The sequence below is a fragment of the Pantherophis guttatus genome, chromosome 1 (assembly GCF_059756535.1).
Source record: "Pantherophis guttatus breed Tessera chromosome 1, ASM5975653v1, whole genome shotgun sequence".
In the NCBI taxonomy this organism is placed as follows: domain Eukaryota; kingdom Metazoa; phylum Chordata; class Lepidosauria; order Squamata; family Colubridae; genus Pantherophis; species Pantherophis guttatus.
This window is the reverse complement of record NC_142063.1, coordinates 172,082,963-172,227,141: the sequence shown is the minus strand read 5'-3', so window position 1 is coordinate 172,227,141 and position 144,179 is coordinate 172,082,963. Positions and strand designations below refer to the sequence as shown.

The following is a 144,179-nucleotide window of genomic DNA, read 5'->3' as shown; positions in this document are numbered from 1 at the left end:
CTACACATTAATGAGAGAGGGAAAACCTTGTTATAAAGGAAAGGAAATAATAACCCTAAAACAAGTCCCAAGAAGAATAAGAGAACACAGAAAAAACTACAATTTCTTGACAACCCTACTGAATCAACATAAAATAATGTTCCGCTGGCTGGTGCCAGAGGGAATTCTAATACCCTGGGACGATAAAAAATATAAAATCGACACGATAGAGAAGGCACAAGAATTTTTTGATACTCACTTTATAATAGAAGAAGAACAGGAAACTAGATGTGATTCGGAAAACACAAACCAGGAACACTCCACGGAGGAAACAAAAAAAGAAAAGGAAGAGAAGGAGTCTAGGGAGAGGGAGAAGATGGAGAGAGAAGGGGCCAGGGGGAAAACACAAATGGTAACAAGAAACACAAGTAGACTTAGACTAACAAAAAGAAAGTAAGGAAAATGGGACGAGAATTGAAATTAATTTCAATCAATATAAACGGTCTTAATCTACCAACCAAAAGAACACATACTTTCAAAAAACTACAAAAATTAGACATAGACATTATCAATTTACAAGAAGTACATATCAAAAAACAACATCAGCAGTTACTAGAAAACAGAAGTCTAGGAACATTATTCACCTCATTATCAGATCAAAAAAAAAGAGGCATCGCAGTATACATTAAAAGTCATATTCAGGCAAAACAAATCTACACAGATGGAGAAGGCAGGATATTAATGATAGACATTAAGATGGAGGCCCGAAACATGTTACTGATATCAATATATACTCCGAACGGGAACCAAAAAGAATACTTTAAAAAAATACACAGTAAAATTAAGGAATTAGATTACGAACATATATGTATAATAGGGGACTATAATGAGATCGTTGATATGGATTATGATTACCAAAATAATAAAAAAAATAAATCTAGGAAAAAGACACTACCCGACACCTTTAAGGATATAATTCAAGAGTTACAATTGAAAGATGCCTGGAGAGAACTGAATAAAACCAAAAAACAGTATACATATTACTCAAATCCCCACCAGTCCTGGTCCAGACTAGACATGGCCTGGATGACTGCAGAACTAAGAGAAAACATAAAAGAAATTGAAATTACACCGAACGTATGGGCAGATCACAGTCCTATAACAATAGTCTGGAAAGGCCAGCAAAAAAGAGGAAGATGGATGATGGACAGAGAGATCATCAAAGATAAAGAATACATAGAGATGATAAAGAAAGAGATGGAGATATTCTTTCAAATAAACAAGAGGGAACAAACATCATTACAAGTCCTATGGGAGACCACAAAAGCATATATAAGAGGACTAACAATTTCATTCAAGGCGAAGAAAAATAGAGAGAAACAGCAAAGAAGAAACAATTTATTGATTGATCTTGGAAAACAGGAAGCAGAATTACAGAACAGACCCGACAGGAAAGAGATCAAGGAAAAAATAAATCTTATTAAACATGAAATAAACCTAATAACAACAACAGAAATAGCTAGGAAAATCAAAATGGCAAAACAAAACCAATTTGAATTCGCAAATAAAACAGGACGTTGGTTGGCCTATAAGCTAAAGAAAGAAAAGGAAAAAAGACTAATACATCAACTACAAGACGAACAAGGGCAATTGCAGCATACGAATGAGGAAAAAAAGCGAATCGTAAGAAACTTCTATCAGGAACTATATGCACAGGAAGAAATCCAATTGAAAAAGTAAAAGAGTATATAAATAAAACCAACATTCAAGAAATAAAGGAAACTCAAAGAGAACTCTTGAACAGACCAATATCGATGTCAGAATTAATTGAAGCAAAGAAGAAGCAGAACAACAATAAAACACCAGGTCCAGATGGCATCCCGGCGGAATTTTACAAAATTGAACACCAGCCAATAGATGATATTCTATTACAAGTCCTGAATGAAGCAATTTTAGAAGCCAAAATTCCTAAATCATGGATAGAGACAATTATTACATTGATACCCAAAGAAGACTCAGATCTCACCCAAACTAAAAACTACAGACCCATATCACTTCTAAACGCAGATTATAAATTATTTACATCAATCATGGCCCAGAGAATGAAGAGAATTATCGTGGATTACATCCATCCAGACCAAAATGGATTTATTCCAAATAGGCAAATCAATAAGAACACAAGAACAATAATCAATATCCTGGAATACTATGAGCAAAAATCGGATGAAAAAATGGCCTTACTCTTTCTTGACGCACAGAAGGCGTTTGACAACCTTAATTGGGGATTCTTAACATTACAATTAGAAAAAATGGGAACCAGCGATAAATTTTTAAATATGATCAAAACAATATACTCCGACCAAACCGCAAAAATATGGATAAACGGAGAGACAACAGACCAATTTAAAATATCCAAGGGAGTGAGACAAGGGTGTCCCCTCTCTCCTATATTATATATATTAGCATTGGAACCACTGTTGAATGAAATTAGGAATGACAATGAAATAAAAGGATTAAGAACAAAAAACCAGGAGTATAAATTACAAGCATTCGCGGACGACGTAGTATTTATTTTAGAACGACCAAAACAATCAGGATTGAATTTATTAAGGAAGATAGAACAATATGGCAAAGTGGCAGGATTGAAAATTAATAGACAAAAAACAAAACTACTAACTAAAAATTTGACAAAAATCCAGGAGAAAGAATTGGAAGAGACGTTAGAAATACAAACAACAACAAAAATAAAATACCTAGGAATTTGGCTCACCAATAAGGTATCATCCCTTAAAGAAGACAATTATAATAAATTGGCCAAACAAATTCAAAAGGACTTAGAGGCATGGAGTAAATTGAGACTATCACTATTAGGCAAAATTGCTTCAATCAAAATGACAATTTTACCAAAATTATTATACCTATTTAGAACAATACCGATAAATCCAGGAAAATCATATTTCAAAGACCTTGATAAAATGACATTAAAGTATATATGGCAAGGAAAAAGAGCCAGGATTAAACTGAAACACCTGCAGGACACTAGAGAAAGGGGTGGCCTGGGACTACCAGATTGGCAAACTTACTACACTGCAACAGCTTTAACTTGGATTAAAGACTGGATGACACTCGAAGATAAAAACGTTAGCATTAGAAGGATTTGACCTGTCGAAAGGTTGGCACGCATTTTTATGGGAGGAAAAACCCAGGCAACATGAACATTTCAGGAGACATTATATCAGAGGAGCATTGGCAAATATTTGGACCGAAATAAGGAGAAAACACTACAACAAAATCCCAAGATGGCTATCAACCATGGAGGCCCAAATTTATCCGAACACAATGGATATAGACAAGATGAAAACCTATGACGAATTGTTGAACACAGAGGGAGAAATGAAAACGAGAGAGGAATTGAGACAACAGGGCACCGACATTGACTGGTGGACATATTTACAGATAAAATCAAGATATAAAATTGACATGAAAAAATTTGGAATCCAAAAAGAAAGAAATGAATTAGATAAAATTATAATGCAATCAGACGATAAATTAATAACTAAAATATATAATTATCTATTAAAATACAAATTGGAAGAAGAAGTGGTAAAGGAAAATATGATTATTTGGGCTAAAAATTTTGGATATAATATCAACCTAGAAAATTGGGAGAAAATGTGGAAAGTAAATACTAAGCTGACAATGTCCATGCGCTACAAAGAAAATACATACAAGATGTTTTATAGGTGGCATCTCCCCCCTGCACGTCTGGCAAGGATGTTCCCCAATACTAATCAGAACTGTTGGAAGTGTAAAACACAGAAGGGGACCTACTACCACATGTGGTGGTCATGCCCAAAGGTCAAAAATTTTTGGAAAACAATTCAAAATCAGCTGGAAGAAATCACCACCCAAAAAGTGCCCCTCAGACCAGAAACATACCTATTAGGAATACTGACAAAGGACTATAAAAAAGAGACACAATACTTGATAATACACATCCTGACCGCAGCTAGAATCATTTTCGCACAAATGTGGAAACTGGAGGATACACCATCAGAGGAAAAAATAATACAAAAAACAATGGAATGTGCGGAAATGGACAAACTTACCAAAGAAATACAGGGAAAAGAAGATTCAGATTATTGTTTAATTTGGCAAAAATGGTACAACTGGTTAGATAAAAAGAACACGAAATAAGGGAATACCACCCAATGATACAAAAATAAGGAAATAAAATGAAATATTGTTGTATAAACATTGATACATGATGAAGGATAAATATACACAGATGTATAGATATATAATTACCGAAGTAGCTCTATTTTCAAAGTTCAAGCTCTATGACTTGATTTTACTGTATAGTTAGTTTATGTATAGTTTGTTTAAATGTCTACGTCTGTATATGTATGTTTGTTTATTAAAATAAAATAAAATAAAAAAAGAAATGAGGCTTAGGAGACCTAGTAGTGTTTTGCGGAAGTTGTGCACATCAGGCTTAGAAACAAAGTCTGCCTACCTTTGTATGAGCAATTCTCTTTGAATTATAGTTTGTGTGAAATGTTGGTGTGTGCTTTCTTGTATCAGTGTCATATTTAACACATTTTAAAATACGTATTTATAGTGACTGTAATAAGTTACAGATGAGAAACTTCTAGGGCTTGAGATACTGCTTTGTTAAAAGCTCTGCCATTGCCAACAATTATATTTGACTTCTTGATTTAAAATGGCTGAAATGGAAGAATGTCTGTTGATCAAGCTTGCTGTTTACTTCTGATTTATTTTATAAGGGAAGATTTCCCAAGGCTTTTCAGAATCTCAGCCAACCACATTAAAAGCTGCTTTCATGAATTTGATGTTCATCCCAAATTTCAAACCCTTATTGTCAGAGTACAACATGTGTACAATGAGATTGGCTGAGCCTCTCATGATGCCATTTCCTTAGAGGGTTGTTGTTCTTGCATTAGTAGAACACAGTTTAGCAGAATTATAGATTACAGTACAAAACAACAACAACAAAATCTTGAAAATGGTCAATGGTGGCCAGGAACAAACACCTTCTAGTGACCCACATTATTTCTGTTGGTCAGATGGTTTCAATTAGTTAACATTACATAAGAGCCAATAATAGTGTCACTCAACTATTTGCCAAACTGATGATTTGTAAGATATCCATACAACTTTTTTCTTTTATTCGGAATATAATATTGAATGCTTCAGCACTGTTTTTTCTAAAGAGGCCAGGGAAGAGGAAATTAAAATAATCCCTGCAACAAGTGCAAAGAATTGTGATGATGAAAAAAAATAATTAGAACAGCAGAAGAGGTTTAACTTTCTACCAAGGAGCCATCTGTTCTATTAGGTAAGTGGGTTTTAAATTTAATAAGTTTAAATTTAATATATGTTAATTTAGACTCTGTACTCAGTAAGTGTATTGCCCTGGGGGAACATAATCTTTTGATGTTTCTAGGTGGGGAGTAAATCACATTGAGTAGAGTAAGGCATATTTTGGAGTAAGCTTGTCTAGAATTGTGCTATCTCTAAGACATTATGAACTAAAACAATCTCAGCTACAATCATAGATATTTCTATTTAAAAGCAATTCTCACTGAAGTCAGTTGGGTTTGCTCCTGAATAAATATGTAAAGGATTGCAACTGAAAGATGTGAACATGCATTTGCATTCTCTTTCCCTACTATCTCTTCCGTTGCCAACTTCTGAATCCATAAATCTGTATTTTTTTCTTTATTTTAAAAGATGCTCTACTTGCTGATATATAACTTCATTTATGAACTGCTATGTTAGACCTTTTTTCTATTTTGATGCTACACACACAAACAGTTTGAAAATCCTGCTATTACATGGTAATGATATGATTGATATTCGCGTGATGCTGGGTGGGGGAAAGTATATACTGCAAATCTGGGACATGATCTTCCTTTCCTGAAAAATTCACCAATTAATCAGAAACAATGTGGATTTATTCTCGGAAATCTATTTTCCTTTCATTATAAATGCACAGTCTTACTTCTGGAAAGATATAAATAACTAATAGCACTAAAATTTTAAAAGTGATAATCTTTTTTAAATGATGCCTTTTTAAAATATCAGAGTTCGGTCTGGTTCTCTCCCTCACTCTCCTGTTTTCAATGCTTCAGGTTTGGGGTTCACTGATCATGCAACCATTTACCCCTTTTAGGACTTTGCAAAAGTTGTGACTCCAGCTGAAAAGACATTGCAATGTTACAGTAAATAGAATTTGCTGAAAGGTCATGTTGCCAACAGTAGGATTTGAATGACAAACAAATGTTTAATGCATTTAGGTTTGCAATTTTCTTCCAGCTCATTTTGCAGCCCTTTATTATATTGAACATTTATTTTGTTTTAGCTAATATTATCATTATTGGCAAATATGTTAATACTTGTATTGCTTTTGCAATTTTTATTTTAAAAATAATTTATAGCGTTTTTTATATGTGTGTATATACATGTGTGCTCTAGTTAACTGAAATAATACTTTTTCTGCTTACATCTATACAAGAAGATTATTGTAAACTTGTTGGAATGTGGTTATCAAGGTTGATAAAAATTTGTTCTACCTTATCTTGCCAAGTGGGTGGATTGCGTAAAGCTCAAGATAACATTTTGTGCTTATCATATTAGAAGAGGCTTATTATTTCAAGATTTCATTTTAAACCTTAACTTTGAAAACTCCTTAGCTGTATAGTTTTTTTTAGCTACTTGGTATATTCAATTCTGTGTGTTTTTCTTATTTGATATATGGCTATATATATAGTACAGCCTGACTTTAGTTACAGGATACTAAAACATTTTTGTATCATCTGAATAAGCCTCTTGAAGGTTATTTTTGCTTGTCCATAATTGTTAGGATTGTGTAATTTGCCAGCACCCACCCAATCCCAGGCGAATGCCAACTTTGCCAAAAGAAAAGCTATCCAGATTTCTTTCTGGCAATATAGCATGTTGTGAACTAAGAAGGGCCAGTCTTCTGCTGTTGGAAGAGCTCTAACAGGAACACATTTATTTTTAAACATTTTCCTGGCCTGATACCAGCACCAAAGCAGGTATGTTTGCATTGTTTTTGCTGATGTTGTATGTCTCTGTGTTGAGTCATTCAGAAGGATCAAGCATATAGCTGCAGACTGATGCAGTTTAGACAATGGATTATTTTTATGCATAATATCTACAGACACATAACAAAGGAAATGACCATGAAAACGAAGAAAGAAATATATTCACAGAGAAGAGAGATTTCTCCTGAAGATACTTTTATCATAGATTCTAAAGAAAGCAACAGATCATCAGAACTCTGGAAAAAGTAATGTCAACATTTGCAGAAATTGCACCAAGTTATATACATTTGCCTGTTTATATTGCTTTAGAAATTATGAGCTCTTTCAGGTCTTGCCTTTGCTTGCTAATATATACCGATATTTAAAAAAATGTAGAACCAATATTCTGTGTCTTAGGTCTTGAGATCAAGACTATTATATTGGTTGTTTTCAGTCTGTTGGGGGGGGGGTTATACAGTATGCACTAGTGAATATTTTTGCAATTAGATCAGATTTTTATGTACGCAAGTGGAGTCCCATTTCAGAAGCAAAATATATAAATTGTGCATTTACAGGAAATTTGTGAGGAATACTCCTGATTGTTAAGTGTTGTATTTACAGCAGGAAATACATTATTATTTCTCAGTGCTGAACTTTGATGAGACCTGTTTGAAACTGGGCTTATTTGAAATTCAGCATAGCCAAGCATATATAGTAACTGGAAAAATTATTTTGCATGTAAACTTTTGTTTTTAATTTTAAAAGACAGTACACTTGATAGACTCTCTGAGAGTGCAGCCTATATTTTGATGTTGATACAGACTATATTTTGATGCATTCTTATTTGAGTAGAGTTCTACTGAATTAAATTACAATGGATCATACTTATACAATTTCTTTTTTAAAAAAGCAGAATTCTGCTCAATAAAATGTGGTGTGAATACATCTAGTATTTGTTTAAGAAGGTGTCCCTTTCTGCTAACAAGCTCCTGGATATTTTAGTTTTCATATAGTATTAATATATACTTTATTATACAGTTCGGTTTCTGTGATTTAAAGAGAAAGTTGGTGCAAAGTCCAATCAACATAAGGCATTGTTCACATAATCTAGATCCATTTCAGTCTGGTTTCAAGATGGGATTTAGTACTGAGACAATTTTGGTAGAGTTTGTTGATGACCCATGATAATCCTAGATAGTCAGGAAAACTCAAGAAGTCAGAGAACATTTTAGTACAGTTCATTGAGTGGACTACTTTCCTTCCAAAAAGAAGAATGCCAGCTCTTTCATCATTTATTATCCATTTTATTACATCTTTATACAAAATAATTACCAGACAGTTTACAATATAGAAATTTTAAAATCCAGGATTCTTTTTTAAGTCACCAGGTCTGAATGCCATTAAAACAGCCTGAGAATAACTACCATCCTATTTGTAGTAAAGCCATATTTACTTATTTCTGGAATCCCAATAGATGCCATTGTTTAATTGAAGGGACTTGGAGTATACCAACTCTGCAAGATCATATTGGCCAGGCAAATACTATGGGAGACAATCAATCCTTCATATAACCAGGTCCTATGCCACATAGGATTTTATAGATAACAACCAGCACTTTGAACAGCAACTGGAAGCAAACTGGCAATCAGTTCAATTTGAGAAGCAGAAATGTTACATGGGCATAATGAGGCATACCAACCACTGCCCAGACACTGCATCCTGGACCAATGGTGATCTTCAAGAACCCTGTGTAGAGCTCATTGCAATAATCAAGCCATGAATGGACTAGGGCATGTGTGACTGTCTGAAGCACCTTACAATCTAGAAAAGGATGTAACTGGCAAGCAGATTAAGCTGTGTTAAAGGCCTTCCTTGCCACATTAAGCAAGAGTTTTGAGTCCAGGAAAACCCCCAAGTTGAATATCACCTTTGAATGGAGACGTATGACCCCATCCAAAGGTCACACTTCTCCATGAAGTAACCCCAAATCTGCATGGCTCAAATACCCACAGCCATTTGATCTTAGTAGGATTGAATGGAAGATGGTTCCTGCTCCCTTTGTTGAAGGGTTAGCAGTGCTACATTGAGGTGTGTGTGTGTGTGTGTGTGATAAAGAGAGAGACAAAGAGAATTCATCTCCATATGAATACCAAGAGACGGAATGATTCATTTGGCTAGGATTTTCTTGCTGTGGAATAACAGTGCAAAATATGAAGCTATTTCTCATTTTATTGAGGAAGTGCTTCCACCTTTCCTGTTGCTAAAGTGGAATCTGAACAGTGAAAGAAGAAAGAAGCAGACAGGAGAACATAATCTAATGAATTCTATTCTATTTTAGGGAGATTTGCAGGTGCCTTTTCCACCCAGCAGAATTAAAGTGGTAAGTGTCCGTCTCTCTCACCCCCCCTCCATCTCTCAGTTTCTTTGTATGCTTTTGTTTGTTTTAATCTTTGTGATCTCAGACAAAGCCCTTTTTCAGATGAACAGGCTTCAACAGCTTTGAGTTTTGAGAAGCACTGCTTTTCTCATTTCCACAGATGAGGAACTTGTTGGTTTTCTGTGATGCCATACTAGGGATTGGGGGCAAGTGCTTTCTTGTTTTAAATTATCCTTGAAAATAGAAAATAGAGAACAAGAGACAAAGAGCTGGTGTTCTCTTTATCTCTCTACCAGCTGTCTGAAATAATATGGTTTATTTTACCACACCCTCATTAGCTTCCTTTTATGGAATCTAAATAGGTGAAATTTTCTTAACTTTGCAATAAGATCAGGAGATCAGTTCTTTCTCATTCCCAGATTATCCCCTTTTGTTTGCTATCACAATTAGTGAGCTACAGAGGAAACAACAAAGCAGAGAGGATATAAGGGCCAGAAAAAGGGGAGGGGTGCTAACTTCCTACAAAAGGGAAGCTCTGGATGTTGTGAAGACTGAAAAGCATTTGGAATATGGTTTAAAAGAGAAGTTGTGTCATTATCAACATCTTTTTTTTATTTGTAGCTGATTCCCTGCTTGAATGTTCTATAACTTGCAGAGTAATCATTAACAATAACAAAAGTGTCCTCCTTGCAAGAAGCTGCACTAACAAGGTATCCTTTGCCTGCTTATCCTTTACCACTTATTGTGAGACAAATCCTATTGTGGGTGGGAATAGAATGTAGAATATTATTGGAAGGGACCTTGGAGGTCTTTTAGACCAACCCCCTGCTTAAGCAGAAAACCCTATTCCATTTCAGTCAAGTGACTGTCCAGTCTCTTCTTAAAAGCCTCCAGTGATGGAGCACCTACAACTTCTGAAGGCAAGTTGTTCCATGGGTTGATTGCACTCACTGTTAGGAAATTTCTCCTTAGATCTAGGTTGCTTTTCTACTTGGTCAGTTTCCATCAATTGTTTCTTGTCTTGCCTTTTGGTGCTTTGGAAAATAGTTTGATCTCCTCTAGGAGTCCCTCAAATATTGGAACACTGCTATCATTTCTTCCCTAGTCCTTCTTTTCATTAGACTAAGACATACCCAATTCCTGTAACTGTTTTTCATATGTTGTAGCCTCCAGTCCCCTAATCATTCTTGTTGCTCTTCTCTGCACTGTTTCCAGAGTCTCAACATCTTTTTTATATCCTTCATTAAGCTCTATTATAATGCTATATAATTATAATGCTCTATTTACAATTTATAATATTTAATTTAAATTTATAAATTTACAGTCCCCTAAGTTGCTTCAAGCTTTGCTTTCATTATTCTTAGCTACAGTGCTTTATGGGCCATCTAGTTATTGCTTTCATCTTTTGGTCACTATTATAGAATTTATCTTCTTTTCATCCATGTTATTCTCATGACAGAAAGAAACAGAATAATGATTATGTTAGATTAGGTTTAGCTTCATACATACATACCCATCACACTGTTCTCTTTCAGGATAAGCAACTTTATGCAACGCACAGAAAGTAAGTAAGAAATTGTAAGTCAAAGACATTAAAATATAAAATAAAAAAGGAAATGTAGCTAAATCTAATTTATATCAGCATGATTCACTTTATCTTTCCATATATACTTTTCTACTCTTGTCAATAATTTTTGCTTTCTCCATATGCATACAGCTTTTTTTATGTTGCCTTTTTATTCTTAAACTTTCACATATATTTTTAAAAATTTCAGTTGTGTGCAACCATAATTTTCTCACTCTTCTCTTTCAATGCATTTGCTCTTCCTATATTTGTTCTACAATTCACTTTCCATTCCGTCTGCATGACCAAACCATCTCAATGTACTTTTCTCATTTCACTCATTTACTTTGATATTCAGTTTCACATTCATTTAATATTAGTTCATTCTTGATTTTATCTCATTTTACCACAAACAATTTTCAGTAACCCATTCTAAGTGCGCCCAATTTTTAAGTCCCTCACTCTTACTTCCTTTTAACAAAGTGAGGAGACACGCTCCCTTATGCACTGCCTTTTCCATTCATTCCTATATAGATCCCTCATAAGTTTTATCTATCTATTTTCCTATCTTTAGTGAACATTCTAATTACATACTAAGTGTGTCACCATTTATATTTGACTTGCAATTGTATGCTCTGTATTCCTTGTCAAACACAATTACTTTAGTACTTGATTCTCAAGCAGGAAAGCATCTTGCTATTTTTGAAGGTTTGCCAGTTCTTTAATTTACTCTAACTTTTAAGAATTACTTCCATTGATTGCCAGTTGTGACTAGAATATATCAATACTTTAGGGATTGTAGCTAGAATTTGTTTAATCTAAATTGGTAGATTTCTGATAAGGCGCTCATATATCCCACTAGCAATTTTTAAAATATACAGTGGGGAAAAAAAAGAATTAAAATTTAGCCCAATTAATAAACATAGACTTACTTTACCAGGACAAGAAAGCAACACCACAATGAATTGTCTTCCCTTAAAAGTGATCCTCCATTTAATAGCCAAAAGAAATGTAGATAGTTTATTTACTATGGTGTTCTTCATACATTAGGCTCATGCCCTAGTATACACAGACCCAAATGAAGCAAACCGAGGCAGAAGAAGATCATTTAATTACGATTTATTCAGAATGTTCTAATAAAAAAGTCCTTTTCAAAGAGGGAACTCCAAGGCCCAACTTATATTTTCTGTTATAGTTAGGGCATCAAGGGAAATTACAAAAGAAAAGTTGATTGGATAAGACAAAAGCATCCTCCCTCTTGCATAGAAAATCAGTTACGTGAAGTTAAGTATGTTACATATAATACCACATAGGTTCATTTAAATGAACTCTAAAGAACCTGTGAGCATAAAATTTAGGATGTTAATGGGGAGGAAAATCATAAGATTATTTAGAGTCCATGAAGAGACAAACCAGATATCAATCAACACTAAAGAGTTCTCTATCTTATTAGAAGACAAACTACAGACTTTTTGTTAAGACAAACACAATCCTATCCTAGCCTGACCTGAAGAGGAAAGACACTTTATCTTGCAGTTTAGGAATATTAGAAAGTATAATTCAATCAATCCATTCATACATCCAGTAACAGAGGAAAGAATTTTCTACATTCCAGTATGCAATGATTTGATAAACTATTAACATAATTTAAAAAGAAAAATAAATTCAAATAAAGAAGAAGCCCTGAACCAAATTTTGCTTCAGCATTAGAATATCTATCAGTTTGCATTATCCAAAATTTGAATGCACTCCAACTGCCTAGGATGGTGCTTTATATCTATAAGATTGTGCCTAATGGAAATTCTTTTCTCAAATATCAGATATTTGGAAATGTGTAGGAAAATATAGGGAAAACCACATGAGAAAATAATGTGCATATTTGTGTTTATATATATGCATTTATATATGTATATTTGTGATCCAAATGCCTTGGAGCTAAAACATTGAAGATATAGACAAAATGGCAACAAGACGGAGCGTCTTGCTAAGAATAGTGAATATTTTTTATTTAAAGTGACCAGTCAACTTTATTTTCACTGAAAATAACATTTATTCATTCTGACCCTAAAATTGTTTCCAACTGCAGCTGTTTAAATGACTTGCTCATTTTTTTTCATGACTCATATGGGTGGTGCTGGTGCTTTGCGTAGAATTCATCCTCTTGGGAAGAATTACATGATATAGCTTGCATCCTGGACAAAATGTCACATTTTGAAAATATTTTCAAAAGTTATCTTTACCACAAAGCCATATACCCTCTTTGCTAAACAACATTCTTTAGCTTAATGCTAACATTTGAAAGAAAAAGTTTAATCTTCCATTTGGTTAGAAGATGCAGATAATGCAAGCTCAGTCTTAAAGCCAATATTGAAGAGAACAGATGAAGGAAAGAAAAACTGGAGATGAATGGGGAAAGTTGGCATTTGACATCCTTGGTGTCTTTAAATATGTTGAGGTAGGACTCCCATTTATCCCACTGATATGGATATGACCGTGCTGGCTTGGGATGATAACAATAGCAGAATAATGCATTTAGAGTCTAGGCTGCTAAGTAAGATAGATTCACAGATGATAGCACTGGTATATTATATATAAATTTTATATTAATTCCATCTATATAATTGAGGAGATGTTCAAGAATACAGTTTCCAAAAGCACAGCCATTTTATGATCTTGGAGGGTCACAGAAATGAAACAGGATCATATACAAATGATGTGGACTAAAAAATCCATAGTTGCACTGCTGGTGAGATTATGGACTTCTGTGTTAAGTCAAAGACAGGATCAGCACAATGTTCAGAAATCTTCGTTCATTGAGATGCTGCATTTTCACTTAAATAAAGGCAAGGACTGCCACACTTTTCTAAGCCAGCAAGTGTGCTTCTTTCTTTGCTCTTGCTCACCTTCTCAGTGGTACTAATGGAGGATTTGCAGCAGTTTGCAAGTCGGTGGTCGGTCTTGCTTGTTTTTGTGCTTCAGGAAAACTCCTTTTCCCCCTATGGACCAAAAAAGTGCTACTCGTACTTAAAATTATTAAAAAATCACCAATTGTGCATGTATCTGTTTGCCCAGGACAAGCCTGGTGGGGAGGGGGGAGAGGAGATTAGTGATGTTATCAGCATCAACTAGGCTATCCTGTGAATTGCTTCTACTGGAAATTTGCAAAACCTGTAAGTTTATTGCTATGGGGGGAAAAAAGTCTGTTCCATGAATCAAAGAGAGAACATTTTAAAATAGCCCTATTTCTCAAATTAAGCTTTGTTTGCAACTGAAGTTAATATTGGCAGTGTGAAGAAATCTTCTAGTGGTGTTAATAGAATGGAGCAGGAGTGACAGGACCACAGAATAGAGGTTAAATTTCTCCCTGTGTGTTCCTGTGACTTGATCTGGCTAATTCCCTTCTTCACAATGTTGTCACTGTTCATTTAAATTAGTAACAGTATTGATTGCCTCAGCCACTAAGGCTGATAAATTCAGAGCATTATAACCACTTGGACTTCTGGAATGATTTTTATTGTAAATTGACGAAATCTTGAAAGTCTTCAAAAGCAGTTTTCCAGATCAAGTTTTACTTGGTGTAATAAAGGCTGAGCTACTCTTAAGTTGATTATGTTTCCTACCTCCCTCTGTAATGGTCCTCCTCTTCGTTCTCAGAATCTGCTATATGTTCAGTCACACAGTAATGCATTCTGCCCAGCCTAAAGGCAGGTACTGATTAAAAAAAACACACACCTATTCAGTTTGTGGCATATTTGTTAAAAAGGAGAAAGGGGAGAAAAAAAGTTAAATGTAATTATTCACTTCACTTGACTTTTTTCTTCAGGGCATTAAAAGTCAGAATCAAGTCAGGTAATTTAACCAGCTGAGCTGAACAGCAGACATGCTAAAAATATGTTCCTCTTATGTGGGGATCATTTATCACCAGGCTATATTCATAATGCAGACCAATGTACTGTAAGTAATATCTAAAATCTTGCCACTGTGAATAAAATGAAAGTATGTCAAGCTGGTTTTATTATTGATGTTTCCAACATAATTTACAAAATTGCCCCATAAAGTGTTCCTCTCAATTCAGCAAGCTGTTCTTGCACATGCTGTTCTAAGTACATCTGCATTGCATGTTTTGATTATTTAGCAATGAAGTTAATTAAACTTAATGAGGTTGAGTGGCATATGGAAATTTTCAGTTGTATGTCTCTAAATGCTTTCAGTGGGATGCATGACATATCAAAAGCTGTCCTTCAGCTTCATCATTGAATTGAATAGGTTTTATTTCCCAGATAGTTTGCATAAAGTTGCAACCTAAACAAACAGAAGAGGATTCTTACAATTTAAAAACATATACTTCCATTGTATACAAATACAAATTATTTTAGGGATGGGAGCAACTGGGTTAAAGCGAGCAAAGCTGTAGCTCCTTTCTATGTTATGGTTGTACTTGTGGAAAGCGTGTTTTGTTTTCATATATGCCCTGTGATTTTAAAATTAAGAAAACCGTTTCTTCCACCCTGTGGTCTTCCAATTAAAAACATATATATTGTGTCAAAATGCATACCAAATTGTTTGGGTAAAGGTGCCCATAATGCCCATACATCAGAATAAAAGGGATTAGGAGATGAGGCACCATTCACAGTGGGAATAAATAAATGCATGTTATTTTCCCTGAGAAGTCTCCAGTATAGAAAAGGTGATATTTGGTTATAGCCTTTAAAAAGATATTGTAAATGGTTAACTTATGTTTTAATGACATTGTCGCCCTGAGTCTCCGGAGAAAGGCGGCATATAAATTGAATTAATAAATAAAATGTGTTCATAAAATATCAAACATGAATGTTTCATAGCATTTTAATATATTCTAAAGAAACATCTCTTCTTAATATATTGTTTTATTTTCCCAGATGGTAAAGAATTTCTATTTTAAACAATGTTGCTTTCTGACCATTTCAGTGTTTTTCCATGCTTTATCCCTTTCAATTTCTCTTATAGGTTTTTGTAGGACAGCATCCTGAGGTATTGACTCAAACACTTTTAACAAACAATAGCCAGCCAAGCTTCCCAACCCTTAAGAAGTGCTATGTTTTTCCATCTTGCCATTTTTAGTGCAGGGGTTTCAATAGTGCAGTTCTGCTTTTCCATATACATTGTTGTGGTTTTAAATCAGTTTTTTGACTCCTGGACAAGTCCCTGCACTTTTCATGGCAAGATTCCAGAAGTGCTTTGTCATTGCCTCCTTCCTAGGGCTTAGAGAAAATAACTGGCCCAAGGTAATCCAGCTGACTTTGTGCCCAAGGTGGGACTAGAACTCACAACCTCCTGGTTTCTAGCCTAATGTCTTAACCACAACACCACATATTTTACAGAAAGGATGGACTTTCTTATGCAAAGCTGTATTCTGCTTAATGATACTTTGTGAATCTCTCAGAAGTGGCTCAATTTATATCTCACACCAACTCACAGATCAAGAAATAGAAACTACAAGCTGCATTCACACATCATGTTATATCAGACCAAATAAAGTACATTATGACTGGTTTAGTGGATGTGTGAACCCTGTCAACATTACAGAGAACATTAAGGGGAAAAGCACTGAAAAGAGAGATAGGCAGATTCTGTGACAGCTATTCCCAGTCTGTTTTTTTTTATTTCTTTTTTTTTCTCCAGATACAATGGATTACAACATTCATTTATAGAAGTGTCAATGAGATGCAAAGGAAAGTGTTTCTGGGAAATATATACAATGATGATAACAATAACAACAATAATAATTCAAATTATAAGCAGAAGTCACTATAGGCTCTTTCCTCAATTGGACTCATGCTTCCAAGGTACAAGAAATCTTAATTGTCCTTGGACAAAACATTAGATACAATCATGAACATGAGGTGGTCTAAATGAACTGTATCCTGTATTGTTATGTTGGTTACAGTTGGTGCAATGATACCTTGCTGTTTCCTGATACACTGCATTACCCTATTTCTTTTAAATAAGACTCCATCTACCATGCAGATCAATATTTGAAAACTGCTGTACAAGATTGAATAACTGCATTTGTGGGCCTATAGATACCAGCAAGTTGGTTGAAAGTACCACTATTATACTTGTAACTACCTGCTCTATCCCTTTTCCTCCAGATCTAAGTTCCTAGGAGACAGAGTGTGGTCATGTCATCAGCTGACTTCCTGTACCAAGATAACTTTACTGAATACTTTGGAGATTATGGGGAAGATGAGCCACTTCAGGCCCAGGCCCACCTCAGTCATGCACAAATTGCTTCTCTTGTGCTACAGATGATGGCTTTTCTCTTAGGAGTACCTGGCAATGCAATAGTTATTTGGATCATGGGCTTCAAATGGAATAAGACAGTTACATCCATCTGGTTCCTCAACTTGGCAATTGCAGACTTAATATTTGTTTTGTTCTTGCCCCTATATATTGCATACATCATCATGGGCTTCCACTGGCCTTTTGGGAAATGGCTGTGCAAAGCAAATACTTTTATTGCCTTGCTCAACATGTTTGCCAGTGTCTTCTTCCTGACAGCAATCAGCCTTGATCGTTATGTCCATCTGATCCACCCTGCCTTCTCCTATAGGCATCGGACACTTGGGAATGCCTATATCCTAGTTTTACTCATTTGGATTTTGGCTACAGTTCTTGGAAGCCCAGCACTGTATTTCAAAGACACATTTATATTACCCCAAAATGTCACCATATGCTATTACAACTTTCACCAAGATTTGGATATTATTGTATTCAGACACCATACACTTACATGGATAAAGTTCATTTGTGGCTATCTCTTTCCACTCTTAACTATGATTGTTTGTTATTCCTTTCTGTTCAGTCAGGTTAAAAAAAGTACAGTATTAACCTCCAGCAGGCTCTTCTGGACTATCCTTGCGGTGGTGGTGGGTTTTTTTATTTGCTGGACCCCATATCAAATATTTAGCATTCTGGAACTGTCAGCTCATCATAACACCTCTTTGCATGATTTGCTTGAAAATGCCATGCCTCTTTCGATTGGCTTTGCCTTCATTAATAGTTGCCTGAACCCTATCCTTTATGTCCTTCTCAGTAAGAAGCTTCCATCCTGCTTTAGTGTGACATTCTCAGAGTTGGCCAAGCACACCCTGTGGGAAGTCAGCCGATCTGCTACAGCGAGCGATCATGGTCAGAATTCCCTGAGTCTGCAGTTGACTGAAGTCCCAGTGATAGAACACCCTCTGGAGGAAATTTTGCAGTGACTGCATCCCTCTTTGTAAACTAAATTCAATTTAGCACTAGATTAACATACAGTATGATTGGATATAAATAAGCACTTATAAGTAGATAAGCTTTTTACAAATTCTGTTAAAATCTCTCATTCTTGACAGAGCTCTGAGAGCATAGATGACTCTTTTGATTCCTGCCTCAACTCTTATCAGTCAAATAGGGATGAACATTGATGCAGCTTAGAACAATGTAAATGTATGGCTGAAGGCCCCAACATATCGCTTGCAGGTATAATAACTCAAAGCTTCTGCAATTAGACTTTTTCATTAATTATCCTTTAGGAGTTATAGGGGAGTAATTTCAGACTGGAAAAGCAGAGCAATATAGAATAATCTTTGCTTCTCTATCAGTTTCAACTTTGTGAACTTTTCTAGGCTGAGGTTAAAAATGTTAGCAAGAGAAGCACATCAAGAAGAAAAAAGACATTTTATAAAAACATAAGATTTTGAAGTACATTCTGAATCATAGTATTGCCTTATTTTTATCATTCCTCAAAAATAAAAAAGGTATCAGTGGGGAACTCGGGGCAGACTAATAGTCCTGTGGTATATATGTATGAGGAAGTGTTATGATAAATATTGTCTCTTATGCTATCTAAAATGCACTGTGTTGCAATATTTATACATATGGTATGGTACTACATTATAGTACTATAGTAACAGAATACTCTATTTACCATGCTTGTAATACCAATGAAAATGTACAATGTAAGCACAATTTGATCTCTTTTTTTGTTACTGTTGCCTGGATATAGGCATTTACATATATTAAAGCACTTTTCTGTTATTGCTTTCAAGGTGGTACCTGAATTCGTAATCTTGCTTACAAAGTATCTCAATGATTAACACTGCTAGTTATGTTATGTATCACTAGAGCTGCATATAACGTTAACATTTTTCAGGGCAGCCTATGATTAAAATGAAATATTTATACATGAGGTTTGTGGGCCATTAAAAGGTTTACATTCACAGAAATCTATGCAAGTATTTGTATTTTAAGAAGGAAGGAGTATACTAGTATCTTTTGTAATAAAACAGAAGGAAAATGGTATTTATAATTAAAGGGGGCTTTTAAAGCTCAAAGAATCATAAAATAAAGATAGATGTAATCATAAACATTAGAAAATAATTTACAATGCCACTACAACTCATGATTTTCTTATAGCACAGTGAAATTTCTTTAGATGAAGACCCTCCCCTATTTATTGGATAATTTTTGCCTTTATTCCACAACTGTTGGACTTTTCTTTTGAGGCCATTCCCATACTAATGTTGCTCCTACTATGAAAATGTTCCAATACAATTCAAAACTGTCCTGAAGACATGTTCACCACTATAGAGTTCAAACTACTGAGAACATGCATGAAACATCATTAGTCAGTCAGCAGGTGCCTCCATCTGATCAAAGGATAATGTGGAGTTTAGCAAGTGTTCTGCTACAAGCTACTCCAGAGCCCAGAACAACAATATTCCCTCTCTCTTCTACACGTTGAATCAAAGAAATAAAATAAATTGCTGATGCCTTCTTTCCCATCATGCTTTCAGTACATGCATTTGTCTGGCTACAAGCATTAACAGTCAGCTGTTATATCACAATGGTAAAAGAACAGTATTAAGCATTTTACACTTAGATGGTTCTCTCAGTGGTTGAAACGGAGAGAGAAGAGGAGGAGGAGAGACGAACAAGATGCTGAAGCTCTACTGAGAAGAGTTACCTGTGGTCCAGAAGTTAGGGTTAGGTAATATCAGAATTCTGGGCAATGAAAAAGCGGAGCACCCACAAGCTCCGCTGAAACATAACGTGGCAAGCAATACACCAACTTTGTCCAGTTTTAAATAAGCTGCCACTGAGCTGCTTCTCTCCCAGACTCAAACCTTATATGATACCAGAACGAGTTTCAAAATGTGATAAAGCCTTCATGTGGAAGAGCCCTTCTTTTGTTCACCAGTAATTTGCTTACTTGGCAACTCTTTCTTCAGTAGGTGCCACACATACAAAAAGGGATAGAAATTTGATCTATCATATCAACTCTTCTTTTTATCATCCTCTTGCAGATGATCCATGTGCTCTTTGCCTCTTGGCTTTTTTGCAGGAAGAATAATAGAAGAGGTATTAATTTCATCAGAACTTCATGCTTAGGATTGCATCCTATAGGCCCAGAACCGTATTTCCATCCCATTTGTAAAAATAACTTTTATGTGTGTATTTTTTCCGCATTTTATTTCATGGAGAAGCATGGTAGAAAATGTCTGGAAATTTCCATTGTTAACCACATCACTGCAGTTGTTAAGGGAATCATGTAGCTGATAAGCAAACCTGTCTCCTCCATTGACTTTGCTTGTTTGAAGCTGGATGGGAAGGTTATAAATGGCAATCACATAAACCAGGACAGTGCAAGTGAAGTTGAGGAATACTTGTATGCTGTCTGTTCATTCTAGGATGCAGTTATGTTCTCCAGTTTAAGATATTTTAGACTGATCTAAGTAATATTTCAACAGATATTCAGCAGATCCGTTGCTATAAAATTAAAAAATAGAAAGATATCCATGTTCAAATAAGCATGACTACAGTTACATATTTTTTTGCTCCCAAATTCCATTTTCCTAGAGAATATATATCAAGAATGCATATATAATTATAATTATCCTTGCAATTGTCCTTGAATAGAGTGGAAACGATAATAAATCCATGACTGAGACATGATGACTTTGCCAAAACAAATCATTACTCAGAATGGCAAATGACATTGAAGTATAAGAATGTATTTTGGAAATCTTAGATGCTTTGACCACCTACCAAGTTGGATGATCACGTTCTATTATTGATGACAGATGTTTTAGTCCAACAGCCAGAAACCCACATTTGGAAGTGGCTGGATTAGATTAACATCTGTCATTAGTGCCTGAACTCTACATCACTACAAGTCATGACTTGATGGATTATGATAAAATGTGATACATGATTCCAATCTTAAACTAGGCTTCCTCAATCTAGTATCTTTCAGATATGTTGGGACTACAACTGCTAGACTTTCTCTGTTAATTCATCATGTTCCATCTTCTATAGGTCATCCAGATAGCTGTGAATTTCATCTTAGGGTATTCAGTTTTGAGAGATTCCATCCATTTGAATGCTTATTTAAGCAAAAAGACATAATGGTAGAGGAGTTGTTCCAGAGCCCTTTCTTTCCATCCATAGTATGCTTGCCTCCCTAGTTATATACCATTTGAGTTCAATTGATTGTTGGTGGGCTGCTAGTAGAAAGCTTTGGAAAGATTCAAATAGCTTACTCATTCCTTAAATCTAAAAAAAAAAAAATCATTGGTGTCAATGTCAAACAATTTTATCCCCGATCATATTAAAAGTATTGTTAACCACTTGCTTTATGTCTTTCTGTTAAAGAGATCCATAAGTTTATATAGTTTACTGGGATAGATCTCTTCTTTGAGGATTTTTTATTTTAGTTGTTTCAGGTCTCGGGGCGGGTGGGCACAGGGGAGGAAGCCAACAAAATGCTGAAGCAGAGGTATTGCACCTGCTTTTCCATGTGATTCAACTCAGCATTTTTTTTTTTAGAAAAACACCTAGGATGCTGATTTCCAACCCTCCCAGTTTCAAAATAAGATATTTTCAGCAATGTGCAGATATAGTAATTATAAATAAAGTGCAAACCAAGCAGGTTAAAGTCTCTTTCCACAAAGCAGCCAATTTACACTGTTGTTCAGCACTATAGGGTTATATTGTGTATTATGTGGTACACAAAATTACAGGGTATGGTTTTTGTTTTAAATTTGATTACTATTTTTTAATTCCTATATTAATTCCTATTACTATATTTTAATTCCAAATTATAGATTTGGGCAGTTCTACACTGCTCAGAGTCAGTATGGTTATATGGTCTATAAACCATACAAGTAAGTGAATGAATTACTACATTCCCCAATTCCGAAAGAACAAAGTTTACTTTCATTTTGATTTTGCCAAGGTTCAAGTTGCCAAACCTAATGGTAGAAGGAAAAAAACCCCACCAGCTTTAAGAACATCCAAACAACCCTGTGAGTAGTTTTGGAGACAGCACTGACCATCTCACTGCACAAATAGAAGAGAGCTAACCTGTCACAACACCATGAAGCAAACATAAGCTTGGACTAGAATTGGTCTTTTACATAGGATGTTTACTTACAACCATTTCAAAGTGGCAGTTCCCCATCTATAATAGTAACAACAATACTGCAGAATAGAAGAGAAAGAATTGAAGAAAATCACAAAATACAAAGACCTGCAAAGAAAACAACTAGGCCAAAAGAAAACAAAGATACTACCAATACTAATAGGCCCCTTGGGTGCAATCACAAAACAATTGGAGCACCACTTGAACACCATTGACAAAATCACTGACAATTGCAAAAGGCAGCTTTTGGAACAACTCACTTCCTGTGATATCTTAAACCCATGAAATAACAACATCTCCTATCCCAGGGAAGGACTTGATAGGTGGATAAAATGCCAAATCCTGTCTAAACATCTGGCCGATTATGCGACAAACTATAATGCTTAATTGATCACCCATTAGGGCATATCGGAATAGTTTGCCATCTATGCCTTCCTTTCTCTACAGCCATCTAAATGATTTAATGATTGAATAGACATGCAAATTCAAGTCTGGCTTCCTTGATTGAATACAAATTGTTGAAACACTGGGTTGATTTTGATTTAGGTCGCTGAGGCAAGAAGTAGGTAGTGTTTGCTCCACGTAGACAATCATTGAGGTCTGGAGAACAGATACCTACCCTAATAAACCATGAACAAGTATGGAATTTTAAAATAGCTGAAGGCTAGAAGGAAAAGGCTGCACACTAATTGGTATTGCCTGTAAATTAACAGGACGATTAATCCATCCCACTAGGACAAGACTTGTTATTTAAGATTTCAAGTTCTCTTAGCTACTAAGGTATGAATAAGATTTAGATGGCTAATACTGAATTAAAACCTGTTTCCTCCTCGGGGCAACTTATGTTGATAGAACAGAAAAGGCTGGGAATTTTTTCAAGCCAAATGATGCACCACTGTCCATTGGAACATTTGTGCCTATAATTTCAATCACTTGTTTTGCTTTCAGAGTCATTGAGAAACTTTATACAGCGATTTTAACTTTATTGGATTTGAAATATTCCAATAAAAATGCACTTGCAGTACAGAGAACCTTTACCAAAAGAATGTGCTCAATTATAATGTATTTGGAACCACCTAGGTGTAAGAGAAGCAGTGGAATCACAATCTCTACCCGCAGAGAGTAAAGATGATGACTTTGATAGAGATGAGCAGAAAGTTAAACAGTCTGAAGTATAATTCCAGAATTATTGAGGTAGTATTCAGAAGTATTTCGGGCAAACACCACCCTAATTCACTGGAGTATAAGGAAGAGAAGAGCTCAGACTTGCAAGATTCTGTTATTATAGCCAATTTCAATAAAAGTAATTTTAGCCTCTCTATGAAGTTGATTTCTTGGTGTATCTATAGGGCTGACATTTGAAGTTCAGCTATCCAGTGTAAGATTTGGGTCCAGGAAACGATCTGCAACCAAACATTTCTAATATATTTAATCAGATGTGACATTAATTATATAATTAGTTCAACAACACTGGGGATCGGGGTGGGGAATACAAGCTTAACTAGCAGACCCCCAAGAATTCCCCAATAAGATATTTAATATTGACTGTCACCCAGTGGTGAAATCCAAAGTTTTTTACTACCGGTTCTGTGGGCATGGCTTGGTGGGCATGGCAGGGGAAGGATACTGCAAAATCCTCATTCCCTCCCCATTCCTAGGGAAAGGATATTGCCAAAAGTCCATTCCCACCCCACTCTGGGGCCAGCCAGAGGTGGTATTTGCCAGTTGTCCAAACTACTCAAAATTTCCGCTACCGGTTCTCTGAACTGCTCAGAATTTGCGCTACTGGTTCTCCAGAACCTGTCAGAACCTGCTGGATTTCACCTCTGCTGTCACCAATCAAGATGAATCTGCCGATATTGTCTTGTCTATTTAGCTGTAGAGTTCTACATCTTTGAATTTCTTGCTAAATGTCCAGAAGTAGGTAATTTAATATAATTTCTACCTATCCTGAAATAGAAGGGACAGCTAAGTAACCATGTAGACTTGTGTGTGGGGAAAATTATACAGCAAGTTATTTTTAAGCCAAAACTGTAAAATGGAATGCAGGGCTGCATAAAACAGAAAATGTTTTTTTGATTGCAAAGCACTTCATCCTAAGTGTTTCAGCAAAATGATTCAGATTGGCTTGGCAGAAAAAAATGTGAGCCAATTATGCGTGTTCTGAATTTCATCAAAACAAAACTTGAAACAGGATTTGTGTTTTGCCCTGGCGTGGGTGTTGGCTCTTTGGGCCCTCTACTGTGGCTCCATCAGGTGATCCCACCATTGGCTGGTCCTGCCACTCGCTCTCCCCTCCCAGTCACTCCTTGCCTAGCCTGAGAAGGTAAGGGCGACGGTGGGGGATGGAGAAGCGGTCAGGGCTGATTTTCCAGCGCCTCACTCTTGCTGGAGCTTCTTCTGGCCCTTGTTGGTGTTGGGTGTGCCTCAGTCGCTTGGGGAGATACGCAATCTGCTCTCTACTCGGAGACACTGGCTTGCAGCACCACTCCGCTAGAGGAGTAAAGCTCAGGGGAGTGGGAAAAGCGGGCTAACCCCGGAGAGCGGGGGAAGAAAGAGGAGGGGAGAGACACACATAGGCACAGAGAGAGAGAAGGGGGAGACAGAGGCATAGAGAGGGAGAGAGATAGAGAGAGGGGGGACAGACAGAGACATAGAGAGAGAAGGGGGATAGAGATACAGAGATGGGAAGAGAGGGAGGGACAGAGAGGGCGAGTGGGGAGAGGGAGAGAGATGTCAAAAGGGTTTTGTGGTTCCCAGTGTTTTTTAATGGCTGGGTAAGCGTGACTAGAGGGGTGGTCATGTGACTGGGTGGGAGTGACATCAAGCTTGCCACACCCACCCAGGTTTTGTGGCTCCCCGTATATTCTTTTCTGTGGGAAACAGGTCCAAATGGCTCTTTTGAGTGTTTGTTGCAGACCCCAGCCCTGGGGGCTTGCACACAAATCCAGGCAGCCAGTATCAGCAGGAAAGATATAGAAAGCTCTATAGGTTGCCATCACCTAGCACTTATCTGGAGCTTTGTTGCCCACATTTTCTAGCTCTAGCTTTCCTTGAACTCAGTAGTACAATATTATTTGCTCTGTGTTTACTTTATGCTAAATGAAGGGAACATAGATTACTAGTAGAATGTCTGGGTTTTGAGTCTTTTTCAAAAGAGAGAAAAGTCCTTTCCAGTCAGTTGCATCCTCTAGAGACTAAGACATCCGGGCAGAAAGTATTCAATTCCAGTCAGTCCATTAAATTGCTTTTAAAACTGTTTTAGAATATTTTGCCTATGCCCAACCTTACCCCAAAAGAATAAGAAATATGGATTTCTCCTTCACTACAAGATTCATCTGCAGTGGAGATTTTCTGCATTGGGGAAGGGGGGCAAGAGAGAGAGAGGCTGCTCAGGAGTGAGGCCCACACAAGGACCAAATTCAAATCAATCCTTGCCTGTCTGGATGCCAACATTTACATCTTAAATGTAAAGTACATTAACAGAACAAAGAAGTAATCTTGAGTCATATTTGCATCCTTGCTCAGAAAACAATCTTTTTTGCACTTTCAGTGCCAAAGGGATAGACTGAAGTAATGCAGTAAACAGATCTCAAAGCAACACTTTCAAACATACCTTTGCACCAAAGCATACCACAAACTGCTTCAGCAAGATCCAAAAGAGCATACAACCCTAAGATTAGGAAGCCAACTAGTAAAGCATTTTAAAAAAACCCTCAAAGGTTCCATGGACAGAGACATAAATGGATGCAATGCTCAAAAGACAAAGATGAACAAACACCATTATAAAAGCAGAAGCAGCCAACCAACCAGCCTTCCATCAGTTTTTCAAATGCATTCCAAGTCAAAAACTCTAAAGGTACCTATCAACAGCATAGAAGACGATAACTACACTTATGATAGCTTGTGGGGCTGAGGTGTTCATGTGTCTGTGTCCTGATAATTATTGAGCTTTCAGAATCATGATGAAGATGACAACACATTTACTACATAAAGGCATTTGAGATCTCATGTGATCCAAGATCACTCAATGAATGCATTTGACATATTTAGCAGGTCAGATAGACCAATCTTATACTACTAAGGGCATCTTTTGGGCATCTTATCCAACCTTTATCTATGAACTAGAAGTATTTTTGCCTTGATTAATCTGATGATCCATTTGTTTACGTGTATGGTGGGTTTAAGTGAATTCTCCTTAGATAGTTTATACACACCATTAAATTTGAGGAGAGTCTTATAAAATAAGCCATCCTCTGGTTTACCCATCTAACTTTTTAAACTCCTCCATTTCAGTGCTTTCAATGTCAGAGCAACCCACTATGTCAGGTAAAGAACTATTTAATTAATTAGGGGGGATTTGGTTCACCAGTGTAAAATCACAACTTGGAATTCCTCCCAAGATAAGAGGGGGTCTATGGTAGAACCACCTTCTATCTCTGAAGCGAAGAATTCAAATTACAGTATTTCCTTTTAGCCTACAAACTTCAATTGAAAACTCCATTTTTAAAAAATCAAATAGCTGAAGACAATAAATCACAACATTTCTGCTGCAATATTTTTATTCCAGAAGCTACCACAACTTAAATTTTGTTGAACGCTGCCACATCCATTGATTGTACATAATCTTCGAATGCAGTGATCTTCTCTTCCAACATATCAGTTCCAACTTTATCATCTTCAACTACACACTGAATTTGAAGTTTCTTTATTCCATAACCAACTGGAACTAGTTTGGCTAGAAAGATAATAAAACAACTGTTAAAACAGATAATCTACTCTATATGTTTATCCCCTTTAATAGATATTCAGTGTGGATAATGTGTAGAAGCAAGCATTTAGGAACTTGAATTACAGCTCCCCTCATATAGGGACTCCCTCTGAAGTACAGCAACCAAGAAGTGAATTTAAAAGGGGGAAAATTAGATAGTCCCTGCCATTCATTTTATAGGAGGATTCTAGTAGCGCTCTATTTAGTTATGTCTTTAATAAAATGTGTCAGTCTGGACAAGTGACACCAAACTGATTTATGGCAATACTTTATTGCTATAAATGATGAATGTTGCAGAGACATAACCTTTGTCCTACAACATTCATCATTTAAGTTTCAAATGCTGTAGTAAACCTAGGTAATTTTCCCTATTGGAACCTTTCAGTAAACGTAAGTGCATTGAAGACTATCATATGCAGGAGCAGCAATAAGTAATAAACCCAGTTTAAAGTAATGTGCTAATGACATTGTTGTTTGCAAGAAGGTAAGAAAGTTTGGTAAATTTAAAAGCTGTTTCCATGTCAGTGGATATATATGTTGTGCAAAAACAATGGAGTGATGAAGAAAATGTTAGTCCACATACATCCGCCTATCAGGTGCAAAGAGAACTTTTACTTAAGAGGTTCTATAGGGAAAAATAATTCACCTCTATATGCATCTCAAGACTCTCAAATAGAGGATGTGATAAGGTACTGTAAATTACAGGGGCCATAATAATTCAATGACCTAGTCTAGGAGCCCTGGTGGCGCAGTGGTTAGAATACAATATTGCAGGCAAACTTTCCCCAAAGCCTGAGTTCGATTTTGACAAGACTCAAGGACTTCCATCCTTCTGAGGTCAATGAAATGAAGACCCAGATTGTTAGGGGCAATATGCAAATAATGCTGACATTATAAACCACCCAGTGAGTGCTGTGAAGCACTATTGGTGGTATATAAGTCTAAATACTATTAGTCCACAACACAGCCAAAATTCCATTTTGGGGTACTCAGTAAGGAATTTGACTGGCCCTACTACACTAGTTGGAAGTTCTCAACAAAAAGCCCATGATTTTGGGAAATGGAAACAATAAACTCTATGAATTTTTGGGGACATGATTTAAGAAGCAATTCAACTATACATAGATTTTATGCACGTGAAGTGTACTCTAAAAGTAGTAAGTCATAATTTTTCTATCTCCAACCAGTTACTTACAAGATCCCCACACTAAGCCATCAGCATGAATGCTTCGGACACACTCCTCCAATTTGGACATATCTGTCTCATCGTCCCAAGGTTTTACATCTAATAAAAGGGATGACTTGGCAACCAGTGCTGGTTCTAGAGAAACCAAAGAATAACTCAATAAAAGCAGGTTGTTTTACATAATTTCAAGAAGTTATAGCAATTGCCAAAGTAGTGCAAGATTGGAAGATGTGGAGAGACCTGGTCCAGAGAATTGCCAAGAGTCAGACATGACTAAATGGATAACATCATCATAGCAACTCTATTGTAACAAATTTCCTTACAAATGCTGTTTCTACTTAGAAAAAAGCTAAAAGTATTACGCACTAAATGTTTAAAACTTGTAAACTGCAAAATAAGATTAAATTTAATCAGCATAGGAGAAGAATACAAGATATGATATTGTTTGTTACACCAAAACTCTCTTCTCCTGGTCAGGAAAGGAGCATTCTGCAAGCGTAACAGCTATTTTCCCACAGTCGGAATACTGCAACTGCTACAGTACAGAACAGTTTCAGGCCAGTACCTGTGGAATCACATATTTGCTATGAAATCAGTATTTCACCATTGACAGAAAAACACATAATTTAAGCAGGATGTTATACTACTTCTATAGTCCTGTGAATTTATCTTCACCTGTATTCAGACATTTGAACTGTAATGACACTTTAAATCAAAGCAATACCTGTAATAAGAAATATATCTGTAATACTTATACGAGTGAGTTTAGACAGATTACAGTTAATCTAGGAAATAATTCAGACTGAGTAAATTTAAGGAGTGCTGCAGGACTAATAACTTACTTTTGGACTTCTTTGATTCATACTGAGCAAGCCGTTCCTCCCTTAACTTTTTTGCTTCTTCACTTTCCTGAAGAAATGAAAAAACGAAGTTAAATAAAATAAAGCAATTATTTCCTTATCAAGCTCAAACTCAACTGGATCTTTCAGAAAAACAAATCATCATAATTTCAGACGAAAGATGGTGATTTGGTTTTATTCATCATGTCACCAATTCAAAGCTTTGAAAAATGAGATGAGATTTTAATTTTAAAACACCATCTACAGACGACTTTAATATGCATTACAGAATATAAGGTAAAGCTTCCCCTCAAGTGTCTGACAAAAACACAAAAGTGCTTTGTGACTGCTATCTTCTAGAACCTTTTTTATTTGTTTTCCCAGTCTAGACTACTACTGGGCTTTCCCAGTCATCCATTCAAAATTTACTGTGATTTAAGCTTACTTGCTTTTTTCAAAGTCAGTGAAGGTTGGATAGATTGTGCTATGTACCATGGTTTTACAGAGTAAAGCATTATCGAATGATTTCTTAGGTTTATACCAAGTGTTTCCACTAAAATATAGCACACACACAAAAAAGGCTAACATTAAGATACAATAAATTCAAAAATAAGGTAAAATTAACATAATTGCAAATCTTAAGTTACAACACAACCCATCAATTAAATGGCTAAATAAAAGATTGAATTATTTTGCAAAGTTCAAGGGATTATTTTTCATCGTCTGAAATCACCTATTAGGGAAAAACTGTTGCCCAATATGATCACTTGGAACTAGCTATTACCACAAATTATTGTTCAAATGCACTCATCTCTGCCACTATTTTGTAGTGAAGGAACAGCTTAGAATCTAAAATAATTCTCAATGTGAGCATTATCCTTTTATTGAGATATAAGAAACAATAGTCTCTATTCTGGATAAAACAAAATTCTAACAACTACAATGATTACTAAGACCCAGATTTATCAGGTAACCCCAAAAGACACGATGGTCAAATTGCATTGAAGGCCACAGAAAGTTCCAAAAGAATAAAACCACATTCCAACTTTCCCTTTTCATTCACTAAACAAATTTTAATTTCACATCCTTGTTTAAATCCCAAATGATATTGGTTTAAACACTCAAGTATATCTGAGATACAACTGCAAAGCTACCTTCTTGGTTGTATTGGACCGAAGTATACAATATTTACATTTAGTATATAATTACTAAATTTTTTTAATGACCATAAAGCAATAACTGAGAGGCTGGACCTCTCAGGACCCAGCCTGGACTGAGAGGGTTTTTAGATTTTGGGGGTTTTAATATAAATTTTATACGTACATTATGTATTTTATAATTTTAACTGGTTGTTTTATTGTTGTGAGCCGCCCTGAGTCCTCGGATATAGAGTGGCATATAAATTTTATTAATAAATTAATAATAAATAAATAACAGGGCCAGTTCAATGTTTATTGTTAGGAATGATTAAAAAACTAGCAACACTAATTTCTTTCCAAATCTCATATCCCTTTGCAAGATATAGGATCTGAAAAGAATCTCAATAATATAAACAGACTTGGTTCAAAACTGTAGGCCAAATTTGCCAGATAATAACCAAGTTACTAAGTCTTCTCTGCTACCCTCATCTCCAGCTCCAAGTGGACTCTGTAGTGTGTTTATCTCTAAACTAAGTGATTTAGTTTGTCAGTTTTTAAAGAAACCATGTGTCCATTTGCTCCAGTGCCCTCACTCTCAGTTAAATGAAGGAATGACTGACCTGGCTCTATTGGGGGTTCATGCTGCTTAGAAAAAGCAAGCCTCGGTTATGTGAGATAATTTATATTGGTCATGGCTTCGATCGCAAGATGAAAAAGTTACATTTTTTCCTAAATAACTGAGATAGTTATTAGGAGCCATTTGGCTCTTGAAGTGAAACGTTTTTCCTCACACATCATCTCTGCAGAATTTCATGTTGGCAGCCAATTCTCTCTATCAAGAGAATGATCCTTCTATAGAAGAGAGCATTTGTAACTATGTGGTCCTTTGTGCTCTCTGAGCTTCTCTGTTTTCTTGCAGAGGTATCACTACACTACTAGCATCATCATTGCTAATAGGAAATAGGGTTTGCTCTCATTTAAAATGATCTTTCGATGCAATAGATTTTACACACAACTGTTCCTCCTTCAGACCACCAACCAGTTGAAAAGAATTCCAAATCAACTGTGTACCTTGCTTCACACATGGGGCTGATATGAATTAGGATTAGATGTGATTGTAATGGCAAACAGAAAATAATAAGCTGGGTAACCTCTGAAGGAACACTGAAATCCTTCAACTGAGAAGCTAAATATATTCCATTACAATACTGTGATGTGCAAGCTAGCCCAATTGGGCAGTATTGTAGATAGTGTCTCACACAGTGTTTTAACTGTTTAATCTGAACTGCATTATATTCTATTACATAATTCAATTAATTTCATGCTGCTTTTTATGTAAGCGCCACACAAAATTAACAGGAAGAAGTTTGGGATACCTCATCTTCATCAGAACCAAAAAGGTCAATGTCATCGTCATCTTTGTTATCTCCACCTGTGCCTGTACTGTCTTCAACATCTGCAGGGCCATATTTTCCCAAAGCTTTCTTCACACCAGGCAGACTAGAAAACAGACAGCATTTAATTGTTGACTGTACATTCCTGTTACTTCAGTGTTGTCCAGAATAAAGCTGTAGAAGTGCAGCCTCCCTTTGCCAACCAATTAACAGCTGTCCTTAAACATATTGAAATTTCAAAGGTAAGATACTAGATGCCAACTTCATAGGCACCTGATGCCCTGCAGGCAAATTGCAATTTAAATGTTACTTATAAGGTATCTCCAGCACAGGTCTGAGCATCAATAAGGGAGACTTGCTGTCACTGATTCAGCTAACAATGCCAATAAGTGTCTTCAGAGGTTTTTATTTATTACTAAATATAAAATCAGATTAAATAACGTTTTCTGAAATTGGGAATTTTCTAAATCTACTTGGATAAGATTTAGATTATGTGGATTATGAAAGCTCATTTTAAAGTGTAAACACTCCATCTCTTGTATAGGTAGTCCTTGACTTGTAACTATTTGATTAACAACAGCCTCCAAGAAAGTCACTTATCTAAATTTGAAGTTACAACTGTCACCCTACTCCTGTAATTATGTGATTACAATTCAGGCATTGACAGCTAGTTTGCAATTATGTTTTTTGCTGGGTTTTGGCAAAAAATGACATTGGTTAAGTTGGATTCATACTTGCAACTAGTGATTCAATTTATGACCACTGAAAAAATAGTTGTAAAACTAAGTCATGTGATGACTTATGACTGCAACAACTTACAACAGAAATTCTGATCCCAACTAAGGACTACCTGCAAGTTTATAATACAATTTGTTCAATGACATTCATCAGGAAAAGTGAATTACAAATTTAAAACTACCCAGTTATACAAATACTAATATAGAGAGCTTACTTTCTTAGAAATACAGAATGGTGAATTTTATATTAATGGCTACTGTACAAAAGTGGGAAACGTTTAAGTTTCATTTTGTTCAGAGTAAAACATATTCAGGTGAGCAAGCAGACAAGGTTCATGCAAGTTGCCGTCTTTTTCTTTGGAACTCTCCATCTTTCCAGTGCCTTCTTCCACCCAGAATCATTTTTGATAGCGAGATGGACAACATATAGCCTACCCCCTATCTTCCAATGCCTTTTCTCCCTTGTCACAATCTCAGTATGATACACTCCAAGGAATCCCCATCTTCCCAACTCTTCCCTTCTCTCTCTCCCCTTAGCCACCAACATCCCTGGTCTTTTCCCCATTCCTCTCCCAAACTACTTCTGCCTGGCTTAAAATAGCCCTGTTATTCTGAGTTAGACCAGAACAGTCCAACATCTACTTTTTTGGAAACATGGGCCATCCTTGGCAGCTTCCTATGCAAAGAATATTTTCCATATCCCCATTGGAAAAATATCCCAAACTCTAGATTTCTGAAAAAAGAATATTTTATATTTCTTTGAGCTTCATCTGAAACACAAACTGTAGGCAGACCAGAAACAGAAATGCAAATAGCAGAAATGAGCCTCACCTTGCTTTTTGTTTCTCATAAGATTTAATGTGGTTGTACCACCGGAGGGCATGGTATAACTCAGGAGGAGGGGATGAACCAACTGCTTCAAATACAGCAACATCTGCCTGTGATGGAACATACCTGCAGGAATCATGAATTTTAATTAGCAAAGCCACCTTAACTTACCAAAGACGTACCATAATTACTATAAATTAAACACCAATAGTATGGATTCTATAGTAGCTTTGCAACTTTCACCTTTGGGAAAATTACAGAGTGGCTGAACTTGTTAACAGTTGACACTAGGTGGCTCTTCAGATGCAACTGTCTGATGGGAACTAGCAGACATTTCCCTTTCATATCCAGTCCACTAAGGTTTGAATAGAGCAACCCTGTCCCGGGGTTAAATTGTGACCTTCAGATCGGGTTCTTTAGTAGGATGGATTGACCACAGCCATAACGTATCTTCATACTGAAGTAGATGGATTTACAAGAAAAGAGGAGTGGAAAATCCTTGTCAAAAGCAATAATTAGAAGTTGCAGCTTCATTTATATCTGACATACCTAGGGGTGTGTTGTGTATTAAATCTACCAATTAACCCCAAATAAAAATTGTTCCATGCCATTGGCAACTCAGGATCACAGACTAGTTTCAATTCTCTCCCCCCCCACTTCATTCCATAATGTTTCCATAAACTGTTTTTATAATAAAAACAGGTAATTGCAAAGTTCATTTCCAACACAAGCTCATTTATAAAAATAGATCTGACATCTGCTGTAGGACCTTTTGAGCTGCAGAAGGTATTGACTGAAATCCCCGCTGGGCGGCCTTTCGTTAGCCAATTCATTCCCCTCCTAGAGCACGTTCTCCGCCAATAAAATAAGAACCACATACGGTTTCGGAACAACAAAACCAAGGTAACGTAGATAAAAAACAAAGTTGAACGTTCCATGGATGACGACGATGAGAATGATGCCGAATTCGTTATAATGCAATTACGGCCCTTGCCTTCGATATTGTTATAAAGGAGCGTAAAAAGGAAACGCCCGCTCTTTCACTCTTATCTGATCACAGGGTGGCTATTAAAGCTCCTAGCCAGGCCTCACCGCACGACCCTCCCCCCAACTTTACTTGGGAAAGCATGTCGACGAAGGGCCTACAACGCCGAGAGCGAGCGGAGAAAGAAACGCTTTTCTCAAAGGTTCCCCCGCACAGCAAGACAAGACGCGAGAAAGCTGCTGACCGGGCCCCTCACCCCTCGATGTAACTTTTATCTGCCAAGAAGGAGTTCAGGAGTTGCAGGCCGGAGGCAGATTTCAGGTCCCCAAATCCCATGATGGCGCCGAAGTTGTCAGTTGCAATGGGAGAAGAAGGAAAACCTCCAGCCGGCAACCACCCGCCAGCACACCGCCGTCCCAAAGAGAACGCGTCTCTTCTCTGCGGTGCTTATATAGGCCACAACGGATCCTTCCGCACGTACTTCCTTAGAGATAATATCCTTCCGCCGCGCACGCCCCTCGTTTTTCCTCTCTGCCCTCCAGAGAAAGTCGCGCGCGTTTTCCGGCCGGTCTTTCCAGGAGGCCGGAAATTAGCGAGCGTCTCGCGGAAATTGCCGACGGCACCGCCATTATTTTACTGGAGAGAGCGTCAGAGGGGAGTTCTGTTTTGAGGTCGAGGAGCCTCCCCTGCCGCGGAGGTAACAAGGGGAAAAAAGGTGGCGGGCGGCTGGTCGAGCGAGAAGGCGGTCCCTTAAGGAGGGCTTCTTCCTGGCGCTGAGGAGGAGGAAGCGGGAGGGGCTTGACGGGGACGCCCTTGACCGAGGTCGACCACCTTTGTGGACTTGCTTTGTTTTCTTTTTGCCGCCCCACCTGCTGCCGGTGGACAACTCCGTCCTCCCTCTCACCTGCGCGAGTCTCCTCCTTCATTGGTCTGCAAACGCAACGGCCCCTTTAGGGAGTTTTCGGTGCAAACCGGGTTCCTAAGCGCGAATGAAGTGTTATCATCACGTGGCAAGAAGCGCGCAGGAACCGGAGGGTTGGAAAGGACGGAGAGGCCGCGGGGATGTGCAAGTGCAGTTCAGCTCATAGGAGCTCCGTCTGATTCCGTGTTCATTCAGCACGCGTGGTGTAGGGCAAGACCAAGAATCGGTTTAATACCTTGATTTTTTTAAAAAAAACATACATATTCAGCAATCTAGCTTTAAGGCTTCCATTGAAACCCCCCCACCCCACCCCCGGAATGTTACCGTACTGTTTTTTAGCTCTTTGAACCAGCCCGTGCAAGAGTCACCGTGCGATCTTGGTAACGTTTGTGCATATGTTTAATTAGATTTGGGATTTAGCGTGTTCAGTGTTACAATAGCAGATGTTATCCCCCTGGCTCATGAAGGCTGCAGCTTTTAAAACCAGGGTTGATTTCATTTTGCACAGCGGTTGCTGGACTGTTTACCATATGTAGCTACCTAAGATTGCAGGGTTGCCTTGTTGCCCCCGGAAGTTTGCTGCAGTCTGTTGACAACCAGGCTCAGCCCCCTTTTTCTTTCCATTAGAAATGTTTATTGGAAGTGCTTATGTGATTTGCTCAGGACTCAGATTTACCTGGGGATGTTAGGAATAATCGTCATCGAGCAACAGGTCCTATTATTTTTATTAAGTAACAATTACAAAGCCTTTCTTAACATTTTTTCAGTAGCAGAACAGATGTATGAAAGGGGCGCCATTTAATTAAACTGCATCTAATGCTGTTTGAATTGAAACCAGAGATATTGCTTATGTTAATAAACATAACACGTTTAAAGTTCCTTGTATTTTATAAAAGTTGCAAACAAAATCAATTTCTGTAAATACTCAGTTCCACCCACTTGTTAAAAATCTGGATGCCTTCTCTTGCTCACAAATTCCTGATTCTTAAAATGTATTCATAGGATATGGTTGTAGACGAAAAATATATCTCTGAATAGAAATTTGGATTTAAGATTTTTGACTTAGTTTCAGAACAGCTGAAGATTTCAAACCATCAAATCTATATAAAAGGTTGAGCTGAAATCTATAAATTGATTGTGATCTAGAGGATATCACTATGAAAGTGTTAGCTATTATTCATGGGACAATCTTAAAATCATTGTTTGGCTTGTAGTGTATTTTAACTACATATGCTCACACAATGCCTTGCTATTATTAAAAAGACACTTGTGATGTGTAAAGTTCAGTGGAAAACAGATTAACAGAGTTGGAAGGGACCTTGTAAATCATCTAATCCAACCCCCTGCCCAAGCAGGAGACCCTACACCTGTGATGGTGAACCTATGGCACAGGTGCCACAGGTGGCACGCAGAGCCATATCTGAGGGCACATGAGCGTTGCCCTAGCTCAGCTCCAGCACACATGTGCCTGCCGGCCAGCTGATTTTCGGGCCTTCGGGACCCACCGGAAGTCAGGAAATGGGCTGTTTCCGGCCTACAGAGGGCATCCAGGGGGGTTGAGGAAGGCTGTTTTTGCCCTCCCCAGGCTCCTAGAAAGTCTCTGGAGCCTGGGGAGAGTGAAAAATGGGCCCACTGTGCCATCACGTGCCAAAAGTGGGGAGAGTGCGGGGGGAGCACGTGCACGGGAGGGCAGGGCACGGGTGGGCATTGAATTATGGGGGTGGGCACACACGCACGATCCCCCCGCTCTCCCCCCGTTTTTGGCACCCAACAGCAAAAAGGTTAGCCATCACTGCCCTACACCATTTCTGACAAATAGCAGTCCAATCTCTTTCTGAAAGTCTCCAGTGATGAAGCTCCCACAACTTCCGAAGGCAAGCTGTTCCATTGGTTGATTGTTCTTACCGTCAGAAAATTCCTTTTTATTTCCAGGTTGAATCTCTCCTTGATCAGTTTCCATCCATTATTCCTTGTCTGGCCTTCAGGTGCTTTGGAAAATAGTTTGACCCTTTCCTCTCTGTGGCAGCCCCTCAAATATTGGAACAGTGCTATCATGTCTTCCCGGTCCTTTTCTTCACTAGACTAGCCATGTCCAGTTCCTGTAACCGTTCTTCATATGTTTTAGTCTCCAGTCCCCTAATCATCCTGGTTGCTCTTCTCTGCACTTTGTCTTAGCGTCTCAATATCTTTTTTATAGTGTGGTGACCAAAACTGGATGCAGTACTCTAGGTGTGGTCTTACTAAGGCTTTATTGTTAGTACTTTATAAGTTAGTACCTCACTTGATCTTGATTGTATCCCTCTGTTAATGCAATTTAGGATTTCATTGGCTTTTTTGGCTGTCACTGCACACTGCTGGCTCATATTTAGCTGGTTGTCCACTAAGACTCCAAGATTCCTCTCACAGTTACTGCTATTAAGCCTGGTTTCACCCAGTCTATATGTACTTTTGGTTTTTCTTGCCTAAGTGTAGAACTTTACTTTTGTCTATATTGAATTTCATTTTGTTAAATAGGGCCCAGTGTTCAAGTCTGTCAAAATCCATGTGGATCTTGAGCCTATCTTCTAGGGTATTAGCTATTACTGCCAGTTTAATATCATCTGCAAATTTGGTAAGTTCCCCTTCTATTCCCTCATCTAAGTCATTTATGACAGGGGTCTCCAACCTTGGCAACTTTAAGACTTGTGGACTTCAACTCCCAGAGTTCCTCAGCCAGCAAAGCTTCTGAGAATTGAAGTCCACAAGTCTTAAAGTTGCCAAGGTTGGAGACCCGTGGTTTATGAAGATATTGAAGAGTACTGGGCCTAAGACGGAACCTTGTGGTACCCACTGCTTACTTCCTTCCATGTAGACTTAGACCCATTAAGGACTACTTGTTGAGTATGGTTTGTCAGCCAGTTGCGAATCCATCTGGTGCTGATGCTATCTATCCCACTTTTTTCTAGTTTAAGAAGAAGTAGGTTGTGGTCTACTTTGTTGAATGCCTTGCTGAAGTCTAAGTATATTACGTCCGCAGTATTTGCTAGTCTACTAATCTAGTCAGTATGTTGAAGAATGAAATAAGATTGGTTTGGCATGATCTGTTTTTAACAAACCCATGCTGACTGCTAATTATTACTTTTCTTGTTTCTAGGGTGTTGGCAGATGTTTTTTTATTATCTTTTCCAGTATCTTTCCGGGTATTGATGTTAGGCTGTAGTTTCCTGGGTCTGTTTTTTCCCTTTTTTGAAGATGGGAACCATCACAGCTCTTTTCCAGTCCTCTGGTAGTTCCCTGATGCTCCAGGATTTTTGAAAGATGTGGTGCAGTGGTTGTGAGATGACATCTGCCAGCTTCTTTAGAATTCTGAGATGTAATCCATCAGGTCCTGGTGATTTGTGTTCATCAAGATCAGACAGGTGTTCTCTTACTATTTTTTTGCTTACTTTAACTTTTATTTCTAGTCTGTCTTTTACAGTTACGTTTTTGGTAGGTTGGGCTATAATTTCTTTTTGCTTGAAGACTGATATAAAGAATGAGTTAAGCAGCTCTGCTTTCTCTCTCTTGCCTGTTACTTCCTTGCCATCTTCTTGTTTCCTTGATTTTTTTCTTGTTGGAAGAAACTTTTTTTTTATTAACTTTGACTTTCGTTGCAAGTCTTTGTTCATTCTAAGCCTTTGCAGATTCTGGCTATCTGCTAATATTCTGCCTTAGTTGCGTGTCCCTCTTTCCATTTTTTGTACTTGTCCTTTTTGTCTTTCAATTTGTCAGAGAGATCTTTGTGCAGCCATGCTGGTTTCTTCTTGGATTTCTTATTTTTCTTTCTCAGTGGTATTGTGCTGGTCTGGACTTTTATGATCATACTTTTCAGAGTTTCCCAAGATTCTTGTTTTTCCCTTTAGGATTTTCATCCAAAGAATATTTCCTAAGTTCTCTCTGAGTTTATTAAAATCAGTTTTTTTAAAAAAAAATCTAAGACTTTGGTATCATTATGTTCTATTGCTTATGTTTGTGTTATGTTGAATTCTAGTATGACATGGTAACTTTCACCCAAGGTTCCTGCAGTTTCAACTCTCTCTATCACTTCTCTGTTTGTAAGAATTAAGTCCAGTATGGCTGTCCCTCTAGAAGCGTTCCCTTCTCTACCTTTTGGACAAAAAGTTGTCAGCTAGGTTGGTTAGGAACCTATTTGATTTCTTACTTGGTGCAGAATTAGTTTTCCAATTGATATCAGGGTAATTTAAGTCCCCCATTACTATTGTAGTGTGTTTCCTACATGTGTGTGTTGGTTGGCAAAAAGGACATCTATTTTTTCTGCTTGATTGGCCTATAGTATACATCTATGGCCATGTCATTCTTTTTTTCTTTTATATTGACCCATATGCATTCTAGGAAGTTTTTGTCTTTGGTTTTGTGCATTTCTGTAGCAATATAGTGGTCCTTTACATACAGTGCAACTCCATCTCTTCTTTATGGGGTCTGGATTTTTTGAAGTTTATATCTTTCTATCAGTATGTTCCAGTCATGGGTTTCATCCCACCAAGTTTCTGTTGTTCCAACTATTATCATATCTACCTTCATGTATTAATAGTTCAAGTTCACCCTGTTTGTTTCCCAGACTTCGTGCATTTGTATATAGGCACTTGAGATCTTTATGTCTGACTCTGGGTATGCTTCCTATGTCTCCTATTTGGGGTTTGAGTTTGTTTTCCTTCCCATCCCTACTTACTTCATTATTTGAGTTGCTTTCTAGCGGTTGTTGCTTGGAATTAGGTCCTGGAGAATCTAAAGATTGGTCATCCTCCCCCCTCAATTTTAGTTTAAAGCCCTCCTGATAAATCGAGCCAGTCATTTTCCGAAAACATTTTTCCCAGTCTTTGTGAGGTGCAACCCATCCCTTGCCAGAAGTGGATGCTATAAGCTGTATAATAGTCCCGCCTGGACTATTGTAATGCTCTCTACATGGGGCTCCCCCTGAAGAGCACCCAGAGGCTCCAACTGGTCCAGAATGCGGCCGCGTGGGTGGTTATGGGAGCGTCATGGCGCTCCCATGTAACACCTCTCCTGCGTGAGCTGCACTGGCTTCCAGTGGTCCTTCGGGTGCGATTCAAGGTATTGGTTACCACCTTTAGAGCGCTCCATGGCTTAGGACCTGGGTATTTACAAGACCGCCTGCTGCTACCAATAGCCTCCCACCGGCCAACTCGCTCCCACAGAGAGGGACTCCTCCGGGTAACCGTCGGCCAAGCAATGTCGGCTGGTGACCCCCAGGGGGAGAGCCTTCTCTGTGGGGGCTCCTGCCCTCTGGAACGAATTGCCCCCCAAGATGTGGAGGATTCCCGACTTGCGCACCTTCCGCCGGGCCCTCAAGACGCTTTTATTTCAACAAGCCAGGCTGGCCTAATTTTTAAAATTTTATTCTTTTTTAAATTATTTAAATTGGGTTGTTTATTTTAATTATGGGCCAAACTATTTAATATTTTTAAACTGTTTTTTAAATTTTATATTTGTGGGTTTTATACTGGCTGTACTGAGTCCCTTTGGGAGAAGGGCGGTATATAAATTAAATAAATAAATAAATAATAAAAAAGATTACAGCTAACATTATATACAACATTATTTGTATATTGTATTCTCTCAGCCTGGACTGTTGTATTCATCCAGATTTCTTTACATGATTGGAAAGGGATATTTTATTTTAAAATATGTTTATCAAAGAGATAGCTTTGTTTTTGAATACCATAGTAGTGAACAGGACTAAGGCAGCAGCAACCACTGCCAAGAAAGCAACACAGATATGTGCATCAGGAGTTCAGTCTGACTTGGGAGCTTTTCATTTTTATCTGCTTATTAATATGGAACTGAAAAAAATTGACAATTGTTTTCTCTAAAAGTGCAGAAGGGAAGTCAATTCTGTGATATATCTAAGCAAGGAGAAAGAACCTGGATGTATGTGTAAAGAATGAGGGAGATGAATAAAAAAATGAAACAAAAAGTGAGAGCAGAACCCATTTTTGCTTCTTAGATTGATTAAAGTATGACTTTAAGAGATTGAATAATATGCTCCTGGTTTTGTAGTGTATGTTCTGATATCATTTAAGATAGGCAAGAATGTAAAATCAAATATTGTAGCAAAAAATATAAAATTTGCTGTGAAATTATCTTAATCTTGAAAATGTAGTGTGGGTTGGAGGGTATACAGGGGTGCATAAGATGCACCATGTAAGTCAAGGGGAGCATGAGGGGTGCCATGAGGGGTTGGAGAGGAAATGAGGTGGGGTGTGCAAGAAGGAATTGGTTGGGAAGGATGTGCAAGAGGCTACTAGGTGGGTCAGGGAGGTCATGAGGTGTTATGTGAGAAGCACCATGCAGGTTAGGAGGTGTGGCATGTATGGCATGAGCATAGAGGGGCTGGAGGAGAGAGTGTGTGTGTGTGTGTGTGACTGATTTACCTCAGTGACTTCACTTTCTGAAGAAGCCAGCATGGACGTTTGCAAATGGTAATTGTGTTGCACTTGGTAACTGATCGTGTGAACCATTGCCAAAATCCCAGCTCGCAATCATGTGGCAGCAGGGAGCTAGGGTGTCTGGAATTCTGAGGACTGGTCATAACCTCCATTCAGTGCTTGTTGTAACTTCAAACACACTGAATGAATGGTCATAAGTCTAGGAATTGTCATAATTTCTATCCTTTCCCCTAGCCCAGAGGCCTTCAAACTTGGCAGCTTTAAGACTTGTGGACTTCAACTCCCAGAATTCTAGCTGGCTGGAGAATTCTGGGAGTTGAAGTCCACAAGTCTTAAAGCTGCCAAGTTTGAAGATCTCTGCTCTAGACATACCTTATACAGCATTCTTTGCTAATGGTAAGAACACAATGCCATTAGATTGGTATTGTGTCCTTACCACTCATTTTTGCCTATTTGCCATAAAACAACCAAAATTCAGTTTTATCCCAACATGCTTACATTAATAATATGCAAGCTAGGATGTCTATTCTAAAGAATATTTTGCAAGCCAATGTACTGTTGCCCATGTCCCACTAACTATGAGGTTTATGTAGGAATGCTCAGGACTGAGTTTGTATGTGTTTGTATATACATGCATATATGGAGAACCAGTTGAGTACTGGTTAAGGCACTATGTTAGGAACCAGCTGACTGGGAATTCTACTCCTACTTCAGGCACAAAGCTAGATGGGTGCCTTTGGCCAGTGTTTTTTTCTCAGTGTTAGAAGGCAATGACAAACCAGTTCCAAAAAATCTTAAAACTTGCAGGGACCTTAGGCTGACGTTCCGGGAAAGACAGAAAGTTCTGTTGGAAGATAATAAAAAGATTCTCAAAGAAAGAGTGAGATATGAAATATATATATTTGTTATACATATAACACAAGACAGGCTATGAAATGGGATATGGGCAGTTATATTGGCAATGTTACAAAAGTGGTTTGCTTGGATTTTTTTTTAATTCCTAATTTAGTCATACATAAATTGTAAGAAGATCAGTATAGTAGATTGAAGTTGGCCATTGTGAAAAATAAACTCCTGGACTAAGATTGGCCTCAGCTTGAGGTAGCAGGGATATTCTTAAGATTTTATGTTGTAAAAATGAAATCTACACTATTTTCATATTTTATTTCTTAATTCTAAAGAAACTGCAAATTGTATCAAATAACTAAAACAGTGGTTATAGAATTCTTGATAAGTGAATACATTGTGATTTAAATAAATGAACTTTCCTGGCTAGTGATGATTATATTTAAATTGATTTGATTTACATTTATATTTAGTTTTTTGCATTCTTCCTCTTCTGCATTCTGTTTAACCATTTTTATTCTCTATATTGGTGTAATTGAAGACCTCAACTTTCATTTTAGGTCAAAGTCAATACCCAATGTGGAGTGGGAAAAATGCAAAAATATTGGGGTTAATTTAAATATGACCTGGGAGAGTTTCAGATTTTCATGGTAATTTTTTTTTTGAAACACTCATCTATAATGATTTTCATTGTAAATATAATGACTGGCAAAATTGAAGAATAGGTGATGCTTACAGCTTAATTCATTAGACGACTATCAGGTTGCTGAAAAGCTTTTATTATTAGATTTTTATTTGTAAACTGGATTGGAAATGGATAAGCGGACATCCCAATCTATATAGGCTAATAAAGGCTAATAAGTAGATTTATTGATTAGTGAAGTCACTATGAAAGGCTTCCTGTGATGATTTCTTTCTTTCTTTCTTTCTTTCTTTCTTTCTTTCTTTCTTTCTTTCTTTCTTTCTTTCTTTCTTTCTTTCTCTTTCTTTCTTTCTTTCTCTCTCTCTCTCTTTCTTCTCTCTTCCTCCTTCCCTCCCTTCCTTCCTCCCCTCTCTCCACACATACATACATACATACATGCTTTATTTATAGTGAAATCAAAGGGCAAATTTGTGCACCCCTCCCCATCCTCTACATAAGGTTTGAAGTAATTTTTGGGTAAGAGACGGTTTTTATTTTCTCATGTTTTCAAAAAAGACTGATCTTTTTTCTACTAATTTAAGAACTGGGGCCTGTACTCAGTTCTGTTAAGGAGTTTGAATTATTGCATTGTTCGTTGGCTCAAAAATTGCAGCGTACTTAAAGCAGGTTAAGAAACCTTTGTATACATGCACCCTTTTGAGAACTTTGCATTTTATTCTTCTTTAGAGTAAACAGAATAAGCAGTGGTAAAGACAGCTTCTCTATTCTTCCCTTTAATGATTTGTCTCAGATATTACTCTGCTGTTGCACCAGATTCTCTCCATTGAATGATTTGTTTATAGGTAATAGTCCAGGGAGTTTCTGGGTTGTAAGAGCTATGACAATAAATTATAGTATGGTCTTTCTCTCCATTATTGGGTTGTCTTGGTGAGCATCCCCATGGGATTCAGAGAGAAGACTGTATAAACTTGTGGCAAGTGTCAGAAATGACACACCATGTCCTATGAACTCCAGATGACTGTTTTTCACACTTATGACTGTGGTGGCATCAGAGGCTTGGCAGCTGATTCAAAATTCAAACACTTCGCACTGACTCCTATTTATGATGGTTGCAGTGTTCCAGGATCATGTGATCACCTTTTTCGACCTTCTGACAAGCAAAGTCAATGGGGAAGCCAGATTCACTTAACAAGCGTGTTACTAACTTATCAACAGTGATTTAACAAGTGTGCCAAGAAAGATCGTAAACTGAGTACTACCTGTATATATCCTCTTATCTGTTTCATGGTATTCAAATTGCCATTATAAAGTCTGAATTAATCTTAGGTTCTCACAATTTTAAATTATAAAGCTATTGCTTGAACTTCCTCTTATAGGGCTTTTCCTAAAATTTATTTTCAGCACTATGCTGCGACTCCCTGCTATCCACAAGACTCTTGTTAGTGTTACCCGGACTACTACAGGATGCGGTAAGTTGACTTTCTATTCAAATCCTCTATATGATGATTCTCCATGTTAATTTTCATTATTGAGCTTGCTAATGTCATATTTTTTCATGGGTTCTGTTATTGATAGAATCACTGATTCCAAAAAGTAATTGTCACTTCCTTTCTTGGATTTGGCAACCCTCAGCCCACCGCAGCACCTATCTAGTGTTAGGATTCAATTACAAAATGTTGCTTCTTGAAATAACTGATGATGTGCATTCTCAAAGCCTGTCTTAGTGTATACTAGTTTGTAGACATACATTCAGTTTCTCAATTTGAACATACTACTTGTTTCATTCTTGGTCTGGACACTCGTGCTTATTTATTTGTTCAAGATGTTAGATCTAGTCCTTTGTTGCATGAAAATTTGGACTACTACCAGCTTATACCTATTTTTGAAACATTAAGAATATTGAAACCAGTTCCAGAGACCTGAAATTGTTGCAATGGTTTCCAAGCTACTATTTATCATAATTAAGGGTAGTGATATTTTTCTCTTTCATTTTGTATAACTTTTGTATGATAGGTTGATGAGAGGTCTGACTTGGCATGTATTAACAGAGAGTTTGGGGATGCAGAGGGAGGAGTCTCTTGGAAACATGCATATTTGGATTTTGAGTGCAGCATCAGCCAAGATCCCAGGGCAGGTGTGATGGAGTAGCTATGGTTATCCAGGATACTTTGTTGGTGTTGGTCCCATGTAGACCAGACACAGAAATCATTTCCATAACAAGATTAAAACTATTTTTATTAAGATTGACAGAATCTTGCAAATCTATCTATGCTGTACCTACTCTCCTTTCTTACAATCCCGTGAATTAGGTGTCTGTCTGAGTAGCTTACAAATAGCTATCTCTCTGTTGTGGCCTTCAAAAATTTTTCCCCGTTGTCACTTTGAGCTCACAAATCTTCATGAAGGTTGTCTGCCTTACTCTCTACAGATGGCTTTCAGGGGCATTGCTCAGAGGTAACCAGATGTGATAATGATAATACCCAGCTATACATCTCTGCCCTGGATCAACAAGTGATAATGCTGGAGTGTATGGAAATTATAGGACCTCAATTTCTCAAAGCTATAAAGCCAGGATGGAGAGGAACACGTTTTAATTCAACCCTAGAAAGTCTGAGTAGCTCTAGGTTTTAGGCTATCCTGGATCCAGTGATTTTTCAGCTTTAATTTTGGAACAGTGGTATGTTCAGGAATTTTCCAGAGCGCTGCGTCTCCACTCCATAGCTGGGTAAGATCCTCTTCTCTGACAGCAAGTGAGAGAACTTTTTTTAAATCCATTACTCCTGCTCTGTGCCCTAGCCACGCCTCCCTTTACCCATACAACCCCAGTCTTTCTCTCAGTTGCTGACAGACTGAGGTGTTTTTTTGCGCTCTGTGCCTGGGATAGTTATTGCGAGTAGGCTCTTTATTTATTCTTTTTCGTGAGTGGAGAGCTGAAGTGGAGAATTTCTGCCCACGAGTCAGCTGCATAGCCGGTTGCGTGCCTGGGAATCCCGGGCCGCTCTGTGCTCAGCGTGTGGGGCGATTGCCGCTGGTGGAGCGGGCGCTGGGCGGTTCACCGCCGCATCCCCTCCACCGTCGCATCCCCTCCACCAGTAAGTTATTTCTAGCCGGCTCTCTGTGATTAGAAGCGGCAGCGTGGGCGCCCGACTGATTCGGGCTGAAGATTATTGTGAAGCGGCGCCAGTCCCGTCAGGTCTGTGCGGGCGGCGTCGCCCTTTACAGCTCGTTTGTGAGTCGAGGCTGCGAGTGGGGACGTGCTGGAGAGTCTGCGCGGCCGTCGCTGGGCCGCTGGCCTCCTCATTTTCCCCTGGGTGGCTGGAGGTAATTGCTGGGCGTTTGGTGCAAACTGAGCTCCATGCCTACGCCGCCATTTTGGAGCCGCTGGTGGTGCGCCCGCCAATTTGGAGCTTCGGGAAGGGCGGCTGCCATCTTGGAGCCCTTCTCGGTGATTCCGCCCGCCATTTTGGATTATACATAGGGCGGAGCGCAATGGCAGCCTCTGGCCTCCCCGTTGCAAAAAAAAAAAGGGGGGGGCAGCTGTAGGTAATCCCAAACAGGCCAAAGGGTAACAGGACCTATAGGGACCTGCTAGCCTCGCTGGGCTACACTCCTGGTTATTGGCCTCATCAAGTTTGTTTGGCCCCTTTCCTGTTCTTCCAGGACTTACTGGGAGGCAGTTTGGACAGATCTAGTCATCAGTACTTATTGTAAATAGTTCCAGTTGGTGTATATATTGTTTAAAAAAAAAAAAAAGTAAATTACTTAATTAATTTACTATATATTTTTTTGCATTTGCATATACACCCATGTACAACGTACCAAAAAGAAATAATAATAATAATTCTGAGTCGGGTACCTGTTGGGAACAGTGATGGCTGACTCCTCGCTGTCATCTGACATGGATCAGGAGACCAGCCCTCCTAGGTCCTCCAGATCCCACAAGTCCAAGGGTGGCAAGCGGTCTGCTTCCACCAGCCGCTCGTCCCACCGATCTAAGTCGTCTGCTGCGGCTGACAAGGACGCCCTCAGACGCCATAAGGCCTTTGAGCGTCAGTACGAGAAGGCAAGGAGAGCTGCGGACTCTTCGCTGGCCCGCACTGTCCCGGAACCGCATATGAGAGCATCCTCTCCTGTCCCTCTGGCTTTGTCGAGGAGGGTATCGCAATCGTTGCCTGATGTGTCGGCCGTGAGCTCGGCCTCTGCTCCGCCGCCTCGAAGACAAGCTCCTTCTGCAACCTTTACGCCCACGGCAGCAGGGCTCCGGCCGCAGGACCAGCCTGTTCCTGGTGCCCACATGGACTTCCAAGCCATGTTCTCCACGGCGTTGGCTTCGATCATGGCTGCCGGTGCGCAGCAGGTGGCTCAAGGGGCTCCTTCTCCGCCTGCTCACGCCTCGGCTTCAACTTCTTCTGGGCGCTGGGCCCATTCCCCTCCCCGGCGGGACTCAGATTCCTCTGATGTCTCGGGCCAGGAAGAGGACTGTCCTGAAGATCTCGAATTTTCGGAGGACGAGGGGTTATTGCCAGATTCCCCGGCCTTTACGGGACTTTTTAGGCCTGCGCTATTCAAGTCTCTACTTCACAAGGCGCGCTTGATAACGAATTTAGGTTCAGTGGGTGCGCAGACCTCGACCTCCGTTTCTGAGGCTGGACCCCATGATGCCTTGTTTAAGCAAATTAAACAGGAGAAGGACTTTATTCCCTGTCCCCAACTTTTCTTGGATGTCCTTCAGGCGCCTTGGGGTCAACCAGGGTCTTCCATTACACCCAACAACCAGGACAAGAAACTTTACTGTCCTGCTCCTGAGTTGGAAGCGCTTTTGGACTTACCATCAGTGGATGGCCCTATGGCGGGTCTCACTTCCCAGTCGGTGATGTCCTCGGACTCCCTGGAAGGTCTGAAAGCGGAAGATAGGCGCACGGAACTTGCCCTTCGAAAAGCACACCAAGCAATTTCTTGGGCCATCAGAACCGCGACGGCCATGTCTTTCTTCAATCGCGCCTCACTGATTTGGCTGTGCCAGCTGCAGGAACGCCTTCCTCCTGAGGAAATGCGTCTGCACCAGGACGTTAACAAAATTATTGCAGCCATGGAATACTCGGCTGATGCATCGCTTAACTCAGTTAAGTTCGCCTCGCGGGCCTTGGCTTCTTTCATCACAGCTCGGCGACTTTTTTGGCTGCGTCCTTGGAAAGTGGACGTAAAGACGAAATGGAAACTTGCTGCAGCGCCATACAAGTCGCCCAACCTCTTCGGTACTGCCATGGACCCTATTCTGGTTGAAGACAAAGATAAGCGAAAGGTTCTTCCTTCGGCCTTTCGTAGGCAGGAGAGACGCTATGCCCCTTATTCTCAACGACAGCCCTTTCAGCCTTATTCGGGGGCCGGCGGGTCCTCTTCCTATTGTCAACCATTTCACGTTTCTGATCGTCCCTCGGACAGACAAAGGTTCAGAGATCGTAGCAGACAGCAATCCTCTTCGAAGCGTCCCTTTCGTGGCTCGGGCGCCAGGCCCTATCGCCGAGGCAAATGACTCACTGCCGCCCGGTCCCATTGGCGGTTGTCTGCAGGCTTTTCACCATCAGTGGGCAGCGTCAACATCGGACGCGTGGGTGCAACGCACAGTGTCCGAAAGACTTTTGATCGAATTCGTAGATCTTCCCCCAAGTCGTTTCGTCAGGTGTCTCGTACCGCGCTTGGTTGAACTTCGTTCCCTCATGGCGGCGGAGATAAGTCATTTGTTAGATATCAGGGCGATCGAGCCAGTTCCTGTGGACCGGTTGCGGATGGGGTTTTACTCGATCCTGGACCCCAAAAGTTCAGGGGGCGTCAGAGTGATCCTCAACTTGAAAGATTTGAACCAGGCGGTCCGCTACCGCCAGTTCAAAATGCACTCGCTTCGTTCAATTCTCTCCTCCATTCGGCAAGGGGACCTCATGCAGTCAGTGGATTTGCGGGAGGCTTACCTTCATGTGCCGGTTCATCTCTCCCATCGCAGTTTTCTACGGTTCGAGTATGCGGGCAAGCATTATCAATACTGTGCCATGCCATTTGGACTCTCCTCAGCACCCAGAACTTTCACCAAGCTGGTAGCTGCGGTGGCCGCTACCCTCAAGCCGATCCCGGTGAGACTCTTATGCTACTTGGACGATATCCTGGTTCTCTCGCCGTCCCGGGAGCAGGCAGCACGTGACATGGAACTCGTACTATCAGCCTTCCGGGCGCACGGGTTCACCATAAATCTGGACAAGAGTTGGTTTGTTCTGGACACTTCCATTCTACATCTGGGGTCTGTGATAGACTCGGCCAAGGGACAAGTCTTTCTGTCTCCCGAGAGGGTGTGGGACATCAGAAGTTTGCTCGACCAGGTTCTGGCCCAGAGGTCGGTTCCGCTAAGGATGCTTTCTCAGCTGCTGGGGAAGCTGGTCTCCTGTTTCCACATTATTCCTTGGGCGCGGAGACACTCTTGCCCGCTTCAATGGTTTCTTCTGCCTTTCCAGGGCGGGGGGACTCCAGTTCGGCCAGGCCGGTGTTCGTTCCTCCCCAGGTGAGGCTGTCCCTTCGTTGGTGGAAGTCGCCAGCACTCAAGAAAGGCTGTCACTTTCTGGATCAGGACAGGATCGTGTTGTCTACCGACGCCAGCCTTCATGGTTGGGGGGCCCACCTGGGTGACCAGGTTGCTCAAGGGAGGTGGTCACAGTTGGAGAGACTACACAGCACCAATCTCCTCGAACTGTGGGCGATTCGCCTGGCCCTTCTTCATTTCTTGGCGACAGTTCACGGGCGGCATCTCCTGGTCCTCACGGACAGCACATCCGCCAAGGCGCACGTAAATCGAGAAGAGGGCACGAAGTCTCACACTCTGATGCTTGAGTCGGAGAAACTATTCCGCTGGGCGGAACGCCACCTGTTATCGGTGAGGGCGGATCACATATCCGGCTCGGAAAATGTTCAGGCGGACTGGCTGAGCAGGGAGCGAATAGACCCGGCAGAATGGCAGCTGCACCCACGGCTATTTTGGGAATTGTCGCTCCAGTTCGGGGATCCGGTGATCTATCTGTTCGCCAGCCCCGCCAACCTCAACTTCCTCGGTTTATGTCCAGGTACCCAACGCCACAAGCGGAGGACACAGACGCCCTACGGTGTTGGTGGCCGACAGGACTGTTGTATGCCTTTCCCCTAGTCAGTTTGATCCCTTGAGTTATCCGGAAGATGGTGGCGGAAGGGGCGGAACTTTTGTTGGTGGCCCCCAACTGGCCTCGCAGACCCTGGTTCGCCGATCTGGTGGGGTTCTCGGTGAGCAGTCCTTGGCTGATTCCAGCTCACCGGATTTCCCTCTGTCAAGGGGCCATCATCCATCCAGAGCCTCAATGGCTCCAGTTGGCCGTGTGGCATTTGAAAGGGTCATCCTAAGGAAAGGAAGACTGTTGGATGACGTGATCGGGACCATTCAGGCAGCTCAGCGGCCATCCACGACTCGGATCTATGAGGCGTCTTGGAAGGCGTTCTGCAGATGGTGTTCGGGGCGTCATGTGGACCCGACTTCGGCAGCGGTCCAGGACATCCTTGATTTTCTCCAGTCGGGGTTGGACAGAGGTTTGGCTCTGGCTACATTGAAGAGGCAGGTCGCTGCGCTCTCCACAGTTCTATCTTGTCCCCCCCCTACCAGTCGCTGTCTCACCATCCTTGGGTGCGGGGGTTTCTCCATGGTGCTACGAATTTGAGGCCGCCTGTAGTGCATTGGTACCCTTCCTGGGACCTGCCCCTTGTTTTGCAGGCCCTCACGGTTTCCCCGTTTGAACCCATTGGCTCCATCTCATTAAAGTTTCTTTCCTTTAAGGTTGCCTTTCTTCTGGCTATCACTTCGGCCAGGAGGATTTCCGAGTTGGCGGCTCTTTCCGTCAGGAAGGACCTGTGTATCTTCCATGCTAACACTGTTGTGCTTAGACTGGATCCGCCCTTCACGCCGAAAGTGAACTGCTGGTTTCATTGGTCGCAGGAGATTGTTTTGCCTGATTTCTGCCCGTCGCCTAGACATCACCGGGAAGTCCTCTGGCACACCCTGGACATGCGCAGGGCTCTGCGACGTTATATCCGGCGGATGGCGTCTTTTCGTAAGACGGAAGCTCTTTTGGTTTCCTTTCATCTGGCGTCCATGGGTCAGAAGGTGTCATCGGCTACGGTGGGTCGCTGGATCAAGGCCTGCATTTCGACTGCATATGAATGTCAAGCATGCCCGCCTCCGGCGCTAATTCTTCCTCACTCCACAAGGAGTGCAGCTACGTCTGCGGCATGGGCGACTCAAGCCACTGTTTTGGACATATGTCGAGCGGCTACTTGGACTTCCTTGTCGCCATTTATTAGACATTACAAAATTGACGCTTACGCCTCGGCTGAGGCGTCTTTTGGCAGACGAGTGTTACAGAGTGTGGTGTCCGAGCCTTCTGGATGCAGGCAGCCCCCCCGCCCCGGGGGTTTAGGCTTGGGTATGTCCCAGCTATGGAGTGGAGACGCAGCGCTCTGGAAAACGGACGTTGTCTTACCTGAACGTCCATTTTCGGAGTGCTGCGGATACACTCCATTCCCTCCCATTGTTGGGCTTCCTGCTGGGTTGCTTGGTTGCTTGTGGTTGGTGTTGTTGTTGTTTAATAAAGTTGTGTTGACCAGTTACCTGTGCTGCTCCTTCGTTCAAGACTGGGGTTGTATGGGTAAAGGGAGGTGTGGCTAGGGCACAGAGCAGGAGTAATGGATTTAAAAAAAGTTCTCTCAGTTGCTGTCAGAGAAGAGGATCTTACCCAGCTATGGAGTGTATCTGCAGCGCTCCGAAAATGGACGTTCAGGTAAGACAACATTCGTTTTTGCAGTTACAAGTTGTATGCCTATTTTTCCTAAATCAGGAGGCAGTGCTCACAATCACTTATAACTTGGTCGCCTACTGTGTAACACTACACAGGAATGATTTTGAAAATCATCTGGAAACTTCAATTGGTCTAGAATGTGGCAGCACAGGCAATTATCTCATTATGTCCATGTCACATCTTTGTGAACTGCACTGGGTCTCAATTTGCTTTTGGGTGCAATTAAGAGTACTGATTTTTATCTATAAAGCCCAGGTAGGTTGGGATGAGATATCTGAGATATCTTACAACCATCATCTCTACTCATCCCATTAAATCAGGCAGGAGGGGCATACTCTGAGTTCCATCGATCAGAGACTGTTGTCTAGAGCAGTGGTCCCCAACCTTTTTAACGCCGCGGCCCGCTGAGCGCCCGGAGGGGTGGGGCCACGGCCCAGGAGCTTTTGCGCACGGCCCAGTGCGCAAAAGCGGTCGGGGGACATGAACGCTGCAGCGCAAAGGCTCCTGGGCCGTGCGCTGCAGCGTTCATGTCCCCCGGCCGCTGCGCGGCCCGGTGCCAGGTACTCCACGGCCCGGCACCGGTCCGCGGACCGGGGGTTGGGGACCACTGGTCTAGAGAAGCTCTTAACGTAGGCTTCTTCTATTACAGTAGCTGTCCTCTGGTACACCATTCCCCTCACACTAAAATCTAGCTGGCACTAACTGTGCTAGTAGTTCAGAGTTTTAAAGCCTTAAAAACATGGCTGTTGTCTCAGATATGAAACTCAGGAGGTTGGAATGGGTGACAATTAGATGGCTGTTATGGTTATGGTTTTTATTGTGACTTTAAAATGGTTAGTCACTTAGAATTGCTGCTTTTGAAATGGATGGCCATACAAATGTATTGAAATAAAATAAATGATACATAATAATGCATACTTAAAAGATGTAATTGATTATTAATTATTGCATTAAATAATTATCAAATTCTGTTTTATTCAAGTACGCACCACTTCTACAGCAGCTAGCAACCTGATAGAAGTTTTTGTTGATGGCCATTCTGTTTTGGTGCCTCCAGGAACCACAGTACTTCAGGTAGAATGAATTTATGCTTTGCATAACCCCATGTAAATATTTGTATTGTTTTATTTTCCATTCTTTTAAATGTTGCACACACACACACACACACACACACACACACACACACACAACCCTTACCAAGATTTATGATACCACGCTTTGGTGTATTACAGTTCACCTCTCTGGATTGATGAAATAAATACTTGTTTTTTGTTTTTTTTTAATTTTGATTTATATGCCGCCCTTCTCCGGAGACTCAGGGCGGCTTACAATGTGCTCAGCAATAGCCTTCATCCTTTTGTATATTTATACAAAGTCAGCTTATTGCCCCCACAAACTGGGTCCTCAATTTACCTACCTTAGAAAGGATGGAAGGCTGAGTCAACCTTGAGCCTTGGCGAGATTCGAACCTGCAGTAATTGCAGGCAACCGGTCTTAATAACCAGCTTAATAACAGGGTGCCTTAGACCACTGTACTACCAAGGCTCTTGGGTTGTTCTTGGGTTGTTTTTTTTTTTTTTTGCGTTTGATATACATAGCTAGGGAAGTATACAATCGGTAGATAAAAATCAATATTTTTTTAAAAACAAAAAAGATAGGATTTTTAAAATTTAAATCGGATTTTTAAAATTTAAATCAGATTTTTTTGATTTTTATCAAATTTATTTTAATAAAATGCTTTTGGAGTAAAAATCTATCTAAAAATCTATTTTTTATCACCATAGTGGGCAAACTAGCTTTGCATCAGCTGGCTAGCAGCGATGAAATATTATCCCCGATTATAGGGTTGGATGGCAAACATACCAATACTCCACCCTCCTCCTTTTTTCCCCATAAACACTCCCTGAGATGAATTGGACTGAAAGAGAGTGATTAGTTCAAAGTCACCCACCGGTTTTCTTGTCTCAGGTGGAACTAGAACTCCGTCTCCTGGTTTGTAGGCCAATACCTTAAACCCTACACCAAACTGGCTCTCAGTCTTATAATTGGGTGAGAAGGAAGAGTGAGGAGAGAAGATAGTAAAAAGTGAGAGAGAAAATTAAATAAATTAAAGTTAAGGAGATAATTACTTACAGATTGTTCTGTTTTACAACAGTTGAGCATAATAAAGACTTTTGAATTACTCAATTGATTTAACACATGTAACATGATAAGAACCTTTTGTCTCTATGAAATAGATATATAATAGAATATAGAAATAGAATATAATTTTTAATTACAATTATTTATATTACAATATTATTTATTACAAATATATATTTTTAGGATAACAGTCCTTCCAAAACAGTTTACAAGCAATTGAAACAATTTAAAAGAAGTGCAATATATATTTTTTAAAAAACAAATTTACAGGAATTTTCCCAAGGGAGAATTAGTGAAAAATGACCTGGTGAGAAGTGGGCAAAGGGAAGAGACTGAGTGACCAAACTTCTATAGGGGTCTCGGCCTTTTTCCATTCAGGGATCGATTGACCCACAAGACATTAGTGGTAAAAATAGTGTTGAACCTCCAAATAAATTTCAGCTCAGATATTTCATCATTATTTCAGAACCTGTTATTTTTTTGCTCAAGGATCACCAGCTTCAGATTGCTGATAAAATGTACTAGAGAAGTGAAAATGTCCCACTATTTCTTTTAAATAGTATCATTTACTTTTGCTCTGTTGAGATCCTGTTTCAGTTTCTGACACACCCAACTAAAATCCTTTGTTATAGAATGTGTTTATTAAAAAAAAAATTTTTTTTTGCGTTTGTGTCGGAGGCACCAAGGCTCTTCCAGGTTGAAAGGATTAGCCTATATGACAAGATTACTTGTAGCAATCAGTTTGTTTCAAGTACAAATTGTGTTTATGTAATCATTAGTAAGTTATTTTGCATTGTCCATAGAATTGTCTTGTTTCAAGTTAGTGTAAGATGAAAGTTACTGATTCAGTTAAAATTAATATTCTTTTATAGTGGTCCATTTTATTAAAGTAGGTTAAAATTAAAACTTCAAGCTGAGCTTGGTTCTTGATGATGTCATGGACATCTTCATTTATTTCATTCTTTTGTTGTTAATAGCACAGTATGGAAATGGTATTTTGCCAACAATACAGAAGAGTTGCCTTTTTTGGGATATTTCCCAACTTTCCAATGAGATATTTTCTGTAGTCCCCATCTAGTTGGTCTGCCCCTGCTTAACTTTCAACATTGACAGTTCTTGCCTTTTGCTCTTAAGTGATCTGCCTGTCAAATATTCCATAACACTAAAAAGTTTTAGATAAGGTTACTAAGAGAAAACTAAAATTATTTTTAAATGAAAACAGTAAGTAAATGATATCAAGGAATACTTTTTTCTCTTTAAATTGTTCCATTTTCAGGAAATAACTATGCCTAGGCAACTGTGACTTTCACCGTTCATTTTTATTGTAAAGGAGGCAAATGTTAAGTGTTATTTTACTATAATTACCTTGAAAAACTATAGGCTTTTTAAAGAAAGGTGTGGGGCTCCTAACATCCTAACAGATGGTACTATAAATCTGGAATTGGTAGTTTTTATTTACTTATTTCCTCTTAGCATCATTTAGGAGTATCTCTGCATAAGAGATTAATCTGTATTAATCTAGTGGGAAAAATTACTTGATACTGCACAATTATTGTGCTACCCTCTGGTCTTTCAATAAACTTATGTTAATTAGATAGTTAATTTAGTACAAAGTAAATATGCTTGTTTATAATACCTTTAGATCATCAGCCAGTATTTCTAAAGCATATTTCAAACAGGTTTTTATTTATGCCATTTAATTATTCCAAACCAATGTGTAGCTTTAATATTAATGAAACATAATATATGGTATAATTATCGGAAGACACATAGGAAAGAATATCTATTGTTTTAAAACTTGGTCCTTGTGATTCAAACAATAGTTTGATGTTGCTGGATTTACATATTGTGCTAACATAAGTGAATTCTTGGTTCTGTTTTACCATGTTGAGTGAATTATAAATTATGATTTAATATGCATGTGAATTGGCACATCATTTTAAACTTTAACTTGTATGAGAGAATAAAATGAATTTTATAGTGAAAAAATGTTTTATAATTTTTAAATGGATAGGCATATTCTGCAAAAAATGTATTTCTTGATATAGAGAATTATTAGAAGTTAAAAATGTTTGTAAATTAACTTTGACTTCAACATTTTTCATGTATGTATCTATGAAGGGTAGTAGTAACGACTCTTTTCTGCATATATTTTGAGGAGTTTTTGATGTTCAAAAATAAACCTGTTGCATTTAAACATTCAGCAACATTCATGAGCTGAGTTGCTATTTTATTTTTAACATACTAGTTTCTCTTTTTCTTTGTCTCATATTCTTCTTTTAAACTTTTTGCAAATTTTATTTTCAATTATTCTTTATTTGTAGTTTTTATTTTTGTTTTGTCACTTCTACAAATAAGGAGAAAGCACAATTGCTTTAATACAGCAACAGAGATAAAGCAGCTTCATCCATGGCTGATCTGCAGGAGGGGAATATTATACAGTGCCATCTACAATTGCATCTCTTCTCTGAACTTAGGTGAGAATCGAGGGAAGAGAACAACAAAAAATAAACTCCCCTTTCAGTCAAGCCAAGCAATCTGGTGACTTCATCTATTGTTGTGATCTAGGCTTCCTGAATCATTAAAACACACGAGTAGTCCCAAAACCCTCTTTTATTGCAACAGTTGTGAATTACGTTCATTCATAGCTGAGTCCCAATTAGTTGCAAAAAATCCTTCGGGAGAAATCCTTCGGGATAATCACCCACCTTTATCTCCCTTAACACGCTGCCAAAGACCTACTTGGCAAAGCCAAGAAGTCCAGAATCCAGAATCAGACAGAGATGCCGACTGGGAACAGAATTAACAATGCTGCTTTCCTGCAAAGGGCCCACATGTCTTTGCTCCTCTTTTAAGCCTTATGCTCCTCTTTTAAGCCTTTAAGGCTTATGGGAGGGGCCAGTCATCTCCAGGCCTTACTCCCGAGTCCCTTTAGTTTTAACTGTTCTTGCCTTCTGGTAGCTCTGCGCATGCGCGCACTAGGAACAGGCTCCTCCTGTTCCCCTGCCTCTCTGATGTCCAACTCCGGAGGCTCCAGAGTCCGTGCATAACTCCCAGATGGCCCTGGCCCCATTTCTGCCTCTGATGCAGAGCCCTCGTCTGAGCCTTCCACAGACTCCCGGACTGGCCCATGTTCCTCCCCAGCCTCCTCTCTGTCCAACTCCGCTGCCAGCTCCGCAGGCTCCTGGCAGACCACAACATCTATACTGTCATGTAGTTTTCTTGGCAATAATGCCAAGCAGCAAATTTCTTTATACACACACACACACACACACACACACACACACACACACACACACAGAGAGAGAGAGAGAGAGAGAGAGAGAATGCAAATTTCATATAAATCCTGATTGAACATTTATTTCTATAGTCTGACATTTTGAATGAACCCAGATGTTCATACAATGCTATCATCTTAAACAACATTTTTGTTTCTGTGTATTGTATAGAACTCTTAGTATTGAAAAAATAATATGACAGTTGACAAAAGGCGATGGAAATTTTGTTAAAGTGCAGATTTTTAAAGTGCTGACCAATATTTTTTGATATGCTACCCAGTATACAGATAACAACTGGGACCATCATGGTCAGTTTTGCTGTAATATTTCAACTTAAATTTTCTGATTTTGATACTTTGTGATCTTCTCCAATTGTTTGATTTTATTCTACTATCTCCTGGTATTGGTACATGAATTATCCACACTTTCTTCTTTTCAACCACAGTGAAAACTGGTGGGATATAAGCTGAGACTTTATTAGTTTATATTCAGAAGTCCCTCAGTATTTTAACTTGCTCACTTTCAACTACGTTTTTAACTCCCTGTTCCCAATTTTTCGTTATTGGCACATGATAATTTTGACAGATGTTCCAGTGAATCATTTGGCAACTGTGTTATTGTTTGTAGTAAGTTTGCGATTTTGCACAAACTAAATATATGATGTACTATTTCTTCTGTCTTTTTGCACAATCTGCCCTTTGAATCATTTGACAATTATTTGATATTAATATCTATTGTGAGGACAGCAGTATAAAAGCCTACTCTGGTCTGGAAGGTACATTCTAAAGTTTAGACTAGTGTCTACTGTAACTTTTTCTGTTATAGTTGTATTTTTGATAGAAGTTTGAATTTATGCAAGCCAACTGCAAAAATGAAAGCAAAGAAAAAAAACTACATTTAGGAATGTTGTTTTTTGTAGAAAAACATACAAATACAACTTACATCTTGACATTCTCTCATTTTGTTTCATCTCTAGGCCTGTGAAAAGGTTGGAATGCAAATTCCTCGCTTTTGCTATCATGACAGATTGTCTGTGGCTGGAAATTGCAGGATGTGTCTTGTGGAGATAGAGAAAGCCCCCAAGGTATTTATATTAACATATTTTCTTGAAATTGATGTGTTCAAAAAGTTTGAGGTATAGAATTTTTGATACATCTGTCACTAGCAGTTGCTTTTTGATATGTTAAATGTTGAGTTTTTCTGGAATGTATTCACAAAAATTTAACCATACATGTTTGCTTAAATTACTTCTAAAGTTGTAATGGGTCTTTAATTTATTATGATGATTGAGAAAACCCAGTTCCCATGTAAAGAAAGACTCTCAAGAGAATTATGAGATGTACAGAATACAAAAAAAATTTGTGTAGTGTATGATTAGAATTAACAGCCAGTAGCAAAGTTCCAAATCCTCTCTTTCCTTACTTGCAAAACATCAGGCTGTTGTAGGTTTCCCTGGCATTGCTTCTTACTGACCAAAATCAGATGATTTTAGAAAGGCCATAAACAAAGCAAAAAAGCCATTGCTATCACTGCTTTTGTTGTTCCCACTTTTCCTGCATTTTGCTTTTTGATGTGACAGTTTTGGTTAATCATTGTATAACCACTGATAGACCTGCTCTCATATATATTTGACTTTAATATCGGATTGTAAAGCCTTTTTTGTCAGCAGACTTTGTTTAATTGTGCATTTTGTTTTTTATTTATAGCTATCCATTACACGGGCAATCTTCAGTTTTAATGTTATGGGAATGAGACTATCCAGTTTCTCGACAATAGTCCTTCCTACTTTATTCTGGTATACTTAGTTCAACTAAAAATCTTTTTGTGCTGCATTTTAAAAAAAAATTTGGTCAGAAAGGAAATATACCAGATTCCTTCAATACTTTGGTTACTATTTTTAAAGCTCTTGAGACTTTACAAAGTTTCTTTGAAGAGCGGATGACCAGAATGTTCAACAATACTCAAATCTAATAGCACAGTGGAGTTATACAGAATATTGGCTGTAAAGCACCAGTATGTTAAATTATTGACATTGTGTAAGCATATACAGTATGTTCACAGATACATTAGTGAAATATCCTTGTAATGGTTGCAGCCGGTTGCTGCTTGTGCCATGCCAGTCATGAAGGGTTGGAACATTCTGACAAATTCTGAGAAGTCCAGGAAAGCAAGGTAAGCTACCTCTTACTGCAAGCAGTTCTCTGCTTGCTTACATGAAAGGGCTGTCCTTGTATATTCTTAATATATTAGAATAATTTCAGAGAATTGGATTTCTCCCATTTTTTCATTCTCCATTAAAAAAAGAAAATTCAATTTTTAAGAGGAGGGGGTATACTGTTGTTAGCAATAGTAAATAAATTTATTTGTATTTCATATAATTTTCCAATATTTTAGTATTAACTATCTTATTGAAATCCTTTTTGTTTTTAAACATGGATCTGCAACAGGGAAGGTGTAATGGAGTTTTTGTTGGCTAACCATCCATTGGACTGTCCCATTTGTGATCAAGGAGGGGAATGCGACCTTCAGGTATTATTCCCTAGGATATTTTTAAAATACTATTTGAAGAAAACTGTTTCTCAGCCACATGAGTTGGTTTGCTTTTGTTAATTATCTTTAGGATCAGTCAATGATGTTTGGCAGCGATAGGAGCAGATTTCTGGAAAGCAAACGTGCAGTTGAAGACAAGAATATTGGTCCTCTTGTAAAAACTATCATGACCCGGTGTATACAATGTACTCGCTGCATCAGGTAACTGCTGGATACACCAACAGACTATAATATGCTTTGTGATCAGGGAAAACCCATATATCAGTATGTAATAACATTATTAAATTGTTTTACCAGGCATAGACATTCAAATGCATAAGTAGACTTGTTTTCAGGAAAGTCGGATCAGACTAAGAAGATGAAGAAAGAAAGATCATTTGTTCAGATGAATAGTGAGGTTTCTGATCCTTTTTTATATTCAGTTATGATTCTTATTAGAACCATTGGCTGACAATGATATAACATTAAGTGCAAGTAGCACTTGCAAAGTTTATTAACTCATATGTCCTTATAACATCATGTTGCATTGCTACCTAGGACTATTGATTGGATAGCTATTAATCAAATGCCACTTGTAGAGAAGAAAAAAAGAGTTGTATATAGCAGGCCCTGGGCTAGGAACAGCTCTGAAAGTCAAGGGATTTTTTTAAATGTGTGAGTTTAAACTTCCTGACTTAATCCTCCCTTCCTAACCCTTAATTCCTCACCAAATAAGAAAAAAAAATGCTTCCATGCTTAGGGAATTTGCAGGATTTTAAAGGGATGCTAGGCTTAAAATACACATTATATTTTTAAAACATGCCAAAATGCAAATAACGTTTTTTAAAAATTTAGCTCTGCTCATTTCCAGGGAAGGCTCTGGTACTAGTAGCTAGTACTAGTAGCTGTGAATAGAATGCTGCAAACTGCTACTATAGCGAAAGGCTTTGGAAGCAGTTTTGGAGCATCTGCAGAGGTTGCTACCCAATGCAGTAATTTTTACCATGGCAGAAGAGAAATAATTAAATACATAAAGTGTTAATCATATTAATGGTATTGGATGAATATACTTTAATTTTTTACACATTTTGCAGCTTGTCTCCTAGCATGCTACTCAAAAATTAGTGGGTTCCTCAGCTAAAAAAAGATGTTATGTGATGATCATCAAATACAGAAGTCCTCATTTAGCAACTGCTTAGATTAGTGATGGTTCGCAGTTACCACAGTGATGAAAAAGTAACTTTGTGACCAATTCCCACATGTATGACCTTCACAGTGAAATGCAGTGTTGAAGCCAAACTCTCATCTGGAACTTCCCATCTATACTTCAAATAAGTTCCATTTTGATGTTACATGTTTGTCAAAATAAAATTTGAAGAACTTCAAATGTTATAGCCATAGAAAACAATGGGAAGATTGTTTCATTATACAAAAAAGTCTGTTTTCTATTTTACATTTCAGATCCCAAGAACAGATTTATGTTGAATAGTGTGCAGAAAATTTGACAGAAGAGGAAGAATCCCATTATTGAAGTTTTCCTTCATTTTCCTCATAAGCTTTGTTCTTCATTTACATATGAGGAGCCTGATTGATAATAGATTTGCTATAAAGTCTGGAGAGTTCCTACTTGTGTGGATAGGCTACCTATGCACAACCAGCACTCTGAACTAGGCCTAGACACCCAGTATTATCAATACAGCTAGTATAGAAATGATGTTATGTTGATTGCTTAGTTTTTGGAAAGCAGTAAAATTCATAAGTTTCATACCAGTTGAAACTTCTGAACATTTTTTAAAAGCATTATCACAAAGAACACATTATAGTGGCTTTGATTGGCTGTAAGCAGAGTATGAATGACTGTAGAAATGTGAACTTTTTCTAGCTATCAAATTAGCTGGTACTGATACAATCTGTGGTAACCTTCTGTGCCTTATCTATTTATGCTTGTCTTTACCAGATTTGCAAGTGAAATTGCAGGAGTTGATGATTTAGGAACCACAGGAAGAGGAAATGAGATGCAAGTTGGCACTTACATTGAAAAAATGTTTATGTCTGAATTATCAGGCAATGTGATTGATATTTGTCCAGTGGGTGCCCTTACCTCCAAGCCTTATGCTTTTACTGCTCGACCCTGGGAAACAAGGCATGTAGCTTTGCTGATATTTGAAAGATTATGTTACATTTTATAGTGTCTGTCTTTTATTAAATGCCAGATAAGAAGGTTAATTTTTGAATCTTGTAGCCTCTTTGAATATTGCAAAAATCCCAATAAAAATGAGCTAATACAGAACAATTTCTTACTGAGTAGGAATTATATAGGGAGGTTTTTTTTTAAACTGAGAAAAGTGGTTAAATATTAGTTCTTTGAGAACAATATATACTTAATGCTATGTGATGACATTAATAATATTACTGTTATATTACATGAACCCTCTTGGAAGTAAAACACTCATCACTTAGTATTTCGTTAGGATGTATCCATTTCCTTAGGATACAGCCCAGAAGAAAGAGGGAGAAGAAAGAAAGGAGAATTGAGACAGTAATGAAACAAAGGGCAGCCTTGTGCAAAGCTATGCTTTGAATAGTTCCCATTTCTGGCTGTTAGTTTCAATGGAAAAACAAGGGCAGGCACGGGCAATATTGCTGATCTGTGACCATGGTTATTGCAAACATAGTAGCATATGACTTAAGATCTATTATTAAAAATTAATAATGCAATTACTCAACTAGTTTGTGTGCTTTCTTTTAGGAAGACAGAGTCTATTGATGTTCTTGATGCAGTAGGAAGCAATATTGTGATAAGCACACGAACTGGAGAAGTAATGAGAATTTTGCCAAGATTACATGAAGATATCAATGAGGAATGGATCTCTGATAAAACAAGGTATATTTTATAATTCACTATCATCTCATAAAAATGTATATATATTTATTTTTTATAATATGTGCTGGAAGTTTGAATGGGTTTTAGAATTATTTCTAAAATGACACTTTCTGGGTGCATGGAAATCGGTTTCTATAATCCAGATCATAAAGGTATTATTAATTAAAGATAATGCATTACTGTTTTATTGAAATTATTTGAAGTTGACTGTGGTCAACAGGGTTGTTTGTAAAATATTTAAAACAATTTTTAAGTTGGAAAAATTTTAAGATTATCTTTTTGTGGTGCTTTACACTTATACTGGCATTTTGACTAGAGATGAATAAAAACCATTAGTGAAGATAACAAAATAGGAGAGATGGCAAAATTATTTATTAGAGAGAGAGAGATCAATAACTATATATATTAGTGAATGGAAATCCCTTATAGATTTTTGCTGTAAAAAGAGGAAAATGAACTTGTGATTTATGGGTTTAATGATTAGAAAGGATAGTTTATGGAAAGAAGGAAATTACGATGTAACATTAGAAAGAGAGGATAAAGTATAAAATATCTATAACTGAGGCTGATCATAGGAGACATGTTGCATATTTTAGTTAGATGATTCCCCAGTCTCAACTTTTAAGTTCCTTAATAACCCTTAATGGCCTTAGATGCCATAAGGCCCTGGTAATCGGTTGATGTTCAAGCTTTTAGCACTTCTCTATTCATCCCTATTGAGCTCAGTTCAGCTGATTTCTTCCCTGAAAACAGGAGATCATGATTAGGGATCTTCCCCTATTTTTCTCCTATGAAGGCAGAAGCAAAGAATTATTTCAGATTCTCTGCAATTTCCTGTTCTCCTCTTAGCAAAAGATTCCTTTTTCATCCATGTGGCCAATAGCTTCCCTGGCTAGATTCCTGCTTCTGATATATTTCAAGAATCTTTTTATTACCTGTATTCAGAATTTTGGTAAAAAATCCTCATTATTATTATTTGGCCTCCCTTATTGTCACTTTGCATTTCTTTTGCCGAGTTTATATTCCTTTTTATTTTCTTCATTAAGGCAAGTCTTCCACTTTCTAATTGAAAGCTTTCTTTACAATGCCAGTTAACTTTATAGGCCTCTCTTGGATTTTGGAGCCAGTTTTTTAAAAGTAAGCTTTATTTATTAATACAGATATAGATATGAGAATAGATAGAAATATGTGTTTATTTTCCTCTTTTGAAAAGTAAATCAACAGTACTCTGCTTGTTGTATAAGTAGTCCTCAACTTATGACCACAATTAAACCCAAATTTTCCATTGGTAAGTGAGGTTTCCCCCCATTTTATAACCTTTCTTGTCACATTTTTAAATGTATCACTGCAATGCTTAAGTTAGTAACACAGTTGTTCAGTGAATCTGGCTTCCCCATTGATTTTGCTTGTTAGAAGTTCATAAAAGGTAATTACATGATCTTGGGACATTGCAACCATGTAAGTTGCAGTGTATCCGATACATGCCAGTTGTTAAGCATCCGAAATTTGATTATGTGACTACGGAGATACTGCAATGGTCATAAGTGTAAAAAATGGTCGTAAGTCACTTTTTCAGTGCCATTTGTGACTTTGAACACTAAACAAATGCTTGTAAATCGAGGAATACCTCTATTGTTATGCATTAAATTTAGTTTAATCCCTTTATTTTATGTAAAAGAAAGATGTATTTAAAAACAGATATTACCTATGGATGAACAAGTAATTACTGAAGTTCAGTATTTATTACTATACTTATTACTATTGATAAAAGGTATTAAGTATATTAAATTGTTTTGATACGATATAACAAGTATAATTTTAAAATTATCCCCAGTATTTTTATTATAAATATTAAAAAAGAAAAAGAAGACCCTCCCCAAAATATAGACTAATTTCTGACTTCCCCCTTTGTGCTCCCAATGAATTTGCTGTACTTTTTGGCATAAGGTATAAAAACCATATTTTAAATGTTTCTTTATACCTTGCTGTATATGGAAGCTATCCCTGTTTAAACTTAAACTTCTATTATGTCTATAGTGTCAGTTTCTCCATTGCTATGTATTCTTCAAGTTTAAATACTCAAATATTGCTGAAATTCTGGTATGTCTTTTTTCCAGAGTTGTGCGAACAATATTCTTGCAGCTGTAAAGATGTGCTTTAATAAATTATGGTATTTTTAATGTATTCTTACATTGTACCTAATAAAAAATAAAAAATGTGATTTCATTTTGAATTTGGTCTCTAAAGGATATGTATATATTTCCAATACTTATAAATTCACCATGTATCATGGCATTTCCAGCAGTTATTGTTGTAGGGTTGAAACTGATGGGCTGATTATTTTTTTAATAGAGTTCCATACTTTTATCAAGCTTCATCTTATCTGTTCTTTCAAGTTTATATCCTCATTTGTGCCCCTGTATCATAAGTATCTGTGGAGCTGATTAACTGGGCCAGCTTCTTCCCATATTGACATTCTGCTATTCAGGGATTTAATCCATTCTGCTAACCCCAACACACAGCTTGCTCTATGTGATATTTGGAAGAGAAAATTTGTCTCAATCTTTTAATTCCTCTTTTTGAAATCCCACATAACTCTGTAGAATTTAACATTATATCGCCTCTTTGAATGTTGGATTTTATTGCCTTATTTATTTATTTATTGCACTCTCAGTTTGAGTACATATATTTCTCTCATTGATTTCTGAGCACTACGTAACGGTAGGTATAGTATTGCCCCCTCTCTCATTATGACCAACTGCTCCAGAACGTGGTCATTTATTGATACTATGGAGAAGTAAATTCTGTGCTGAAAAAGTTTACGAAGATAGCAGTGGTATTGGTAGATATATATTTCAGCTTCAGTTGCTTCTATAATCAGTTTTATCTTTGCTTTTCAGATTTGCTTATGATGGCCTGAAACGTCAGCGACTTATTGAGCCGATGATAAAAAATAAAGAAGGGCTGTTCACTTATGTACCTTGGGAAGAAGCCTTGAGCTATGTAGCAACTGCGGTAAACATATGGACTTGACAGACTATTTAACACTACTTCTAAATTTGATACACATTTACTTATGAATGCTACTTTTTACACTTCAAAACAAGGAGCTTGTTTATTTAATTTATATGACTATTTGCATGTTTTGAGTGGCATATGCAGTTTTAAAACACAAGTAACAATCATCTTCTACCATTCATAACAATTAAAATCTACATTAAAAAACACAATAATAAACAATGTCTACATAAAGACCAGCACGGTTGGGGCCAATCTCACTATGTGTGTGTGTGGTGGTGGTGGTGGTGGTGGGGAACTAATGTTCCAGAAGGTACGTGCCATGGCAGAGAAAAGGTTCTTTTTCTTGATCCCATCAAGTGAAGCTCCTGGGCCAATGGGACCAGCAACATGTTCCTTCTGCTGAAACTAATAGGACAGATAGATGAAATTGAGGAGAGGCAGTCCCTCAAACAACCTGGCCCGATGCCATGTAGGGTTTTAAAAGCCATTTTTATTATGTCTTGTGGTTAAATGGGTAATATAAAAGTATTTGTGCATCATAGATTTAAAACTGGACAGGTGTAGCTTTGCAGCTGTATGATATCTCTGTTTTATGAAAATTATTTTGTTTCCCTGAGTTATTTTAGGAAAAATAACTTTTTAAAAAGATTCTTTTAAAAAAAAAAATACAGTGGTAACCTAATGATTATTTTGTGGAATTTTGTTTCTTGCTGCAGCTTCAGAGGAGTCAAGGTAATGAAGTAGCTGCAATTGCAGGAGGATTAGTGGATGCAGAAGCACTAGTATCACTCAAAGACTTGCTGAATAGAATTAACTCTGATAATATGTGTACTGAAGAGATTTTCCCTACTGCAGGAGCTGGGTAAGAGATTGTAACTAGAGTGATCCCAGTAAAAGAAATGGCAATGGAATATGTTGAGAGAACTTGGCAAGATTAGAAATTTGGACAGTAAATGAAATTCATGTAGGTTCCTCCAGCCCTTATCCTTAAAGGCTTCTAAATAGTCTACATCAAGCATTAAATCCATAGTTCATAATTGGAAGCATATTATAAAAATTGAAAAAATCCATCCTTTTTTCTAGAAAAAGGTAAACATGTTTCTTGTTGTTTATTGGCTGATAAAATAAAGAAGAAATTAAGATTGGTACTGTGCAGATATAGTAGTTCATAAGTGTTACTTTTAAGTGTCAAAGTCGTATTTGAGTCCTGGTAACACAGTGGTTAGTATTGCTGGCTAATTCTGCCCACAGCCTGGAGTTTAATCCTGACGGGGTTCAAGGTTGACTCAGCCTTCCATCCTTCTGTGCTAAAATGAGGATCCACATTGTTGTAGGCAATATGCTGATATTTGTAAACATCTGTAAAGCACTATGGAGGATGGAAGTCTTATTGCTATTGCTATTCCTACTGGAGCGCTATATCACAATTATATTGGTTATGATTGTTTGTGCATTCTATTATAGAACAGACCTGCGATCTAATTACTTACTTAATACCAAGATTGCAGGAATAGAAGAGGCAGATTTCCTACTTCTGGTTGGCACCAATCCACGCTTTGAAGCACCATTATTCAATGCAAGAATTAGAAAAAGGTTTGTTAACATGTAGTTAAATTGATTTTCTTTCTGTGAATTAGGAGGTACATTGTAAGAGGCCAGACATTCTTTTTTATCATTTGTATCTTTAACATAAACACAGTATCAGAGCTGAAAATAATTCTATAAGTTTCTAGTCCAACCTCCTGCTTAAGACAATTCAAGCTTTACTAGAGCATCTAGTATGGAAGGTAATTGTGTTTGCCAGTATGTCAGTGGCTGACATAAGATTTTGACATATGATGGGGATTGTATAATTCTTTTATATTCTTTAATGCAGTTTCTCCAAACTAACTGCCTTCCAGATGTTTTGGCTTCTAGAAGTCTTAACCATGGCCATATAGCCAGAAAATTCTAAGATAAATCTCAAAGGTGGCTACATTGGAGGCAGCTGGGCTGATGATCAGTATCTCTTCAACCTGTAATACTAAGGGTTTTTTTTTTAATACAGAAGGATGCATATAGGCACATTTCAAAGATAAAATGCTATTACCGGTACAATAATCACCTGTTGCAAAAGGAATGGACCCCTGTCTGAAGGTCCACTTGTTTCTGCATGTACATTGTACGTAGTTTTTCTTTTGGGAGAGGAATAATGCTAAACTATGGAATGTGTTCCCTGAGTCCCCAGATTCCCTGCTGCTTAGAAGAAATTCAGAAACTTCTGTAGATAGAGCTCAGGAGAAAAGTACAAAAATAAACTCATCCCATATAGCTTGCCTATATATTAGAAGTCCTTACATATTTTTGTGCTTACTCCTCTTTCAGCTGGCTACATAATGAGCTAAAAGTGGCTCTCGTGGGCAGCCCAGTCGATTTGACCTACACTTATGAGCATCTGGGAGATTCCCCACAGATACTATTAGACATTGCTTCTGAGAAGCATCCATTCAGCAAGGTATTTTAAATAATAAATTCTGGTTTTGCCTCTAAGTTTTGTTACAAAATTACAAAGTTATAATTTCTTAACTATGGAATGATTTTTCACTCTCGTGTCTCATTATTTATAAAAGGTCCTGAACCAGGCAAAAAAGCCAATAGTGGTGGTGGGCAGTGCAGCACTGCAACGTGATGATGGAGCAGCCATTCATTCAGCCATTTCAAATATTGCACAGAATATTAGGACAAAAAGTGGAGTAGAAATTGACTGGAAAATTATGAACATTCTTCATAGGTTTGTCCAAGCACATTTTCTAGTTTGATTTCTATCTCTTATACTAGAGTCATAAAAATTTCTACCATAAAGTTGTTTGTTTATGCTCAATTATTTTTACACTGCTTATCCAAGTGATTTACAACTCTAAAACAATGAAAATTGCAATAAAAGGAGTTGCCAATAAAAACCATAAAGTTTATATGGCTAAACTCCTCATTAAAATACTGATAATCTCTTATAGTGCTTTCTTTGAAAGCTCTGTGAAAAGACATGATTGCAACTGCTTTCCTAAAAGATAATAGGATGGTAGCAGGAGACTGTGACCAAGCTTATCCTGGATATGTTCTCAAAGGAACAAAGACCCAGTCTTCAGCCTGGAAGCAAACCAGCAAGTAACACAATTCCTATAATACTAATGTCACTATGATGTATTTTCAGATTTGAAAGATTTTGTAAAGGGAACCTTTCAGTAAAGGTAAAACTGGTATTTCTGGGTTTGCTTCTTCTCTGGACAAAAAGGCTGACAAGTACCCTGGAGCCAAATGGCTTCTAAACAAGTAATACGGTAGCTCTGTTTTGTAGGGTTCTTTTTGAGTCTATTCTGTTTCAGCTGTACTTTTGAGTCACTAGGCACTGGGTTAGGACTTTTTTGTTAACTACAGCCATCTGGCTGAATTATAAAACAGAATTTTAAAAAATGAACAGATTATTAAAATTACTGATTTCCCACTGGTTTGAATAAATTACAATAAATTGATATTTAGAAATGGGCTTAGCTCAAATGCCTAATAATACACTTTGAATACATTTAGAATGACCTGAACATTTATTTTTAGAACTGAAGATGATTTAACTCTACGTATAAGGATTTTTTTTCTATTAAAACTTCCTCTCCTCATTCTTCTAAATTACATGTTTGACATACATTTTAATGTATTAAGCTGGAGTCTAGAAAGTAGACAATGTAATTAGAATAAGCTTTGTCTGAGGCTTTTAGGATATTTCATGGCTATGGATCTGAACAAGTACCGTATTTTCCGGCGTATAAGACGACTTTTAAACACAGGAAAATCATCTCAAAAGTCGGGGGTCGTCTTATATGCCGGGTACCCGAATCTGAGTTGCTGGCGCTGACCGATGACGCTACAGGAGCGTCGACAACATTGAAGGGAAGCTGTGCTGATCTCGTCAAGGCTGCATGCCGCTGAATGCTGGAACCAGCTGGTTGCTACGCGGAGCTTCCCCCGCCGTCCCAGGCATCCAGGGGGGTATTACCAATGCTCCGACTTCCCCAGCTGACCCCCAGTGATGGCGAGCCCCACCTGTCTGGGGAAGTCGGAGCGTCGGTAATATCCCCCTGGATGCCTGGGGGAAGCTCCGCTCAGCAATCAGCTGGTTCCAGCATTCAGCGGCATGCAGCCTTGACGAGAGCGGCACAACTTCCTGAATCTGAGTTGCTGGCGCTGACTGATGATGCTATGGGAGCGCCGACAACATTGACAGGAAGCTGTGCCGATCTCATCAAGGCTGCATGCCGCTCAATGCTGGAACCAGCCGGTTGCTGAGCGGAGCTTCCCCCAGGCATCCAGGGGGATATTACCGACGCTCCGACTTCCCCAGACAGGTGGGGCTCGCCATCACTGGGAAAGTCGGAGCTGGGGAAGTCGGAGCATCGGTAATATCCCCCTGGATGCCTGGGGGAAGCTCTGCGCAGAAAACAGCTGGTTCCAGCATTGAGTGGCATGCAGGCTTGACAAGATCGGCACAGCTTCCCCTCAATGTTGTCGGCGCTCCCGTAGCATCATCAGTCAGCGCCAGCAACTCAGATTCGGGAACCTGTGCCGATCTCGTCAAGGCTGCATGCCGCTCAATGCTGGACCCAGCTGGTTTCTGCGCGGAGTTTCACAGCAGAGAGAAGAAGCTGGATTTTGCTTTCCATTGCAGTCACCAGATCGGCCCCCTGCAAGCTCTCGTCTCTGGAGGAGCCCAACCAAAGTTTCCAGTGCCACTTCAGGGAGCGCTCCTCGAAAGATGAGATCTTGCAGGGGGCTGATCTGGCGTCCGCAATGGAGAGCAAATCCAGCTGCTCCCCGGACTGCTCCCCGGACCAGTCATCATTTACCGCTCTGAGTCCCAAGCATCAGGAAACGAAGGCTGCCTTGCGCCGCAAATATACCAAGGCAGAATCCTGATGCTGCACTTTCAGCAGAGAGATGAGGACTGCCTTGGCCATCGGCTGGCGCAAATATACCAAGGCGAATGCTCATGCCGCACAAGTTCAAGTAGTGCTTCGTTCCCACACTTCTTCCGGCCCTCAGTCTCTCAGGGAGATGCTTGACTTCCTCTCAGCCCCAAGACACTGGCTGGCCATTGAGATGAGAGAGAGAGAGAATGAGAGAGAAAGAGAGAGAATCAGAATGAGACAGAGAGAAAGAGACAAAGAATGAAAGAATGAGAGAGAGAGAATCAGAAAGATACAAAGAATGAAAGAGAAAGACAGAATGAAAGAGAATGAGAGACAGAGACAGAGAATCAGAGAGAGAGAGAGAAAGAGACAGAATGAAAGAGAGAGAATCAAAGAATCAGAATGAGAGAGAGAGAAAATGAAAGAATCAGAATGAGAGAGAAAGTGGGGGGAGAGAGAAAGGGGGACAGAGAGAGAGAATGAGAGAGTGGGGGGAGAGAAGGGAAGAGAAAGTGGGAGAAAGAGAGAGAAAGAGGGTGGAGAAAGAATGAGAAAGAGTGGGAGAGAAAGAAAGAGTGTGAGAGTGAGAGAGAAAGCGAAAATGAGAGCGAAAGAGTGGGAGACAGACAGAGAGGAGGGAAAGTGCCTGAAGGACCCCATCCTGTACTGGGAGTCCAGATGATTACATTAACAGTAACAATATTTAATCTTCCTGTATTTTTAAAGCTTTTATATGTTTCCATCCCCTATTGCAGTGCAGGCTCCAACATGTTGTACTTACTATAGCCTTCAGCACCCATACAAAAAAAATTCATATCCCTGGTTTATGGTTAAGATGCCCAATTTATGGTATTTCAGCCAGAAGTAATCTGCATTATACCGGATAATGCACTTAAGTTCAATTTAAACCTTAAGCAGAATGTCTTGCCTCAAGTCTTTATGACTAAGCATGTTTGCTTTAACCAGGCTTTATGCCAATACTATGTAATTGGAAACTGTTTTTAGTAAAACCTTAAAAGTGTTTTTCCCCCCTCTTTTTTAAGAAAATGGATGAGGAAGGATATAAGTACAGTGTGCTTTGTTGGCTGGGTAAAATCATTATTGTCTGAACCGCGAAATTTAAAATTATGAAGTTGGTGGTCCCTGAGGCCCAAAAGGTTGGGGACCCCTGGCCTAAGACCATCGGAAAACACATATTTTTGACGGTTTTAGGAATAACTTTATCGTTGGGGGTCACCACAACATGAGGAACTGTATTAAAGGGTCGCGGCATTAGGAAGGTTGAGAACCACTGCCTTAGCTGCTTGCCTTGCTTCGCTTGCCTGAATCCATTCCATCAGCAAGCAACTCCCTGCCTGCAATCAAGCAGGCAGGGAGTTGTGGACTTCAACTCCCAGAATTCCTCAGCCAGCAAAACAAAGCTGGCTGAGGAATTCTGGGAGTTGAAGTCTACAAGTCTTAAAGTTGCCAAGGTTGGAGACCCCTGTTCTATTGGGTAAGTTTTTTTCCCCTTTGGGATCTTTAAAAAAAATAGTTAATTGGGTTTTTTTTTAGTTGTTCTTTTTTAGACCTAGCCATTTAAAGTTTAGGAAGTTTTAAATTTAGCTTTCATATAAAAATAAAAATAAAATAAAATAATATTTGTGCAGCTTTGTGAGATTTAGTGTGTTTTTGTAGTGTTTCACTCTAACTACACAAACACACAAAATCTCACAAAGCTGTATGTGGAATTTTGTGTGTGTGAAAGTTGGGTTTTTGGGCTTTTTGTGGCTGTGTGAAGTTCCTGCTTGTTTCAGGGGCCATTTTGGGTCTAGCACAGCTGCTTTTACATTGTGGGTGAGCCAGTTGTGTTGTGTTGTGTTGTGTGTGTGTAAAGTGTGAAAGTTGTTTTTTGGGGGCTTTTTGTGGCTGTGTGAGGTTCCTGCTTGTTTCAGGGGCCATTTTGGGTCTAGCACAGCTGCTTTTACATTGTGGGTGAGCCAGTTGATGTTTTTTTAATTTTTATTTGGTGTGCGTTGGAAGAGGGGTAGTCTTATACGGTGAGTATAGCCCAAACCCTATATTTTAACAGGAAAATTCGGGGGTCGTCTTATACGCCCAGTCGTCTTATACGCCGGAAAATACGGTAATCCATACCTTTCAAAATTTTTGAGATACAAAAATCTATTTTGATAGAAGTTATACTTGATTGAAAGGGAATGTTAAAATTTCCATTAACTCATTTTGCTGGGTCCTTTTCCAAAATGCTTTTACCAAAGATAGTAAAACAAACCAGATATAGGAAGCTTTATTCTTTCAATAAGACACGGTTCTGCAAAATAGGAAATTGTTCAAAAATATGTGCACTTTATGGTCAAGTGTCAAAGGGTTTAGGGTTTATTAAGTTTGAGAATGCTGGCTGAAACAATAATATCTTACTCTACAGAGTGGCAAGCCAAGTAGCTGCTCTTGACCTAGGTTACAAACCAGGAGTAGATGGTATCAGAAAGAACCCTCCTAAAGTGCTGTATCTCTTAGGGGCTGATGCAGGTTGTATTACCCGACAAGATTTGCCTAAGAATTGCCTTATCATTTATCAGGGTAAGTAACATCACTGCAGTACTTTGCTTTGCATTTGACTTAGCAATAAACTAAATCTGTGTCTGATGTACATTCCAAAACTACTATGGATGATAGATACATATAAATTGTTTTGAATGAAACAATGTATATTTCAAAAGTTGTTTTGAAAACTTGTTTCAGTGACATAATTTTGAGGGTTCTATTACAAATATGGTAATTGGATTTTGATTGATAGTTCTGTTTTTTAAAAAAGAACTGGGATATTTTTTTAAAAGAAAACAATTATACTAGTACAGCAGTTGAGACCAGTCATGTCACTTCTGTTTTTGATTTAAAATCGATGGGTAAGAAAAAGACATCTGTTTGAGGCAGGTAAGTTGCTGCTGATTTTGATTTTGTTTTATCCCTTGTTTTGTTTAATACCCTGCTATGGGAATTTATAATTCCTGTACAATAATAGCTAGGAAGGATGCATCTTTATTATGGTAAGTTTCTAGACAGATAATGCAAAGTTTATGTATGCACTACTGCTGTGTAGAGATACTACTGAAGTTGAATAAATGTGTAACACAAAAACCACTAATAAAGTGTTGATGTGGTTGGCTTGTTACGTTTTGATGGGATATTGAGCTTCAGTGTGAAATGCAAAGATTCTATGTTAATCTGGACTAATTTGCTGAGATTTGCTATTTATGTGACTACTTTTGCCTGAACTCTTCATTGAGGAGAGAACATTTTTGATCAGAGATAACAGATTTTTCACTACTGTAGATACCTTATTGTTTATACTTATTTTATTCTGATTTTATTTTAATGATTTCAAAACTGGTTTTAAAATCATCCATTCAACCAATTTTTTTTCCTAGTCTGGGTAGTAAGTGATACTAAGTATGGACCCATCTACTCCCATGGCCCTAATATGAAAAATAGGAATGGCAGGTGGTCCTGAGTTCCTTTTATTTACTATGGTCAGAATACTTGTGCTGTTTAAATGTTGTTCTGTTGGAATCCATCCAGTTGAAAATATCCCAATGAAAGCAAGGCTGTTTTATTCTGAGATCAAAATAAAACATTTTTATTGCTTCATGCACACCTCTGAAATTTTGTTCTGAACTAATAAAGTTTAAGCCAAGTAGCTGCTAAAGGTAAACTAAATTATTACTGAAAGTAATCCACTTTTATTATTATTCTTATAGTAATTTTATTAAATGTTAGAATTACAAAGAAAAACTAATACATATTTAGAATAAAAAGAAAAAATAGTACAGAAAAGATAGAATAAAAAAATATACAGTAAAAGAAACATATCAGGAAATGACTTTCCCCTTCATCACAACTATACACAATTTTAGTAACTTATCACCTTTTAAAAATCAGTAAATGATATCTTCCCATATCCTATGTCTTATCGATAAACAATCTTTAAAACCTCTTCAGTACTGATCAGCAAAAGTTCATGAAAGATTACCAGAGATAACATATCTATTTTATTCTTGATCAAATAAACCAGTTTTATATGCTTTCCTTTTACTTTTAATAATCTTGATTTTAGTGCCTTCAGGCAATGTCATAGAACTTGGTTTTTTTCTTTGTCCCTTCTCACAAATTTCTTCAAAAACTTAACAAAACTTTTTTGTAAATCCAATATAGGAATTATCTAAGTTACTCTCTTGGTTTATTATTTGTATATCCCTTCTAATTATTAAGACATCAGCTTGTTTCTTTGTATGTCCAATGTAGCATCTTTTTTTCATACCATTCTTGTAGCCTGTCATTTTTAAATCCACTTACAATCACCCTCAATCTTGTCAGGTAAAACTTGTTCCTCTTTCATAAAATTTTTGAAACACAGTATATCTATAAAACAAACACTCTTAAAATTAACTTCTGGGTCCATTGTTTAAAATATCTTTCTGTATGTCCAATGTTAAAATATTTTGCTTTATTTTGTATTAAATCAGGTCATATCAGATTAGTAAATCAAGTGCTCTTCCCTTTAATTGTAATCTTTAGCTCCTTCTGGCATGCACAATTATGTCCAGCATAAATATGTATTGCAATTGCAGATTTTGTTCATTGTGTGGTATATGGAAGAGTGAACTCACAATCGAAAGTGAACAGGCATTTTTTCCTCTTGGGATCCATAGTTTTGTTGCTACTTCGGAAGTAGGGTTAAACAGCCCCTCCCTCCCTTTAATTGGAGAGGGTCTTTTCATTAAAAAAAAGAACTGAAAGCAAGCACACAAGACCACTGAGACTGCCCAACTAGAGTCTGCAAACCTACAAACCAAACCAAGTCCATTAATCATATACTTTCATATTTTGATGCTTTATTGTACACCATCCAGAATTCCACTTTGAGGGAGATGGGCAGTTCAAAAATTTGAAACATAAATATAAACATACTAAAATTAATTGTAATTAGAAACTAAAAGACCCATACTATATAATATCAATAAATCATGTAGATCTAATCTATAAGTGTGAAGTTTATAGCCAATAGCATATATAATCTGGGGAACAGCTGTGTTAATCTGTGGTGATGAAAAAACTGGAGTCTGGTAGCACCTTTTTGGTTTACAAATTTATTGAAAGGCAGCTGTCTCACATATAATCTACGTAGCCAATCTGTACTTCCTTTCCTACTTTCTCACTCCTATTTAAACCCTATATCAGTGTAGCCATTCTAATGCAACTGATGGACTGTCCTGAAACTCCCAAAAGCTTAAGCCTTAATAAAATTGGTTAGTTGAAAAGCTGCTATCCAAAGCATGTGTATAAATAATAGTATACTGTATAGCATGAATTTAGAATAAATGGATCTGTTGGAAATCGGTGAAACTGGAGATTTGTTGCATGAATTATTTGAATTCATTTTTATGTGGACGCATATGTACATGTACTATTAAGTCAGAATTAAATATTAAAGACTTCTATTTCAAAAGCGGTGTCTTGAAAAGAATCACTCAAACGTTGCAACATTTATATTAACAGAAAGGTTGTAGCTAAAGAAATGAGTTGCAAAATTACAAAGCCTAATATAAAGTTCAGTGAGAAATTAAAAAGTAACCCCACGGCTGCTGCAATCTTTTTCAGGTCACCATGGTGATACTGGAGCTTCTATGGCTGATGTAATTCTTCCAGGAGCAGCTTATACTGAAAAGACTGCAACCTATGTAAATACCGAAGGCAGAGCTCAACAAACCAGAGTAGCAGTGACACCACCTGGCATGGCAAGAGAGGACTGGAAAATTATTAGGGCACTCTCTGAGGTACTGTAAATGTCCTAATCGCTGCATATTTCCCAAGAGATTGAATTAACACTTGAGAAAATGAGTTGGTTATATTTAGGAGTTGAAATCATGAACTTTCTAATTTATCCAATCTTTGAAAAGTAATTGATCACAAAATGCACAAAAAGATCATAGTAATATAAACTATATGTCTGTAGTAACTGTATTTTCTGGAACTGAGAGATTTGAATGTGAAAATTACTGATTTGTATTTAAAAACTTGTGGAGATTGGACAACTGAATGTGCATTTTGACATAGAATTCTATAGAAAAAGATGGGTATAATCTATGTGTTTTGCTTTACTGTATTGCGTTACAGTTGTTTCATGCTGAATGGGTACTATTATATTTTTAGGCCAAATGTTCTAAAAAATATTTTTCTGACACTACCAATAGCAAAGATAGAAAGTTTGCTTTTTTACATCTCTTGTGCCATTCATAAGAAATATATTTTGCTACCTTGTTAAATTGTAAAATACAGTAATCTTAAATTGTTAATCCACATGGAATGGCTACAACTGCAACTTCTAAAATTACAATACATGCAGAAAATATTCAAACCTCCTTCACTTTTGTCAATTTTGTTATGCTGCAGCCTGATTCTACAATTGTTGAAATTCATTTTTTTCTCATTAATCTACACTCAGTCCCCCATAATGGCAAAGTAAAGACAGAAGTTTAGAAATGTCTGTAAATTTACTAAAAAGGAAAACCTGAAATACTACATTGGCATAAGTATTCAGATCCTTTGCAACAACACTTGGAATTTAACTCAGGTGCCACCCATTTCTCTTGATCCTTGCTGACATGTTTCTACATCTTGATTGAAATTGACCTGTGATAAATTAAATTGATTGGACATGATTTGGAAAGGCACACACCTCTCTATAGAAGGCCTCACAGCTGCCAATGCATACTGTAGCAGAGCAAAAGCCATGAGGTCAAAGGAACTGCCTGCAAAGCTCAGAGACAGGATTATCACAAGGCACAGATCTGGGGAAGGGTACAATAAAATTTATGTTGCACTGAAGGTTCCTCAGAACACAGTGGCCTTCATAATTCTCAAATGGAAGAAGTTTGGCACAACCAGGACTGTTCCAAGAACTTGTTGCCCGATCAAACTGAACAATTGGGGAGAAGGGCCTTAGTAAGAGAGGTTACCAAGAACCCGATGGTCACTCTGACTGAGCTCCAGAGATCTTGTGTGGAGATGGGACAGAGTTCCAGAAGGACAACCATCACTGCAGCCATCCAGTGATCTGGGCTTTATGGTAGAGTAGCTAGACAGAAGCCTCTCCTCAGTGCAAAACATATGAGAGCCTGCTTGGAGTTTGCAAAAAAACACCTAAAGGACTCTCAGACTGTGAGGAACAAGATTCTCTGGTCTGATGAAACCAAGATTGAACTATCTGGTCTCAATTCTAAACATTGTCTGGAGGAAACCAGGCACCGCTCATCACCTGCCCAATATCATTCCAAAAGTGAAGCATGGTGGTTGGCAGCATCATGCTGTGGAGGTGCTTTTCAGCAGCAGCGACTGGGAAACTGATAAGGATTGAGGAAAGCTGAATGGAGCAAAGTACAGGGATATCTTCTGTACTTTGAAAACCTGTTCCACAGACCTCAGGCTCGGCTGAAGATTCACTTTTCAACATGACAATGATCCTAAGCACACAGGCAAGACAACACAGGAGTGGCTTAGGGACAACTCTGTGAATGTCCTAGAGTGGCCTAGCCAGAATCTGGACTTGAACCCTATTGAACATCTCTGGAGGGACCTGAAAGTGGCTGTCCACCAACAGTTGCCATCCAACCTGACTGAGCTTGATAGGATTTGCAAGGCAGAAAATCCCCCATCCAGGTTACAAAGTTTGTCACATCATACCCCCAAAAAACCAACGCTGTAATTGTTGCCAAAGGTGTTTCAACAAAGTATTGAGTGAAGGGTCTGAATACTTATGCCAATGCGATATTTCAGTTTTTTCTTTTTAATAAATTTATAGACATTTCTAAAATTCTGTTTTCACTTAGTCATTATGGGGTACTGAGTGTAGATTAATGAGAAAAAAAAATAAAGTTTAACAACTGTAGAATCAAACTGTAGCATAATTAAAGTGAAGGGGGTATGAATACTTTCTGAATGCACTATATATAATTTTGGGGAATGTATGGTGCAAATATGGATATCAACAAAAAGAAATATATCCACATTGGATCTTGAATTTCTTTCTCTCTCTCTCTTCGTCTTTTAGCTAACTGGTGTGACTCTCCCTTATGACAATCTTGATCAAGTGAGGAGGAGATTAGAAGAAGTGTCTCCTAATTTGGTTCGATACGATGATGTGGAAGAAGCCAACTATTTTATTCAAGCAAATGAATTGTCCAAGTTATGTTCCATTATACCATTTGGATGTAAAAACATCAAGATAGTTACTTTTCATATAAACTATTATAAAAATTATAATTGATCTTTCTGCCTTAAGCTTATGTAAAATAATGTCTCACTATTGTACAATAACATGTTAGGTTAGGTGGTTTGTAATATATTATGTAAGTACTCTTTCCATCACTTTCACCTGGATCTTCCTTATATCTTTTTTAAAAAAATGTTTTTTTCCTTTTGACTATCTTATGAAACATTCCAGTATATAAGGAATTCTTTGGGTGTTTTTATGTGAACCAGCATACAGATATCTATTATGTGAAGTTTGCTAATATTTGCCATTCTTTGTTTAAATTATAGGTAGCGAATCAGAAAGTTCTTGCTGATCCTCTTGTTCCTCCTCAGCTTACAGTTAAAGACTTTTATATGACAGGTAACAATAATCTTCATGCATGCAGAATTCCTTGTATAATTAAGTAGCAAACAAAATGTGCTTTGCTTATACTTGGAATATTTGACTACTAAAAACATTAGTTCATTGATCACTGAGTTAACACATTCTATTAAGCCACAATTTGTTAATAACATCAGACATACTAAGCCATATAGCATGGTTTATAAGCTTTGGTGGCTGGATTTTACAGGGCATATTAATTCAAAACCAAATTATTTCAGTTAATGTATAACCTATCCACCAAGTCAGACTTTTAGAATGATAACACCAATGTTCATCTTTTCAGATCCAATAAGTAGAGCTTCGCAGACAATGGCTAAATGCGTGAAAGCAGTTACAGAGGGCGCCAAAGCAATTGAAGAACCCTCCATCTGCTAAAGAATGAAATCCAGAGTCCACCAGGCACTGTTATGATCAACTAATATTTTTAAATAAGCAACTGTTTTGTGGTCTCTTTTTGTTCTTATTTTCTTTATGGAAACAAGTGAAAGTTATTACAACCAATTCTCTAGGATGCATTGAGTAAATTATGTTCAGCACCATTTATCATACATAAGACATTATGTATTCTGAATGTGTACAAGTTGGGTGTAACATTAAAAGTATTATTTAACCAAGATTATTAAAAAGCAGTGTGACTCTTCAGTAACCAACACACACACACACACACACACACACACACACACTCCCAAGTAGATAGCAAATTTTCAACAGTGAAATTCAAGATAACCATCTTGCATTTCAGTGTATTCTTAATTTTTAAGTTAAATTATTAGCTTGTGACAATGTGTTACTCAACATACCGTATTTTCCGGCGTATAAGACGACTTTTTAACCCAGGAAAATCATCTCAAAAGTCGGGGGTCGTCTTATACGCCGGGTACCCGAATCTGAGTTGCTGGCGCTGACCGATGACACTTTGGGAGCGCCGGCAACATTGAGGGGAAGCTGTACTCCGAATTAGTTCCAACCTACAAGAGGTGCCAGGCAGTGCGCGGCCCACGAGAAAGGAACGCGTCCCCACTCTACCCCGGAATTCGGGTCACCTTCCTTCCTTTCCCAGCAGTCCACGGTGAAAGCGGCGGCGCGGTCGACCTGGGCCAGCGCCTTGCACACCTGGCTCTGAGTCTCCATTATGAGAAGCTCCATGCGACTTCGCATGTCTCCGCCCCAGTCGCGCAGCTCTCGCAATCCGCTCACCGGAGGAGCCATGAAGTGCTCGCACCGCCTTGCCAGATCTTCCTCGTCCTCCTTTCCCCACGGCTTTTCCCGTTGTAATTGCTGCTGCTGCTGCCGCCGAGGCTGCTCCTTCATCTCCGCCCACCGCACCAGACCCAGCCCGGCCAGCACCGCCGTGGCTCCCGCAGTCCAAGCAGATCGGCACCTGGGCTCGCAGGCGAAGGGTGGGAGTGCGCAGCGATCGACGCCGATCGCTGCCACCCAGCATCGCCCCAACGGGAAGAACCGCCCGGCAGCGATTCCAAGGAGCCCGAAGCGAACATCCTGGAGCAGCACGGGCTGGCCCGGAGGCTTAAACCCCGGGAGCATAGGTGCCGAACCCCGCACAGCAGAAAAGACATGACAGCCGGTGCCCAGTTCCTTCTGCAGCCATCCGGATCAGCGTCCGGGCTCGCAGGCAAAGGGTGGGAGTGTGCAGCGCATTTTCCTGGCTTGGCGCCGATCCGGACGGCTGCAGAACGAACTGGGCACCGGCTGTCATGTCTTTTCTGCTGTGCGGGGTTCGGCACCTATGCTCCCGGGGTTTAAGCCTCCGGGCCAGCCCGTGCTGCTCCAGGATGTTAGCTTCAGGCTCCTTGGAATCGCTGCCGGGTGGTTCTTCCCGTTGGGGCGATGGTGGGTGGCTGCGAGCCTGGAAGAGGTGGTGAAATGCAGAGCAATACCTCGTGGGGAAGGAGTCCGCCGTGGCTCCCGCAGTCCAAGCGACGCCAATCGCTGCCACCCACCATCGCCCCAACGGGAAGAACCGCCCGGCAGCGATTCCAAGGAGCCCGAAGTGAACATCCTGGAGCAGCACGGGCTGGCCCAGAGGCTTAAACCCCGGGAGCCCAGGTGCCGAACCCCGCACAGCAGAAAAGACATGACAGCCAGTGCCCAGTTCGTTCTGCAGCCGTCCGGATCAGCGTCCGGGCTCGCAGGCAAAGGGTGGGAGTGCGCAGCACATTTTCCTGGCTTGCTTACCTTAGCTCAGTGGTTGGGGGGTCAAACAACCCTTTCACAGGGGTTTTGATGGTGGTGCAATACAGAAAAACGAGTGCAGCCCTCGCCATCCGGAATGAATGGTGCTGTTGTGGCGGTGGGGGAGGGGGCGGCAGAAGCGGGAAGAAGCGGCGTTTGCGATGGCTGGAAGCTGTGGGAGTGAAGCACTACTTTCATTTGTACGGCAGCAGCATTCCGCCTTGGTATATTTGTGTCAGGAGTGGCGCAAGGCAGCCTTTGTTTCCTGCTGCCTGGGACTCAGAGTGGTAAATGGCGTCTGATCCGGAGAGCTGCTGGATTTTGCTCTCTAATCCGGATGCCAAATCGGCCCCCTGCAAACTCTCGTCTCTCAAGGAGCGCTCCCTGAAGCGGGGCTGGAAACTTTGGTTGGACTGCTTGAGAGAGGAGAGCTTGCAGGGGGGCGATCTGATGTCTGCAATGGAGAGCGGCATCCGGCGTTTTCTCTCCGCTGTAAGAGCGCTGTAAGAACGGCAGCCCTCATCTCCTAATGTTTGGGACTTGGAGCGGTAAATGGTGACTGGTCCGAGGAGCAGCTGGATTTTGCAGTCCCAAGCATTAGGAGATGAGGGCTGCCACTCTTACAGCGCTCTTACAGCGGAGAGAAAAAGCCGGATGCCGCTCTCCATTGCAGACACCAGATCGCCCCCCTGCAAGCTCTCCTCTCTCAAGCAGTCCAACCAAAGTTTCCAGCCCCGCTTCAGGGAGCGCTCCTCGAGAGACGAGAGTTTGCAGGGGGCCGATTTGGCATCCGGATTAGAGAGCAAAATCCAGCAGCTCTCCGGATCAGACGCTATTTACCGCTCTGAGTCCCAAGCAGCAGGAAACAAAGGCTGCCTTGCGCCGCAAATATAGCAAGGCAGAATCCTGATGCTGCACTTTCAGCAGACAGATGAGGGCTGCCTTGGCCATCGGCTGGCGCAAATATACCAAGGCGAATGCTCATGCCGCACAAGTTCAAGTAGTGCTTCGCTCCCACACTTCTTCTGGCCCTCAGTCTCTCAGGGAGATGCTTGACTTCCTCTCAGCCCCAAGACACTGGCTGGCCCATGAGATGAGAGAGAGAGAGAATGAGAGAGAAAGAGAGAATCAGAATGAGACAGAGAGAGAAAGAGACAAAGAATGAAAGAGAGAGAAAGACAGAATGAAAGAGAATGAGAGAAAGAGACAGAGAGAATCAGAGAGAGAGAGTGAGAGAGAGAGAATGAGAGACAGAGAAAGAGACAGAATCAAAGAGAACCAAAGAATCAGAGAGAGAATGAGAGAGAGGGAGAGAAAATGAAAGAGAATCAGAATGAGAGAATCAGAATGAGAGGGAGAGAGTGGGGAGAGAGAGAAAGAGGGGGAGAGAGAAAGAGAATGAGAGAGAAAGAGTGGGAGAGAGAAAGAGAAAGCGGGAGGGAGAAAGAGAAAGGGGGAGAGAGAAAGGGGGACAGAGAGAAAGAGAATGAGAGAGAGTGGGGGGGAGAGAAAGAGAGTGGGAGAAAGAGAGAGAAAGGGGGGAGAAAGAGAATGAGAGAGAGAGTGGGAGAGAGAGAAAGAATGAGAAAGAGGGGAGAGAGGGAAAGAGTGGGGGAAAGAAAGAATGAGAAAGAGGGGGAGAGAGAAAGAGAATGAGAGAGGGGGAGAGAGAAAGAGAATGAGAAAGAGTGGGAGAGAAAGAAAGAGAGGGAGAGAGAGAGAAAGCGAAAATGAGAGAGAGAGAAAGAGAGAATGAGAGAGAAAGAGTGGGAGACAGAGAGAGAGAGAGACAGAGAGGATGGAGAGTGCCTGAAGGACCCCATCCCGTACTGGGAGTCCAGGTGCTTCAGCAAGCGGGGCACTGGATTCGTATTAGTGGTCTGCGAAATTTAAAATTATGAAGTTGGTGGTCCCTGAGGTCCAAAAGGTTGGGGACCCCTGGCCTAAGACCATCGGAAAACACATATTTTTGATGGTTTTAGGAATAACTTTATCGTTGGGGGTCACCACAACATGAGGAACTGTATTAAAGGGTCGCGGCATTAGGAAGGTTGAGAACCACTGCCTTAGCTGCTTGCCTTGCTTCGCTTGCCTGAATCCATTCCATCAGCAAGCAACTCCCTGCCTACAACCAAGCAGGCAGGGAGTTGTGGACTTCAACTCCCAGAATTCCTCAGCCAGCAAAACAAAGCTGGCTGAGGAATTGTGGGAGTTGAAGTCTACAAGTCTTAAAGTTGCCAAGGTTGGAGACCCCTGTTCTATTGGGTACGTAAGTTTTTTTCCCCTTTGGGATCTTTAAAAAAAAATAGTTAATTGGGTTTTTTTTAAGTTCTTTTTTAGACCTAGCCATTTAAAGTTTAGGAAGTTTTAAATTTAGCTTTCATATAAAAATAAAATAAAATAAAATAAAATAATATTTGTGCAGCTTTCTGAGATTTAGTGTGTTTCTGTAGTGTTTCACTCTAACTACACAAACACACAAAATCTCACAAAGCTGTATGTGGAATTTGGTGTGTGTAAAGTGTGAAAGTTGGGTTTTTGGGCTTTTTGTGGCTGTGTGAAGTTCCTGCTTGTTGCAGGGGCCATTTTGGGTCTAGCACAGCTACTTTTACATTGTGGATGAGCCAGTTGTGTTGTGTTGTGTTGTGTTGTGTTGTGTGTGTGTAAAGCGTGAAAGTTGTTTTTTGGGGCTTTTTGGGGCTGTGTGAGGTTCCTGCTTGTTTCAGGGGCCATTTTGGGTCTAGCACAGCTGCTTTTACATTGTGGGTGAGCCAGTTGATGTTTTTTTAATTTTTATTTGGTGTGCGTTGGAAGAGGGATAGTCTTATACGGCGAGTATAGCCCAAACCCTATATTTTAACAGGAAAAGTAGGGGGTCGTCTTATACGCCCAGTCGTCTTATACGCCGGAAAATACGGTACTTGAGAGTATTTTATAATTACATATAACATTTATTCAAAGAAATAAATTTTGTCTAAATCCTGTTGATTTTAGGGGAGGTGCTTCAAGTCACTCAACTAGCCTGGACTAATCCCTGCAGTATTCTTGGCATCAATTTTAGAAGTACTTTGCCACTGCCTTCTTTCTAGGGCCAAGAGAGTGTGGTTGTTCCAAGATCACCCAGCTGGCTTTGTGCTTAAGGCAAGACTAGAACTCAGTCTTCTGGCTTCTAGCCTGATGCCTTCATCAATACAACAATACTCTCTCCTTTGAATGGATTCATCTGAAATTCTAAATGCATTGAAAAGTGATATAATTACTGTACTTAGATCCTTCCAGAAACCCAAACCAGAATGGTATGGTTATGTAATATATGGATTTTGAAGCAAAAAATCCTCGAGCTTAAAAGTTAGCATCTGCCTGCAATTTCTGAAAGCAACCACCTCTTTTTCCAGGAGAACACTTCTGTCCTCTTCCTTTGCTTTATGCTCCCAGGAAAAGATGAGTTTGGTTTAAGGAACTGCAGACAGATGGGTATTCCTGAGAGTTCCGAATAATCTCCATGCTCAAAAAACAGCAGTAGTATAAATAGTTCTTAAAACAAATGTAAGAACATGCAACAACAAAAAACCCTATTTGTCCAAATATTCCTATCCAATTTTCACAGTTATGGCATTTTTTTCATCATCAGTTATTTTGAAGTAATTTATAATAGACAAAAATAACTTACATAGAATACCCTGCTTATCAAACACAATCAGAAGTGGTACCTTAAAGATTATTTTATATTTAAGAAACATTAATTCAAAATCTCTACCGATGTTCTGTTGCTTTGTAAATTTTAATTTATATCTTTTTATGCTACCCAATAGAACTGATTTCTGAAATCTTATTTCAGATTTTGGAAGATGTTCAGTTCCCTCAAGCTGTTGGGAAGGAGATTAAAACTGTCTCACTGATAACCTTGTTTAGAATACATTAAAAGAATATTATTTTGTTACTCCATCACTATTACCCAATTAACCTAATCTCTTGTGTTTAATTTTGGATTAAGTTTATTCAATAAACTACAGCATAGCTAACTTTCTACACAAGCATTTTGCTATGAACTCTTGATTACATTCATCATCCTTGTGATCTGAAAAATACAAAAGAGCTTAGACTGAAATCAATAGACCAATGTTCAACTGGTCCCAGGATACCCCTATTTCAGATCTGCTTTTGTTTATACAGCTCTGGGAGATTTGTCCTTTATTTAGAGCAGGGGTGTCAAACTCAAGGCCCGGGGCTGGATCCTGCCTGCAGGGAGCTTAGATCTGGCCCATGGGGCCACCCTGGAAACAGCAAAGGACTGGCTCACAGGGCCTCTGCCAGCGAAACCAGAACTTGGGAGGGCTATGTGTGGCCCTCGCAAGCCCAGTTTTCACTGGCAGAGGGTTGCAGGAGGCAGTCGCAGCTGAAGACAGAGCTCAGGACCCTGTTTTCGCTGGCAGAGCTCTTAGGCCGTCACAGGAGCCCCTGACACAAGTGATGTCAAGCTGGTCATGCCCACCCCAGCCATGCCTACCCCGGCCTCCCAAGGTCAAACACAACCCTGTTGTGGCCCTCAATGAAATTGAGTTTGACACCCCTGATTTAGAGGGTTTAAAAACTTTCCAGATTTCCAAAGCAGGAAACAACCAAAAGCAGTGTATGCTATAAAGGCTCAAATCAATAATTAATGTCTAAAATAATATAAAGATTTCAACTAAGATAGAGGATAATAACAAACCAGTTTGCAGTTCACAGTAGTACCAGAATAACTGATCATCAGGATGGACAAGTGCCAAATATGGTGACAACCATATCTTAGGGATGTATGTATGACCATGGTATCATGCTGCACTGGTTGGAAGAGTTGGGGGTGGGAGGCACCATACTACAGTGGTTCTCCTCCTTTCTCTCCGACCGGTCGCAGTCTGTGTTGATGGGGGCAGAGGTCGACCCCGAGGCCCCTTATATGTGGGGTGCCACAAGGATCGGTCCTCTCGCCCCTTTTGTTCAACATTTATGTAAAGCCGCTGGGCGAGATCATCCGTGGTTTCGGGGTGAAGTACCATCAGTACGCTGATGACACCCAGCTGTACATCTCCACCCCGGACCACCCCAACGATGCCCTTGAAGTGATGTCCTGGTGCCTGGAGGCCGTACGGATCTGGATGGGGAGAAACAGGCTCAGGCTCAACCCATCCAAGACCGAGTGGCTGTGGTTTCCAACATCCCGATATAGTCAGCTGGTGCCATCACTGACTATTGGGGGCGAATCATTGGGCCCCACGGAAAGGGCTCACAACTTGGGCGTCCTCCTGGATTCACGGCTGTCTTTAGAAGAGCACTTGACGGCTGTGACCGGGAGGATTTTTCATCAGGTTCGCCTGATCCGCCAGTTACGTCCCTTTCTAGATCGGGACTCCCTACGCACAGTCACTCATGCCCTTGTCACCTCTCGTCTGGACTATTGTAACGCTCTGTACATGGGGCTCCCCTTGAGGTGCACTCGGAGGCTCCAACTGCCGCAGAGTGCGGCCGCGCGGGTGGTTATGGGAGCGACATGGCGTTCCCATGTAACACCTCTCCTGCGCGAGCTGCACTGGCTCCCGATGGTCTTCCGGGTGCGCTTCAAGGTTTTGGTTATCACCTTTAGAACGCTCCATGGCTTAGGACCTGGTTATCTACGGGACCGCCTGCTACCACCAATAGCCTCCCACCGGCCAGTACGCTCCCATAGAGAGGGGCTCCTCCAGGTCCCATCGGCCAAACAATGTCGACTGGCCCCTAGGGGGAGAGCCTTCTCTGTGGGGGCACCTACGATCTGGAACGAGCTCCCCCCGGAGATATGGAGGATCCCGGATCTGCGCACCTTCCGTCGCGCACTCAAGACTTTCTTATTTTATCAAGCTGGCCTGGCCTAAATCTTCTCCCCTTTTAAATGTAAATTTTAATTTGTTTTTAAATTATTGGATATTTTAAATTTGTCTCGGCCAAATTATTTAATTTGTTTTTATTCTATTTTAAATTTTTGTATTTATGTGTTTTATTCTGTGGCTGTTCACCACCCTGAGTCCTTCAGGAGTAGGGCGGTATAGAAATCCAATAAAATAAATAAATAAAATATGAACTGTGATCTTTAAAATTTGTCACATAGTAATTGTTGGCAGATGTGGTATCCATCAAGTCTCTCAGAGTCGCCTTGAACTGTGAGATGGACAGCAAATAAATTTGGTAAGAATAAAAATGCCAAATCCAGTCTGAATATCTGGCTGACTGATGAACCAATAATAATGATAATCTTCAAGAATTATGCTTCGCTAATGGATGGGGTATATAACAGACATGCATTCTATAACATACTCAATATCGCAAGCCAGAGAAGACTTTGAATGTCTTTACAAGTACCATGTTCTATAATAAAGTCATAACCAATGTACCTTCAGGACAGATATAACATATTAGACTATTCTCTTCATTGCAGCATAAAGTCTGAATTAAGCTTGATTACCATTGACTTCATGGATACATCTGTATAGTTGTCTTGGAAACGAACAAAAAATATTTCCCAGGATGCTTTTTCCAACTTTCTAGTTTAGTTCATAGCACTGGAGTTCCCTGGTAGTCTCCCACCAAAGTATTAACCAGATTTTCAAGATAGTCAAGTTTTGCTAGGTGCTCAAATGAACATGGTTGCAGTTTTTTGCAGTAACTTCAGCTCTCAAGCCAACATCAGTTTTAGCCATACATACAATGCATTGCAATAGTAAGGTTGTGATTATGTTTTCCATGCCAGATATCACTTGTACATACAATGGAGGTGGTTATAGTATTTAATATTTAGTGTTACAAGGTAACATACTTGATCGTTCAGTGGAAATGCATTCCTATCCAAAGGAAGCAATTGTCCTAATCCATGGGGAAACCATAATGAGGGGACATATATGTTACTTTCAACTCTTATAGTAATGATCAGATAATAGTGTTATAGGTATGGAGAGACTCCTAAAATAATCCCTGGGCAGGCTCTTTGATGCTAAATATCTCAAATAGTCCTGATTTCAAGACTACAATAAAAGACCACTTAAACTTGGCACTGACAAATCAGAAATCAATAGATCATAGAGATAAACTACATTTACACACAACTGAAAAGAAACAATAAAAAAACTAAGAAGAAAACAGACCAGAACATATTCTCTCCAATAGCCAACACCTTGGTAAGGAGGGATTAACCCCAAGCAAGCAGAAAACAATAACCTAAATCTGTGATGGCGAACCTGTGGCACGCAGCACCCTCTCTATGGGCACGTGAGCCATCACCCAAGTTCAGCTCTGCTGCACATGTGCGTGTACCTCCCGCCGGCCAGCTGGTCTTCGGGTCTCTGCCGTGCATGCACTGGGCAGGGTGTGTGCGGGGAGCCACGTGCGCATGCATTGGGGGTGGGGCACTTGCGGGGGGGCTCACATGCATGCACTGGGGGAGGGGCGCATGCGGGGGGCTGCACGCATTGCATTTTGGGGGGTTGGCTGCGCATATGCAGATTCGTGCCCGCACGTGCGCGCTTAGGCACTTGGTCCGGAAAAGGTTAGCCATCACTGCCCTAAATGAAGGAACTACCAAAGAGAAAACCACATCCCTATCAACTAGTAGGGCAAGCTACTGTATATACAATAAACCTCACACCCACTAATATGATGTTACCTAGTTGGTTAATGAAACATCTACAATCAAACAACCAAATTCAGAGAGAACCAAGGATTTCTTAGAAGAGCTAAGGCTATAAAAGGGTGAAATGGTAAGTAAGGAGGGATAGATATCTCAACTTTCCCCTCCAGCTATATTCCACATTTCTTCCAAAAGTTTGCACTATTACTATGGTTCCAAACTGGTATCATGTTCATCTTTCCCTAATGTTTGCACATTAAACCATGGTTTAATTCCAACTGGCTGCATCTCCACAATTCACACACCACAAATCATATTGCTAGAACAAGCCAAACCCAATGAAATACAGGGCGTCCTTGACTTATCATTTAGTGACCATTTGAAGTTATAACAGCACTGAAAAAAGTGACTTATGATCACATTTCACACTTACAACCATTGCGGCATCCCAACAGTCACATGTTCAAAATTCAGACGCTTGGTTCATATTTATGACAGTTATGACAGTTGCAGTGCCCTGATGTTGTGATCACCTTCTGCAACCTTCTGACAAGCAAAGTCAATGGGGAAGCCAGTTTCATTTAACAACCATTTTACTAATTTAACAACTGCAGTGATTCACGTGTCAAGAAAGGTGGTAAAATGGGGCAAAATTCACTTAACAAATGTATAATTTAGCAACAGAAATTTTGGGCTCAATTATGGTCATAAATTGAGGATTACCAGTAATATAGGTTCACGCAGGATGAATAATCTGATTTAGTTGTATATTAAATAGATATTGACCTAATATGATCATTCATTGTACAGATAGTCCTCAACCCAAGCAAAGTCAATGGGGAAGCCAGATTCACTTAACAACTGGGTTACTAACTTAATAACTGCAATGATTCACTTACCTACTTTTCTGGCAAGAAAATTTGTAAAATGGGGTAAAACTCACTTAAATGTCTCATTTAGCAACATAAATTTTGGGATCAATTGTGGTTGTAAATTGAGGACTACCTGTATTGATTGGTTTGAATGTTCTTTCTTAAAATCTACTAGCGGAAAACACAAAAGTTCCTTTTGAATTAAAAATCTGCTTAAAATCCTGGAACTAAAATAACGTAATACTGATGGCATTTGGAATAAAACAAAACACACTCCAGGACTGCCTACTTGATTTCGAAAATAATTGCAAGGTGCCACCAAAAAAAAAAAAAAAAAGGAGGGGAAGAGCTTGTTAACAAGATAGAAAAAAATAAAAAGTTTCTTCAGCAACAAATATTCAGCCTTTCACAATACACAATTTGTAAATTAGATAATTTACGTTTTAAAGTGATTAACTAAGCAAAAGCTTTTACTGAGGTGTCCATATTGGGCAATATCAATAAAATACAAGATTGACCTAAACTTTACAATTATTGGTCCCAAGACTTGACTTTTCCTTTTCTGTTCAACTGAAATTTAACATAGCAAATATATAGTAAGAAAAATATGAAACATATAATTACAAAGTATATTTAGTATATTGTAAATTTATATAATAAAAATTAAAATCTATATATTTAAATATATATACAAATGTGGAATTTTAACCATTTTTTTCTTTTTGACTTTTTTTGTCCTTCTGTTCAATCATATCCAATTCTCAGAGACCACCTGAACAAGTCACCACAGTTTTCTGGGCCAGATTTCTTCAGAAGTGTTTGCCATTGCCTCCTTCCTAGGACTAAGAGAAGGTGACTGGTCCAAGGTCAAACAGCTAACTTCATTCCCAAGGCTGGACTAAAATTTACAGTCTGCCAATTTGTAGCCTGATGCCAACCGCTACACCAAACTGGTTCTCCTGACTTAAATACGAAGGTTAAAATCAGGATGTTTCTTGATGACTGTTTCTATGTATTTTCAAAAACTGAGTGCCTTGCCTTTAAAAATGTGTAAAACATTTTATGCTACATTGAAAAGGCATTCTGAGTCCTTTTAAAACCATTTTTTTATTGTGATACACACCAAAGCTGAAAATGTGCCTATTTTGATTCAAAAGCTAGTATGTTCATCCTCTATCCTTCAAAGTGGAAGCTCATCGCTAAAACCGTTTCTACAAATATCAGAATACATTTAGCCATAACCAACATGGAATACTCGGCCATCACTCACAAATGGCTGATGTGCAACGCTCATCAGTTGGATCATATTCAGTCTCTTTTCCCTGAGTGAGTCATACTGGGAAGAGTATGGTAAATGCCACCTGAACTAAGCACATTAGATAGTGACCCAGAGAACTGCTTATCTTAATGATACAGCCTGTATTATCTGAATGATGCACACTGGATTTTCTAGTGACATGATCACTTGAGTGTATCAGAGTAAAACTTCTAGTTACTGCACCATAGCTTCCCATCATGTACTCTTCATACAATCTCAATTAAATGGGATTTTGCACATCCTCCATCCTGTCACTGTTCTGTTTTCATCCTGTCAAACAGGTAGCTGCTACCAACTCCATCCACATATACCATATACTCCGCTAGCTATAGCCCATGCTATGTCATTTACATGTGGGGAATTCTCTAAAGAACAAACAACACCCTAGAAAGAAGTGTATGATTCTTTGAAACTGGCTATTAAATAAGCAATTGCTCTTCCCCTCTTCCAAAAAGATTCTTTGCCATGATACGTTATTCATTCTGTTGTCTACAAAAAGAAATCAGGTAATATATAGGTACATTTTCAACAGACTCCATTATTGAGTAGATTGATATGTTGAGTTTTATGTATAAGTGCTATTGGGTTCTCGATGCTGAATTTTCAGATGCATTTAATACAGACATTGTAGGTTTCTAGACCCTAACAATTGAGAATAGTTCTGCATTTTGCAAATAATTTTGACTTTGCTATTGTAATGTTAATGCTATCCATACTAGATTGATGAAGCTGCATGATTTTTTTTTGCTCACAAACTCAGCAAAGAGCAACAACTATTAGGTTTGTGCTTGTCAATCAAGGTGCTAAAACCTGTGCTTGACCTTCTGCAATTGCATCCATGGATTTGTTTTAATGTTTAAAGAAACATTTAAATACTCTTGACCAAATTGAATAGCTGGTAGCAGTTAGTATGGCCTTCTACACCATCCATTCTTATGACTGTGGAATAAAAGAAAGACAATCTAGAGTTTTCTGAGAATTTAATCCCCTTTTTTGAGTTTTATTCTCTCAGAATATAGCCAATCGAAAACTGAATAGGGCAGACTTGAAGCAAAACATACTTCCCGTTTTGTCCAAATAAATTCTTTTTCTTAGCCAAGCAAAAACTGAGCCTCTTCTTTCAACTACATGCTAGCTTTGCCAAATTAAAATATATGGAGGCTTTATATGAGAAGCTCACATGGAAAACCTGCACTCTTGTGTAGTAATCACTGAGGCATCAGCAATATAGCTAATTTTAGCATTTTTTGACAAAATATCATGATATAGATGATACGGTATGTATTACCACTGTACAGTACCTGTACTTATACTGTATAGTACAGTACAGGTACTGCCCTTTACTTTGTCCATTGTTAAACCACAGTAGCTTAACAATGGTGAAAAACATTCAGTTATCCAACATGGTAGGGTTGCCAAATTTTTAAATGAAAGAGAATAAATAACGCATTGAAGGTTCAGTTAAATGTAGAATATAATAAACTGTAATAGAAAAATAAATAAATTTACAGATTCTAGGTTCCCTCCTGTAAAATGCTTCAGTTATGTATAATATAAAGATAACCAGAATGGTCCATTTTAGCTTCAATCTGACCATTCTGCAATTCTAAGTTATTTATTTATGAAGTAGACTGGCCCTTCTAAAGATCAAAGATAACATACTGAGGGAAAAAATATTTAATTCTAGATTCACTCTGCTATGTTTACAGGATAGTAATCTGAAAGTATGTGTATAGTACATGCACAATGGTTTATAGAAATTAACAGAAATTAAATGAATTATAGATTATGATTGCAGGGCCCAAATCAAAGAAACCGAGACATTCTGAAACATAAATTCAGGACTGATCTAACATAAGTTAAAATATACATTTAGTTAAACATTACAAAGATAAAAGAATTCTTAACTATACAATTATATAAAATTAAATGAGCCATTTTCTAGGTTCTTCATACTATATAAGATTATAATTTTTCTGTTCCCTTGTTCAACTTAGCCTTTACAGTATCTTTTACAAACTCATCATTTATTACAGAGCCAACTTCCTATTGGGTCAAGTTTTTTCCTCTCAAAAATAGAAACTTAATAACTTTCTCAACTTTGAAAAACACCCTATTTTGTACTTCAGTCAAAACACAGTCCAAATAGACATTTATACAAGGGTTAACACTCTGATAAACAGTCTATTAAATGTCCAACTCCATCCTTAAAAGTTTTTAAAATCAATTTGATTTACTCCTTACACTACTTAGAAATACAGTAGCCTGGGAAAAAACATAGATATTGCATTTACTAATATTTCAATTTTTTGGTTGGTTATTATTGGTTTCCTAAAAACCTATTTTCACCACCAAAAGTTTAATTCCTTTAGCTTACCTTGAGTAAAAAAGATCCAGTTCTGTCAAAATAATCCAATATCAATTTTAGCTATGTTATGTATTAATCATTCCATGAGAGATTTCAAATTTTCAGAATTATATCTGTTTTTACTCACACATTCGACTTCATCCCAGAAATATCACACATAGCCCTGTTTTTATTTTAAAATAATACATGAACAAAAACTTCTTGAAAATTTTAGAATGAAATTATTTCATTCTAAATTGCACTTCAGCTTCAAATGAAAATTGCTCCCCAAGTCATACCCCCTCCGCCCTGTATATCTCTAAAGAAGTATTTTTGATACATCACACTTCATAAAAACGCGCTGTACTTTTCTCCCTTTTTCCTCTTCTTCCTCCTCCACCTTCTTCTTTCTCTCTATGCTACCTCCAAGATGGTAGGAAAGTTGTTGTTTTGGAGGGCAGAGAAGCCGCTCTCTGGTGTTATGTCCTCTCAGTGCCTGTAGTGGTGCTGTAGGAGGCTGCTCAGCTCTCTTCTTGAGCAGCCCCAACAGCCCTGCCTTCTTTGCTGGAGAATATATTCAGGGATTCCCCTTAATAATCACCTACCCTCTGAGCACTTTGTAGTTTTAAAATAATAAAGAGCTCCCGTTCAAAGCTTTCGTCTCTTCTAAAAGCAGGAATCTTTCTCCTCAGAGCCAGGGGGGCAGCAACAGCAGCAGCTCCTCAGCACTGAAGCAGCTCCGAGCCCATTCCCCGGTCCCTCTGCTGGGGAGGAAACTCTGGTCTGTCAGCCCAACAGAGGGAAAGGGGGGAGAGGAGAGAGGAGAGAAAAAAAAGCAGCTGGAAAGGTAAGCCAGGCCCGGCCTCCATCCCCGGGCTCACGTAGAGCAGCAGGCGGCGCTATGTCCGCAGGGCGGGTGGCCGAGCGGGATACGCGAGGCCGGGGATTCGAAGGGGCGGTCTAGGCCTCGAGGGGGACTGGTGGGATTTTGGAAGCCGCGGGGTGCCGCGAAAGGAAAAGGGGGGCGAGGCGGCCTCTTACTCGTAATGGTGGGGAAGAGGCTCCGGGTCGGGCCGTCTTAGGGGGAGCGGGGGTGCTGAACCCAGGGCAGGCCTCTGAGTTCCCCGCCCCCGCAGGGTCCCGCTCCGGCGCCCGGCGGGCCAAAACCGCAAAGATTAATGCGGGTTCAATCGAAATCCTCCCGACTCCACGTTGCTTTGGGGTTCGAGGGTGGCGCTTAAGCCCGGGAGTGCCGGCCAAGGCCCGGAGCCGGCCGTTGACGGACGGACGGACGGGCGGACGAGCGGGTGGGCCGGGGGGGGTGGTGGTGTGGCAGCGGAGAGCCCGGGGCAAGGAAGGCGAGGAAGGGGGTTTCGCCGGCGATTTTTGGGATAAAATATCACGCTGGACACTTATTTTGGCCGCGTCCCCCTCGTCCAGCTTCTACCACGGGTGGGTGCGCCCCGGTATGATTCTGGGAGCGCGGCTTCTTGGGCCCCCGCCGCCGGCCTGTAAAGTTTAATTTGAGGCATCGGAGCCTTCGATACTCTTCGAAATCCCCGTCCCTTTTCCTCCCGAGTTTTAAATTCAACCCCATTCTGAAAGGAGTGCAGGAATACTCTGCGTCCCTTGCTAAATTGCAGAGAGTGGTCTTCTCCGCCTTCTCCACGCCCTGTAGCCCACTCCGTCGCCTCTCCTTCGGAAGTCTTAAGGTTAATTCTCATTTAAACTTCGGCTCGTGGAAACTTTCCGAAATGCCCCCCGGCGCCCGTGAGCCGATTTAAGGTCCTGGGAAACGGGAGGAAGGGATTTTTGCTACATGGTTGTTGCAAGGTCCCTCCAGAAATACTCTTGGAGTGTTTGTTTTAGGGCATTGGAGCCTGGGTGGGGAGGGGGTGGACAGGACTGCTGCCCACCCAGCCTCCTACGCTGGGATTCTGTGCAGGATTACTCGATCTTCCCATTTCGGGAGTTCGTAGGTGCTGTCAGGCAGAGCCCCGTCGTGTTCATTGAAGGCACCTAGTTTTGTGAATGAATTGTAGGGCAGCTCATGATCTGTCCCCTGGTCTTAAGAAGGTCGGCCAATAACTGTTATGCCAAAGCATTGGGTCCAAAATTTCTTCCATGGGACACGTGGAAAGGAGTGTTGAATTAGTTGTTTGGCCGGTGGATTTGGGAAAAAAAAAGTCTTCAAGAGAAAGTTGGAAGGCACATCATTCAGATTAGTTCTGAAAGTGAACCTGCCATTGTGTCTGGATAGTTGAGTGAGATCACCTGGACAAAATTCAGTCCTTGAGGCTGGACTGTATCCCTACAGAAATAATGACCATGTTTCTGGACCAGTTTTAGGAAAAGATCCTTAAATTAGTTCATCTAATCTAAACTAATTTAGGTGAGGTCCTGGTGAAGATACAAATAATTGTTGATACAGCTCTGTCAATCCAAGAGAATTTTGGGCTTCTGTTTCTCAAACTCTAGCTTTTCAAACCACGTATGAAACAATTTATGAAATTGAGTTGAATTTGAATCCGTTATTTGTTGAAAAAAAGTTTTTTATTAACTTTATTAAGCAAGTGCTTACAGTTTATTAATATATTGTGGTCAAATTTGCATGATTCCTAGATGAATGCAGGATATTTCTTTTGGGGCAGAAATCTAAATTCAATTGCAAACCACTCATATAAATATTCTTTTATTAAACATGTACAGAGTTGTATCTCAGCATGGGATGCCAACATTTAAAATATTTTTTATTAAGTAGAATAGCAGCAATTTTGTCACGTCTTAAAATGGTAGACTGAAATTGTAGCTTAGATCTTTTGAGCCTATTTCATGATGGGAAGATTTTATTAAAAATTCTTGAACTGCAGAAAAGTGAGCTGAAGTCAAAATCTAATTTATACTTTCCTAAAATTAAGTTTATTTAAAGCAACACTTTTAACTGACAAGAAGTATTATTTTGTTACAATTTTGGTCATTTATGATGATTGACATGTTCTTTTCAGAAAAGATTTCTGGTCCAAGGATTTAACAGTCTTTCTACCTGTTCCATTACTTAAGCTTAAATATTAAAATATTTAGTGTGTATTACAGAATAACAATTTATGTATTATCAGTTTTCCCCATTTCTACTTTCCAGTACATATTAAGATGTGTTTATATATTTTTTTCAAATAAAAGAAAATGCATTGAATAAAACAACTGTTTTATTCCTCTGACCCTTCAGAATTGTTTTTATACTGTTGCAATTCTTTTCTCAGCCTCCATGTGGAATTAGTAGCAATGTATCTGATCAATAGGGGAATGCAAAACTTGGCCTCAGCTAACACCTTAACCCCATCTTCAGTTTTTGCTGCACTTTAACTAATTTCTCAGACCACCTAAAGGTCAGTTGCAAAGAAAGCTCTTTTGCTGTAGTGTGAGACTCATAAAGTGACATAGGGAGATGGCAGAGGGGAATAGCTCAGTATAGAGTGGGATGAAGCAAGAAGTCTTCCCTGCTACCAGGCTTCAGCACTACAGTTGCAAGACAGTATTGGCATCAGAGCCAGGAATTAATTGGCTCTCCTGGTCAGTTATGAGAATGGTATGTAATCATGCAGATGTACGAGTGACCTGCATGGTGAGGTATTCAGAGTCATATGTAGATGAAGTTTTTGGGTTCACAAAACTGAAAATGTTCAGAATGTAACCCAGATTTAGCAACTCATGTAATTGTAATTGAGCAGTTCCTTGAAACAAGGCAACCAAGTAACAATGCTAAATATTATCCTAGTATCATTGTCAAGACTCTGTCCTTATACAAAATTGTTAAGTAAAGTTCATTAACTAACACCTAGGTACCTAATGACAATATTTTTTCTTAAATTGAGTTTTTGGTAATATTGCTCTGCTAGTCCATCTGATTTCAAGAGAATTAAGATCAATTATGAACATTCTCATGATTACTTTATATATTTGTGAGCTCAGGTGAATATGATTTAATATTCCCATGATTGCAACTGGTCCTGCACTTGGCATATGTGGATGAAGGGTGGGGGGTATTCTGAATTGGTAGATTATTATTCTCCTAAAGCACAGAAATCCATGCATTAAAATTGCAGTACAAGAATTTTAAGACAAAATGCTTTTTTCATTAATAGGACTATTTTAGAAGAAGGAATATGTTTCATTGATAAAACATCATTCTGATAACACGGATAAAAAATCTACATATATACTTCATTATGTGGGTGGAGTCTGAATATTTTGGTACTAAAACTATCATTTTTAGAAATATGGAATTGTGGCAATCTAAATTATGTATTTTATTTTTTTAATACCTTGCAATGTTCAAATATAGAATTACAGATGATAATGAAAAAAATCTTGCCTGGACTAAATTAACATCTTTCTGAGTGGGAGTTAGTATTAAGAGCAAGACGATATGAGTCATTTTCATTCTGATCCTAAATTCATGTGAAAATAATTTGTACAGGTTTCAGTGGAACCTATTCTAGCTGCACATCCAAAGCTGGGACTGAACCACATTAAACATCCTGAGTAAACTTACATGGGGTTGAGTTGAAAACTTGCATATAAAACAAATTTATAAGTGATCTAATATCTATGTAGAAGAGAGAGTTTTAATGATGGTATTGTCTAAGTAGATGTTTTTGAAGCTCTCTCCTATGAGCCCAAAAACTAAGGTAAAGCAATTTCCAATTCATATGCATGAGCTTTTGTTATAAATTATACAAAGAAAACTTTTATATGGGAGATTAACATTATAACTGCTATGCAGAGGTCCATGGCAATGATATTTATTATTTTATTATTCAAATTTCTATACCGCCCTTCTCCTTTCGGACTCAGGGCGGTGAACAGCCAAAATAAAAACATCTATACATAACATTACAGTTAAAAAATAGAGTTAAAATAATTTATAAATTTGGCCCGTAATTTAAAACTTGTCAATTTAAAATCAATATTAAAATTTTAAAACTAACCCTAAAATCAAGACAGACCGGCTAGCTGAAAAAAATAAGGGGCCGATGAAAAGTCCGGAGGTCGGAGATCACTCGTATCTCTGGGGGTAGATTGTTCCATAGGGTAGGTGCCACCACAGAGAAGGCTCTCCTCCTGGGGGTCGCCAGCCGGCATTGTCTGGTCGACGGCACCCTGAGGAGGCCCTCTCTGTGGGAGCGAACCAGCCGGTGGGAGGCTATTGGTGGCAGAAGGCGGTCCCGTAAGTACCCTGGCCCTAAGCCATGGAGCGCTTTAAAGGTGATCACCAACACCTTGAAGCGCACCCGGAAGTCCACCGGAAGCCAATGCAGCTCGCGCAGGAGAGGAGTCACATGGGAGCGCCCCGTCGCTCCCATAATCCCCCGCGCGGCCGCATTCTGCACCAGTTGGAGCCTCCGGGTGTACCCCAAGGGGAGCCCCATGTAGAGAGCGTTACAATAGTCCAGACGAGAGGTGACGAGTGCTTGAGTGACCGTGCGTAGGGAGTCCCGGTCCAGAAAGGGGCGCAACTGGCGTATCAGGCGAACCTGACAAAAAGCCCCCCTGGGATATGATAAAATCTTCATTAAATTAATAGTAATTAAATTAATAATCATTGATACTATGTGATTTTTAATATTAATCTTTGTGATGCAACATATAATAAGACTTTTATCTTAGTACTGTAACTTTATTGATGTAAAATGTCTGGTTGCCATCCTATGCGTATTTATTAGACAGTGGGGATTATTGATTTCAGTGAAATTTGATTCTTAGTAAATATGGTTAGACTCAATTTGCTAGAAACATATTGTATCATTTGTTGTCATATGATAAAATCTAACATCATATAAGGAAAAGCTAAAACATTTTCTTACTTCTTGTATTCATCATATTTCCCTAAAAAAACAACAAATTCTAGTGCTGGCAGAAGCATTGTCTTTCCAGTGGGAAAACTGGACTGGATTTTACTATAGATCAATTTGTTAGCTTATAAGCAACCCAATTACATGTGACCTGTCACTCTGCTAGTTGTGCTAGTTGAATTCAAATAAATGTCCTAGAATAATTGATATTTGTGAAGGTGGCAAACAGTAGATTCAACCACTTTCCAGATTCAGAGGCAAAATGAGGTAATTCAGAGCAATGTCCTGAGATCCTATCATGCTCTCAACCCTTAACAAGGTTCTGGTCTTAGTTTGTTCTTCTGTACTTTTGTGGCACTTCAAATGCCATGGCAGCTTCACCAAAATAAATAAAAGTTCAGTATTTACACTTTCAGGCTGTTTATTAAACTTATTTTAGCAGAATATCACTCAAAGATCTATGCATCAAATTATGTAAAATCTCAATTTTTTCTTACAACGTTTTGTTTGGAAATTTTATTCCAGTGTGTTCTCTTGCCTTAACAAAGGGCAAATGTTTATAACCACTGAAGTTTTCCTCTGCTAAAGGGTAAATGTCTATTTTTCTGAATCTTCCTCTGGATGTAGGCTTTGATCTTTCTCAGCCTACTTTTGGAATTACAGTACTTGGGCTCAGACAGATTGATTCTGAATTTCTGGGTAGTCTCTGCACACTAAAGTTTGTTTGTGTGCCATTCTATTTCTGAAGGTTCTGAGCAGCTTGAAATAGTTAATGAAGAAACAGAAAGTTAAAAATAGGAAAAAAAGTAATATTAATAACCCCCCCTAAACTCCGCATAAAGGAATACTGCAACATTAAATTAAGAATAATGGCATGCTTCATAGATTTGTCCAAGGGGAGGGCAGCCTGCAGACCTCAGACCAGAACCAGACCCCAGTCGTTATTTTGTAAGCCTCCACAAGTTCCAAATTCTTCAGAGACAATTTTTTGGGACTATTTTTTTATAAAGCACCACAGCCGTACAAGTCCTTTAACTTGCCCTAAATTCTGAAAAGTTGCTCACCTGTATCAAGTGTTGTGTCACAATTGGACTTTGGAGGCCTAAAAATAAAGTTTAGTGTGTAGTTCTTATTTTTTTTTAAAAAAGTGTAAACCACAGTTCAAAAAAAGGCTCTGATTTACAGCAAAGATAACCTCTAAAAATAATCCTTTTTCAAAAGGATCTCCAAATCACCTCTTTACTTGTTTGTACTATAAAGATTCTGTTAGAGTTGTGAGCATTTTAGAAAACAGCTGACAGAAGATAATTTTGTAACAGTTTTTAGTATAAGAATTGTAACCTTACATATGGGTCAGAAAATGAGAGTATACTATGTTTCAAATATTGTGTTAAATGTATTATTTTGAAATATATGTATTTCAAAAGATAGTAAATGATACATTTTGAAATCAGGCTGTTTTCAGTAGAATAGGAAGACATTTGTAATATACTTGATCCTTCTGAGAGTATTCACATTCAGAATAGGAGATTTGAAAAAAGTATCCTTTACATTCTTTTACATCCTTTACAGTGCAATTCTTCTTAGACAGAATTAGGTAGTATTAGGTGTAATTGAACCTTTTGTGAGATACCCTGTGCCAATTTTGTATTGATATAGAGCTGATTGTATAAATGGAATAATTATAAATGCAGAATAATAAAACTAAAGAGTCATTAATTCCCATAGTATTATAAATTTTTGATGTGTGATGTCTATGTAAACAGCAGACATGCTCAGTCTATTCAAAATGAAAGAAGTTTGTAATCTCAGGATTTTGTGCAGAAAGGAAGGATTTACATCACCCAAAATCACATTGTAGCTGTATGAACAATGGTGGAGATATGAGAGGATTGGGAAAATGCCTTTCTAAGAGTGAGGAAATGAGAGCATAGTTTGGAGCCTCTTAACATTTTATTTATTTATTGTTTATGTGATTTATATAGCTGTCATCGCATCAAGGTGATTTTAAGAAGTGTACAGAAATTAAAACCAAAGGAACAATTAACAATTTATAAAACATACATACAACCACCCCACCCCAAATCAAAGAAATAATGAATTAGGGACTGAAAATAAAAACTTTCTCTGTCCTTTCTGAAGTATCTGATATTGGAGATGTCAGTAGTATAGAGAAGATGGGGGATGGATTAGCATTTTTGAATAGACAGCAGTTCTTATTCAGCCCCAAAAAAGCTTCTGGAAGACATAGATGGGTATACACCCTTATTTGAAGAAGATTGGTCTAAAGGATAGCAAAGAAGCTTATACCTATTGAACAAGTATTGTCTTTGCAGTTGTTTTAGTGGATGAGTGGCTAATTGAAATAAGGAAGATGTGATCCTTACCAGGTAGGCACAATTGTCAGTACCAGTGGAAAAGAGTCACTTACGTGAGATGGGTGACTATACAAATTGAATAAGTAAATAAATAAATAAATAAATAACACAGTGCTTCAGAGTTTACAGAAGTTGTTTCTGTGCTTTAATGAAGAAACACATGAAGAAAGATTTCACCCATAACTTGACTATGTAGAAGAAACTGAAAATTAAAAATAGTCAAAGTAATAAAAATGGACAGAATCGACACTCAGGGAAATGTACAGTATATAAAAAGGCAAACTGAGCTCCTTGAAGCAAAAAATTTCTAATTATACTTTGGAATCAGAAAATGAGATTAAATAGAAAAGATTTGATTCTCATCATTTCTTTTTTAGTTTATCCCCCCACTCTCTCTCTCTCTCTGTGTGTGTGTGTGTTCCAAAAATCTCAGAATAAGTTTTTTTTAAATTAGTGCAATATTTGTGGTGTTCTTTCTGTTCAATATTAATTTACTAGTTACCTGCTTCTCCTAAATAGGCAAAAATAAAGAGATGCTACATTCCTTGGTGTACAACTGCTTTAGTTTCCCAAATCTTTTTTTTTTCCTTTAGAAAAAATTAGAAAAAAGAAGCTCTAACAATTTTAAAAATGTCCTTTGACTGTTGGGATCAAAGTAGATGTGTCCAGCAATTCTTGCTCAGCCCTGATGTCCTTTGTTATGGGCTGTCTCCATGCTCTTGGGGATGCACTGCACCAGTTAATCCATTAGCAGAGTCCAAATGGCATCTTGGCAGTGCAGTATATTGAGAGAATATATTGCCTCTTTGTTTACCAACTCTTCTGAAAACTCTCTTTGCAGGCAGACCTGCAAAGGTGTTATAAAATGGCAGTACAGGACAACCTTCTGAGAGCTCCATCTGAGTAAAGGACTGGTTTTTCTCACCTGAAGTCTCATTATTAAATGATTAATAAAGGGTGATATTGGAAAGCATTGTCTTGGAGCCCCATGCTTACACTCCTACTCTTACAACTCATGTCCTCCATAAGGGTCTGCCCAAGCTTCTACTGCTTATGCATAAGAGGCTTGGGAAATTTCTCATATTTTGTGCTCATACCAGTTTTGCTTTCTCTGTCCATATTAGAACAAACTGGAGGTACCTTTCTATTTGTGCAACATTCTTGGTTTTCCCCGTTGAAGATTTTTGTTTGTTTGTTTGTTTGTTTTGCAGTCTCAAGAGGCAACTTGGGCTGGGATCTGCTGTCCCCATAAAAATATTTCATTCAACACTCTGCCTCTTTTCTACAATCCCTAATAGTTTTCAAAACTCCACCAATAAGAAAGTGCTAAATTACACTGATGCCTTTATTCCTACCTTCACAATGCTCACTATAAAAAGATTGTTGCTAATTTCCCCAGGGAATTGCAGCAATGTGAAATAAATCCCTCTTCTGTATCCATGACTTCATCATATCAGAAGAGCAGTGTTGTTTCTCTCCTTTCTTTCTTGCATCACTAAGGCCAGTATCACCAAGCAGCCGTACTAGCCCAATTGTTACCTCTTCTGCAAAACAACCCTCAGAGCTATGCAAGTGTAATAGTTCCTCCTGGGCATATAATATGGATGCAGGACTTAACTGGGCGTAAGTGGTTACAGCATCAACTCTGACTCAGTCTTCAGGTTCCATATAGGATATAACATGAACTACTAGAGGAACTATGAAGATAAATAAATGTGCATGTTTAACAGACCAAATTAGAATGGAAATAGGATTGGAAAAAATAAAAAAAATTGAAAGGTTGGGGATTTATTTAATTTAAAAATAAGATTGGAGAATTAGCTAAAGAAAACCTTAGTAAAAATTATTCCACTATGAATGAAGAATATAGACAAGAAAGATTTAGTGTAAACTTGGAACAAGGGGCTGAAATAGCTAAGATAACAACAAGAAGAAACACTATGAAACATCCAGATCTGCTTATCCCTATCCCTTGGAAAGGACTCAGTAGGTAGATAAAAATGCCAAATCCAGTCTAAACATCTGGCTGACTAATAATAATAATAATATGACATACCTGTATCAGAAAAGTCATGGGAGCACAAAGTGGAAAAAATTATCGAAAATGAGGCAGTGAAGATCTTGTGGGACTTTCAAGTACAGACGGATCGTCATTTGGAACATAACATGCCAGATATCACAGTTGTTGAGGGCCGAAGCATACAATTTATTGATATTGCTATACCAGGAGATGCCAGAGTCGAAAAAAAAAGAACTGGAAAAAATCACGCAATATCGTGACCTGGCCATTGAAACTACACGGTTATGGATGTAACAGTGATACCCATTGTCATCAGGGCACTTGGTACCATGTCCAAGAATTTTACAAAACATCAAGAAATTGCAGCTTCCTGCAATAACACCAGCGGAACTGCAAAAAAGCACTACTTGGAACATCATATATTTTAAGAAGGTACTTGGTTGATACCTAGGACACTGGCAGCAACCCGTATCAACCATTAGCACCACTCAATTGTATTTGTGACACATTTTTAAATGTTCAGTTGACTGAGTTTCATGTTTAATGAATAAAAGAGATAATAAATATATAATAAATATGAAATATAATATATATCATATCATATCCTCCCTATCTATGGTAAGGACTTGATAGGTAGACAAAAATGCCAAATCCAGTCTGAATATCTGACTGACTAATAATGATAATAATAATGTGATACATTTTTAAATGTTCAGTTGACTGAGTTTCATGTTTAATGAATAAAAGAGATTATAATAATAATAATCTACAACGTCATGATTGAGTTGCCAAAATCATACATTGAAAGCCTTGCCAGAAGTTTGGGTTTGAATGCAGCAAAAATGACTGGGAACACCAAATTGACAAAGTTCTTGAAAATGAACAGGTCAAGATCTTGTGGGACTTTTGAATCCAAAAAGACAGACATCTGGCCCACAGCATGCCTGACATCACTATTGTGGAAAAGAAAAAAGTCTGGTTCATTGATATTGCAATACCATGTGATGCACTGATTGAAGAGAAACAACTAGAAAACACAACGAAATATAGCAATCTGCAAATTGAAGTTGAGCGATTATGAAGGAAGAATTCAATGATTGTACCAATAGTAATAGGAGCCCTTGGAGCAATACCCAAAGGGTTGCCTAGATACATGGACATTTTGAACTTATCAGATCTGAGTATTGTGACTTTGCACAAAACCACCTTACTCGGAACTGCCTATATACGAGGGGTGAAATCCAGCAGGTTCTGACAGGTTCTGGAGAACCGTTAGCGGAAATTTTGAGTAGAACCGGCAAATGCCACCTCTGGCTGGTCCCAGGAGTGGGGAGGGAATGGGGATTTTGCAGTATCCTTCCCTTGGAGTGGGGTGGGAATGGAGATTTTGCCCTGCCATGCCTACCAAGCCACACCACACCCACCAAGCCATGTCCACAGAACCAGTAGTAAGAAAATTTGGATTTCACCACTGCTCTATACTCAAACATTATCTTGACAGCTCTTAGGTCCTTGGTTAGGACTTGAACCATTACGTTTTTACCAGTTGAATTGAATTGAAGATTAAATAAACAAATAAATGAATGAATAATAATCTCCACACTACCAAGATAGTTTCTAACACTTTCATTGGGAATCTGACTCTTTAAAAAAGTAGAAACTAGAGATTTGGTGACAAATTGATCACTGTAATTATAACTAGACCTGTCATTTGTTCAGTTGAGTTCCTTGCTTTTCTGGCAATTTGGAATTTAGTAATAGAGATATATAAAGCCTTGTACCACTTTGAAGAAAACCTTTGAAGAAAGATTCTTCCAGATTTGTTTGAATTAGCTTTGTCAACTTAGAATCCATTCAAATCATGTACATATTTCTATTACCTATGGTTAGTTTTGCAGATATACATTTGATTGCTATCTGCAAAATGTTGGTAGTATAACAGTGAAGGAGCAGCATGATGTAATATGATATACAGTTGTTCCATGCTAATGACTTTCTGCCTAGCTGTCAGTACCTCAAAATATAATTGTAGAATGCTTCTAATGTTGTTTAAATGTTTTAAGCAAAGGGTCTTGTTTTTTTTAAACACTAATGTTTTCCTTTTGTTTCTCCTAGTTCCCCCCCCCTTGCTTACATGATTGTGAAAAGAAGTTATGCATAGATAGTTTAATTTGATATTTGAACCAAAATACATGCTTTATGGTACTTAAATCAGAGTTGTATTCTAGGTTTAAACTGGAATTTGTTGGCTTGTGGATGCCTGTTCTTTTAAGCACAATAAATCATAATCTTGGATGTGGGTACAGTATACATCTCACCAAACTATCCATGTCTGGTTTATTTATTTGCTCAGATGAACAAATAGCTGATCTATACTAACACATGTTTATTGACATTATTGTTTCGTAAATCAAAGGTCTTGGTTTAAAATGCTAAGCAAATATGCTTGTTAGCAAACACTTTAAACCTGGAACAACTTAGGCAGCCCAAGAGCATGGATAATTATTCAAAAACTAGCTGCACACTTTTCTTTTTAAAGCAAACTTTTTAGAGGTAAAATATATGATTAACCTCTGTCCTGTGTTTCAAAAATCACTAGTAAATTTAGTTGGGTATTTTATATTTGATTTCAAGCAGAAATACATATATTGATCCCCAATAGAGGAAATGAAAATCATTTAAAGCTAAGAAGAGGTACTTAATAAAACAGTTGAGCCATTGCCCCTTGTTCCATTTATTATCCAATGAAATTATTTAAAGAAACATTTCTGGAAATCTATGTACTGTACACTAATTTGCATATGATGCAATCTTTAAGTTGCGGATCTGTGGTTAAAGGGCTGAAGTTCAAGGAATCTGAAAGTTGTGTTGCAGATGGAACTAAGGACCCAAATACATTTGCCCATAATTAAATGGAGGAATTCAGTGGAACAAGCTGTTCTTGGGAGGTTCATTTTATCTGCAATATATTTTGCATGCAAAGATTTAGATAACTATTCTCTGATTATTGGCCAGGCTAGTTGCATCTTGGGAATTAGAGACCAAAACATTTTGGCAAGTATCAAGGTACCTACATCTGAGTACAATTAGGTTTTATGCCATAAGCAGTGTAGCTCTCTCAAATGTATTCTTTGATATACTTTTCCTGTGATTTTTTTTCTTAGACAATCTATTTCATCTTGACTCATCATCATTCCAAGATAGTGGCATCTCTGGGGCTCTCTGCTAATGTTAATATGGTACAGAAGATTTAAAATTAGGTAAGTCCTGATGTTCATATAGATTAACATCAACATGTGTCAGCAGCTTCTCCTTTAATGTTTTTGTTGGTGTTTTCTTTCAGCTGATGTTCACAAGAAAAAGAATCACGTGATGTATGAAGGCAAACATATACACTTTTCTGAGGTTGACAATAAGCCGTTGTGCTCCTACAGCCCCAAACTGTGTAAGCAGAGGCGATTAAATGGCTACGCCTTCTGCATCAGGCATGTTCTGGAGGATAAGACCGCCCCTTTCAAGCAATGTGAATATGTGGCGAAGTACAATAGCCAACGCTGCACCAACCCCATCCCTAAATCTGAGGACCGTAGGTAAGTGACAGCAGCAACACTAAAACAGAGTATCAACAAGATAAGTAAAGTAAATAACGGAAGCTATATAAGTCCGTGAATGATGGGTGATATTAATGAGAGGCCACTTGTGAAATTGATGAATGTATTTATTTACTTACAGGTCATATATGACCGCCTATCTCATAAAGAGACTCTATAGGTAATGTACAATAATCTATAAAATATAGTGAAAAAAAATCAAAGGTGTCCTTCCTCCCAAGGGCCAGACCAAACATTGCCCCAGCTGAACCCACCCCCCACCTTCCTAGCCCAAAGCTTGCTAGAAGAGCTGATTATAACAGCTTCCATTTTGGCTGGAGGAGTAGAATAAGGGGAATCTGTTGGGAAAATAGTTGAATATCACAAGATTAGACAATGGGTCATCAGAAAAGTCTTGTCGCTAAACATGCAACCTTTTAAAATACGCGTTTCTCTGCTTTTTAATAAAAATAGAGAAAAACACAAAACTAATGGTGATAGGTTGTCAATAAGAAGGAAAAAAGAACATATAAAAAGTGCTATAACAAAAGTGAAAAAATATGACAAAAATAATATGTCATTATAATAAACTTTTAGAATTCTACATATATTTGTCTAATGCAGATATTTTTCAGTATACAATTCTGATACATTTATACAACTTTTTTAACCTACTGTATTTTGTACAAATCAGTCCCATATTTCATTATACTTGTTGATACATAGTCTATGTCTAGATAGTCTGCTAATAGGTGGTAAATACAATCAGGTCTTCAATTATAAAGAGAAATGGGCCATGAATTTCTCTTTCCAACGCTGTAATTTCAGTCTTTGGGCCCTAATAAGGGCATGAAGAACCCATTTATTTTCCCTGATTGTCAAATTCCATGTATTAGGTATGTAGTTCAAGAGAATAGTATCCCCTGAGTTTTTTTAGCTTTTGTTGCACAATCATATTTATATACTCCACTACTTTCTCCCTAAACTTGGTAAGTATAGGACATTGTAAAAACATATGTTTTAAAGAAGTATCCTTATATCTCCAACAAAATGCTGTTTTTGACAGTCCTTTTCTATACAAATATAATGGAGTCTGTTCAGTTCTAATTTTTTGGTTGTTGTATAAATCATAATTTGAGGTCCATTGATACTCTTGCTATAGAAATTAAGACACTACAGGATCCTTTAATTCTTTATTCCACTCATTTCTTAACATCTGCATATCAAATTGATTTATATTAATAAATAACTATTAAAAACTAATAATGGAGTTAGCTATAAAGAATTTAACAAGTTCTTCTAGTATTTAAAATGGCTCAGAAATTGAAAGTGCTGCTGGTCCAAAAAAATGTGTTAACAAATATTGTATTTTTGTAAATATTGCCATTGGGTTATATTTGAGAGATGACATTTATCTTTTAACACAGAATATGTTAAAATCGTCTTCATCATCTAGTCAAAAGTCAATATCCTTACTCCCACCCAATTTTTTCGTATTGCCCCTCCCCCCCATTTTCAAAGGTGGGTCAGTAAACATGCAAACAATATTTTTGAATGTATGCATATAATCATGAAATCTAGTGTATTTCATGAAAGTTGAGTACCCATGTACACAACCTGCTGTGCTTAAAAAACTGCAGAAAGAAAAATTAAGAAACAGGCATGCTACAGCCTAAAGCACCATCAATATAAAACACCTTTTTATTTCCAATAAGACCTCCAGATGCCATAAAGGCTGGTTAGGAAATTTAAAATGGTGGGAGGCTGTAACCCAGTATTTTACTTTTGCAGCCTTTTTCTGAATAGGCAAGTTTCCTATGACTGTCATTTTATGAATATAAATACAATGTGCTATATGGCCTCTTGGACCATAATTGCTTCTGTTATATTTTTCTGAACCATTCATTTTTCCTGTTTTAAAAGTTATTTGCTTATCTAGTGGCCTGTTAGTTGTTAGTTCTCCTTTCAAGTATGACTTTAAATAATGCATATTTTCCAAAAATATAAACATTTCTTGAATTCCCTCAAAGGGAAGGTGCACCTTAAATTCTAGCTCAATAGTATTTGACATACTGTATGTACATATGCAGCAATGAACAGTGGAATAAAAAGATTAATTGATCAGTAAATTAATGATGGACAACTTGATTTGTTCCCTGCTACAACATGAGCCACTTACAATGGTCTCCTTTTCAAGATACACACAGTCCTCTAATGGTTGTCTTGCTTAGTGATTGTTCACTGTTGATATGAATGTGATGACAAAGTAACTTTGTGAGCAGTCCTTGCATATACAACCTTTGCTAGTCTGTAAAGCAAAAGAAAGTTGAAGTAAGATCATAAGCACAATTGCAGTTTCACTTAATTCCCGATTCCCTTTAAAAACTTGCCAATTCCAGTTGTGGTCACTAAACAAGGACCACCTGTAAATGGATAGCACTGAATAACATTGTCTCATTCTAGTTCTTCAGTGCAGTGCAGATAGGTTAGATCTTAAAATGGATAGTGCAACTGCTCTGATCCTTTCTTACCTCTTCTCTTAAGTTCTTGTATTTTGCTTTTTTTGTGGCCTGCAAGCCTTAATAAGGTGTCTCTAAAAGGATAAAAATAAAGAGGGGTCAAAGAAGTTAAAATCAAATGCTTTAACTTGTTTATCAGTCCTATTCCAAGGATATATGTAAGATAGGTTTTTGTTCAGATCTGTTTCTCCTCAAACAACAAAATTTTGCTGACGTTTTAACAGACAGTGACAATTACTGCAAGTGGGAGAAGTGTGAACCACAAAGATAATTTTGCACCAGTGCCACTAAACTTTAATTTTGATGTTGTTATTGTGTGTGTGTATTTCTAAACAGCCCAGCCATTCTGTTAACGTTATTCAAAATAATATGTTTCTTTAATTCTGTGTAAATAATCTGAGATTTATACATATTTGTATATACTTGCATTACAAATATTTTCTGGCAACAGCAGTGGAGCTTATGGCCTTGATGAGGCTTGAGATGTTGGAGGCACTTGGCAGTACTTCTTTTGTAGCAGGCAGCAATGTCTGGAAATGGTGAATGGATTGACTTTTAAAAAAATGCTCCCAAACTTCAGAAAACTGCCTAGCAGGTTGCATGCAGCCCATGGGCCATGTGTTGATACAGACACATTCTGGCAGCTGACTGTCTTTTCCAAGGCCTTCATGGCCTTCAATAACACCAAATGCTATTATGCAATATATTCCTGGACTATTAGTAGTTATTCCTAAAAAGAGAATCTATCCACCACTTCAGTATTTACACTTTCAGTTCTGAGGATGATTTCTGTACCTATTGTCCCTTATTTCCTTGTTTATATTTAATTTTATGGATTTTTTTCATTTGATTTTCATTGTAAGGTTGCACATCCTTTGTACTTTCAGCTAACAGTAGTGTCATCAGCTAGTGCAAGCTATTCATACTTCTTCATCCAGTTTTTAAAGTCCAGGCTTATCTTCTAATCTAGTTTCCCTCACTATATATTCAACATATGCAGTACATAGAAGCGCATACGGATGTCTTGGGTTTTCTCAAGTTTCCTGTATGCATTGGCAATAATGTCTCATATTCCTCAGTCTTTCCTAAGGCCAGCTTGAAATTTTGGCATCTCCCTTCCATGTAGGCCTTAATCTGTGTTGGATGAGTATTGTTTTGCTAGCATGTGAAATTAAAGATATTGTACAGTTTTTGTACTTTCTGTTAAGTTTCCTTTTTTGATATTGGAGAGTTGATTGATTCTTCGAATCTGTAATCAACTGTGTCATTCTCCAGATTTCCCGGGATAGCTTGGTTAGAACCTTTATTGATTCTTCTGTGGCTAGCCCTGTTTCTGTGGGTGTTACATCAGTTCCTGTAGCTTTTCAGCTTTTCAGTTAGACCAGAATGCTGGTCTAACTCCATCTTCTATCATTAGAGGTTCTTGTAAATAGGGAATACCTTCTTAGGTATCTTTGATGTTGACATCTCTACTATATGGGATTTCAGTATAGTTTTTTCATTTTTGTTTGATGCTCTTTTAATCACTTATTATCTATTCTTTAGCATACCAGCTGAAGGTTTGAACCTATTTTTGAGTTCAGTTAGGGAATTGCGGTTGATAAAAAAATCAGCTGTTATGATAGTGGCTGAAGCTGATAGCTTGGAACACAGCATGCTGATCCTATTCAAATTGGTTATCACTTTGTATGTGATATTAGAGAGCCTAGGAACATTGAGCTGATATCATGGTTGTGTTATTTGTTGCGTTGGTTGGTTTTTATCTTGTCCGTTATGTTATTTATTAGTTTGTTATAATCTTTTATCTTGTTTTAAAACTTTGGTAGCCATCCAGAATCACATAATTGAGATGGGCAACCTATAAATTTAACAAAATAATGAATGAAACAAAAACCAGCACGTTGGATTAGTTATAGAAACAAATTAATGATTATTGGAAATAATATAGTTCAAGTTACCAGGGGAAGATTCCAGTTACATTTTGCATGAGCTGCTTTGGAACTTGCTGATGTTTTTAAACTATGTGTAAAATGAATTATAATCATATAACTGGAATAATTTTAACATGAATGAATGAGCCTCCAGTAAATCTTATTCCAGCTATCTTATCTGGGAAAAGAGGTTCCTGGCCACCTTTGCCATTTGATCATCCAAGAGTATACCCTAATGAAAATATGCTGTTTCAAGGGACAGTATGTTCAAATGTAAAACATTTTTCCTCCAAGAAGTCTTAAACTATATGTTCCAGACAAGTTGTATTTTCATCATGGTGTTCCTGAAAACCAGTAAGAGCAGGGAAATTATAATTCTGTGATTGTAATTGCCAAAATGTAGTAGAAGAATCATTGAATCTATTTCTAAAGTTAAATCTTGCAAGACAAAGTCCAACCAAAAAATTACAGCATGTTGGGGGAGGGGGAGGATGTGTGTGTGTGTGTGTGACACTATCTGTAGTTATAGTGTCTTGAGACCTGGGTTATTGTGATTCATTTAGCTCTACTTGCAGAATAGTGTAGAAGGAAACTTTCAATGGAGTACAAAAATGATGTTAGGCTTTATACTTCCTGCTTGACTGACTGACTGACAGTGCTGCAAGTGGCTGTTTATTCGTTCATAGAATACTGATAACAGGCCTCTTGAGGACAGGATTTTAAAGTCATGGCTGAAAACTGAAAATGATGGGAATCTGGTACTCTGGCCTCTCACCATCTAAGGAGTTTAAGGCATCATACATAATTCTTTCAGTTCTTATATATCTATATCATCACAACAATCCTGTAAGGATGGTTAATTTATACAAATGAGAAGTATAAGATTACCTGATAAATTTCATTTGAATAAGGGGCTGAGCTGACCCCGCTCCTAGTTTTCAGACATCAGTATACTGTATTAATTTTTTTTGGGAATTGGTAAAGTTGAAATGATAGATTTTTCCGTTCTTAAACAATTTTCTGTGACAGGCTATTAAATTAGACAATTTTTACACTTTTCTTCATTTCAAGCATAAGCCTGAAGTGTTAGAGAATTAAGTTTCCACAATGTGTTAATTCTAACACAGCTATTTTTATTAGGATATGAAAAAGATTGTCTTGAAAGATTTCTGTTACACTTAAATAATCAGTCCCATCCTCCCTTACAAATGGGCATCATTTAAATATGCAGGCTGTAACTGCAAATGTTCAGAGCTCTGGATATGGTAACTGTTCCCATAAAATGTTTACTGTAATTCAAGTTTTGCTTCCATTTTTGAAGAGTTGAGCATGACAGTTTATATGTCCTTCACTGAATCTTCCCCTGAATATAAATAGATTTTTTCCCCTCAGTTTTGACTTGACTGACAAAGTGTTGATGATTAGCTCTTTCTTCCTGATTCTTTTCAGACATAAATATTGTGAGAAAAATACATATTTTTTGCTTTTGATTTTCAAAGGTATTGCAACAGTCACCTACAAGTTCTTGGCTTTTTACCGAAAAAGGAGAGGAAGAAAAAGAACGATCCAACAGAAGAGGTAAAAGTTCGGCACCAGATGGATTCAATAGCCTTCAGCCTGACAGTTCCTCCCCTGGCTTTGAAGATGCCCAATGGCCTGGATGGGATGTCCCTCTCTCCACCAGGGGCCCGGCTTCCTCTCCACTACTTGGAAGCAGAATTGGAAGACCCCTTTGCTTTCAATGAGGAAGATGAAGAGCTCAAGAAAGGGACAGCTGTGAAGAAAAAGTTGCAGAGCAAATTAGCCCAAAACCGTCAACGCCAGAAAGAAACTGAGATTCTGAAAGTTCGCCAAGAGCACTTTAGCCCCGTTCCTGCACCTTTGCAGCAGCAGCCTTTGCAACCACAGCAACATGCCCATCTCTCACCTATACCAACGTCGTTAAAGCCAGCAGTGCTCCCACAGGACTTAGTCTGCAAGTCACCTCAACCTCAGAATACCAGCCTACCAATGCAGGGAGTGGCACCCACCACACATGCTATAGCACAAGCCAGGCAGTCGGCCAACAAAAGACCTCTGCCTCTCTTGCACCCTACTAAAGTTCATGCCCCAGACCCACCCAGGGCTGACAGGATCCTAATGAAAGCCACAGCCTTCTCCCCATACTCATTCTGTAGGAGCCGGTTACAGAGACTGATGAAACTGTGCACTCAAAAACATCAGCTGGATGCTGATCTCTTTCCACATTTAGGTAAGTACAGAAGTATATCTGCATTTCTGTTGGGTGTAAACAGATCGGTAATTGTATGCGAGCAAACTAATTGGAGGAATATTGGGTCTTTTCATTTGTTTATTGGAAATAACAAGATAATCCATAATGTCTCCATATGCTTCCTCAGAATATACAAGTACTCATTACTGTTTACTATTTACTCATTACTATTTCATCATAAAGTCAGAAATATATATCTTCTGTCCTGGAAAAAGAAATTCAGGGGCACTTGAATGTGGCTGAAGAAGCTCATCTTCTTTCTTCCTTTTCAGGGTTGGACTGGTCTGAAGATAGTGGAGAAGAACTGGAAGAATTAGATCAAACTTCTCCATACCAAGTTGCATGGTCTATCCGGGAAGCCCTCAGATATGAAAGGAATGAGTGAGTACACGAAGAAGGGCAAAAATAATACAAAATAATACAAAATAAAATAAAATAAAAACTTCCCTGCTAGATGGAACTCTGCTTGGATACCTTCAGTGAAGGGAAGTCTACCAGTTGTTTGGGTAATTGATTCCACTGTCAAATTGGTTCACAGAATTTTTTAAATTCACTTTTATTTTTTAGAAGTATAGCATGCTGCATACTCCCACAATTTTAGGTGCCATATTGTCAAAAAGTACAAAATAGCATAACAATTTAAGTAAAATCAGATTGGTAATTAAATAACTAACCCATATGAGGTTCTAGAGAGTCTATCTCCAAAGGCCTTGTGAAAAGGCCCAGTTTTTAGTGCTTTCCTGACATTCAACATTTAATCAAAATAACAAAACATAATGTTCTTCTCAATGTAGTTTTTATAATTGCTTGTGGTTCTGGTCTGTTCCTTTTTTAGGAGTATTGATTTGAAAATCATTCATATGAATAACTGAGTTGCATGCTATTACAAATGAGTAAAGCTGTTACATAAGGACAGATATTTGTAAAAACCATTGCTAATAGATTGTTGTGTTGGATTTGCTGTTGGAAAGAAGATTATCAAAAGGGTGGGAGATAAAACTATATATGATTTTTTTTGGGGGGGGACATTTATTTACAACAATTTGTCCTCTGTCTGCTCTTCCAACATATTCTGCGATAGCTCATATAAAATTTCAAATATAATTAAAATAATTAATTAAATTTCTTTGATTAAAAATAATTACCCAGAGATAAAGAGTAATGTATCCACCTAATACATTGCACCCACAGATGTTCTCTAGGAAAACCAGGTCTTCACTGCTTTTCAAAAGATTAAAAGGGGTATGGGTGAGGCTTGAGAAGTATTCAGATTATGGATACATCTGGAGCAGAAGTTGCTCCAGAGGCCAGAACTACCCTTCCAGAAGCGTATTCCATATTCCCATTCCCATCCATCAGCTTCTCACAGAGTGTACTTATAACATATCTCTTTGGCTGAGATGACAGCCAAATAAATAGAACCAACAATTTGAATTATAGTCAGAAATACATTGTCAACCAATGTAGTGTCTGTCATAAAGGTATCATAAGTCTTAGTCATGAGGACGGCTGTCCTAATTGAAAATTCTTCGTAGTTTTAAAAGGCAGCCCCAAGTACAGTGTAGAGCCACTTACTGTAAAAAAATGTAATGGCCAGAAAATAAACTAAAGTCAAGCAAAGTCTCCCCTAGCCATCAAACTCCATTGTTCTAAGAAGAGCTCTTTGAAGATCTGCTCTTTCATGTGACATTCACTTCTGTCTAGAGCCAGTGCTGGGACAATAACCACACCAACAGGATTCTATGTCAGCTTGTTTTGTCCCACCTAACTTAATCCCTTTCAGTCTTCAGACATCAGATAAGGACTCCACTATATCTCCTGTCTGGTCATGTGGAGATATACTACTGAATGATGGATAACTTGAGTAACATGGGAGAGAGAACTGAGTACTGTGATGCCTGTACAGGAGTGGCTAAGGGCTCATTTGCTAATCCCCCATTATTACAAACTGTCTTTATAGGTAGGAATATCCCCATAAGTTCCAGTTATCACAGATGGTCCAGATGATATCAAAATTTTGATTCTCCCTACCATTTTCCTGCAAATACATTGTCTGATTTTTGTTGTTGATGATGATCAGCCAAGTGTTGATCAATTGATTGTTACAGAAATTGGTTGGATGCCTGGTCAGCCTAGCATGACATTGTAGGCTAGAGTGAGTAACTAGTCTAAAGTCATTCAGCTGGCTTTCATGCCTAAAGTAGTACTAGAACTCATAGTCACCCGGTTTGAAGCCTGGGGCTTTAATGATTAAGGCTGTCAAAAAAATTCTGAAATATTTAATCGGATAAAATCCACTGAATCCACAGAAGACTTTTGTAGAAAAAAGTAACTTTGTCGATCACATTGAAGTAGGGAAATCACATATGGGAACATTATAAAGGAGGCTCTTATATTGCCCATCCAAACCAATATTTTTCCTGGTAGATAGATGCACTAGATTGAGGAAGACTGACAGAGGAAGTGGTACTGGGAGGTTGCATGAGGAAAAGAGAATCAATTATTGCTTCCACTGGCAGGAAAAGTAGCTCTTACTTTTACAAAAAAGCAGTCCTGATATCTCAGCCAACATTTAAAGCAGCAAAGTAAAAATAACAATAGACGCAGGTGGTAAAATTTCTCAGATGGTAAAAGCTGAAAGAGTTTTAATAAAAGCACCAACTGATCCTTTTAGAAGAACAGATTTCATAAATAGAATATAACAAACTCTCTCATTGGTTGCTATCTCACTTACAAGATAGGAATTTCTAAAAACAATATAGTGCATTGCCATTTATATGATTTAATTGTGAACAAGAGCATGGACTGGACTGGACATCCATTTCATGAGATTGGTCCAGCCAAATTTCACATTTTTCATCAGGCCTGGGACAGGAAAGTAATGCAACGATTGTTTACTCAGAGATACTAGCTGTTGTGAATGTTAGCAAATGATGTTCCCAAATGGCTGTATATGAGGTCTTGCTCATGATTTAGGGGATTATGGGAATGCTGCAATGGAACTATGCTCCTAGCAGCATGACAGCATGCCTAATCAAGTAGCTGGATTTCATTATAGAGTGTGTGGATTCAGCCAGAGTATTAGTATTGGGTGATTTCAGTCTCCTTTCCCTGGGGGACCTCAGGAATTCATGGCTATCATAACAAACATGGATTTGACTAGATCCTTACTGCCTGACCCCAAACAGCTGGGTACATTTTAGATCTGGTATATACCTCAGATCCATTGTACAATAATCTGGTTTTGGAGGATTTTTCTGCGCACTGTAATGGGGTTTCCTCCTTTACTGCCTCATGAAGATGGGGTTAACTAGAACCACCAACTTCTTCTGGGAAGAGGGACTCATTAAAATAGCCCCTCCAGACAGCAAATTTCCAACAGGAATAGTTGGATAATTGGATAATTTCCTTGTAAGTCTGTTGAACACCTTGTTGATTTCTGGAACATAGAAGGACTCAACAGAATTACCATTGATTGACCTCTTGCTATCCGTTGATCCTTTGCTGCTCCTTTCATTGAGTTCATTGAGTTGTCCCACTGAGTGGGAAATGGAGCAGGTAAAGAGATGCCTGGAGTCACACTGCTATAAAAACAAGAAAATTGTTCAGATGCAAGAAGTGGCAAAGGTGGCAAAGTATAATGAACAGAAGGATGCAAGCCACTGTACCCTTCTTGCACCTGGAAAAGTCTCTTTAATCCTTTGGGGAAAGGATGGATCAGAAGATCTAGTCAGTGTTGGTGGTGATCATTTGGCTGAATATTTCATTGCTAACATCGCTTGTATTTACTCCAAGTTGGAAGCCAGATGGACAGATTTTAACCAAATACAGAGATGATGTCATGTCATGTTGGAGGTTTTTGTACCTGTAGTTCCCTCAAAAGTGGACAGAACCTCTACTGTCTTAGCTCAGCCACTTGTATGTTGGACCCCTGTCCCATATGACTAATAAAAGTGACTAAGAAAGGGATGGGGGTTGGATCTAGGTCAGTGATGGCTAGCCTTTTTGCCATCGTGTGCCAGGAAGTGGGGGTGGGGGAGGTTCGCGAACGTGCATGTGCCCACACCCATAATTCTATGCGCCCCACCTTGCGCATGCATGCATGACCCCCCTCCCCGCCCCCTGCTCCTGGCACACAATGGCCCAGTAGGCCCGTTTTTCTTTCTCTGGCTCCGGATCCTCTCTATGCATCTGGGGAGGGCAAAAACAGCCTTCCCCACCCTCTCGGAGGCCCAAAACGGCCTGTTTCCCAACTTCCGATTGGACAGGAAGTGACATTTTTTGTTGTCCCCAGCCTCCAGAGACTCCTAGAGAGGCTGAGCTGGCGTGCCAGGTGACATGGCTCTGTGTGCCACCTGTGGCACGCGTGCCATAGGTTCACCATCACGGATCTAGGTTATAGTCAATGATCTTCTCAGGGAAAGGGAAATTAATTCCTTAGAAGCTCAGTGGTTCACTCATTCCTTGAGAGGGCAGGCCTGGATCTAATGAAATTAAATAACCACCATCCTATCTAATCGTAGCTTTGTGAGGAAGATTATTGAGAAGATGGTGAGGTTGCAATTGCACTTTATAGGGAATACAGATTGTTTAGAATCATGGAGGTCAGATTTTACACCTCAGCATGGGAGATAAATGACTTTTAAGAATGACCGGTGATGAAATTTAAAGGAGAAAGTCCTCCTAGATCTTTTAGCAATTTGCAGTAATGTTGACCTTTGAACTATCTATTGGGAGTTGGAGGGGGGCATGATATTATAATGATTTGCCTCTTACCAAAGCAGGTAGGTTCAAATGGTGGTTGCAGTGAGGAATGTTAGACCCATATGCAGTTCATTACATAGTGCCTCAGTTTTCAATCCTTTTCATTATCCTGCTTAATATCTACATGGAACCACTCGGAGAGGTTATTTATCTCATCAATATGCAGATAATATCTCCAGGCTCATAGGGAGATGCTGTGGAAGTCATGGCCTAATGTCTAGAGACTGTTGGTATGGATGGAGAAAAACTAGCTAGAACTCAACCCAAACAAGATGATGTGGCTATTGATTCAAAGGATTGCTCCATCTTTGACTTTTGTTGGAGCTGTACTACTGCAGAAAGACTGGGCTCGCAAATGTGGGGTCTTCTGCTCAAAAAGCAGATAGGGCATGACCAGAGGGCTTTTGTACAGTTGCAGCTAATACACTTAATTGCTGGCACAGGAACAGGACGCAGGCTATTTTATCAGCTTTCCCCCTTTCTCTAATCTTACAGGCCTGATGATGATTATGCCAGTGGCAGGAGAACCCGCATTTCCCAACTTTGCACTTACTTTCAGCAGAAATACAAGCACCTCTGCCGCCTGGAGCGGGCAGAATCTCAACAAAGGAAATGCCAACATACATTCCGGAAAGCATTGCTGCGGGCAGCACACAGAGAACCGGAATATGCTGGGCAGCTGATTCGAGAACTCCGTAGAGCTTCATGTCCTCGGACCAGGTGAGGGACTTTCCCATACAACTGCAGCAAGCTAATTCTTGGGAAATGCAAAATAATGTTTTAATGGAACTTGGAAAATTTCAGCAACAAAATACAAGAATCGAATCTTCTAATATTATTAATTTGCATCTATGATTTTTCTATCTGAGGATAATCCCACATAACAAATTCATTCCAAATTAAGAGTGACAGAATATTATTGGCTAATTGCCAACATTGGTAATAGGTTTTAGTTTTAAATTCAGATTGAGTCCAGCTCTTACTAATAAAGTCTAAATGCCAGAATAGAGTATTATGGGCACAGGGGGCTTTTTTCCATAAATGACCTTGGAATGGGTTAATGGACTCTAATGCTGATGCTATCCCTCTTATTTCATTATGTCCCTGAAGCATGGGTAACAGTTACCAAAATATTTCTGGTCAAGAGAGATGACTCACTTACATCAGGAAATAGAAGACACTTAAGGCTACAATTTGGGGTTCCAGCTCAGTCCTGGATTTCAGAATTGGAATTTGATTGGACAGGTTCAGTTGAGATGCCCGAGGTAGGGTTTTGTAGGATTATCTGTTGTTGTATGCTCATATTTGGGCATCCAAGTTGCACTAATTTTCTATTGACTTCTGAGTGCAATTCAAGGAACTGGTTATCATCTATAAAGTTCTTCATAGCATAGGACTTGGCTGCTTGTGAGTCCTCGTTTTTTATTCATCTGGTGAGATCAGGCAAAGTGGACATGCTTTGGGGTTCCATCAATAAACAAGAAGGAGAGAGGAAAAGAGAGAGAGAAACCTAATTGGAATTATTGACTCAGGTGGCTTCTGAAATTGAATGAATTTTGAACAAACAAATAATATCCCCAGAATGCATTACTTAGTTTTTCAAGGAGAATGGATTTCAATCCAAAATTTCAGTCCAAAATTGTTTAAACCCTATTTTCCTAATCTGGTAAAAAGCCAACTGACAGTGTATCTAACTTGTCTAGATTGTGTTCAGTTTATTGGTCATTAGTTTATCCATTATCATTATTAGGTACCAGCTCACCACTTTGAGAGACTTCCATTAAGTTAGATGTAGAAGGTACAAGTTGATTTTCACTGCAAGTGTACTGGTTTTTTTTTTTTTTCATTTCAAAATCAACAATTACATACAGTTATTAAAATATACCAGACACTTGTGACCTTAATACTGCAAATGCCAAACAGAAGTTTTTCACTTCCACCTTCTGTAGTGGAATTAATCTCACTATTGATATCAAATCCACCTAAGAGATCTGGGAATAGGAGTATAGTCTTTTATATTAGGCTGACAAAAGCCTTATGGTCACAAATCTAGTTCAAAATCATGTAAATAATATGTGCAATTTAGCACTGTTTTGCACATTATACACAGAATTGTTTGATATTTCAAATAATTTAGTCTCATTTTATTTGTAAAGAGACAGATAAAAATATTGAAACCCTGATCCCTAACTATTGAAAATTTTACTCAATGCTTGCTTTATATTTGTATGTGTGCGTTTTAATAGAAAAACAGCTTCTTGGGAACTTGTATTTTGTGTATACAAGCTTATTTGTACTCAATAAGAACAGAAAGGTATCTATTAATTATTTTAATTATGTATTATATAGAGAATAGATACATTGAATATTACAAAGAGTGCAATCTCTGTGTTATGCAGTGTACTTGTCTATTACACATGGTAACATCTACTAACTAGAAATAAATACTGACACCTCCTCCTGTTTGTCAATGCTTTGCAAGATGGATAAAATACTTCTGTAATGTGAAAGTAGACATGAACAATAATTAAATTTTAAGATTTTTGATAAGACTCTGTCAATAAAAATTTATTTCTCTATGTGTGTGTGTGTACATCTATTTCAGCTCAAGCCAAGTGAAGCAGAGGGATGCATCACCATGCGGTGGAACCACAAAGGGTGAACCATGCACTAATAAGGCTCTTCCATTCACTAAACATTGTTTTCAACGTATCCTTTTCATTATTCCTCTGTTTATTTGCGGGGGATGAAAGGGATGAATTTTGGTATATTTTTGTTTTCAGTAAATAGCACATGACACCTGTATTTGGTTGTACGTCTTTTGCATTTTGCATTAAGAGAGCAGATTGACTTCCAAAAGTAGGCCAGTATAATTGATTTATAAGGCAAGAAAGCCTAGTTGGAAAATTAAGCCTGCAACTCCATACTTAGAAATAGTGAGTATAGCATAATTTTGTATGATTTTAATCATGATTAGTTATTGGTTAAAATTTCAGTGTCTTTTTAATAGATAAAAAATAATGATAAAATGGTGAATGCATTAGCTGTAGGAGTAGATAAGTTCTGCTAATTATTTTATTTACTGTATCGTATCAAATTTTTCAGGACTCTCAGTGATTTAAACTATACTAAAATGTAGCAAAAATCCAAAGAATAATAAAATATTAAAAGATAATATGTAATAATAACAACAGACATCTATATAGTAGCAAATAATTCTTTCTTAAAGATAACTCAGAGAAGCTTCATTTTTAAGCTTCTGGAAAGTTATCAGCAAGGACTCTGTGGTAATTTCTAGAAAGAGCTTGTTTCATAATGTAGGTATTGTGATGTGGAATTCCTCCCAGGAGAAGGGGTATTGCAAATCTCCTGAGGGGAATTTATCAGTTGGGTTGAATACAGTTAGATAGATAGTTCTGTAAGCATCCAGGTGCCAAGCTATAAAGAGCATTATTAATCTAAACTAGTGCTTGGAAAACTATTGGCAACCAATGTAAGTCTATAAAATAGGTGCAATATGTTCATCATGGATCATGCCAGCGAACAAATGAGCTACTTCATGCTGAAGACCATTCTGAATGGTCTTCAAAGCCACCAAAATAAAATGAATTGCAGCACTCTAACCAAGGGACGATAAGGGCATGAGTCACTGTTGCAAGGTCCTCCCACTCCAAGTAAGGTTTCAACTTTACAGCTGATAAAACTGCAAAGGCCTCCTGGACATGGTCTACCTATCCATCTAGCAAAAGCTGTGAGTCCAGGAATATATGAATTGCAGAAGTAATGAAATAAAAAGTAAACATTCCAAATTAGATTAAATGAGCTCAGGATTTTAATGTCTTCCTTTTACCCTGATCTTCATACTTTATACATTCACTCAAATCTCTTCCAGCATTTTCTTCCTTTTTTTTTTTAAACACAGGTTTATCCTTAATTTATATTCTTTCTAGGCATGAAAAAACTGACAATTATAAAGTCAGGAATGTAGGCAGGAATGACAACAGAAATAAGCTTGTAAATGAAATAGGAATAAAATATCTGAAAGAAAATAACATACTATACATAATCATACTGAATTTTTTTAAAAATCTGGTCATGTAAGCTACTTCTAGATTAGAGTTGAACAATTATACATGTTAGCACAATCTACAGACTTACAGATTGTACTTTGTTTTCATTAGAAACCTAAAGATCAATAAAAGATGGTATGGAAAAAATATACTTAGTATACTTATACTTTTAAGTATGTGTTCTGAGCCCCAAGATCTGTTTTCAATACCAGTAATAAATGGAGCTTATGGCACTGCTCCTCATTAGGACCTTCTGTTTGTCTTGCCTTCTTCATTTCAACAGATTGTAGAATGAGAGAGAGTCACTTACTGTTGATATTAAAGAAGTTAGTAATCCTTCCAGATACCCTGCAGATCATTCAGAGATTTTCATTCCATCCTTCATGCTTATATGCATTAAATTACTTTACTTATCTGGCAGCCATTATCTAAAGTATTGTCTATACAAGTAATCAATCCCATGAACTATATTTATTTGTGCAATTACCATATTTTTCGGAGTATAAGGCGCAATTCCCCCCCCCCCTAAAAGAGGGTGGAAATATTGGTGCGGCTTATACACCGAATACAGCCATTTTTGGCCTCCCGAAGCCCTGCCCTGCTCGTCCCATTTTTGTGAAAAACGGGCCCATTTTTTCCAAAAATGGGGGCGTTTTTGCCCTCCCCCAGCCCCCAGGAGCACTCTGCAGGCATTCCAAACCCTCTGTGCACCCCGTTTTTCGCAAAAATTGTGTTTTTGCCCTTCCCCACCCCCAGGAGCCCTCTGCAGGCCTCCTAAACCCTCTGCGTGCCCCATTTTTCGCCTGTTTTTGCAAAAAACGGGGCACACAGAAGGTTTGGGAGGCCTGCAGAGTGCTTCTGGGGGCTGGGGAGAACAACCCCCTTTTTTTTCTTACTTAATTCTTTGAAATCTTGGTGCATCTTATACACCAGTGCATCTTATAGTCCGAAAAATACGGTATTTATATCAGTAAATCAACCTTTCTTTCACACATCATAGATTTTATCATCTAACTTGTCTCCCCAAGCTTATGGTTATAAACAATCCTTAGGCATTACTTACATATTCTTACTCATTGTCTTGCTGTACAGACATAGCATTGCTGATTTTAGTATTTATTAAGTAGAGAAAGACATGTTAAATATTGAACATATTTTTATGACCATGGAAGTGAAGCAGTATTGCATGAAAACATAATTTTGAAGCAATATATCTGCTACAAATTGAGCAAGGAAACATAGCTAGAGAAAGACTAAAGAGACTCCTAGTTATATACCTTTTATGAGCAATCTAAATTCAAATTCAGAATCCTATTTATTGATTTCCTCTCTGTATCATCTTTCAGAAAGGCAGGATTTTTTCAGTTGTTATATCTTCTAAAGATGATAGAAATCTTCCTTTTAATATATTATCTAGTTTTCCATTAGTTCATTAGCAAATAATCTACTGATTATATTCTGTTTTCTTCTGACAATTCTGATTAAGAATTTTTAGGAAATGAACACTGGCTCATTAGCAAAATACCTAATTCAGTAAACCCATCTTAAGACAATAGAAAATCATTGGCAGTTCTGCTGGAAGGCAGTCTGCTATCAAATCTTCCAAATTTTGAAATACAGAAATAAATTACATTTAAAGTTGTGGGGTTTTAAAACTCTTTGACAATAAACTTGTACCCAAAGCTAAACAGTATTGCATATTATTCTTTAAACTGGTATATATAGATATCCTCTTGAATCGATCGCAGCAGCTTTTTTCAAGTTGTACAGCTAAGTTTGCTGATGGACAGCAATGCTCTGTGCCCGTTTTTGACATTACACATCAGACCCCCTTATGTGAAGAACATGCCAAAAAAATGGTAAGTACATTTGATAATCAAGCAAAAAAAACAAACAAAGAAAGAAAAAAAACCCATACACATTCAGAGCAACAAAAGTTGTAGCAAACCAATAAGCTCTAAGTGCAGAATTTTCCACTTTTACAGTTCTTTTCGGAAGGTTGTAAAATGGTTTGCCAATTATGATTTAAAATAATAGGATATCAGCTATCTTATTGAGTTAACCAAAAGGATTATGGGAAGGTATTTAAGCTTCCTGTCATAGTTTGATGCAGGCTCCACTTACTCAGCTTTCCTAGATTTCAAAACTTCTTTCTTTATTACAGTCCCTTAAATGTTTGCAAAACTAATATAGACAAAGACACATAAATTCTGAATGTCTACCCAGATTCTCAGTCATCCAGGTCATGGTTGTCCCAAAGATGCTTTTTCAAGAGGCAACTGGACTTTTTGGTTTTTTCCTTGAAGATGTTTCGCTTCTCATCCAAGAAGCTTCTTCAAAGCTGAAGAAGTTTCTTGGATGAGAAGCGAAACGTCTTCAAGGAAAAAAACAGAAAGTCCAGTTGCCTCTTGAAAAAGCACCTTTGGGATAAATTCTGAATATTATCCTAAAGTTATTTCTCATTAACTGTTACGAAGTAGTGATGTATAAATTGTTCTGAGTTCAAAGTCTGTTTTGATAACTTTGAATTAAAAATGGTGATGAGTTTGAAATACTGTGTTTGGGGCCAGAAACATTTCCCAAATGATTGAAACTGCCTGCTACAACTGTTTTTAACTTGAATGGGACATTTTGAATTAAAAATCAACATTCAGATAAAAAATGTTATGCATACTCCTATTACATAGCATATTTATGGTATTTTCCATTTGTTCTGATAAGCAGGACCATTCCGATAACAGTGTGATATGCTAAACTGACTAATCCACTTGACAGAAAAATAATTTGATTATTTGCAACTTTAGCCTCTCTGAGTCATTCTGATGATTTCAAAATCATTATTTTTCTAGCCTTCAAATACCTGCAGAACTTATTTTAAATTAACATTTATGCTGTTATGATTACATTTGGAAATATTTTGGCCTCTAAGTATTGTTAGTTCTCTTGCCCTTGCTATTGGTGAAAATGAGGTTCATGGCTGTTTTTCACATTGTCAGATAGTCTGTCTGAATTTTGTGATGTAATTATAGTCTTGGAATCTCAAGGAAAAGAAAAATATTTGTTAATGTCTTCTTTCCCACTCTGAAAGGATAACTTCTTGAGAGGAGACAGCTGTCGTAAAGTTCAACACCAGCAGCAGAAGAAACCCAGGAAAAAAACAAAGCCCCCGGCGCTTACCAAAAAACACAAGAAAAAGAGAAGACGAGGGCCACGGCGCCCCCAAAAGCCAATTCCTCCTGCTGTACCCCAAGGAAACCTTATTATGCCCACCAGCATCTCACTGCCAATGGAGATAGCTCATATACGGTCAGTGCCCAGCTCTGAAAAAATATACAGAACATTTATTTACTGTACCTATTACATTATTTGTTTAAGAATACAGATAGGCCTCACTTACTGACCACTTGTTTCGTGATCGTTTGACAGTACTGAAAAATGGGATTTATGAGTGGTTCTTGAAACTGCATCCATTGCATCCTGCCTGTAGTCTCATGATTGCAATTTGGGCACTTGGCAGCTGGCTCGCATTTACAACAGTTTCCATTTGCAATCTTTGCAGTTGGCTTCTGATAAGCTATGTCAATAAGGAAGCTGATAGGAAGTTGCAACTTAGAGTCATATGACATCACACTTAATGACTCACGGTGGTTTGCTTAACAACTGCAGATAGAACTGATGTCTTAAGTTGGCACAGACATGTGACATTGTACTTAATGATCGTGCCCCTTAGTCCTAGAGTTGCTGGTTCGTATTGCAGTTGTTAAATGAGGATCCTCTGTACTAGAAAAGGCAGAACTGTAGTTATGCAGCTATTATATATGAGCAAGACACATTCATATGTTTATGTGGTTATTGATTATGGGTTCTTAATAACATTGATAGTGCTTCAGTTTATTGAGATGTAATATAGCAACCTATATAATATAACAAACTCCTAAATGTTACAAAATCAATAAGTATGTTCACTGACATGTACTAGTCCTGAAAGCAATCGTTGTAGAGATTTTTGATGCTCTACATTTCTTTTGGATAGAAACTACTATTTATCTTATAGTCTTAAATTCAACGATAATTATTTTTTCATCAGTTCCTATGGATTTCTCCTTCTCATTTAACTTGGAGAAGTTAAAATAATACTGCCTACTAGCACTTCAAACTGCACTTCTGTACTAGCACTTCTCAGGAATGGAGCTGATATTTAAAAAGTGGTATTAATTTCTCTTCTCCTGACAATGTGCTGAGTTAGAATCCCAGTACATGATCACTAGAGGTCCCATGTCTATCAAAGAAGGCTATTTGGACCCATGCTGCAAATGGTATGAGTGTTAGGTGTGTCCCATGTCCCTGTTTTTTAAAGACATACTATATTTCTAGCTGCTTCTTAAGGCTATATTTAAATTCCTCTTGTCTAATGATATAAATGGCTGACAGTGTTACAATCTCTGACACAAATGTAGGCAGTGGTCTTTTTTGTGTCAATCTTTTAGTTTAGCAGGCTTTCAGCTCTGATGTCAGCCCAGTGTGCACGCTATTGGGAAAAAGAAGAGAGATATGGCTTCTCACCTGTCAAAAGCAATTTCTAATGGTAGGATTCTGGTGTAGCCATATAAGTTCCTTTTTTTTCTTCATGGATTTAAACTGTATTGGGGGAACTGTTTAAAACATTTGAAAAGAGAAATAGACTGTTTCACCATAGCAGAGTGATCAGCACTGGATCTGGTTCTCCACCAAACCATTTGACTACCTTCCCTGTATCTTAGGAGTCCCTCCACACCTGAGCTGAGTACAGATGAGCTGCCAGATGATATTGCCAATGAAATCACAGACATTCCACATGACCTGGAATTGAATCAGGAGGACTTCTCTGACGTCCTACCACGACTGCCTGATGACTTGCAAGATTTTGATTTCTTTGAAGGTATCTTCTTTTGTTTTTACATAACTTTCAGTGTTAACAGTAGGTGCCACCCAAAGCTGAATTGTAAGATAAAAGGGTGACCTGACATTTTGGAACTAGTTGCATGATTTCAAAATCAAATATATTGGAGAAACTGCTGAAAGATGGGATTGGAATAAGTAAATGGTTCAAGGTTTGTTCTAAAGTTGCATGTCAGATACATGTTTTGTTCCCTACCTGAAAAGAAATCAGCTTTGAAGTGATGCGATTTTACTACACTGGTCTTTTCTGCCTCACAAAACCATATTATATTTTCTTCCCATTTTAAAATGTAGAATTGTAATAAGGTACTATATGTAAAGGGATTTTGACAATATTAATGTTATGCGGCTTTTTATTTTTACATTTGTTTCCAGGTTTGAGATTCAGTTCCTGATTTTGTTATTTACAAAAGAATGTTGAAGTTTATGAATGTAAAGAAGGCTAAGTTTTAAAAAAGGCTTACAAACAAAATGCAGCTTTGAGTAAAAATTAATTGCAACCGTCCTCTGTGAATCTTACAAGTTTGCTATTACAGAAAACTGTCTTCCTTGAAGCACATTTCCCCCTCCTGTGTACTTTCCATGGTAATAAGAACTTTCTCCAAGTTCTTCTTTTTATCTCCCCCATTTCAGAAAGGTGACAAGCACCAGTAGGTGAAAATCATGGCTTACTTCCCCAAGGAGGTTTGCACCAACATCACAATTTTCACTTAACTATTAGTTTAGTGTCACATTGGAATCTGGATTTTCTTTTAAAATGTCATTGAATGTAATGTTACATATATTTTGTTCTGCTGTCTTACTTAATTTTTATTCAAGGACTTCATACATTTTTATTTAATATTAGCTGCATGCATAATTATTGAAAAAAGTGAAAGATAATAAATAGTATAAGTAAATCAGAGATTAGTATAGATATTGCATGGTTTTTGAAATAACTGAGAATCAAGTGTTTTTTCTCTTTTATCCTTTTATATGTCAAAATGTTAGTCTAAGTAGATCTGGCAAAACTGTTTTGTGTATACTGCATCCTGAAAATTAACTATCCTTATTGTTAACAGTGAAAGACAGTATGATATTCTGGTTAAGGCTCTGGAAGACCCAGGTTCTAGTCTTCCCCTAGGCATGGAAATCAACTGGGTGGCTTTGGGACAGTCACTCTCTCTCAGCTATACACTGGAGAATTGGGGAAAAAAATTGTCTATCAACGCTGTGATCTGGATTGGCTTCCTATTTACACAAAAAGAATATTTTCATTCGGTAAATCATGGAGGTTCTTCTTTTGCAAACCACAGATTTTGGAGTTGCCTGCTACAATTGGTTGACATCTCTGCTACATTAAATATCTTAACAGCTTGTTTCAAGGTATATGTAAGAGAGAGGCTAATTTTGTATTTGTTTTGTTTTGTTTTGATGAAGGTAAAAATGGAGACCTCCTCCCTACCACTGAAGAGGCAGAGGAACTGGAACGGGCCTTGCAGGCCGTAACTTCTCTTGAGTGCCTGAGTACTATTGGTGTGCTCACTCAAACAGACGGTGTACCAGTTCAGGAACTATCGGACAGAGGAATAGGGGTGTTTTCCCCAGGTGCTGAAACTTCAGGAATTCAATCTTTGAGCCGAGAAGTCAATGCAGATCTAGGTGAGCTGCTGAATGGGCGCATAGTACATGATGACAATTTCTCTAGCCTGGATCTTGATGAGAACTTGCTCCGTTCTGCTACCTTATCCAACCCATCTACGCCCCTGGCAGGGCAGATTCAGGGGCAATTCTCTGCCCCAGCCAACGTTGGCCTTACTTCGGCTACTCTGATAAGCCAGAGTGCGCTTGGGGAGAGAGCCTTCCCGGGACAGTTTCAAGGACTTCACGATGGCAGCCATGCCTCCCAGAGGCCACACCCTGCCCAGCTGCTAAGCAAGGCAGATGACCTAATCACCTCACGACAGCAATACAGCAGTGACCATTCACACTCCTCACCCCATGGAAGCCATTATGACAGTGAGCATGTGCCATCACCTTACAGTGACCATATAAGGTCCCCCAGTTCCACCTCTTATTCTAGCGATAATTTGGCAGCTACTTTCTCTACTGAGATGCCCATCATAGCACAGCATCTGCTCCCATCGCAACTGGAGGTGCCACTTAGTGGGGTGGTGAATCCCAGAACTCACTGGGGGAGTCTCCCTGTAAACCTTGGTGACCCTTCTCCATTTAGTAACCTGCTTGGTGCAGATGGACACCTCCTTTCCACTTCCCTGTCTACACCGCCTACTACATCGCACTCAGAGACCACCCAGCCTGCCTTCGCCACCGTGACCCCCAACAGCTCCAGCGTGCTTCCGGGGTTACCACAGACCAGTTTCAGTGGCATGGGTGCTGCATCTTCTGAGCTCATGGCCTCCACTTCTCCTAAGCAGCAGCTCCCACAGTTCAGTGCAGCCTTTGGCCACCAACTAAGCTCCCACAGTGGCATTCCCAAGGACCTGCAACCCAGCCACAGTTCCATAGCTCCTCCAACTGGCTTTGCAGTAACAGGTGCCACAGCTACAAGTACCAATAATGCATCAGCTCCCTTCACCACCTCCAGCTGAGTTTGTCTGCCTGTGAATGACAGGCAGCTTGGGTACTTTATGTAACCATCATTGCATCCACCACCACCTTTTCTCTTCCTGGTTTTTGTCACCCCCTTCTTTTTAAAGACTTTTTTTTTAAATTTAAAACAAAAAAGAGGGGCAAATGTCCTGATTCAGTACAGACCAGGGTTTTCCTGTTAAGCTCTGCTCTAATTATCCTATGTGCTGTTTATGTATTGGTGCTCATTTATTTCTGGCAGGTTGCTGTACTTATTCAGTTAATACTCAGTTAGGGAATACAGCACAGATACTGGATGCAATTGATTTTAGTCAAAGAAAGATGAAGATGTATGTAATTGACCTTAGAATCAGAAATGAGATGATACCTCAAATAAAACAAATGCAAGTTCCTAAGGTTCAGATTGGACTTTCAGTCCCATTGGCATCTAGGGAAGAGAAGGAAGTTGCTTTATTTTTGAAAGTGTGGGTGGATTGAAAGTCAGCCTTTTTAATTTGATAACTGGGCACTATAGAATTAAGCCAAGACCATAATCCAGTTGTTAATTCTGTCATCTTAACAAGTGGGCTCTTGACCTCTTCTGTGAGTTTAGAGGTGTGTTTGTGTGTGTAAGTATATAGATGGATAAATGGCAATTCTTTTCTTTCTTGTCTTGAAGAAGCTCCTCAAACTAGTGACTGTTCCTAATAAGATTATAGATATATATATTTATATATATATATATATATATATATATATATATATATATATATATATATATATATATATATATATTCATTCATTCATTCATTCATTCATTCGAGTCTATTAAATAGAAGGAAAATTGTACTTTTCTAGTATTACATCATCATAATTTTCCCCAATCTTTTCATAATCCAACTCAAATATTCAGGATCTGTTTTGTTCTGTTTTGTTTTGTTTCCATCAAATCTATATAAATTAGAAATGGTGGAATTATTTTGCATAATAATTGCCAGCTACAGATATTTAAGTCCCCTTAAAATTTTTCTACAGCAGTAGAGAACCTTTAATGTACTTCATAATATTTTAGAAACAAGTAGGTATATTTTGGGAAATCAGGCATGGGAAAGAACCAACATTCTACACTGCTAAAGTTTTTTTTAAAAAAATTACACAAGGCATTCTTTTGCTTTTTATCATTGCTTTCCACTAATGTTGGATTGTTTTTAAGGTCAGGTATTCTGTTTGTGTGTTTCATGCTCTTAATGCTGAAGACATGCAACTATCCAACTGTTAGAAGTTTATCAGCGTAAAGCTGCCTTCTCCATAAAATGTTATTTATCAATCACATTCATCATTATACCTACTTCTACCCCACCCCCATCAACACTTTTTATTTGTGATTTTGGTTCTTCAAAACATGAAATTAGATTATGCATTTTACTTGTCATGAAGTCAGATTCTTTTCAGTGGAAATTAATCCTTTCTATCTGGAGTCTCCTCCCACCTTCATTGGGGGGACATGGAAACATGGCATGCCATTCTTAAGAACAGCTTTTGTTATATGTTCTGGCCGAAGGTTTAAACTGTACATAATTGCATCTAATTTTATAATATATTTTTAAAAAATTGAAAAGAAAGCACACTTTAGTATGTTGGTTTTAGATTAGGAACAGAAGCTCTGATTTTTCTTTGAGAGTGAATCAGCTATTTCCTACAACAGATTTGGAATCCACTTTCACTGGTGCTCATGTGCAAAATCTGACACAGGTCCTTTTGCTCTCAAACTTTTTGAGGAAAGAGTTTTCCAGGAATTGCCTGTTGATAATTAGAATTATTGCCTTCTTCAACAACAACAACAACAAAAGCTGTGCTGCTTATTATTCTGAAAAGATCAGGGAGTTAGGAGTTTGCCCTTGAAAAAAAAAGTACGTAGCTGAAAACACATTTGTGCTTTGAACTTTGTGAACTCTTCCCTCTTTCCCTGCATTGAAATTGACTTGTATAATAAACATCTAAGTGTGATAAAAATATATTTGTAATGTAAATCTTTTAAGTCCTATGAAGGAGCTGAAGTAAACCCCCTTACCTCTTCCTTATGTTAGTGCATAGTGCATTGGGACATAAGGCACAGTTGTCAGAATGCAATCTCTCCCCTCCAAGCCTTGTCTTTTTGTGAACAAAGTTTAATTCCCCTTCTTACCTACTTTTCACAAAATCTGAAGAACTGAAATTATTTCCTCTTATTTGGGGGTATGATAAAATGCTGATCAATGCCGGTTGGTTGCCTTCTTCCCCATATCTGAAAATGTAGCAAGATTGCCAGGATCCAATGAAGGGGGTATCCAGCACACCTTTCCTCCCACATCATCTTCTGAAAAGCTGCTTTTCAAAGTCAAGGGAGAGCAGCATCCAAGGCCATAATGTGGTCAGTGGAAATTGGCCCATTGAAGTCTTTCCTTACCATCCTCACTGCCTTTAATAAACAAAGCTAACACTGTTCTGGGACCCTGATGTCACTGTTCTGAATATAACCGAGGGGCTGTGCTGGGTCAATTGTATTACCTATTATGTTAGAAATGAATGATCCCACCTTTCCTCACACACACAAGGTTTGTGTTTCTATTATTTTCTAGTTTATGGGCAAGGATGAATCCAGTCTGTTTTGTTTCCATTTTTGAATATCCACAACTTCTTCCGCAACAAAGGTTATTTGTTGATGGTGAACCTGCTTCTATTAACCAGAGTTAAAATAAATAAATAAAAGTACAATAGACCCAAAGGGGAAAAGGAAGTTTCCCAAGGTGTCTTGGGAACCTGCAAGTGGGAGGTGGGAACAAGGGAGGAGGCTTATCTCCCCCACCCCACTCCACCTCACCCCACCCATGATCAGCCATGGTCTAATGGGAAGATTAAACCCAATAAGGGGAGAAATCTGAATATTTGGGCAGGTTATAAGCAAGGCTGTCTTAGTGTAAATTAAAAACAAAAATTCAAACTAGGGTTTCTGATTCCTGAAGAAATTATCATTGTTGATAACAATGGATTCAGCAACAGCTCTTGTTTCTCCTTATCACTGTTTGTTATTCTTAATCCTTGCTCTTGTTTATTGCCTTTTGAAACTCCCTTCCCTCCAGCCAAAAAAACCCTACAGTTCAGGACAGTCAAAGTCTTCAAATGTATTTCAACCAAATATAATTTTTTCATGTTGCACTGTAGACTGCAGTTCCCAATTGAAACTTCTTGGGAAGTTTCATTCACAGGTTTTGTTTTATTTTGTACATTTCATGTTTTTGTGAATTCCTTTTGTTTTTCTGTTAAGGGGCCTGAACTAGCATCCAGTTATATGATATGTGTCATAATCAGAATATATTTCATGTGTGGTCAAGGCAGATAATATGACAGAGTAATATTCTTTAAATGGCATTTCCCTGACAAGTAGAAATGGCCCTTGAAGAGAAGGGACCAATTTTGCTTTTTTTTTTTTTTTTTTATGGCATGTTAAGAAAATAGCTTGAAAGTAATGCTTTCTCTGAATTATGATGCTCATGAGAAAATTCTAAAATGTCTTTCTCCTTAACAATCAGTTCTTATCTGATAAACAAATCATACAGTTTTTGTACATCGATGTTGGAAAAAGCTAAAACAAGGCTTGTGACTGAAAAACATCTTAATTTATTTCTGTGGCAAATTGATCTGTATAAATGGTGCCTTTCTTCCCTTCTTTCTTCCCGCTGCTGTTCTGGTTGTGTGCCACTTAGCTTTCAAGTTGTCTCCAAGTGATAGGATTTCTAGAAAAGCAAAAGAAAGTATTGTAGCCTCCTCAGAATTGCCACTGGAGGGCAGCAGGTGGAAAGATTTTTTCCCCCCACTGTAGGGAATCTGAGATTTATGGACCCCATATGTAGTATCCAGTTTGACCTGAAATGTGTGTGTGTGAGAGAGAGAAAAACACTCAGGGCTTAAAAAAAAAAAAAGAATGAAAAAAATAATTCTGTTATACTCGTAACTCATTAAATGTGCAAGCCGATATGTATATACACCTTTTCACACTCTAAACATATGAACTGGATTTGTATGTTGAACTTGAACAACTAATGTGTGTCTTTACCTTCTAGGACCGGTGTCCATTATTAAATGTATAGGATGGTAATATTCCCAAAACTGTCTTGCCAGAAAAGTGCACAACTGCTTTGTGCCATAGACTGGGCTGAGTTATCTTGAAACAACCCTTGACTTGCAAAAAGAAAGAAACCAGGGAATGGATCTAGCTTGAAGAAGTGGACAATTAGGTTGTCTACTGAAATATCTGTTTCTCTTGAGAGAATGGAGTTGATTGTGGACCAGTTTCTGTGAATGGTGATGCTGATTACTAACCAGTTTGGGGCATGTCTCAGGGACTCCATACAGAAATAAGAGAAGGTAAAGTATTTTTAAGCAAGTAAATTTTGCAGAAATACAGAATATCATCCAAGTATGAGCACTAGAAGGAAAAAGCCATGTTTATTTTTGCAGCTCATAAAGAGAGGTGTGTGTTTCTCTGTGTGTTAGCGTGTATGTGTGCGCGTGTGCGCATGTGCATCATTCTCTAGAAATGGTGCTGAAGTCCAACATACACAATCTTTTCCTCTGCTGTGCTCAGCTTAAGCTTTTCCTCTTTGTCATGACAAGGGGATTCAGAATATCTAGTGCAGGTTTTGGGTTTTTTTTTTTTAAAAAGTAAAAGGTATATTAATTTATGTTTTAACATCACCTCATAAATTATTTATACTAAAAGTTATTGACTGTAATGAATTATGCTACAAAGGTGTTTTAGCTATAAAATTATATGCATTAAAAAAAACTACATCCCCCGCCCCTCCAATGAAACATCTTTTTACACTGGATGTTTGCTGTGACAAGGTGTACAATTATTCTGTGCTATCTTACAGGTATAAATATAGAAATAAAAATATAAAACATGAAGTGAAAGTGTTATCTTGTATTGCCAAACATTCTTCTTCTTGTCCCTTTGGCACTCTGATTTTTTCTGTAATAATCTCTGTAACTCTAATGATAAGTTGTTTTAGTTACAGTGTAAAAAAAAAATCAGACGTTTTGCAGCTTAAAATCGTGAAATACATTCCAGTTTGCTCTGCAGGTTGGATGTTCAAATGGAAACACATCAGTTCAAGAACCCACAGTGTCTTGTCTGAGAATGTCTTTCTTTTTATCTTCATCCCAAAGGAATCCCCATTGTGACTTATAAATAGAACCCATATATCTTGTGTGCATTTATGATACAGCATACACAGAACACACACAACCATATGTATAAATACCTATTGAGGGAATTGTACATATGATATATGAAGGTTTCTATAGTATGGGAGTCACCAATTTTATGTTGTTTCTAGGAAAAAAATGGTCACTAATGGAGATGATAGAGGGTATTGTGGAAATACGATTGCTAGGTTGAAGTTCATTTTATGCTCTCCATTGTGCAAATAAGCATATGGGGTTTCTGGCTTGTTTCAAGGCTAACTCTACTGTCATGTTTTCTCGTTTATTTTCTGTTTTCAGAATCCAATTGTACTGAGCCCTGTTAAAATGACAGAAAATGCTGTATTTCCAAGATAGCCTTTTAATATAAATAAACAGATAATAGTACATTAATGGGATCCTGATTAAGGAGAGTTTAAGGTATTCTACATATGATAGGAACACTGAATGTGGGAATCAGCTTCGCAAAATTTAGAACAGTTTTAATATTTCCTGCCTCTGATTTTGGAACAATATACTTAGTTTGTTACTTTACATATGCAATGTGGCTTCTTATCTTCATATTAGCTTTTCACATCAATATACTGTACTTGTGAAGGGGATTGGGTGCTTGAAAATCTTGTTTGGTGGCTTTTATATAGAAATAATACAGCTTTATACTTCCAAAGATGGCCACTCTGATAATTATTTTAGCTACTGTTCACTTTGTATTTTGAAAGGAATGGCTCTGTTCTCACTTGGCTCAGTGCAATTTTAATTCTGACTCTCCTTCCTTTAGAATATTACCTACCTCCCCCCCCCTTCATTTTGACTAAGCACCAATATTGACCACAACTACAGCTTATCTAGATTTTCCTCCTGAATAAAATCTGAACTTATTTTAAGCCTCAATTCAGGTTCTGATTTAAGGACACTTTTCATTAGCCTTATTAACCACAGGTAGCAGCTGAGTTAGAGCATCAAGTGAAATTATAGCATTGCACAAACCCCTTCCCTTCCCGACAAGGACAGCTGTGAGGAAAGAAGAAGGAGAATAGACATTTCAGTCTGCAACCCCTCAGAAAACATTAAAAATCATATTTACAAAATTTATTGTTGGCAATTTGCTTTTACCAAATGTCTAAGGTTTTTACTTCTCAAGAGTCAGGGTAGTAACAGAAAGTGAAGGGAGATGAACACAGCAGAAAAGCTCTGAAAGAAGCTAAGCATTCCTTTGTGTTATTAAAAGTTCAAGAGTGGGTCAAGCCAAATCACTGTCTCCACCATAACCTCTTGCCTGCAGGACCTACTAGTTACAAACTTCTTTGGTCCCCAACCTCCATTTGGAGATTGTAAACCTCACAATCACCATCGATTACTTCTTTGGGGATTCCTCTAATTGGGATGGCAGTACAAAGGAATTTGGAGAGGGTTTCTTGCTCTGCAATGTGGAAAAGTTGTTGGGAGAGGCAGTGCATTTTCAAGTGTTGCTTATTTTGGTTAGCAGGGCATCTGCACCAGTCTTTCAGAGTAGATAAGAGACCAATCCCAAATATTTTTGTTTCATTTCCTTTCTCATGTGGATGATATATGAACGGCAATACCCAAATTCAAAGGAGCTCTGCCTTCAATGCTGTGTGTTGTGTTGTGTTGCTATAAAAACCATGTCATTTACGTTAAACCTTTCCACCCTAATTTATTTTGTTACACATATCTCCATCATACTGTTTTTGAAGAAAAGCTTGCATTTCAAAATAGATTTTATAAATCAACTTTTATATTATACACACAGAGAGAATTGGCTGATTTTCCTCACTGTTTTTTCCCCAAGTATGTTTTAGGGAAATCATTCTTTGTACATATGCATGCAGTGTGAAGGGGAAATTGTGGGTTGCTAATAGTCTTTGCTTCCTATTAGTAATGAAAATGGGAAGTACCAGAGTAAATTTATTTATGGAAAAGAATAGACTTATGTGTATATGTGTACAGAGAGAGATATATCAGACGTGGCAGCACTTTGCTGAATGTGGAATTGCCCTTTGTACAACACGTAACAATGTGAGAGTTTTTCCATCTAAAAATATGTGCTTATTTGTATCCATATGCTAAGTATACATCTAGGGCAGACATACAAAATATATTAATTGAGTACATGTTGGGGGGGGAAAATACGTGTGAGAAGGTAAAATTGTCATTACATCTGAGAGGTTTCGATGATTTAGTTTGCTATTTGTTATATTTTTTTGTTAACATAGATTCCTCTAGCATGTTGGCTTTTGTTTCTAGTAAAAAAAGTCTTCTACAGTATGATTTTGGCCCATTTTCTCTCACTTGAGGACTTTTAACTACAGTAATTTTCTTTTATTATTTTGTCAGAATGGACCTCTTTTTTGTCACTTAATAATTTGCAAGAGTTTGTTCAAACCTTTCTTGGCTGGAGCAGAGCTCCTACAGTCAGAGCTAACCATTCCTTGATGGTCATCCCTAGCTTCTTTAAACAGATTATTTGGTGGACAGTTACTTACTCTGAATTCCTTTCTTGTTTATTATACTAAAACAGAAACTCTTGATTTGTTTTTTGTCGTGTTCATTTCCACATGTGACATCTGTGTTTTATCTTTACATTCCTAGTTCTTAAAATTCCCAAACTTCTGATTCTCAGAAAATCTGAAAAGTTGATATTTCATGGAGTTTAATTGCTATTAAAATTGTTTTGAAAAAGATCCATTTTTCATAGTAGAATGGATCTGTACTCAGCCAAAGGTTTGCTTACATGACCCAAAGGCAAGCCTGCACTTGGTTGACTTCAGTGCACACAATCAGCTACATAATGAGGGTGTCATCTGATTGCTGAAATAGGTTAATTTTCCATAGATAGGGGAGGAGATTTGAGGAATGAAAACTTTTAGAGCACTGCTAGTTATCTTGCTACATGAAGAAATATTTGGTGTGTGTTCTCTCATAATCCCTATTCTTTCAGATCTGAGTTAATTTTGAGCCTAGGAATCTTAGCAGAATTAGATACTTCAGTAATATAGAAACTCCATTGAAAGTTAAGCTCAGTATGTTGTTTGGTCTTCAGAATCCAAAATGTCCCCATTTTAACAATAATAATAAATGATGAAATCAATTTGTTTCCCTGACAGGAAAGTATAATATCCTCAATATCCATGAACAATTCAAGAATTGGTATTTGTAGGGCTAAATATTTCTGTATATGGTTGTGTATGTACATAACACACTATTTCAGGGCATAAGTAAATAGATATAGATATAGATATGTATGCAATATATATATATATATATATTATATATATTTTCTCATTCCACTCTGCATTCATGAATGTGAAATAGAGTGTAGACCATTATATGAATTTTGGTTCAGTTTTGACATTTCGCAAACTGCTGTCCCCTCTGGTATACTTAAGCTGCACTTTGCAGTTATATGTCATAAATGAAAGAAAAATATTTATAATACTCAAAAGCCATTTGAAATTATCTTTTAGCAAAAAGAGATCCGTTTATTAAATGGTGCCCTATATCAGATAGGGAAGGTGCCTCTTCTTAAGTGTGGGATCCTGATGATTGTAATGTATTGCCTTTTCCTTTTAATCTTATTTTTAATTTAAAATTGTAAAGGTTTGCATTTTCTGTAAACCACTTCCCTACAATCACCATGCTTCCATCACTGTGCATTTGATACCACTGGTGTCATGGAGGAGGAGGTACATATTTTGATGCCTCTGCAGGAAAAAAACAATATTGCCTCATTGTTCTATCATAATGAACCGTCTTTTTATTCATTGAGAAAATTCTTCACTGGGAATTACTGTTTTCAAAATAATTTCTCAAACTTTTGTTACTTATTGGGGAGGGTGGGGGCTGGGAAGAGAATTTTTTAATACATATCATTTATGTAACTCTTTGTTGGTGTCTGAACTGAATTACTGCATTCAGGTACAGAATGTGGAGAGGTGGGGATTTAAGAATCTGAGTTTAAAATATGTGTAGGTTGAGCAAATCCAGATACTAGACAAAGTTGGAAAAGAGGAAACTATCAAATGGATTGAATGCCAGTCAAAAACAGTCATAATGTACATTCTGTTTCAAGCCTAAATGGGTATTTTGTGTCCTTTTAAAGGCAAAGTAGATCTGCTTCATAACACAGAATTTGTGAGAATTATTTGTAAAACACAGAAGAAGCTGCAGTGAGAAAGCCAAGCTTAATCAGGCATTGTGGAAAGTACAACTTGCTCGTGTTAATTTGTGACGTTCTGAGCAATTGCACAGTGGCAAGAATTCAGAGGTTTCATTCAGATGTTGTTCCCATCTCAGCACTCTGGTTGCATTTTACTTTCAAGTATATTGTCTTAAAACAAAGGAAATCTTTTTTAACAACTAAAGCTTAGAATCTTAAAGGGGATGTGAGCAAAGCTGATATAGACAAGAAAACCACTACGACATCCAATCTCATGATAAACATGGGTAGGGACAATCAAGAACATTTAATTGTATCCCAGTATGTTCCAGCATGCATAGAGAAAACCACATTTTCACACATTTACTGCTGGAAAATTTCGAGGCAACATCCTACAGGGAGGTGAGAGTGATACTTGTAGTTTCCCTTTAAATCAAAAGGCCCACATTTTCCTCATATTCTTAATGAATGTATTGTATTATGTTTTTTTAAAAAGACTCAAAAATTGTAAGAGGGGTCACCTTTGGTTATCTAGTCCTTGTTTAATTGGGTTAAGGTTTTTTTGTATAGAGAAGTTTACATTTTTATGTATATTCTTGTGTAAAAAATGTAATATGTGTATAAAACACTGTATGTATTATCTGTATATAGTGTGAGAAAATGATTTTTCCCTTTCTTTTGGATGTATTAATAAATCTTGCTGTGAAGAAGCTTTGGTTTATTTAATTAGGATAACATGATCATCTGGAGTATATTGTTCTATATTGCAACACATGGTGTGTGCATATTGTGCATACAAAACAGCCTACATAAATTATGATATTGTCTAAAGCTATTTATCTAATTTTGAGAACATAATTTTTTGTCCCTTTCAAAAGGCAGATTTCTGGGTGTCAAGAGAAGATCTTAACAACAAATAGGTAAATTTTATGTACTTAAACAAGCATTTCATAATGCAAGACTGATTAACTATGACAGCTCGTAAGAGATTACTCAAAGCAAGAAGCATATGTAATAAACTATAATAATACTAAATATATTTTTAGCAAGATAAATAAGCCTATATGAACAAATAATAGAAATATTTATATATTCTGTTGATTCCTATTTCAGAAGTTGGGGATGGAGATAAGGTAATGAGCTGTGGATAAGATGGGCAATATTTAAATTTGATGCATAAAAATAAGCATGAGGCTAAATTCTCTTTTTCTATATGATTTAGAAATAAATAACAGTACAACAGTACTGTTTTTTATATATCACAGCATACTGCAGTTTCATTTCTATCATATCTTATTAACTTTTAGTTTAGCAGATTCATATTTTTTCCATGTTCCTGGTCCTAGTGCCAAACTGAAGTTTTAAACTGGTCCTTCCCAAACTAAATTCTGCCTAGATCTTAAGAGAGGGGTAACCTGGATTTACACAAAAGTGGAATGAACCTTGCACTTTTGTGGAACTTAATTTGGAAAGATTTATATGGATGTAGGAGACCTTTTTATTCCAGATGGGTTCTTTCAAACATTTCAGACACGGAGTTAACTGAAATGTTTCCACCTACCCTTTTTATTACCTCCTTCATCACATAAGACCCTAGGAAAAGGGATCACTTAGAAAGTACTTTGGAGAGTGTAGCAACAGTTTAATTTTTATATATTATCAACTTTATTTTGAAAGAAGAGTGGCTATTTCTAAATTTATTTTATGACCAAATAGATATGCTGTAAGATCAGATGAACCACCATCTTCTAAAACTGAAGAATTTCCCTGCCTGACCTTAACTTTTTCATATTACTTTAATATTACCTTTAAAGGTAATTTTGTGGCTCAGTGGTTAGAATGCAGAACTGCAGTCTAACTCTGCCCACTGCCAGTTCAATCCTGACTGGCTCAAGGTTGATTTAGCCTTCCATCCTTCCAAGGTTGGTAAAATGAGAATCCAGATTGTTGGGGACAATGTGCTTACTCTGTAAACTGCTTAGAGAGTGTTATGGAACACTATAAACTGGTATATAAGTCTATTGCCATTATGATTACCAGGATAAGAAGTGAAGTGAAAGACTCCCTTGAGTCAAGCTGGACTCCTGAGGGAGTCATACCAACTGAAAGCAGTGTGAAGATCCAAGGCAGAAGATACAATAGGGAAATGCTCCATCCAGCTATGAGAAAGGGAGGATTAGGAGAAGTGAAAATAACTATGGATAAACTATAGAAAGCAATGCTTGGCCCTGTCTTTTTTTTAACCAAAGCCTGACCACTTCTAGAGTGTGATCACTAAAGGGAAACTTATTTTATTTTATTTTATTTTATTTTATTTTATTATTTTATTTTATTTTATTTTATTTTATTTTATTTTATTTTATTTTATCAAATCTCTACACTGCCCATCTTGTCTAAGTGAGCTGAAAATGTTTCCTAAAAGCTTATTTATGCAAAATAATGACTTCAGGTTGTTCATTTGCTGTATGTTTGGGACTTGCTGAAAAACTGGCCCATTAATTTTCTGTGATGTGAAAAGAAATTAATCTTTACCATTTCATTTAGAACTTTAATAACTTTGTTTCAATAAATGGACATATTCTGTTTATTGATTAGCCCGAATGTCAACATCTCACTCAGACAGCATAGCATGGCTGTGATCAATCCACAGCAAGGCTTCTGATGGTTAGTAGCCAGGTCTAGAAGCAATTGGATCCAAAGAGAGGTCTTTGCTTGTACCAGCCATCTGGAGAACCTCCATCTGAAAAATGTAATGACTGCTAAGGTGACCTCTTTATTCTGTATATTTTCTTGCAATCTGCCCATCATTTTGTCATCTCACCTCCTCTTTGCAGCAAGTGATATATTGGATATATATTGCTATTATGATTACCAGGATTAGAACTGAAGTGAAAGATTCCCTTGAGTCAAGCTGGACTCCTGGGGGTGTCAGCTGCATTTCCAATATATCTCTTATCTTCAAAGCTTTCAGACTGAGCTTGTCAGCCATCCCAACCTGGTCAGTTAGGAAAGAAAGACTCCTGGCCCATGATTAGCCAAAAGTATACTTTATTAAAGCCAAGGTGGTTATAGAAGAGGGAAAGCTGGATCTGAGTTTCTTGCTTGCAAAAGATACAATTAACTTTCCCTTTCTCCTGGCCAGCCCCCCAGGTTATCAGTCAATGTCCAGTCAGATGTTAACAAATTATTTGGAAAACAGTCCCTGTCTTCCTGTGTTCACCAGCTCCGCATTCTTTTGGTGTTACCTTGAGACTGCTGGCATTTCCCACAGGATGGTGCTGCTTGGTTTTATTTCCTCTTGAGTTCTCTCTCTGTCACCCTATCCCCACTGCTCCCTCTCCCAGTTATTGATGTCAGGCTGACAGCTTGCAATGCATAGCTTAGCAGAATGGCAGCCGTGACAGAGCTTGTTATATACAAGAAACTGATTTTGGATTATCAGAAATGATCATCGAATGACATTAATGCTGTCTGAACAGTGAGATTCTGGATTCAGATCTATATTCTCCTGAGGCTAAATAAGTACACGTGCAATGTACTGATGCAACTTCAGCACCTTCGTGATATGAATTAGGTGGGTTATGGGAAGGTACTGCATTGTCTGCAAAATGGGAGAGGGCGGAGAAAACAGTCCTGCAGTAAGGAATTTCTAATGAAATCACACTGCAGCAGAGTTGGCAGCATGAGAAGGAAAATGGTACTTTCAGCTGTCATCTCTTGAATAGGGATGCTAATGCTGTTTCTGTGATTTAAGCTCTTAGCCTGTAATCATCCCATTTCTTGCCAGACAGGAAGTATCTCCAGTTTTATTAATATTATTGCTGAATTTGTAGTTTTTGAAAAGATGCTGAATTGACATCCTTGGGCTTTGACTAGCATTTATTAAATAAATAGGAGAGATTTATCATCTTCCATACACAAGACTGCCAGTAAGCAGCAAACATATTCTTGCTGGAAAAATTATTTTTTATTTT

The 144,179-nt window shown here is 38.3% G+C and overlaps 4 protein-coding genes and 2 non-coding genes across 15 annotated transcripts; 3 read left to right on the top strand and 3 right to left on the bottom strand.

Annotated features, from left to right (window-relative positions):
- Positions 1-5,168: 5,168 nt before the first annotated feature.
- CMKLR2 (chemerin chemokine-like receptor 2) lies at positions 5,169-19,058 on the top strand. Of its 8 annotated transcripts, none has more exons than XM_060688131.2 (4): positions 5,169-5,338; positions 9,388-9,429; positions 10,962-10,990; positions 17,122-19,058. In XM_060688131.2, exon 4 carries the CDS (start codon positions 17,152-17,154, stop codon positions 18,232-18,234), a length of 1,083 nt encoding a protein of 360 aa, XP_060544114.2. In that variant the 5' UTR covers positions 5,169-5,338; positions 9,388-9,429; positions 10,962-10,990; positions 17,122-17,151; the 3' UTR covers positions 18,235-19,058. The 8 variants fall into 8 exon arrangements, with proteins under 8 accessions (XP_060544114.2, XP_087738267.1, XP_034287423.2 ...); XM_087882141.1 differs by lacking the exon at positions 10,962-10,990 and adding an exon at positions 10,048-10,136; XM_034431548.3 differs by lacking the exon at positions 5,169-5,338 and adding an exon at positions 7,176-7,315.
- Positions 19,059-26,977: 7,919 nt separating this feature from the next.
- EEF1B2 (eukaryotic translation elongation factor 1 beta 2) lies at positions 26,978-34,704 on the bottom strand. The gene is made up of 6 exons (XM_034431504.3): positions 34,569-34,704; positions 33,331-33,453; positions 31,745-31,868; positions 29,233-29,299; positions 28,400-28,525; positions 26,978-27,171 (listed from the first exon to the last, which is right to left on the bottom strand). Exons 1-6 carry the CDS (start codon positions 34,646-34,648, stop codon positions 27,017-27,019), a joined length of 675 nt encoding a protein of 224 aa, XP_034287395.1. The 5' UTR covers positions 34,649-34,704; the 3' UTR covers positions 26,978-27,016.
- LOC117675106 (small nucleolar RNA SNORA41) lies at positions 28,830-28,963 on the bottom strand. The gene has a single exon (XR_004594121.1). It is a non-coding gene; the product is annotated as a small nucleolar RNA SNORA41 (small nucleolar RNA).
- Positions 29,368-29,443, bottom strand: LOC117675101 (small nucleolar RNA SNORD51). Its single transcript, XR_004594120.1, has one exon. It is a non-coding gene; the product is annotated as a small nucleolar RNA SNORD51 (small nucleolar RNA).
- Positions 34,705-34,832: 128 nt separating the features above from the next.
- On the top strand, positions 34,833-80,127 carry NDUFS1 (NADH:ubiquinone oxidoreductase core subunit S1). 3 transcript variants are annotated; one of them, XM_087882139.1, is made up of 19 exons: positions 34,833-35,009; positions 44,571-44,638; positions 53,010-53,101; positions 58,424-58,531; positions 59,543-59,619; positions 59,895-59,976; positions 60,068-60,198; positions 61,934-62,119; positions 62,726-62,860; positions 65,761-65,875; positions 66,598-66,743; positions 67,346-67,474; positions 68,246-68,375; positions 68,491-68,651; positions 73,244-73,398; positions 76,477-76,652; positions 78,926-79,060; positions 79,417-79,489; positions 79,797-80,127. In XM_087882139.1, exons 2-19 carry the CDS (start codon positions 44,575-44,577, stop codon positions 79,886-79,888), a joined length of 2,187 nt encoding a protein of 728 aa, XP_087738265.1. In that variant the 5' UTR covers positions 34,833-35,009; positions 44,571-44,574; the 3' UTR covers positions 79,889-80,127. The 3 variants fall into 3 exon arrangements, with proteins under 3 accessions (XP_087738265.1, XP_060544112.2, XP_087738266.1); XM_060688129.2 differs by having other exon boundaries at positions 34,910-35,009; positions 44,546-44,638; XM_087882140.1 differs by lacking the exons at positions 34,833-35,009; positions 44,571-44,638; positions 53,010-53,101 and adding an exon at positions 56,527-56,646.
- Positions 80,128-94,306: 14,179 nt separating this feature from the next.
- On the top strand, positions 94,307-131,206 carry INO80D (INO80 complex subunit D). The gene is made up of 11 exons (XM_034431478.3): positions 94,307-94,726; positions 107,294-107,389; positions 107,473-107,719; positions 113,669-114,420; positions 114,714-114,822; positions 119,701-119,925; positions 121,811-121,914; positions 125,001-125,134; positions 126,364-126,581; positions 128,036-128,193; positions 129,633-131,206. Exons 3-11 carry the CDS (start codon positions 107,502-107,504, stop codon positions 130,802-130,804), a joined length of 3,090 nt encoding a protein of 1,029 aa, XP_034287369.1. The 5' UTR covers positions 94,307-94,726; positions 107,294-107,389; positions 107,473-107,501; the 3' UTR covers positions 130,805-131,206.
- The last annotated feature ends 12,973 nt before the right edge of the window (positions 131,207-144,179 follow it).

Coding starts and splice junctions, on each gene's coding strand:
- CMKLR2 (XM_034431532.3), top strand. CDS start 17,152: ATGTCATCAGCTGACTTCCTGTACCAAGATAACTTTACTGAATACTTT.
- EEF1B2 (XM_034431504.3), bottom strand. CDS start 34,648: ATGGGATTTGGGGACCTGAAATCTGCCTCCGGCCTGCAACTCCTGAAC. Junction 29,300..31,744: donor TTGGTTCTGATGAAGATGAG/GTATCCCAAACT, acceptor TCATTTCTTCAG/GAAAGTGAAGAAGCAAAAAA. Junction 28,526..29,232: donor TGAATCAAAGAAGTCCAAAA/GTAAGTTATTAG, acceptor TGGTTTCTCTAG/AACCAGCACTGGTTGCCAAG.
- NDUFS1 (XM_087882139.1), top strand. CDS start 44,575: ATGCTGCGACTCCCTGCTATCCACAAGACTCTTGTTAGTGTTACCCGG. Junction 68,376..68,490: donor AGAAGCATCCATTCAGCAAG/GTATTTTAAATA, acceptor TATTTATAAAAG/GTCCTGAACCAGGCAAAAAA. Junction 76,653..78,925: donor TTATTAGGGCACTCTCTGAG/GTACTGTAAATG, acceptor TTCGTCTTTTAG/CTAACTGGTGTGACTCTCCC.
- INO80D (XM_034431478.3), top strand. CDS start 107,502: ATGTATGAAGGCAAACATATACACTTTTCTGAGGTTGACAATAAGCCG. Junction 114,823..119,700: donor CTCAGATATGAAAGGAATGA/GTGAGTACACGA, acceptor CTAATCTTACAG/GCCTGATGATGATTATGCCA. Junction 121,915..125,000: donor CACTAAACATTGTTTTCAAC/GTATCCTTTTCA, acceptor TGGTATATATAG/ATATCCTCTTGAATCGATCG.